The following is a 144,179-nucleotide window of genomic DNA, read 5'->3' on the forward strand; positions in this document are numbered from 1 at the left end:
ATGCGTTTGGGTGTATTGAAAAATATTCTGATGTCCGTCTTTTATTTTTCTGCCATTTTTCTACCTGGCTGGCTGGCTGGCTGGCTGGCTACACACACAGTGTGTAGGTTATTTACAGTAGGAGATGGGCTTCTATCATCTTCAATCATTCTATTTGGGCTTCGATCTAAAAGGTAGCTAGCAAATGTGAAATGGATTAAAATGACAAGAGTTGACAGCTGTATGAGTTCACCATTTACACAACATATGCTGCAACCTTTTGTAATTTTAATAGTTTGTTTCATATTGGCTGGCTTCCAACAATAGCTGAATTTGCAAAGCTAGCGAGCACCAATTCAGTTTCAGTGGTGTTTGCTATAATCTTTGCTACCCGGGTTAAATAAAGGTGAAATAAAATAAATTAATAAAAGTTCACTTGCGACAATTTAGCTTTTGCAACGAGACCATTAAATATATTTAAGACAATGGTAGGAGAGTGTAGTTCTGTTCAGTTTGGATTTCAGTTTATCGCTAACCTTATCACAGGGACTTTGAAGCACTAACTTACATCATCTGCATGCTGATTCCATCTTTGACGACGCCACATAAATGGAATAGGTACTAGCTAGCTTAATAGTTAATATTTGCGTGCTAGCTCTGCATATTCAGCTAGTGTGTGTGCGCGATTGACTGGATTAACCTCACGTCAGTTACGTGCATTGAGTGCCTTTCAGACAGTAGATACGACCTCTCTGTTACCTAGCAAGCTAAGGAACTGGCAGTGGATCAAACCATTGTGAGGCAAAGGGTGGGGGGGTTGCAATCTTTTGAAACTTAAAAACGCGCTATTAAGTGTCTATAATCAGCACAATTGCTTTCATTGCGTATTATTAATATTATTTAAATTACATAGTTATGTTTCAGTGATATATTGGGGGGGACAAATCATATTTTTCCCAGGATGGGGGGGGGTCGTGTCCCCCCCCGTCCCCCCCGGGATTTCCGCCCCTGCAAAGTACAGTTGCATTGCCAAATAAATGTTTTAAGTTGAGTTCACCTGAATTGACAGAGCAAGAGTATACACAGTAATGGATACAGTGAGAAAAACACGGTAGCCTAAAGTGAGATAGAGTACAGTACTCAACAAATCATCCTATAGCACTCATACAGCCCTCTCTCCTTGCTCAGGTATCCACCTACCATACATGTTTTATTGAAGACAGAGCGGAGCTCCTTTGTGTGGTCAGTCACAGGTGCAGGGGAAATGGCTGCCTCTCACTGGGCCGTAACGAGTGTCAGGAGAAATGAAGGGGCTGGCGGAGACCGGCAACCCGAGCTGTCGAGTCAGCCAGGAAAAGTAACTTTTCTCTCCTGCTTTCAGATGAAGGACGGACAGGAGAGAGAAAGAAAAAGAGAGAGAGGTGGCCGTGTCTCAAGCAGGTCACAGTTGGCAGGCCTTGCCTCTCTCACCCAATCCCTCACACTCCCAGAAGAGGAGGATGACAGGTCCCTTTGTGCACACAACTCTCTGTGTAAACATTTTTTTATGTCCCTCAGGAAACTTTGGTCAATGTTTTTTGTTTTTTTTTCTCTTTGGAAGAAGAGTGTTTGAAGCAACGTATTGTGGAATAGAGTGTTGTTGTGTTCAAAATTGTTGCGGATATTGGATATAACTACATGTACATTCCCCACAAAGCCGTGCCAGGATCCTTATGTTGCGTCGGAATCAATGAGATGTCAGACGATGACTCGATAGAAGTTGACACCGGATGTATGCGAGACAGTGAAATGCTTCATATAGAGTTTGACTGGTCTGTATACTTATGGGTCTTTATACAAAACACAATCGTTTTTGTGAACGTTTGATCTTCATAAAAATGTCAAATACATTTCATACGGAGAGAAAACAATGTAACACAGTATTTCCTGAACTCGAATCCATCCCTTCTTCACATTTATTTTATTTATTTTACTAGGCAAGTCAGTTAACCTCCCTGGGCAAGGTGGGACACGTCCCACCCTAGTCAACAGCCAGTGGAATCGCGTGGCGCGAAATACAAATACCTCATAAATGCTATAACTTCAATTTCTCAAACATATGACTATTTTACACCATTTTAAAGACAAGACTCTCGTTAATCTAACCACACTGTCCGATTTCAAAAAGTCTTTACAGCGAAAGCAAAACATTAGATTATGTCAGGAGAGTACCCTGCCAAAAATAATCACACAGCCATTTTCAAAGCAAGCATATATGTCACTAAAACCAAAACCACAGCTAAATGCAGCACTAACCTTTGATGATCTTCATCAGATGACACTCCTAGGACATTATGTTATACAATACATGCATGTTTTGTTCAATCAAGTTCATATTTATATCAAAAACCAGCTTTTTACATTAGCATGTGATGTTCAGAACTAGCATACCCACCGCAAACTTCCGGTGAATTTACTAAATTACTTACGATTAACGTTCACAAAATACATAACATTTATTTTAACCCCTGTGCGGCCTCCAGCGAAAAATCATATCGCCATTAGCATAACAAAATTTTAGAATTAAAAAAAATATATAATAATTTCAAATGATATCGTTTTATAGATACACCTCTCCTGAATCGAACCACGTTGTCCGAAAAAAAAAGGCTTTACAGCAAAGGAAAACATTAGATTATGTTAGAGGAGTATATCGTAAAAGTAGCCACATAGCCATTTTCCGACCAACCACATGCATCACAAATAACCAAAAAACAGCTAAATGTGGCACTAACCTTTGACAATCTTCATCAGATGACACTCCTAGGACATCATGTTACACATTACATGCATTCTTTTGTTCGATAAAGTTCATATTTATATATAAAAACAGCATTTTACATTGGTGCGTAACGTTGATTAACTATTTTCCCTCAAATGCATCCGATGAAACAGAGCTACAATTTACTAAATTACTATTCGAAAACATTTTTTAACCTGTTATGGCTAGGGGGCAGTATTTTCACGGCTGGATAAAAAACGTACCCGATTTAATCTGGTTACTACTCCTGCCCAGTAACTAGAATATGCATATAATTATTGGCTTTGGATAGAAAACACCCTAAAGTTTCTAAAACTGTTTGAATGGTGTCTGTGAGTATAACAGAACTCATATGGCAGGCAAAAACCTGAGAAGATTTCATGCAGGAAGTGGCCTGTCTGACAAAGTGTCGTTCTTCTTGTCTCTGTTTATTGAAGAGTGAGGATCTTAGCTGTCCCGTGACACTTCCTACGGCTGCCATAGGTTCTCAGAAGGCGGCAAAACGCTGAATCGTGGCTTTGCAGGCTCTGGCTGAAACAAAGTAGCGCGTTTGGGTAGTGGCTGGTTACAGTACTGTGAGACTCAGGCTCGTGCCCGCGTCGACCGAAAGCTTTGTTTTCTTTCCTCTGTTTAGCTAAATGGACATTCCCGGTCTGAATATTATCGCTTTTTTACGAGAAAAATGGCATAAAAATGGATTTTAAACAGCGGTTGACATGCTTCGAAGTACGGTAATGGAATATTTAGATTTTTTTCGTCACGAATTGCGCCATGCGCATGACCCTTCTTTACCATTCGGATAGTGTCTGGGACGCACGAACAAAACGCCGCTATTCGGATATAACGATGGATTATTTTGGACCAAACCAACATTTGTTATTGATGTAGCAGTCCTGGGAGTGCATTCAGACGAAGAACAGGAAAGGTAAGACCATTTTTGTTATAGTAAATGGGATTTTGGTGAAGGCTAAACTTGCCGGGTGTCTAAATAGCTAGCCCTGTGATGCCGGGCTATCTACTCAGAATATTGCAAAATGTGCTTCATCCGAAAAGCTATTTTAAAATCGGACATATCGAGTGCATAGAGGAGTAATGTATCTATAATTCTTAAAATAATTGTTATGCTTTTTGTGAACGTTTATCGTGAGTAATTTAGTAAATTGTTAGTAAATTCCCCGGAAGTTTGCGGGGGGTATGCTTTTTCTGAACGTCACATGCTAATGTAAAAAGCTGGTTTTTGATATAAATATGAACTTGATTGAACAAAAAATGCATGTTTTGTATAACATAATGTCCTAGGTGTGTCATCTGATGAAGATCATCAAAGGTTAGTGCTGCATTTAGCTGTCTTCTGGGTTTTTGTGACATTATATGCTAGCTTGAAAAATGGGTGTCTGATTATTTCTGGCTGTGTACTCTGCTGACATAATCTAATGTTTTGCTTTCGTTGTAAAGCCTTTTTGAAATCGGACAGTGTGGTTAGATTAACGAGAGTCTTGTATTTAAATAGCTGTAAAATAGTCATATGTTTGAGAAATTGAAGTAATAGCATTTCAAAGGTTTTGAAAATCGCGCCACAGGATTCAACTGGCTGTTACGTAGGTGGGACGAATTCGTCCCGCCGGTCCCATAGAGGTTAAATAATAACAAATAGCTAGAAGCATGACTGACTGAATGGAGATTATGATCTGGCAGAGTGGAAGTGGCAGGACTGAGTATTTGTAGAGGTCTTGATTATGGAACGGGTTGCAGCTGGTGGGAAACTGCTCTGACTCCAGCACACCTGTCTCCAACCACACAATCACACACAGAGAGAGAGGGAGAGGGAGAGGGAGAGAGAACTAGGGGAATGGCTGCAGGTCAAGAAGACACCGGATGTCCACTAGGGGGTGTGGCAGGAGCAGATGTGACACCTTCTGCCCCAATTGCTCAGTTTGGCAGAGCGGCCAGCTCTAGGAAGAGTCTTAGTGTTTCCAAACTTCTTCCACTTAAGAATGATGGAGGCCACTGTGTTCTTGGGGACCTTCAATGCTGAAGACATTTTTGGTACCCTTCCCCAGATCTGTGCCTCAACACAACCCTGTCTCAAAGCTCTAAGGACAATTCCTTCAACATCATTGCTTGGTTTTTGCTCTGACATGCACTGTCAACTGTGGGACCTTACATAGACAGGTGTGTGCCTTTCCAACTCATGTCCAATCAATAGAATTTACCACAGGTGGACTCCAGTCAAGTTGAAGAAACATCTCAAGGAGGATCAATGGAAACAGGATGTACCTGAGCTCAATTTCAAGGCTCATAGCAAAGGGTCTGAATACTAAGGTATTTCTGTTAAAATTAAATTATACATTTCCAAAAATTTCTAAAAACCTGTTTTTGCTTTGTCATTACGGGGTATTTTGTGTAGATTGATGTGGAAAATGTAGAATAAGGCTGAAACGTAACAAAATGTGGAAAAAGTCAACATGTCTAAATACTTTCCAAATGCACTGTAAACAAGTGTAAACTAACAGTGAAATGCTTACTTATGGGCCCATCCCAACAATGCAGAGAGATTTTTTTTAAATAATAGTAAAATAATAACACAAGGAATAATCACACAATGAGTAACAATAACGTCGCTATATAAACAGGGTACCAGTACCGAGTCGATGTGGAGGGGTACAAGGTAATTGAGGTAGATACAGTATGTACATGTACAGGTAGGAATAAAGTGATTGGGCAACAGGATAGATATTAAACAGTAGCAGCTGCATAAGGTATGTGATGAGTCAAAATAGTGAAAAAAGGGTCAATGCCAGATAGTTATGTAGTTATCAACCTAAAATCGATGTCTGCGCCCCCTAGTTAAATTAGCATTATAAAAACATCCCCATAAAAATCTGTCAGTTTAAGCTAGAGATATCATTTTTTTGCATTGGCTGTGTCTCAAATCCACCACATCCATTTATGTAACACTTCCGCATCTGTGGTGAAAGGTTACAGAGCGAGAGCAGCGTTTGTCAGACTGAGTCATCCCGAAAATCGGTCTTCTCACAAAACAGTCTAAAGCTTCAGAATGGTTTTGCTCGGCCTCCCGAGTGGCGCAGTGGTCTAAGGCACTACATCACAGTGCTAAGCTGTGGCGCTAGAGATCCTGGTTTGAGTCCAGACTTTGTCGCAGCCGGCCGAGACCGGTAGACCTGTGGGGCGGCGCACAATTGGCACAGTGTCGTCCATGTTGGGAAGGTTTTGGCCGGCAGGGATGTTCCTGTCCCATCGCGCACTAGCAACTCCTGAGGCGGGCCGGGCGCAATGCACGTTGACACGGTCGCCAAGGTGTACAGTGTTTCTCCCGACACATTGGTGCGGCTGGTTAAGCGGGTATTGTGTCAACAAGCAGTGCGGCTTGGCTGGGTTGTTTCGGAGGACGCACGGTTCTTGACTTTCGCCTCTCCCGAGTCCGTACGGGAGTTGCAACGATGGGAGAAGACTGTAACTACCAATTGGATACCACAAAATTGGGGAGAAAAAGGGGTAAAAAAAAGACTTGAAAAATAAATAAAGAACGGCTTTGCTCAACGTCCCCCACAAAGCATCTTAGGACTCGTATGAAGTCGGTACAGCCGATCTGCCAACTTCTTTCTGTAGCGTCTGAAAAGTTTGCGCTACACACCAATATGACCCCTCTGTGTAAAGGTGAGGCTCTCACAAATATTTGTTTGCTCTAGGATACCCACAGGCCTCACAAGACTACCCGGAGGTCCCCCGGCACCAGTTTAAAATATTTATGGAAGTATACAATATATGGCGACTCTTTAGTGACAAAAGTAAAAGGTAAAAAAATAACAAAAAATAACAAATGTTTCTCAACCTTTCTTATGCCTCTCAGATATAGGATAGACACCTCAGAACAAACTTCCTTTAGATTTTTTGGGGGGAACTATCTGTTGTTCCATGTAGTGAATCTGTTATTCAGTGCACCTGCATGGGCTAATAGCAGTAAGTCCAAATACATTTTTTCATCAAATAAGTGTTTAATATTTTTTTTATACTTCAAGGAGGTCTACCCCCCGGCTTAGACAGGGCTTAGACTCTTATGGGTTACCCAATAGCTACATGGACTAACTGTTTCGCAGTCTTATGGATTGGGGGTAGAAGCTGTTCAGGGTGGTTCCAGACTTGGTGCATTGGTACTGCTTGCTGTGCGGTAGCAGAGAGAACAGTCACTGACTTGGGTGGCTGGAGTCTTTGACAATTTGTAGGGCCTTCCTCTGACACCACCTGGTATAGAGTTCCTGGACAGCAGGGAGTTCGGCCGCTATGATGTGCTGGGCCATACGCAATACCCTTTGTAGCGCCTTGCAGTCGGATGCCAAGCAGTTGCCATACCAAGTGGTGATACAGCCAGTCAAGATGCTCTCAATGGTGCAGCTGTAAAACTGTTTGAGGATCTGAGGGCTCATGCGGAATCTTTTCAGCCTCCTGAGGAGCAAGAGGCGTTGTTGTCCCTTCTTCACGACTGTATTGATGTGTGTGGACCATGATAGTGATGTTGACACCGAGGAACTTGAAGCTCTCGAACCCAATTCACTACAGCCCCATCGATGTGGATGGGGGAATGCTTGGCCCTCCGTTTCTTGTAGTTCACAATCAGCTCTTTTGTCTTGCTGACGTTGAGGGAGAAGTTGTTGTCCTAACACCATACTGCCTTGGACACTGACCCCTTCCTATAGGCTGTCTCATCATCGTCTGTGATCAGGCCAACCACCGTTACGTCATCATTAAACTTAATGATGGTGTTGGAATTGTGCGCGGCCACCTAGTCATGGATGGACAGGGAGTACAGGAGGAGTCTGTGTGTGCACCCCTGAGGGAACCCCATGTTTAGGGTCAGTGTGGCAGATGTGATGTCCCTACACTCACCACCTGCGGGGCGGCCCGTCAGGAAGTCCAGGATCCAGTTGCAGAGGAAGGCGTTCAGTCCCAAGGTCTTGGGCTTAGTGATGAGCTTGTAGGGCACTATGGTGTTGAACGCTGAGCTACAGTCAATGGACAGCATTCTCACATATGTGTTCCTCTTGTCCAGGTGTGAAAGGGCAGTGTGTAGCGCATTAGACTTTGCATCTTCTGTGGATCTGTTGGGGCAGTATGCAAATTGGAGTGAGTCCAGGGTGTCTGGGAAGATGGTGTTGTGAGCCATGACCAGCGTTTCAAAGCATTTCATGGCTACAGCTGTGAGTGCTATGGGGCGATATTCATTTAGATAGGTTACCATGGCATTCTTTGGCACAGAGACCATGGTGGTCTGCTTGAAACATTTAGGTATTACAGACTGGGTCAGGGAGAGGTTGAAAATGTCAGTGAAGACACCTGCCAGCTGGTCAGCGCATGCTCTGAGTACGCGTCCTTGTAATCCATGTGGCCCCACGGACTTGTGAATATGAACATCTTTAAAGGTTTACTCACATCGGCTACGGAGAGCAAGATCACACAGTCGTCCGGAACAGCTGGTGCTCTCATGCGTGGTTCAGTGTTGCTTGCCTCGAAGCGAGCATAGAAGGAATTTAGCTCGTCTGGTAGGCTCGCGTCACTGGGTAACTTGCGGCTGGGTTTCCCTTTGTAATTCATGATTGTTTGCAAGCGCCGGCGTAGTAGGATTCGATCTTAGTCCTGTATTGACATTTAGACTTTTTGATGGCCAGTCAGAGATCGTAGCCGGATTTCTTATAAGCGTCCTGATTAGTGTCCTGCTCCTTGAATGCGGCAGCTCTAATGGCACAGATAAAAAGATGAGACTATATAGCTCTATGGTGTCAATTGTTTCAGTTGTGACCGTTTTGGTTTGGAAAATTTGATATTTTTTGGGGCTTTAAAGAATCCCCATAGCTAACTTTTGGCTGGCTATCTTTCATTTTGACAGATGTACATCCCAGCAAATATATATTTTAATCCCAAAACCGTACTTTACATATTTCTTGATATATTATTAGATGTTCGGTAGTGACACTTCTGAAAAATACCTGAAGATTTACCAACTTGCTCACTCATTTTCTCCAAAATGTTTGCAGTCAGACTATTCACCATGTGGCCATAATGGAAAGGGATGCAATCCCATCACCTGGTGATATTTGTAGGTTTGAAGCACATTAATTAAACAGTCTGTTAATGTGAATGTTTCAGTAGTGACATCAATAGACTAATTAGATCAGTAGCTTTCAATGGCATAATAGAACAACTCAAGATGTTCTATTGAAAAAAAAATCATTAATTGCTTTATTTTCCAACATGAAGTTCAGGAGTCGGGGTTTGGGACAGCCACCGCTCAATGGAAATAGGTGTATAAACGTAGGAAATCTGAGGCTGTAGTTTTTTCACGTGATTGCCTATCTAACACACAGTGACTTAGGGTTCATTTTGCACTTCCAAAGGCTTCCAAAGGCTTCCAATAGATGTCAACAGCCTTTAGAAAGTTGTTTGAGGCTTACATGGTGAACAGAGAGCGAACAAAGGAAGTTGGAAGTTGTTGACTCAGGAAAGGCGCGCGTTCATTGAGAGGTAGCTGTGTTCCATTACATTTTTCAAGACATTGGAATACTCCGGTTGGAATATTATTGAAGTTTTATGTTAAAAAGGCCCTAAAGATTGATGCTATACATCGTTTGACATGTTTCTACGAATGTAAATATAACTTTTTAGACTTTTCATCGTGAAATTTTCGGCGAGCGTCCAACATTTGGAGTAGCTTACTGAACGCGCAAACAACAAGGAGGTATTTGGACATAAATTATGGACTTTATCAAACAAAACAACATTTATTGTGGACCTAGGATTCCTGGGAGTGCATTCTGATGAAGATCATCAAAGGTAAGTGAATATTTATAATGCTATTTATGATTTTAGATGACTCCAAAATGGCAGGTATCTGTATTGCCTGCTGTTGTTTTCTGAGCACCGTACTCAGATTATTGCAAAGTGTGCTTTCCCCGTGAAGCTTTTTTAAAATCTGTCACAGCGGTTGCATTAAGGAGATGTTTATCTATAATTCTTTGAATAACAGTTGAATATTTTACCAACGTTTATGATGAGTATTTCTATAAATTGATGTGTTCATTCACCGGAAGTTTTTGAAGGAATAACATTTCTGAACATTACGGGCCAATGTAAAATGGGGTTTTTGGATATAAATATGAACTTTATCGAGCAAAACATACATGTATTGTGTAACATGAAGTCCTATGAGTGCCATCTGATGAAGATCATCAAAGGATAGTGCTTAATTTTAGCTGTATTTCTGTTTTTTGTGACGCCTCTTCTTGCTTGGAAAATGGCTGTGTGGCTTTTCTTGTTTAGTTGGTGTCTTAACATAATGTAATGTTTTGCTTTCGCCGTAAAGCCTTTTTGAAATCGGACAATGTGCTTGGATTAACGAAAGTCTTATCTATAAAATGGTTTATAATACTTTTATGTGTGAGAAATTTGAATCATGAGATTTTGGTTGTTTTGAATTTGCCGCTCTGCTATTTCACTGGCAGTTGAATTACGTGTCCCGAAGGTGGGACGGTCACGTCCCACATACCCAAGAGAGGTGAAAGACTGCTGTACACCAGCGGAACCCATCCGACTTGAAGGAGCTGGAACAGTTTGGCGTTGAAGAATGGGCAAAAATCTCTGGAAAACTGAAACAGGTTTCCCTCAAGAATTTCCCTGTATTCAGTGCCATCCATCATTCCTTCAATTTTGACCAGCTTCCCAGTCCCTGGGGATGGGGTTCTTGGTGTGATGAGAGGTGTTGGGTTTGCGCAAGACATAGCGTTTTCCTTGATGGCCAAAAAGCTACATTTTTGTTGCGTCTGACCAGAGTACCTTCTTCCACATGTTTGGGGAGTCTCCCACATGCCTTTTGGCGAACACCAAACGTGTTTGCTTATTTTTTCTATAACCTCTTACATCTAGACGTTCCGCTAGCGGAACACCTGCTCCAATATCCAATGATAGGCGTGGTGCGAATGACAAATTCCTCAAAAATACAAAAACTACAATTTTTCAAACATATGACTATTTTACACCATTTTAAAGACACAACTCTCCTTTATCTAACCACACTGTCCGATTTCAAAAAGGCTTTACAACGAAAGCAAAACATTAGATTATGTCAGCAGAGTACCCAGCCAGAAATAATCACACCCATTTTTCAAGCTAGCATATAATGTCACAAAAAACAAAACCACAGCTAAATGCAGCACTAACCTTTGTTGATCTTCATCAGATGACACGCCTAGGACATTATGTTATACAATACATGCATGTTTTGTTCAATCAAGTTCATATTTATAGCCTGCCAAATGAGTTCTATTATACTCACAGACACCATTCAAACAGTTTTAGAAACTTTGGAGTGTTTTCTATCCAAAGCTAATAATTATATGCATATTCTAGTTTCTGGGCAGGGGTAATAATCAGATTAAATCGGGTACGTTTTTTATCCGGCCGTGAAAATACTGCCCCCTATCCATAACAGGTTAAGCAATGTCTTTTTTCTGGCCACTTCCATAAAGCCCAGCTCTGTGGAGTGTACGGCTTAAAGTGGTCCTATGGACAGATACTCCAATCTCCGCTGTGGAGCTTTGCAGCTCCTTCAAGGCTATCTTTGGTCTCTTTGTTGCCTCTCTGATTAATGCCCTCCTTGCCTGGTCCGTGAGACTTGGTGGGCAGCCCTCACTTGGCAGGTTTGTTGTGTCCATATTCTTTCATTTTTTTTAGCTAAATGGACATTCCCGGTCTGAATATTATCGCTTTTTTACGAGAAAAATTGCATAAAAATGGATTTTAAACAGCGGTTGACATGCTTCGAAGTACGGTAATGGAATATTTAGATTTTTTTCGTCACGAATTGCGCCATGCGCATGACCCTTCTTTACCATTCGGATAGTGTCTGGGACGCATGAACAAAACGCCGCTATTCGGATATAACGATGGATTATTTTGGACCAAACCAACATTTGTTATTGATGTAGCAGTCCTGGGAGTGCATTCAGACGAAGAACAGGAAAGGTAAGACCATTTTTGTTATAGTAAATGGGATTTTGGTGAAGGCTAAACTTGCCGGGTGTCTAAATAGCTAGCCCTGTGATGCCGGGCTATCTACTCAGAATATTGCAAAATGTGCTTCATCCGAAAAGCTATTTTAAAATCGGACATATCGAGTGCATAGAGGAGTAATGTATCTATAATTCTTAAAATAATTGTTATGCTTTTTGTGAACGTTTATCGTGAGTAATTTAGTAAATTGTTAGTAAATTCCCCGGAAGTTTGCGGGGGGTATGCTTTTTCTGAACGTCACATGCTAATGTAAAAAGCTGGTTTTTGATATAAATATGAACTTGATTGAACAAAAAATGCATGTTTTGTATAACATAATGTCCTAGGTGTGTCATCTGATGAAGATCATCAAAGGTTAGTGCTGCATTTAGCTGTCTTCTGGGTTTTTGTGACATTATATGCTAGCTTGAAAAATGGGTGTCTGATTATTTCTGGCTGTGTACTCTGCTGACATAATCTAATGTTTTGCTTTCGTTGTAAAGCCTTTTTGAAATCGGACAGTGTGGTTAGATTAACGAGAGTCTTGTATTTAAATAGCTGTAAAATAGTCATATGTTTGAGAAATTGAAGTAATAGCATTTCAAAGGTTTTGAAAATCGCGCCACAGGATTCAACTGGCTGTTACGTAGGTGGGACGAATTCGTCCCGCCGGTCCCATAGAGGTTAAATAATAACAAATAGCTAGAAGCATGACTGACTGAATGGAGATTATGATCTGGCAGAGTGGAAGTGGCAGGACTGAGTATTTGTAGAGGTCTTGATTATGGAACGGGTTGCAGCTGGTGGGAAACTGCTCTGACTCCAGCACACCTGTCTCCAACCACACAATCACACACAGAGAGAGAGGGAGAGGGAGAGGGAGAGAGAACTAGGGGAATGGCTGCAGGTCAAGAAGACACCGGATGTCCACTAGGGGGTGTGGCAGGAGCAGATGTGACACCTTCTGCCCCAATTGCTCAGTTTGGCAGAGCGGCCAGCTCTAGGAAGAGTCTTAGTGTTTCCAAACTTCTTCCACTTAAGAATGATGGAGGCCACTGTGTTCTTGGGGACCTTCAATGCTGAAGACATTTTTGGTACCCTTCCCCAGATCTGTGCCTCAACACAACCCTGTCTCAAAGCTCTAAGGACAATTCCTTCAACATCATTGCTTGGTTTTTGCTCTGACATGCACTGTCAACTGTGGGACCTTACATAGACAGGTGTGTGCCTTTCCAACTCATGTCCAATCAATAGAATTTACCACAGGTGGACTCCAGTCAAGTTGAAGAAACATCTCAAGGAGGATCAATGGAAACAGGATGTACCTGAGCTCAATTTCAAGGCTCATAGCAAAGGGTCTGAATACTAAGGTATTTCTGTTAAAATTAAATTATACATTTCCAAAAATTTCTAAAAACCTGTTTTTGCTTTGTCATTACGGGGTATTTTGTGTAGATTGATGTGGAAAATGTAGAATAAGGCTGAAACGTAACAAAATGTGGAAAAAGTCAACATGTCTAAATACTTTCCAAATGCACTGTAAACAAGTGTAAACTAACAGTGAAATGCTTACTTATGGGCCCATCCCAACAATGCAGAGAGATTTTTTTTAAATAATAGTAAAATAATAACACAAGGAATAATCACACAATGAGTAACAATAACGTCGCTATATAAACAGGGTACCAGTACCGAGTCGATGTGGAGGGGTACAAGGTAATTGAGGTAGATACAGTATGTACATGTACAGGTAGGAATAAAGTGATTGGGCAACAGGATAGATATTAAACAGTAGCAGCTGCATAAGGTATGTGATGAGTCAAAATAGTGAAAAAAGGGTCAATGCCAGATAGTTATGTAGTTATCAACCTAAAATCGATGTCTGCGCCCCCTAGTTAAATTAGCATTATAAAAACATCCCCATAAAAATCTGTCAGTTTAAGCTAGAGATATCATTTTTTTGCATTGGCTGTGTCTCAAATCCACCACATCCATTTATGTAACACTTCCGCATCTGTGGTGAAAGGTTACAGAGCGAGAGCAGCGTTTGTCAGACTGAGTCATCCCGAAAATCGGTCTTCTCACAAAACAGTCTAAAGCTTCAGAATGGTTTTGCTCGGCCTCCCGAGTGGCGCAGTGGTCTAAGGCACTACATCACAGTGCTAAGCTGTGGCGCTAGAGATCCTGGTTTGAGTCCAGACTTTGTCGCAGCCGGCCGAGACCGGTAGACCTGTGGGGCGGCGCACAATTGGCACAGTGTCGTCCATGTTGGGAAGGTTTTGGCCGGCAGGGATGTTCCTGTCCCATCGCGCACTAGCAACTCCTGAGGCGGGCCGGGCGCAATGCACGTTGACACGGTCGCCAAGGTGTACAGTGTTTCTCCCGACACATTGGTGCGGCTGGTTAAGCGGGTATTGTGTCAACAAGCAGTGCGGCTTGGCTGGGTTGTTTCGGAGGACGCACGGTTCTTGACTTTCGCCTCTCCCGAGTCCGTACGGGAGTTGCAACGATGGGAGAAGACTGTAACTACCAATTGGATACCACAAAATTGGGGAGAAAAAGGGGTAAAAAAAAGACTTGAAAAATAAATAAAGAACGGCTTTGCTCAACGTCCCCCACAAAGCATCTTAGGACTCGTATGAAGTCGGTACAGCCGATCTGCCAACTTCTTTCTGTAGCGTCTGAAAAGTTTGCGCTACACACCAATATGACCCCTCTGTGTAAAGGTGAGGCTCTCACAAATATTTGTTTGCTCTAGGATACCCACAGGCCTCACAAGACTACCCGGAGGTCCCCCGGCACCAGTTTAAAATATTTATGGAAGTATACAATATATGGCGACTCTTTAGTGACAAAAGTAAAAGGTAAAAAAATAACAAAAAATAACAAATGTTTCTCAACCTTTCTTATGCCTCTCAGATATAGGATAGACACCTCAGAACAAACTTCCTTTAGATTTTTTGGGGGGAACTATCTGTTGTTCCATGTAGTGAATCTGTTATTCAGTGCACCTGCATGGGCTAATAGCAGTAAGTCCAAATACATTTTTTCATCAAATAAGTGTTTAATATTTTTTTTATACTTCAAGGAGGTCTACCCCCCGGCTTAGACAGGGCTTAGACTCTTATGGGTTACCCAATAGCTACATGGACTAACTGTTTCGCAGTCTTATGGATTGGGGGTAGAAGCTGTTCAGGGTGGTTCCAGACTTGGTGCATTGGTACTGCTTGCTGTGCGGTAGCAGAGAGAACAGTCACTGACTTGGGTGGCTGGAGTCTTTGACAATTTGTAGGGCCTTCCTCTGACACCACCTGGTATAGAGTTCCTGGACAGCAGGGAGTTCGGCCGCTATGATGTGCTGGGCCATACGCAATACCCTTTGTAGCGCCTTGCAGTCGGATGCCAAGCAGTTGCCATACCAAGTGGTGATACAGCCAGTCAAGATGCTCTCAATGGTGCAGCTGTAAAACTGTTTGAGGATCTGAGGGCTCATGCGGAATCTTTTCAGCCTCCTGAGGAGCAAGAGGCGTTGTTGTCCCTTCTTCACGACTGTATTGATGTGTGTGGACCATGATAGTGATGTTGACACCGAGGAACTTGAAGCTCTCGAACCCAATTCACTACAGCCCCATCGATGTGGATGGGGGAATGCTTGGCCCTCCGTTTCTTGTAGTTCACAATCAGCTCTTTTGTCTTGCTGACGTTGAGGGAGAAGTTGTTGTCCTAACACCATACTGCCTTGGACACTGACCCCTTCCTATAGGCTGTCTCATCATCGTCTGTGATCAGGCCAACCACCGTTACGTCATCATTAAACTTAATGATGGTGTTGGAATTGTGCGCGGCCACCTAGTCATGGATGGACAGGGAGTACAGGAGGAGTCTGTGTGTGCACCCCTGAGGGAACCCCATGTTTAGGGTCAGTGTGGCAGATGTGATGTCCCTACACTCACCACCTGCGGGGCGGCCCGTCAGGAAGTCCAGGATCCAGTTGCAGAGGAAGGCGTTCAGTCCCAAGGTCTTGGGCTTAGTGATGAGCTTGTAGGGCACTATGGTGTTGAACGCTGAGCTACAGTCAATGGACAGCATTCTCACATATGTGTTCCTCTTGTCCAGGTGTGAAAGGGCAGTGTGTAGCGCATTAGACTTTGCATCTTCTGTGGATCTGTTGGGGCAGTATGCAAATTGGAGTGAGTCCAGGGTGTCTGGGAAGATGGTGTTGTGAGCCATGACCAGCGTTTCAAAGCATTTCATGGCTACAGCTGTGAGTGCTATGGGGCGATATTCATTTAGATAGGTTACCATGGCATTCTTTGGCACAGAGACCATGGTGGTCTGCTTGAAACATTTAGGTATTACAGACTGGGTCAGGGAGAGGTTGAAAATGTCAGTGAAGACACCTGCCAGCTGGTCAGCGCATGCTCTGAGTACGCGTCCTTGTAATCCATGTGGCCCCACGGACTTGTGAATATGAACATCTTTAAAGGTTTACTCACATCGGCTACGGAGAGCAAGATCACACAGTCGTCCGGAACAGCTGGTGCTCTCATGCGTGGTTCAGTGTTGCTTGCCTCGAAGCGAGCATAGAAGGAATTTAGCTCGTCTGGTAGGCTCGCGTCACTGGGTAACTTGCGGCTGGGTTTCCCTTTGTAATTCATGATTGTTTGCAAGCGCCGGCGTAGTAGGATTCGATCTTAGTCCTGTATTGACATTTAGACTTTTTGATGGCCAGTCGGAGATCGTAGCCGGATTTCTTATAAGCGTCCTGATTAGTGTCCTGCTCCTTGAATGCGGCAGCTCTAATGGCACAGATAAAAAGATGAGACTATATAGCTCTATGGTGTCAATTGTTTCAGTTGTGACCATTTTGGTTTGGAAAATTTGATATTTTTTGGGGCTTTAAAGAATCCCCATAGCTAACTTTTGGCTGGCTATCTTTCATTTTGACAGATGTACATCCCAGCAAATATATATTTTAATCCCAAAACCGTACTTTACATATTTCTTGATATATTATTAGATGTTCGGTAGTGACACTTCTGAAAAATACCTGAAGATTTACCAACTTGCTCACTCATTTTCTCCAAAATGTTTGCAGTCAGACTATTCACCATGTGGCCATAATGGAAAGGGATGCAATCCCATCACCTGGTGATATTTGTAGGTTTGAAGCACATTAATTAAACAGTCTGTTAATGTGAATGTTTCAGTAGTGACATCAATAGACTAATTAGATCAGTAGCTTTCAATGGCATAATAGAACAACTCAAGATGTTCTATTGAAAAAAAAATCATTAATTGCTTTATTTTCCAACATGAAGTTCAGGAGTCGGGGTTTGGGACAGCCACCGCTCAATGGAAATAGGTGTATAAACGTAGGAAATCTGAGGCTGTAGTTTTTTCACGTGATTGCCTATCTAACACACAGTGACTTAGGGTTCATTTTGCACTTCCAAAGGCTTCCAAAGGCTTCCACTAGATGTCAACAGCCTTTAGAAAGTTGTTTGAGGCTTACATGGTGAACAGAGAGCGAACAAAGGAAGTTGGAAGTTGTTGACTCAGGAAAGGCGCGCGTTCATTGAGAGGTAGCTGTGTTCCATTACATTTTTCAAGACATTGGAATACTCCGGTTGGAATATTATTGAAGTTTTATGTTAAAAAGGCCCTAAAGATTGATGCTATACATCGTTTGACATGTTTCTACGAATGTAAATATAACTTTTTAGACTTTTCATCGTGAAATTTTCGGCGAGCGTCCAACATTTGGAGTAGCTTACTGAACGCGCAAACAACAAGGAGGTATTTGGACATAAATTATGGACTTTATCAAACAAAACAACATTTATTGTGGACCTAGGATTCCTGGGAGTGCATTCTGATGAAGATCATCAAAGGTAAGTGAATATTTATAATGCTATTTATGATTTTAGATGACTCCAAAATGGCAGGTATCTGTATTGCCTGCTGTTGTTTTCTGAGCACCGTACTCAGATTATTGCAAAGTGTGCTTTCCCCGTGAAGCTTTTTTAAAATCTGTCACAGCGGTTGCATTAAGGAGATGTTTATCTATAATTCTTTGAATAACAGTTGAATATTTTACCAACGTTTATGATGAGTATTTCTATAAATTGATGTGTTCATTCACCGGAAGTTTTTGAAGGAATAACATTTCTGAACATTACGGGCCAATGTAAAATGGGGTTTTTGGATATAAATATGAACTTTATCGAGCAAAACATACATGTATTGTGTAACATGAAGTCCTATGAGTGCCATCTGATGAAGATCATCAAAGGATAGTGCTTAATTTTAGCTGTATTTCTGTTTTTTGTGACGCCTCTTCTTGCTTGGAAAATGGCTGTGTGGCTTTTCTTGTTTAGTTGGTGTCTTAACATAATGTAATGTTTTGCTTTCGCCGTAAAGCCTTTTTGAAATCGGACAATGTGCTTGGATTAACGAAAGTCTTATCTATAAAATGGTTTATAATACTTTTATGTGTGAGAAATTTGAATCATGAGATTTTGGTTGTTTTGAATTTGCCGCTCTGCTATTTCACTGGCAGTTGAATTACGTGTCCCGAAGGTGGGACGGTCACGTCCCACATACCCAAGAGAGGTGAAAGACTGCTGTACACCAGCGGAACCCATCCGACTTGAAGGAGCTGGAACAGTTTGGCGTTGAAGAATGGGCAAAAATCTCTGGAAAACTGAAACAGGTTTCCCTCAAGAATTTCCCTGTATTCAGTGCCATCCATCATTCCTTCAATTTTGACCAGCTTCCCAGTCCCTGGGGATGGGGTTCTTGGTGTGATGAGAGGTGTTGGGTTTGCGCAAGACATAGCGTTTTCCTTGATGGCCAAAAAGCTACATTTTTGTTGCGTCTGACCAGAGTACCTTCTTCCACATGTTTGGGGAGTCTCCCACATGCCTTTTGGCGAACACCAAACGTGTTTGCTTATTTTTTCTATAACCTCTTACATCTAGACGTTCCGCTAGCGGAACACCTGCTCCAATATCCAATGATAGGCGTGGTGCGAATGACAAATTCCTCAAAAATACAAAAACTACAATTTTTCAAACATATGACTATTTTACACCATTTTAAAGACACAACTCTCCTTTATCTAACCACACTGTCCGATTTCAAAAAGGCTTTACAACGAAAGCAAAACATTAGATTATGTCAGCAGAGTACCCAGCCAGAAATAATCACACCCATTTTTCAAGCTAGCATATAATGTCACAAAAAACAAAACCACAGCTAAATGCAGCACTAACCTTTGTTGATCTTCATCAGATGACACGCCTAGGACATTATGTTATACAATACATGCATGTTTTGTTCAATCAAGTTCATATTTATAGCCTGCCAAATGAGTTCTATTATACTCACAGACACCATTCAAACAGTTTTAGAAACTTTGGAGTGTTTTCTATCCAAAGCTAATAATTATATGCATATTCTAGTTTCTGGGCAGGGGTAATAATCAGATTAAATCGGGTACGTTTTTTATCCGGCCGTGAAAATACTGCCCCCTATCCATAACAGGTTAAGCAATGTCTTTTTTCTGGCCACTTCCATAAAGCCCAGCTCTGTGGAGTGTACGGCTTAAAGTGGTCCTATGGACAGATACTCCAATCTCCGCTGTGGAGCTTTGCAGCTCCTTCAAGGCTATCTTTGGTCTCTTTGTTGCCTCTCTGATTAATGCCCTCCTTGCCTGGTCCGTGAGACTTGGTGGGCAGCCCTCACTTGGCAGGTTTGTTGTGTCCATATTCTTTCATTTTTTTAATAATACATTAAATAGTGCTCCGTGGGACGTTCAAAGTTTTGGATATTTTTTTATAACCCAACCCTGATCTGTACTTCTCCACAACTTTGTCCCTGACCTGTTTGAAGAGCTCCTTGGTCTTCATGGTGCCGCTTGCTTGGTGGTGCCCCTTGCTTAGTGGTGTTGCAGACTCTGGGGCCTTTCAGAACAGGTGTATCTTTACTGAGATCATGTGACAGTTCATGTGACACTTAAATTGCACACAGGTGGACTTTATTTAACCTCTTGCCTCGCCAAATATCCAATGGAAGAATGTGGCGCGAAAAACAAATACCTCAAAAATGCAATCATTTAAATTTTTCAACCAAACGACTATTTTACACCATTTGAAAGATAAGACTCTCGTTAACCTCTATGGGCTAGGCGGGACGTAATCGTCCCACCTACACAACAGCCAGTGTAATCCAGTGGCGCGATTTTCAAATACCTTAAAAATCCTATTACTTCAATTTCTCAAACATATGACTATTTTACAGCTATTTAAAGACAAGACTCTCGTTAATCTAACCACACTGTCCGATTTCAAAAAGGCTTTACAACGAAAGCAAAACATTTGATTATGTCAGCAGAGTACCCAGCCAGAAATAATCAGACACCCATTTTTCAAGCTAGCATATAATGTCACAAAAACCCAGAAGACAGCTAAATGCAGCACTAACCGTTGATGATCTTCATCAGATGACAACCCTAGGACATTATGTTATACAATACATGAATGTTTTGTTCAATCAAGTTCATATTTATATCAAAAAACAGCTTTTTACATTAGCATGTGACGTTCAGAACTAGCATACCCCCCGCAAACTTCCGGGGAATTTACTAACAATTTACTAAATTACTCACGATAAACGTTCACAAAAAGCATAACAATTATTTTAAGAATTATAGATACAGAACTCCTCTATGCACTCAATATGTCCGATTTTAAAATAGCTTTTTGGTGAAAGCACATTTTGCAATATTCTAAGTACATAGCCCAGCCATCACGGGCTAGCTATTTAGACACCCGGCAAGTTTAGCCTTCACCAAAATCAGATTTACTATAACAAAAATGTTATTAGCTTTGTTGTCTTCGTCAGAATGCACTCCCAGGACTTCTACTTCAATAACAAATGTTGGTTTGGTTCCAAATAATCCATCGTTATATCCGAATAGCGGCGTTTTGTTCGTGCGTTCCAGAAACTATCCGAAATGGTAAATGAGGGTCGTGCGCATGGCGCAATTCGTGACAAAAAAAATCTAAATATTCCATTACCGTACTTCGAAGCATGTCAACCGCTGTTTAAAATACATTTTTATACAATTTATCTCGTAAAAAAGCGATAAAATTCCGACCGGGAATCTCCTTTTCGGTAAACAGAGGAAAAATCACAAAGACGGGGGCGGCCAGTGCACGCGCCTAAGCCCACAGTCCCTTGATCGGCCACTTGAGAAAGGCGATAATGTGTTTCAGCCTGGGGCTGGAATGACGACATTTAGGTTTTCCCGGGCTCTGAGAGCCTATTGGAGCCGTGGGAAGTGTCACGTTACCGCAGAGATCCTTTGTAATGGAATGAGATGTCAAAGAAAGACAATAAATGGTCAGCTTTTGGCGAAAGCACATTTTGCAATATTCTGAGTACATAGCTCAGCCATCACAGGCTAGCTATTCAGACACCCACCAACTTCGGGGCTCACTAAACTCAGAATTACTATAAGAAAAATGGTATTACCTTTGCTGTTCTTCATCAGAATGCACTCCCAGGACTGCTACTTCCACAACAAATGTTGTTTTTGTTCCAAATAATCCATAGTTATGTCCAAATACCCCAGTTATGTTTGTGCGTTCAGGTCACTATCCAAAGGGTAACGCACGAGCACATTTCCAGACCAAAAATTTCTAAATGTTCCACTACCGTACTTAGAAGCATGTCAAACGCTGTTTAAAATCTATTTTTATGCTATTTTTCTCGTAAAATAGTGATAATATTCCAACCGGACAATGCTGTATTCATTCAAAAAGGAAGAGAGAAAATGGCGAGATCTGGTGAACGCGCATCTCCAGTCTCTCTGTCACCAGGCAGTCCACTGACAAACTGTGCTACTGTTATCTGCCCAGAGACAGGAGACGCGTCAATCCGCTTTCTGAACGCTTTAGAGAGCCAATGGAAGCCTTAGAAAGTGTCACGTAACAGCTCAGATACTGTAGTTTCGATAGACAAGCAACAGAAGGACTACAAATTCGCAGAAAGGCCACTTCCTGCTTCTTCCTGCTTGGAATCTTCTCAGGTTTTTGCCTGCCATATGAGTTCTGTTTTACTCACAGACACCATTCAAACAGTTTTAGAAACGTTAGAGTGTTTTCTATCGAAATCTACTAATAATATGCATATTCCCGTTTCTGGGCAAGAGTAGTAACCAGTTTAAATCGGGTACGTTTTTTATCCCGCCGTAAAAATACTGCCCCCTATCCCAGACAGGTTAACTAATTATGTGAGTCATGAAGGTAATTGGTTACACCAGATCTTATTTAGGGGCTTCATAGCAAAGGGGGTGAATACATACGCACTTTTCCATTTTTTTTTATTTATTGAAACAAGTAATTTTTTTCACTTCACCAATTTGGACTATTTTGTGTATGTCTGTTAAAATGAAATCCAAATAAAAATCCACTCACATTACTGGATGTAACACAACGAAATAGGAAAAACGCCAAGGGGGATGAATAATTTTGTCAGGCACTGTAGAGACATACCCCAAGAGACTTTCAGCTGTAATTGCTGCAAAAGGTGACACTACAAAGTATTGACTTTCGGGGGCTGAATAGTTATGCACGCTCAAGTTTTCAGTTTGTTTTATTATTTCTTGTTTGTTTCACAATAAAAAATATTTTGCATCTTCAAAGCGGTAGGCATGTTGTGTAAATCAAATGATACAAACCCCCCCAAAATCTATTTTAATTCCAGGTTGTAAGACAACAAAACAGTAAAAATGCCAAGGGGGGTGAATACTTTCGCAAGCCACTTTATGTGTAACTGAAAGATGCACACACAAACACATTTGAATGTTTTTAAATGTATGTAAATTGTAGTCTTTTGTCTGTAATGTCTTTTTTGTTATGTGTTGGACTCCATTAACCTGTTGGGGATAGGGGGCAGTATTTACACGGCCGGATAAAAAACGTACTCGATTTAATCTGGTTACTACTCCTGCCCAGTAACTAGAATATGCATATAATTATTGGCTTTGGATAGAAAACACCCTAAAGTTTCTAAAACTGTTTGAATGGTGTCTGTGAGTATAACAGAACTCATATGGCAGGCAAAAACCTTAGAAGATTCCATACAGGAAGTGGCCTGTCTGACAAGTTCTTGTTCATCTTGGCTCTTTTTATTGAAGACTGAGGATCTTTGCTGTAACGTGACACTTCCTACGGCTCCCATAGGCTCTCAGAACCCGGGAAAAAGCTGAATGATATCGAGGCAGCCCCAGGCTGAAACACATTATCGCCTTTGGTAAGTGGCCGATCAGAGGACAATGGGCTTAGGCGCGTGCACGAGTCGACCCCATGCTTTATTTTCTTTCGTCTTTTTACCTAAACGCAGATTCCCGGTCGGAATATTATCGCTTTTTTACGAGAAAAATGCCCTAAAAATTTATTTTAAACAGCGGTTGACATGCTTCGAAGTACGGTAATGGAATATTTAGATTTTTTTTGTCACGAAATGCGTCGTACTCGTCACCCTTCTTTACCATTCGGTGTCTTGAACGCACGAACAAAACAGAGGATATTTGGATATAACGATGGATTATTTGGGACCAAACCAACATTTGTTATTGAAGTAGAAGTCCAGGGAGTGCATTCTGACGAAGAACACCAAAGGTAATAACATTTCTCTTATAGTAAATCTGACTTTGGTGAGTGCTAAACTTGCTGGGTGTCTAAATAGCTAGCCCTGTGATGCCGGGCTATCTACTCAGAATATTGCAAAATGTGCTTTCACCGAAAAGCTATTTTAAAATCGGACATATCGAGTGCATAGAGGAGTTCTGTATCTATAATTCTTAAAATAATTGTTATGCTTTTTGTGAACGTTTATCGTGAGTAATTTAGTACATTTTTTGTAAATTCACCGGAAGTTTGCGGGGGGTATGCTAGTTCTGAACGTCACATGCTAATGTAAAAAGTTGGTTTTTGATATAAATATGAACTTGATTGAACAAAACATGCATGCATTGTATAACATAATGTCCTAGGTGTGTCATCTGATGAAGATCATCAAATGTTAGTGCTACATTTAGCTGTGGTTTGGGTTTATGTGACATTATATGCTAGCTTGAAAAATGGGTGTCTGATTATTTCTGGCTGGGTAGTCTGCTGACATAAACTAATGTTTTGCTTTCGTTGTAAAGCCTTTTTGAAATCAGACAGTGTGGTTAGATTAACGAGAGTCTTGTCTTTAACCTGTTAGGGCTAGGGGGCAGTATTGACACGGCTGGATAAAAAACATACCCGATTTAATCTGGTTACCACTCCTACCCAGTAAATAGAATATGCATATACTTATTACATATGGATAGAAAACACCCTAAAGTTTCTAAGACTGTTTGAATGGTGTCTGTGAGTATAACATGGCAGGTCAAAACCTGAGAGATTCCTTTACAGGAAGTGGCCTGTCTGACCATTTCTTGAACTTCTTTTCCATCTCTATCATTTACTAAGGATCTCTGCTCTAACGTGACACTTCCCACGTCGTCCATAGGCGCTCAGAGCCCGGGAAAAAACAGAATGTCATCATTCCAGCCCCAGGCTGAAACACATTATCGCCTTTCTCAAGTGGCCGATCAAGGGACTCTGGGCTTATGCGCGTGACCCGACCGCCCCCGCCTTTGGGATTTTTTCCTCTGTTTGCCGAAAAGGAGATTCCCTGTCGGAATATTATCGCTTTTCTACGAGAAAAATGGCGTAAAAATTGATTTTAAACAGCGGTTGACATGCTTCGAAGTACGGTTATGGAATATTTAGAATTTTATTGTCACGAATTGCGCCATGCGCGCGACACTTCTTTACTATTTCGGATAGTGTCTGGAACGCACAAACAAAACGCCGCTATTCGGATATAACGATGGATTATTTTGGACCAAACCAACATTTGTTATTGAAGTAGCAGTCCTGGGTGTGCATTCTGACGAAGACAACAAAATGTAATCAAACTTTTATAATAGTAAATATGATTATGGTGAGTGCTAAACTTGCCGGGTGTCTAAATAGCGAGCCCGTGATGCCTGGGCTATGTACTTAGAATATTGCAAAATGTGCTTTCACCAAAAAGCTATTTTAAAATCGGACATATCGAGTGCATAGAGGAGGTCTGTATCTATAATTCTTAAAATAATTGTTATGCTTTTTGTGAACGTTTATCGTGAGTAATTTAGTAAAATGTTAGCGAATTCCCCGGAAGTTTGCGGGGGGTATGCTAGTTCTGAACGTCACATGCTAATGTAAAAAGCTGGTTTTTGATATAAATATGAACTTGATTGAACAAAACATGCATGTATTGTATAACATAATGTCCTAGGGTTGTCATCTGATGAAGATCATCAAAGTTGAGTGCTGCATTTAGCTGTCTTCTGGGTTTTGGTGACATTATATGCTGGCTTGAAAAATGGGTGTCTGATTATTTCTGGCTTGGTACTCTGCTGACATAATCTAATGTTTTGCTTTCGTTGTAAAGCCTTTTTGAAATCGGACAGTGTGGTTAGATTAACGAGAGTCTTGTCTTTAAATAGCTGTAAAATAGTCATATGTTTGAGAAATTGAAGTAATAGGATTTTTAAGGTTTTGAAAATCGCGCCACAGGCTGCAAGTGGCTGTTACGTAGGTGGGACGAATTCGTCCCGCCTAGCCCAGAGAGGTTAAAATGGTGTAAAATAGTCATATGTTTGGGAAATTGAAGTAATAGCATTTCTAAGGTATTTGAATAACGCGCCACAGGATTCCACTGGCTGTTACGTAGGTGGGACGATTTCGTCCCGCCGACCCTAGAGAGGTTAAGACTGGCTGTCGTCATTGGCGTCGGCTAATGGGGATCCTAATAAATCAAATTAAAATCACAGAACCAATGAGACCTAGTACATTTCAAATGGATTTCTCATTGAGGACACAGGGAGTGCCTTGGAAATGTGCTCAATATTTTCCTCTGTTGGCACGTTTTGGACAAGGTTTTGTGTGTGTCTGCATGCATATATGCACATGTGTGTCCATGCTTGTGCCTGTGTGTGTGTGTGTGTATTTGTGTGAGAACGAGAGAGGAAGGAAAAGGGGTGGTTTTCTGGAAAAAGTTGCAGTGGTCAGAATCTGGAAAGCATCACTCTTCACCAACACCATTGACGAGGTGTCTGCAAACTTCCAGGTCTGACTTAATGAAATGAATGGGCACAGAAGAGTAGAACTCTAATGAGCTTAAAGGAAAGAAAAATAATATTATGACATACTGTGTGTGTCTTGTTTTTTTCCCCCACACCATTCTATAATATATATAGCTTTACATTACACTAAGACTACAGTAGTTAGAATGTTGTTTTTTCTAACCTGCAGTATAATGATGGAAAATGCTGTCAACTTCTTCATTTTTATGGCATACTTCCCATACCATTTCAAATTAACACATTTCAATATCCTCCAAACATGGGAAGGTGTGTGTGCATGTGAATGCTTGCATGCATGTATGCATGTGTATGTATATGCCTGTGTGTGAATGTGTATACGTTCATGTGAAATAAGAGAACATATCTTCCTTCCACTCCTACATTCATATGCACTTACGTGTGATTACATTAACATATTTTACACAGTGCAGTTGGCCAAGGACCAGAGGCCAGCTCCTAACTCCATGCTTTTTGAATGTGCAAATCAGACCGTGGAACATTATTACAGTTACGTGTTCAGATGACCATACAATGTGAAACCCACATATACATGCACCTATGACAGTGCACACATACATACTGTATTTACGCATGCCAACACACACATATATCCATTATACGGCCAAGGCTGTCACCAAAAGTCTACCAAAACTATTTCAGGCGTAATTAGTTCAGACATAAACATGCAGAAATCAAACTGATATGTGGTTTGGGGAGTTAAATTCTGCACACGTTTTACTTAAGCTGCAATTGAAAATGAGACGGGTGGTTTAGCAGGTGGAATGACAGAGGAAATAGCTTAAATGATTTTAAAATATGGTTTAAGATCACAGAGTACATTAGCAGACATCTGTTTAAGTCAAATTGTTATCCATAATTAATAAAAATGTGTTCAACGCAACATGATTACTTCAACATCAAATCTACCATGAAATGGTTTATCTTGATAAAGCAATCATTTCTAAGTGTTACGTGTAGGGAACATCTGTTATACACTGCTCAAAAAAATAAAGGGAACACTTAAACAACACATCCTAGATCTGAATGAAAGAAATAATCTTATTAAATACTTTTTTCTTTACATAGTTGAATGTGCTGACAACAAAATCACACAAAAATAATCAATGGAAATCCAATTTATCAACCCATGGATGTCTGGATTTGGAGTCACACTCAAAATTAAAGTGGAAAACCACACTACAGGCTGATCCAACTTTGATGTAATGTCCTTAAAACAAGTCAAAATGAGGCTCAGTAGTGTGTGTGGCCTCCACGTACCTGTATGACCTCCCTACAATGCCTGGGCATGCTCCTGATGAGGTGGCGGATGGTCTCCTGAGGGATCTCCTCCCAGACCTGGACTAAAGCATCCGCCAACTCCTGGACAGTCTGTGGTGCAACGTGGCGTTGGTGGATGGAGCGAGACATGATGTCCCAGATGTGCTCAATTGGATTCAGGTCTGGGGAACGGGCGGGCCAGTCCATAGCATCAATGCCTTCCTCTTGCAGGAACTGCTGACACACTCCAGCCACATGAGGTCTAGCATTGTCTTGCATTAGGAGGAACCCAGGGCCAACCGCACCAGCATATGGTCTCACAAGGGGTCTGAGGATCTCATCTCGGTACCTAATGGCAGTCAGGCTACCTCTGGCGAGCACATGGAGGGCTGTGCGGCCCCCCAAAGAAATGCCACCCCACCATGACTGACCCACCGCCAAACCGGTCATGCTGGAGGATGTTGCAGGCAGCAGAGCGTTCTCCACGGCGTCTCCAGACTCTGTCATGTCTGTCACGTGCTCAGTGTGAACCTGCTTTCATCTGTGAAGAGCACCGGGCGCCAGTGGCGAATTTGCCAATCTTGGTGTTCTCTGGCAAATGCCAAACGTCCTGCACGGTGTTGGGCTGTAAGCACAAACCCCACCTGTGGACGTCGGGCCCTCATACCACCCTCATGGAGTCTGTTTCTGACCGTTTTAGCAGACACATGCACATTTGTGGCCTGCTGGAGGTCATTTTGCATGTCTCTGGCAGTGCTCCTGCTGCTCCTCCTTGCACAAAGGTGGAGGTAGCGGTCCTGCTGCTGGGTTGTTGCCCTCCTACGGCCTCCTCCATGTCTCCTGATGTACAGGCCTGTCTCCTGGTAGCGCCTCCATGCTCTGGACACTACACTGACAGACACAGCAAACCTTCTTGCCACAGCTCGCATTGATGTGCCATCCTGGATGAGCTGCACTACCTGAGCCACTTGTGTGGGTTGTAGACTCCGTTTCATGCTACCACTAGAGTGAAAGCACCGCCAGCATTCAGAAGTGACCAAAACATCAGCCAGGAAGCATAGGAACTGAGAAGTGGTCTGTGGTCACCACCTGCTGAACCACTCCTTTATTGGGGGTGTCTTGCTTATTGCCTATAATTTCCACCTGTTGTCTATTCCATTTGCACAACAGCATGTGAAATTTATTGTCAATCAGTGTTGCTTCCTAAGTAGACAGTTTGATTTCACAGAAGTGTGATTGACTTGGAGTTACATTGTGTTGTTTAACCTCTATGGGCTACTCAACAGCCAGTGTAATCCCGTGGCGCATTATTCAAATTCCTCAAAAATGCAAAAACTTCAATTTTTCAAACATATGACTATTTTACACCATTTTAAAGACAAGACTCTCGTTAATCTAACCACACTGTCCGATTTCAAAAAGGATTTGCAACGAAAGCAAAACATTAGATTATGTCAGCAGAGTACCCAGCCAGAAATAATCAGACACCCATTTTTCAAGCTAGCATATAATGTCACATAAACCCAACCACAGCTAAATGTAGCACTAACCTTTGATGATCTTCATCAGATGACAACCCTAGGACATTATGTTATACAATACATGCATGTTTTGTTCAATCAAGTTCATATTTATATCAAAAACCAGCTTTTTACATCAGCATGTGACTAGCATGTGACTAGCATTCCCACCGAACACTGCCGGTGAATTTACTAAATTACTCACGATAAACGTTCACAAAAAGCATAATTATTTTAAGAATTATAGATACAGAACTCCTCTATGCACTCGATATGTCCGATTTTAAAATAGCTTTTCGGTGAAAGCACATTTTGCAATATTCTCAGTAGATAGCCCGGCATCACAGGGCTAGCTATTTAGACACCCAGCAAGTTTAGCACTCACCAAAGTCAGATTTACTATAAGAAAAATTGTATTACCTTTGCTGTCTTCGTCAGAATGCACTCCCAGGGCTTCTACTTCAATAACAAATGTTGGTTTGGTCCAAAATAATCCATCATTATATCCAAATAGCGGCGTTTTGTTCGTGCGTTCAAGACACTATCCGAAAGGGTAAATAAGCATGGCGAGCATGGCGCAATTCGTGACAAAAAAATGCTAAATATTCCATTACCGTACTTCGAAGCATGTCAACCGCTGTTTAAAATCAATTTTTATGCCATTTTTCTCATAAAAAAGCGATAATATTCCGACCGGGAATCTGCGTTTAGGTAAACAGACAAAAGAAAATAAATCATGGGGTCGACTCGGGCATGCGCCTAAGCCCATAGTACTCTGATCGGCCACTTGCCAAACGCGATAAAGTGTTTCAGCCTGGGGCTGCCTCGATATCGTTTAGCTTTTTCCCGGGCTCTGAGAGCCTATGGGAGCCGTAGGAAGTGTCACGTTACAGCAAAGATCCTCAGTCTTCAATAAAAAGAGCCAAGATGAAACACAATTTGTCAGACAGGCCACTTCCTGCATGGAATCTTCTCAGGTTTTGGCCTGCCATATGAGTTCTGTTATACTCACAGACACCATTCAAACAGTTTTAGAAACTTTAGGGTGTTTTCTATCGAAAGCCAATAATTATATGCATATTCTAGTTACTTGGCAGGAGTAGTAACCAGATTAAATCGGGTACCTTTTTTATCCGGCCGTGTCAATACTGCCCCCTAGCCCTTACAGGTTAAGTGTTCCCTTTATTTTTTTGAGCAGTATATATTGAAAATAAATTCTGACTATATATACAGTTGAAGTCAGAAGTTTACATACACCTTAGCCAAATACATTTAAACTCAGTTTTTCACAATTCCTGACATTTAATCCTAGTAAAAATTCCCTGTCTTAGGTCAGTTAGGATCACCACTTCATTTTAAGAATGTGAAATGTCAGAATAATGGCAGAGAGAATGATTTATTTCAGATTTTTTTTCTTTCATCACATTCCCAATGGGTCACAAATGTACATACACTCAAATAGTATTTGTTAGCATTGCCTTAAATTGTTTAACTTGAGTCAAACGTTTCAGGTAGCCTTCCACCAGCTTCCCACAATAAATTGTGTGAATTTTGGCCCATTCCTCCTGACAGAGCTGGTGTAATTGAGTCAGGTGTGTTGGCCCCCTTGCTCGCACATGCTTTTTAAGTTCTGCCCACAAATTGTTTATAGGATTTAGGTCAAGGCTTTGTGATACCTTGACTTTGTTAACCTTAAGCCATTTTGCCACAACTTTGGAAGTATGCTTGGTGTCATTGTCCATTTGCGACCAAGCTTTAACCTCTCTGGGGTATGTGGGATGCAAGCATCCCACCTGCTGGACACACTATTCAACAGCCAGTGAAATTGCAGGGCGGCAAATTCAAAACAACAAAAATCTCATAATTCAAATTTCTCAAACATACTATTATATCCCATTTTAAAGATACACTTCTCGTTAATCCAACCACATTGTCCGATTTCAAAAAGGCTTTACGGCGAAAGCATAACATTAGATTATGTTAGGACAGCGCCGAGACAAGAAAAACCACACAGCCATTTTCCAAGCAAGGAGAGGCGTCACAAAAAACAGAAATACAGCTAAAATTAACCTGTTAGGGCTAGGGGGCAGTATTGACACGGCTGGATAAAAAACATACCCGATTGAATCTGGTTACCACTCCTACCCAGTAACTAGAATATGCATATACTTATTACATATGGATAGAAAACACCCTAAAGTTTCTAAAACTGTTTGAATGGTGTCTGTGAGTATAACAGAACTCAAATGGCAGGTCAAAACCTGAGAGATTCCTTTACAGGAAGTGGCCTGTCTGACCATTTCTTGAACTTCTTTTCCATCTCTATCTTTTACTAAGGATCTCTGCTCTAACGTGACACTTCCTACGTCGTCCATAGGCGCTCAGAGCCCGGGAAAAACCTGAATGTCGTCATCCCAGCCCCAGGCTGAAACACATTATCGCATTTCTCAAGTGGCCGATCAAGGCACTGTGGGCTTAGGCGCATGACCTGACTGCCCCCGTCTTTGTGATTTTTTTCCTCTGTTTGCCGAAAAGGAGATTCCCGGTCGGAATATTATCGCTTTTCTACGAGAAAAATGGCATAAAAATGGATTTTAAACAGCGGTTGACATGCTTCGAAGTACGGTAATGGAATATTTAGAATTTTTTTGTCACGAATTGCGCCATGCGCGCGACCCTTCTTTACCATTTCGGATAGTGTCTGGAACGCACGAACAAAACGCCGCTATTCGGATATAACGATGGATTATTTTGGACCAAACCAACATTTGTTATTGAAGTAGCAGTCCTGGGAGTGCATTCTGACGAAGACAACAAAGGTAAGAACATTTTTCTTATAGTAAATCTGACTTTGATGAGTGCTAAACCTGCTGGGTGTCTAAATAGCTAGCCCTGTGATGCCGGGCTATCTATTGAGAATATTGCAAAATGTGCTTTCACCGAAAAGGTATTTTAAAATCGGACATATCGAGTGCATAGAGGAGTTCTGTATCTATAATTCTTAAAATAATTGTTATGCTTTTTGTGAACGTTTATCGTGAGTAATTTAGTAAATTCACCGGCAGTGTTCGGTGGGAATGCTAGTCACATGCTAGTCACATGCTAATGTAAAAAGCTGGTTTTTGATATAAATATGAACTTGATTGAACAAAACATGCATGTATTGTATAACATAATGTCCTAGGGTTGTCATCTGATGAAGATCATCAAAGGTTAGTGCTACATTTAGCTGTGGTTTGCGTTTTTTGTGACATTATATGCTAGCTTGAAAAATGGGTGTCTGATTATTTCTGGCTCGGTACTCTGCTGACATAATCTAATGTTTTGCTTTCGTTGTAAAGCCTTTTTGAAATCGGACAGTGTGGTTAGATTAACGAGAGTCTTATCTTTAAAATGGTGTAAAATATTCACATTTAAAAAAAATTGAAGTAATAGCATATCTAAGGATTTGAATAACACGCCACAGGATTCAACTGGCTGTTGAGTAGGTGGGACGCAAGCGTGACACTTCCTACGTCTTCCATAGGGTCTCAGAGCCTGCAAGCGTCCCACCTAGCCCATAGAGGTTAATTCAACATTGTCTGCATTTTACCTTCATGCCTGAAAACTCCAAATGGTTTAATAATCCAACAGGGGCAGGCAATAGACAGGTCAAGGCAGGCAGGGGTCAGTAAACCAGAGGTGGGGCAATGGTGTCGGACAGCAGGCAGACTCAGGGTAGGCAGAGGTCAACAATCAAGAGGTGGGGCCAATGTACAGGTTTGCATTCAGACTCAGGGTCAATCAAAGTGGTCAGGCAGGTGGGGGTCAAAACCAGGAGAGCAAGAAAGTGAGAGACTGGGACAAGCAGGAGCTGACACACAAAAATGCTGGTTGACTTGACAAACATGACGAATTGGCAACAGACAAACAAGAGAACACAGGTACAAATACACAGGGGATAATGGGGAAGATGGGCGACACCTAGAGACGGGTGGAGACAATCACAAAGACAGGTGAAACAGATCAGGGTGTGACAGGAGTGGAAAAGTAATATATTGTCTACCAAATGATCTCTGTGCCATCTCGAATGTTGAAACCTTGCTTGAAACACACAGAAGGTCAGGGAAGGGGGTCTATGGGGGACTTTGATGCTTCAGTGGCTCTTTCTAATGCATGTCCCCTCTTTCCTCGGCCATGAAATAATACTGTGCAGCGTTGTTGAAGCCTACAATTTAGCATTGCAAACTTTACATGTCACATCAGCAGTGCGATTATTTAAATATGCAAACAGTTTAGAGATATGGCCAGCATGTTACGATACGGACACAGTGTCTCCAAGATGTGCTGAAATATAATACCCCTTGTAATCCCATGGGAGGGGGGTAAAATCATTTATTTAAAAAAAATCATCACAGTTGAAGGATGTAAAAGTCACCATTTGTCTTTATTGAAGTGACATCAGATTGATGTCTGATCCTTTGTTCCTCAAAGTTTAACTTCTTGGGGCTATGTGGGACGCTAGCGTGCCACCCGTGGTGCACCCTATCAACAGCAGGTGCATTTCAAGAGCGGCAAATTTGAAACCAAATAAATGTCAAAATTCAAATGTTTCAAACATACAACTATCTTACACCCTTTGAAAGATAAACATCTCCTTAATCTAACCACGTTGTCCGATTTCAAAAAGGTTTTACGGCGAAAGCATAAAGTTAGATTATGTTAGGAGAGTACATTGACAATAGCTGTGTGTAATGTTTTGTCAATTCAAAGACAGGCGTCACCAAAACCATAAAACCAGCTAAAATGATGCACTAACCTTTTACAATCTCCATCAGATGACACTCCTAGGACATTATGTTAGACAATGCATGCATTTTTAGTTCTATCAAGTTCATATTTATATCCAAAAACAGCGTTTTACTATGGCATTGATGTTGAGGAAATCGTTTCCCTCCAATAACCGGCAGTCAAGTCAGCACCACAAATTAAATAATTAAAATTAGAAAACATTGGTAAAATATTATATTGTCATTTAAAGAATTATAGATTTACATCTCTTGAACGCAATCAACTTGCCAGATTTAAAAATAACCTTACTGGGAAATCACACTTTGCAATAATCTGAGCACTGCGCCCAGAAAAATATGCTTTGCTATACAGACAAACGGCCATGTTGGAGAGATCTAAAATCGAAAATACTATGTAAATAATCCATTACCTTTGATTCTCTTCATCAGATGTCACTTCCAGGAATCCCAGGTCCATAACGAATGTAGTTTTGTTCAAAAAAGCTCATCATTTATATCCAAAAAGCTCCGTGTTGTTAGCACATGATCTAAGCCCGCCGGACTTCTCGTCATGAACGAGGGGAAAAAATATATTTACGTTCGTTCAAACATGTCAAACGTTGTATAGCATAAATCATTAGTGCCTTTTTTAACCAGAACATGAATAATATTCAAGGTGGACGAATGCATTCTCTTTTATAACGTATTGGAACGAGGGTACCCAACATGAACTCGCGCGCCAGAGTCTAATCGGCCATCACCGTTCCATGGCTCTTGTTCGGTCAGATCTCACAGTAAAAGACTCAAAACACTTTGTAAAGGCTGGTGACATCTAGTGGAAGCAATAGGAAGTGCCAAAACATTAATCAACCCCTGTGTGTTTCAATGGCATAGGCTTAAAGGTAATTCAACACATCAGGTATCCACTTCCTGTCAGAAAATGTCTCAGGGTTTTGCCTGCCAAATGAGTTCTGTTATACTCACAGACACCATTCAAACAGTTTTAGAAACTTTAGGGTGTTTTCTATCCATATATAATAAGTATATGCATATTCTAGTTACTGGGTAGGATTAGTAACCAGATTAAATCGGGTACGTTTTTTTATCCAGCCGTGAAAATACTGCCCCCTAGCCCCAACAGGTTAACATGGAGTGGACAATAAGCAGCTATTGTAGGGAGAAAAGCGAAGAGAAAGGCGACATACACTATATATACAGACCAGTCAAAAGTTGGGACACACATACTCATTCAAGGGGTTTTCTTTATTTTGACCATTTTCTACATTGTAGAATAATAGTGAAGACATCAAAACTATGAAATAACACATATAGAATCATTTAGTAACCAAAATACTGTAAACAAATCAAAATATATTTTAATTTTGAGATGCTTAAAAGTAGCCACCCTTGATGATGGCTTTGCACACTTTGCATTCTCTCAACCAACTTCACCTGGAATGCTTTTCCAACAGTCTTGAATGAGTTCCCACATATGCTGAGCACTTGTTGGCTGCTTTTCCTTCACTCTGTGGTCAAACTCATCCCAAACCATCTCAATTGGGTTGAGGTCGGGCGATTGTGGAGACCAGGTCATCTGATGCAGCACTCCATCACTCTTCTTCTTGGTCAAATAGCCCTTACTTAGCCTGGAGGTGTGTTGGGTCATTGTCCTGTTGAAAAACAAATGATAGTCCCACTAAGCGCAAACCAGATGGTATGGCGAATTGCTGCAGAATGCTGTGGTTGCCATGCTGGTGTAGTGTGCCTTGAATTCTAAATAAATCACAGACAGTGTCACCAGCAAAGCACCATCACACCTCCTCCTCCATGCATCACAGTGGGATCCACACATGCGGAGATCATCTGTTCAACTACTCTGTCTCACAAAGACACAAATCTCAATTTTGGACTCATCAGATCAAGGGACAGATTTCGATTGCTCATGTTTCTTGGCCCAAGCAAGTCTCTTCTTATTATTGTTGTCCTTTAGTAGAGTTTTCTTTGCAGCAATTCGACCATGAAGGCCTGATTCATGGAGTCACTTCTGAACAGTTGATATTGAGATGTGTCTGTTACTTGAACTATGTGAGGAATTTATTTGGGCTGCAATTTCTGAGGCTAGTTACTCGAATGAACTTGTCCTCTGCAGAAGAGAACTCTGGGTCTTCCTGTCCTGTGGCGATCCTTAGGAGAGCCAGTTTAATCATAGCTCTTGATGGTTTTTGTGACTGCAGTTGAAGAAACTTTCACATTTCTTGAAATGTTCCGCAATGACTGACCTTAATGTCTTAAATTAATGATAGACTGTCATTTCTCTTTGCTTATTTGAGCTGTTCTTGCCAAAATATTTTTACCACATAGTGCTATCTTCTGTATATCACTCCTACCTTGTCACAACACAACTGATTGGCTCAAACACATTAAGAAGGAAAGGTACACCTATTAATTGAACTGAATTCCAGGTGACTACCTCAAGAAGCTGGTTGAGAGAATGCCAAGAGTGTGCAAAGCTGTCATCAAGACAAAGGGTGGCAACTTTGAAGAATCTCAAATATTAAATATTTTTGGATTTGTTTAAGACTTTTTTGTTTACTACTGCCTAGAAGCCAGCATCCCGGAGTCACCTCTTTACTGTTGACGTTGAGACTGGTGTTTTGCGGATACTATTTAACTATTTTCTGAATATATATTTTCTTTTATTGTTTGTTTGTGTCAAGAATGGTCCACCACCCAAAGGACTGGATGCAACTCAATATTAGGAAGGTGTTTCTAATGTTTGGTATACCACACCACAGCTCCCATGTCTCACACACACACACACACACACACACACACACACACACACACACACACACACACACACACACACACACACACACACACACACACACACACACACACACACACACACACACACACACACACACACACACACACACACACACACACACACACACACACAGGGCAGGGGAGATTCTTGAAGTGTTTGATTCTTTGACAAAGGGAGAGGAAAAAATCCCCAAACCCAATGTCATTAAATCTGTGATGGTTTATTTGTGTACGAGCCGGGGCTCTGAGAGAGAGCTGAGGAGTATAGGGGTGGTCCACCTCTCCCATTTGTTCCTGTTCACTATTGCCTGAGCGGTGGAATCCACTCTCAAACCAGAGTGATGGAATGGGGGGGGTAGAAGGGGTCAATGAAGAGAGTGGTTGTTTGGTTGTGTGTGTGTGTGTTTGTGTGTGTGTGTCAATGAAGAGAGAGGTTGTGTGTGTGTGTGTGTGTGTGTGTGTGTGTGTGTGTGTGTGTGTGTGTGTGGCGGTTGGGACTGGGATTACCAAAGTACAGGGCCAGTGAATAGGGTCCCTCCCTGGGGCTTACCCGAGTGAGGGAACATTTGTACGCAGCTGTTTTTCTGCAGGCCTAAATGGAGAGGTTGTCCTCCTGCTCCACTGTATGTCTCGGATTCTTTAGTCCACCGCTTTCCCAACAATTCCCCCCCACCACACCCCTCTGCTCTCTACCTCCCTGTCTACACAAGGGAAGCATATACCGCCCATCACACACCCCCTCACCCCTACCCAGTTCCCCCCTTTCCTGGCCACCCGGCACTAGACAGGATCTCATCTCGCGTTGAGGCTCAGGGTCGCTCCTTAAGTGTCAAAGAGGGTCTTCTAAAGCCCCTGGGACCCATCGCTAACGATTCAGCTATGATTACCACTCAATTATCTTCCTGTCTGGTTTTCCACCAGTAAAGCCACTCTGAAGAGATTTAGACAGGCCTCGCAGTGGGTTGCCCTGGTTTGATTTCCCAGTGCCCATCTCCCTGAAGGACCCAGCAACACAGATGACCACTTTATATCAAGAGCCATACTAGCCTTTTTGACATACTGGGTTGAGTGTTTTGGGGTGGGGAGATTATTTGACAGATTAACTAGCAAGCAACTTTCAGAGAGGGAGCTCCATTGATGTTCCTTGCAAAGTTCTCACGTCATTTGGAATTGGCAGTCTGGTAGCGATTAGTTGTACAGGGGCTAACCCTTTCTCTATTAGCAGTCAGCGGGAAACAAATAATGCACTGCCCTTTGGGCAGAGCTCAGGAACTGGGTTTGGGGAGGAACCCAGCCCAGAGAGACCTGAGGCTTGGACCGAGGGAAACATTATGGAGAAAGAGTTTCACCCCTCCTCTTCCCTCCCTTCCTCTATACCGACAAGGATGTGGGACAAGGGAGCTTGAGAGAGTACAAAGGTCATGGCAAGATAGGCACAGATGAACAGATGACTCTTAGATGGATTAGCATTAAGTAATCCAGACTCTCTGTACAATTACAACACCCCAAAGATTCCGTTCCTCGAGACTCTGCCGATCTTGCTGTTTTGGGAATTAAGCAGACCTTGGTTCAAATAGTACTTGTAGCGTTTGTTTGAGTCTGCCTGCAGTGCCAGGTGGATGAGGTTTGCACTTTTGAGGGTACTCTATTGGTTAATTTATGCCAGGCAAGCTCAATCAAAGCAGGTAATGTATTTGAAAGAAGCCACATACTCTTTGAACCCATCAGAAGGTTTAAAAGTATTCATTACCCCATGTAGAGTCAAGGTGCGCGGTACAGTACATGAACATTCACACGTTTCTTGAAGTTACAAGACCCTATTCAATAGCTTTCTGTCTATATATCGGGTCAATGGATAGCTATTTTCAACAAAAACAACCCAAAAATCTTGGAATACTTAAGATGAGTAGAAAATTACATAGGCACTCAAAATATGTTATATGCGGTCAGAAAATGAAACTGGACTGGATAACATTATCAGTGATATTTTAAATTAGGGGGGCATAAAACCGTTTGACTGACAAATTGTGAATCCATACTCAGACGTGGGGGAGTTTTCATTAATAATCTGTACATGTGTATTTGAAGTCGGAGGTCTTTATTATCTCCCTAAACCTAAATTAGCAGTGATTTGTCATGTAGTGTATACATGATCTAATATGCCTGGAAACAGCAAGGATAAGGGAGAACCATCTTATCGGAAAGCAAACACTTTCTTCATTTGTATGTTCAAGTCTTGAGATGTCTGAATGAGAGGAGTTGGACCATGATTATTTTTATTGTAGATAAAACTGCCACAATGTGTTCTAGGTTTAATGGATGACATTAATATCCTTATTCAAGTGAGACGTTATTATTGCAGATACTTTAAATATTAGCGTACTTTAATATTCCTAAATGGAACTGAACTCCCCAATTTAAAGGAAGAGAAGTTTTGTCAAAGAGGCCCAAGCTCTCCTAGCTCCCTATCAGGCTCCATGTTATAACACCCATTCAGCAAGCCATATCTCACAGACCTCCAGCTCCCCCTCTCTCCTGACTAGTACACCGCCCACCATCTCCCTCTCTCTCTCGCTCCTTCTCTCTCTCTCCACAAGACCCACAACATTTTTCACTCTCAGATTCTCCCTTCCCCAATGTTCTTAACTCTCAACCCATCTTTCTCGCTCAATATCGCTCTTGCTACCTCCTTATCCACTACTCTATCTCTCTCTCCATATCTTTTATCTATATTTCTTTCTCCGCCGCCCTCACATGTAGAGTTGATTAATGAAGTTAATACAGCATACACTTCTATGGGTAGGAGGTACCTGGTCATGTTAATTTTGGTGATATACACTGCTCAAAAAAATAAAGGGAACACTTAACCTGTTATGGCTAGGGGGCAGTATTTTCACGGCCGGATAAAAAACGTACCCGATTTAATCTGATTATTACTCCTGCCCAGAAACTAGAATATGCATATAATTATTAGCTTTGGATAGAAAACACTCCAACGTTTCTAAAACTGTTTGAATGGTGTCTGTGAGTATAACAGAACTCATTTGGCAGGCCAAAACCTGAGAAGATTCCATGCAGGAAGTGCCCTATCTGACAATTTCTTGCCCTTCTTGATTATCTCTATCCATTACAGGGGATCTCTGCTGTTACGTGACACTTCCTACGGCTCCCATGGACTCTCAGAAGGCGGCAAAAAGCTGAATCGTGGCTTTGCAAGCTCTGGCTGAAAAAAAGTAGCGCGTTTGGATAGTGGCTGGTCACAGTACTGTGAGACTCAGGCTCGTGCCCGAGTCGACCCCATGCTTTATTTTCTTTCGTCTGTTTACCTAAACGCAGATTCCCGGTCGGAATATTATCGCTTTTTTACGAGAAAAATTGCATAAAAATTGATTTTAAACAGCGATTGACATGCTTCGAAGTACGGTCATGGAATATTTAGAAATCTTTTGTCACGAAATGCGCCATGCTCGTGACCCTTATTTACACTTCGGATAGTGTCTTGAACGCACGAACAAAACGCCGCTATTTGGATATAACTATGGATTATTTTGAACCAAACCAACATTTGTTATTGAAGTAGCAGTCCTGGGAGTGCATTCTGACGAAGAACACCAAAGGTAATCAAACTTTTCTAATAGTAAATCGGAGTTTGGTCAGGGCTAAACTTGGTGGGTGTCTAAATAGCTAGCCGTGATGGCTGGGCTATCTACTCAGAATATTGCAAAATGTGCTTTCACCGAAAAGCTATTTTAAAATCGGACACCTCGATTGCACAAAGGAGTTCTGTATCTATAATTCTTAAAATAATTGTTATGTTTTTTGTGAACGTTTATCGTGAGTAATTTAGTAAATACACCGGAGGTTTGCGGGGGTATGCTAGTTCTGAACGTCACATGCTAATGTAAAAAGCTGGTTATTGATATAAATATGAACTTGATTGAACAAAACATGCATGTATTGTATAACATAATGTCCTAGGTGTGTCATCTGATGAAGATCATCAAAGGTTAGTGCTGCATTTAGCTGTGGTTTTGTTTTTTGTGACATTATATGCTAGCTTGAAAAATGGGTGTCTGATTATTTCTGGCTGGGTACTCTGCTGACATAATCTAGTGTCTTGCTTTCGCTGTAAAGCCTTTTTGAAATCGGACAGTGTGGTTAGATAAAGGAGAGTCTTGTCTTTAAAATGCTGTGAAATAGTCAAATGTTTGAAAATTTGAAGTTTTTGTAATTTTGAGGAATTTGTAATTCGCGCCACGCCTGTCATTGGATATTGGAGCAGGTGTTCCGCTAGCGGAACGTCTAGATGTAAGAGGTTTTAAACAACACAATGTAACTCAAAGTCAATCAAACTTCTGTGAAATCAAACTGTCCACTTAGGAAGCAACACTGACTGACAATAAATTTCACATGCTGTTGTGCAAATGGAATAGACAACAGGTGGAAATTATAGGCAATTAGCAAGACACCCCCAATAAAGGAGTGGTTCTGCAGGTGGGGACCCCAGAACACTTCTCAGTCCCTATGCTTCCTGGCTGATGTTTTGGTCACTTTTGAATGCTGCCGGTGCTTTCACTCTAGTGGTAGCATGAGACGGAGTCTACAACCCACACAAGTGGCTCAGGTAGTGCAGCTCATCCAGGATGGCACATCAATGCGAGCTGTGGCAAGAAGGTTTGCTGTGTCTGTCAGCGTAGAGTCCAGAGCATGCAGGCGCTACCAGGAGACAGGCCAGTACATCAGGAGACGTGGAGGAGGTCATAGGAGGGCAACAACCCAGCAGCAGGACCGCTACCTCCGCCTTTGTGCAAGGAGGAGCAGGAGGAGCACTGCCAGAGCCCTGCAAAATGACCTCCAGCAGGCCACAAATGTGCATGTGTCTGCTCAAACGGTCAGAAACAGACTCAACAGCCCAACACCGTGCAGGACGTTTGGCATTTGCCAGAGAACACCAAGATTGGCAAATTCGCCACTGGCGCCCTGTGCTCTTCACAGATGAAAGCAGGTTCACACTGAGCACATGTGACAGATGTGACAGAGTCTGGAGACGCCGTGGAGAACGTTCTGCTGCCTGCAACATCCTCCAGCATGACCGGTTTGGCGGTGGGTCAGTCATGGTGTGGGGTGGCATTTCTTTGGGGGGCCGCACAGCCCTCCGTGTGCTCGCCAGAGGTAGCCTGACTGCCATTAGGTACCGAGATGAGATCCTCAGACCCCTTTTGAGACCATATGCTGGTGCAGTTGGTCCTGGGTTCCTCCTAATGCAAGACAATGCTAGACCTCATGTGGCTGGAGTGTGTCAGCAGTTCCTGCAAGAGGAAGGCATTGATGCTATGGACTGGCCCGCCCGTTCCCCAGACCTGAATCCAATTGAGCACATCTGGGACATCATGTCTCGCTCCATCCACCAACGCCACGTTGCACCACAGACTGTCCAGGAGTTGGCGGATGCTTTAGTCCAGGTCTGGGAGGAGATCCCTCAGGAGACCATCTGCCACCTCATCAGGAGCATGCCCAGGCGTTGTAGGGAGGTCATACAGGCACGTGGAGGCCACACACACACTACTGAGCCTCATTTTGACTTGTTTTAAGGACATTACATCAAAGTTGGATCAGCCTGTAGTGTGGTTTTCCACTTTAATTTTGAGTGTGACTCCAAATCCAGACCTCCATGGGTTGATAAATTGGATTTCCATTGATTATTTTTGTGTGATTTTGTTGTCAGCACATTCAACTATGTAAAGAAAAAAGTATTTAATAAGATTATTTCATTAATTCAGATCTAGGATGTGTTGTTTAAGTGTTCCCTTTATTTTTTTGAGCAGTATATATTTTTTTTATCATCATGATTTATTCAACAAGTAAAATAAAGAAACTTTCTGAAGAGTCAACAACGGCACAGAAATGCCCCTGTCTGTATGTGTTATGGCTTGACATACAGGGGAGGTTATGGAAATCATCCCGTCAGTGGCCTGCTTGGGCCAGTGAAAATATTATTGTAATAATGATATATTTTTTATCTAGGCTACATCATTTATTTAAAAAAACGGATGGATTACCAAAGCTGTTCATTCATTATGTTGATTAATTATCACTCACAAGCTGTACACATAGCCTATAGATAATCTGTCAGGCAGAGAGAGCGTGCATCTCTCACACAGTTGTTTGTTGACTGTAGCATGCTGCAATATAATTATTATGTGATTTCATTTCAGTTTTTCTAAGAGATGTAGCCACTTTCATTTGCTTCCCACTATTTCAATTGAAGGGTGTTGTGCTAGTCTGTTGCGCTTGTTGCGGTCAACCATGTGTGGTTATTATGAGCAAGAAAACAATGAATGTTTCCATTAAATGGGTTTCCATACAAAGCGAAATTATTCACACATCATTCACTTTCATGGGCCAGTGTGCCACTGACAAATGTACCTGAATGTGGAGCCCTGCTGTGTGCGGTGCGTGTAGGGCTTATTGTTTCTACCACTTTGTGTAGCCATTAACGATGTTAATGATAGCCTAACCATCTTTGGGTAGATGAAAAGGCAATTAATAGATAACTACAAAGTAGCCTATGCCTACTTGGCAGAATCATGATTATTTGCATCAATCCATTTGGCCATTTGTTTTGAAAACTCCATCACAAGTAAGCTACAGAAACACCGCAAGCCAAACACAACTGTCTGGCTGGTGCGCAGCTGAAGGATAACTACAAAAAAATCGAAATTTCTTTGACTATTCCCAGACCTCAAAAATGGTCCCCTGTTGTGGTTTAAGCATCCAATTTAGTAGTTTTTCTATTAATAACGTGTTTTTGAGAGCAAATACCTGAAAACTGGGGGAAATCACAGTCCTACTTGCTGCTTTCCATATTTAGTTTGCTGTGGTAACATTTTGCTATCAAGTTTCTAGATGATTTCGCAGTAAATACATTTAGCAATTTATTTTAACCATCTCTTATTTTCTGTCACAGTAAGTCTATCGAAATGAGTTTAAAAACACAAGGGTATGCTAATTTAAAATATTTAATTTAACCACTCCTATAAAAATTGTAGCTTATCTAATACTGAATAAGAAAGTCTGATTTCATTATTACTAAAACGGTACCCAAGTGGTAAATATAAAGATCCAGTCCATAAAAAAATTGGAGGCCACTCACACTTCAGTGTTGTGGTGCAAAAATTGTAGCAAAATGCATAGCGCATAAAATGTTAACTTTTTTTTACAATGACAATAAATTGGAGACAATATTAGACAAGTAATGGAAACAATAGATCACTATGACAAATCTGGGAATCCAGGCCTGGTATTTATAGCCGACTTTGAAAAGGATTTTAATAAAGTACGACTGGAATTTATATATAAATGCCTGGAATATTTCAATTTTGGAGAATGTCTTATACAATGTGTTAAAGTTTTGTATTGTAACCCTAGGTGTAAATAATGGATGCTTTTCCAGAAAGTTTTACACTTTCAAGAGGTGTAAAGCAAGGTTGTCCACTATTGGCATATCTATTTATTATGGCCATTGAAATGTTAGCTATTAAAGTCAGATCCACCAATAATATCAAAGGGCTAGAAATCTAGGGCCTAAAAAAAAGTCGTTGTTCGCTAATGATTCATGTTTTATTTTAAATTCACAATTCAGATCCCTCCACAGCCTCATAGAGGATCTACAGTGGTTCTTCAATTAAAAGGTTTGAGCTTATACCCCGACCGTTTGTGGTAGATGGTGGCATATTGTGGAAATTTGCATCATTCGGTCATGGCACCACACTATCACAAGTGGGAGTTAGATTGCTGATCTATCGGTAGTATAAACTATGGCACAAATTGACTATATTTTCGTAAATTAATGGAGATGTTTCAGAATGAATGTTTCAGAGTGAATGTTTCAGTCTGAGAGTGTCACGCTCTGACCTAGGAGAATTGTGTTTTCTCTGTTTAGCTAGGCCAGGGTGTGATAGGTGGGTGGGCATTCTAGGTTTTTGTTTCTATGTTTTGGCTGGGTATGGTTCCAATCAGAGGCAGCTGTCTATCGTTGTCTCTGATTGGAAGCCATACTTAGGCAGCCTGTTTTTCCCCTGTGTTTTCGTGGGATCTTGTTTTTGTGCAGCTGTGTGTGAGCAGCCCCAGAACGTCACGTTTGTTTCAGTTTTCACCTGTTTTCTTGTTTTGTTCGAGTTCACAAATAAAAGATGTGGAATTACCGGCACGCTGCGCCTTGGCTAATTTATGACAGGGAATACGAAGATAGCACACGTGACAGAGAGTCTCTCTTCTCTGGCACTAGAGTCCTGCATCCGACAAAACATTATTTGCTGGCGGTCCCGGAGTTGAGAGAACTTGGGTAAATACAATGGCGCAATTACATTTGACATGTGGACGGGCAATTTAAAAAAAATAGGATGCTTGTGCCTACAGCCCATTACATAAATGAAGAGTAGGACAGTGCAGCTCAAAACTGCAGATAACATAAGGCCAGCTATGGTGAAAGAATACTTGTGGATCTATCGCTTCAAGAGGCCTACTGTCCACCTGGTACTTGTGTGGTTCCAAAGGATAAAACGTCACCTTCAGATGGATGTATGGTTTCAAAGAGAAGACAGCTGCGGGCCTGCGACCAGGCACGGCTGATGACATCCATTTCCTGCATGTCAATTTGAAGAAATACAATTATGAATGGACTGTTAATAAATGTACTGTTTTTGAAGTTGTTGTTTTTGTATATTTATTTGTTGTCTAATAACAGAAGGCTCTTTAAAGCGATTTGAGTGGTCAATGTGAGAGAGACTGACCGAAACATTCACACTCTCCATACTCTAATAGCTCGGCTAGGTGTGAAAAATCCCCCAATTTGTGCCACAGTTTAGACTACAGATAGATGCTGCGGTCAGTCAGAGTTGAGTCCTATTGTAAAGTGTAGCCTAATGACCAAAAATGGGCAATCTTGCAATGTATTTGATGCTTAAGTACTCTAAAGTTTTACATTCCAAACTAAATATTAAAGACCAGATTTTCCCTTCCTAAAAATGTTGTCGTGTCTTTGGCTATGCCGGATTAAGTGATATGACATGCTAACCTATAAAATTCTTTCTCTAATTAATATTACCTGATTAAGCTAATCATGTAAATGTAATTAACTAGAAAGTCGGGGCACCACGGAAGAACGTTTATAGAGCCGTTATCTTCCGAATAAACTCTTAAAATACTTAGTAATATTTTACATCGATAGCAGTCAATATTAACCCTTATCTTATTTTCAGTCTCATAATGAAAGTTGTAAATTCTTGGCTATCTTCACGAACCCTGGCTAACAAGTTGAATCAGCAATACAAAATTGGGTTTAATTATTTATTTACTAAATACCTAAACTAATCACACAGAATTACAAATACACAGAATACAAATGATGTCATACAGAATTCATCCCTGGTGAACGGAACCTGTATGAAAGCTGGTTACACAAAGGAAAGGGGGTTGGGCTTGAATGAAAGAGCGGGAAGATTTAGGAACAAACAAACAGCCGCTATGCTATCGTAAATACATTATCTTATGCATTCTAAATTACCGCCCATTTGGAAAAGGAAAATGCTATAAATATTTACTCTGAGCTGCGCTTCGGTAGATTGGTCGTAGATGCTGGCCGGGTTGGCCAACAGATCTTCCGGTCCTTGGAAGAATGTCTCTGGTGATAAATTGGATACGTGGTAGTATCTTCGTCCGTCTGTTAGACTGGATCCGTCGTCCGTCCTATCCTAGCCCACGTCTACAGCGGCCGCTGCTAACTCAACGGCTAGGAAGTATCACTTCTGTAGTGAATAAGCTCAAAGTTCATACCAGTTCATACATAGCTCACGCCGAGGTTGGCTTAGTTCTGTCCTTGACATGTGTGTCCTTCTAACGTAGAGGCTGCAGACCTCCCGTACTGGAACAACGTGGTTATCTTTTCGTCAAAGGCTTATATAGTGGAGAGGGGGGAAGGATGTGTTTCATCGTTTATAACCCCTCCTCTTCACAGGGGTGGGCCACTGATCAAGCAGGGCACTTTCCTTATGAAAACCCAAATCTCTCATTTGGAAGCTAAAATTACATTTAATCTCCTAACAAACAATTTCAATATCAAACATTTCAATTGCATAACAATTCCATGTGACTCTGATAACTAGAGGGTGTATACTTTCCCAGGTACAGTTTATGTCGTCCTGTCATCAGTCATAATGTCTCAGATGATAACCGAACCCATACTCCAAAAGCATATTTCCAACTGGTTTTATTACCAAAATATGGTTCCTTTCCCCATTTGTTTGATGTTCCCAGACTCTCTATATTTAACACAGGCTATTCAAGTCCTTCAGTAGGGTCAGAGAGGGGAAGGGAGAAAGGTATTTATGGGGGGGGGGTCATAAACCTTACCCACAGGTCAACGTCATGACAATGTCAACCCCTACATATACTCATTCAAAGGTTTATCTTTAATTGTATTATTTTCTTCTTTGTAGAATAATAGTGAAGATGTCAAAAATATGAAACAACACATATGGAATCATGTAGTAAGCAAAAAACGTGTTCAAGTGATCAAAATATATTTTAGATTTTAGATTCTTCAAAGTAGCCACCCTTTGCCTTGACAGCTTTGCACACTCTTGGCATTCTCTCAACAAGCTTCACCTGGAATGCTTTTCCAACAGTCTTGTTCCCACATATGCTGAGCACTTGTTGCCTGCTTTTCCTTCACTATGCGGTCCAACTCATCGCAAACCATCTCAATTGGGTTGAGGTCGGGGGATTGTGGAGGCCTGGTCATTTGATGCAGCACTCCATCCCTCTCTTTCTTGGTCAAATAGCCCTTACACAGCCTGGAGGTGTGTTTTGGGTCATTGTCCTGTTGAAAAAGAAATGATAGTCCCACTAAGCACAAACCAGATGGTATGGCGTATCGCTGCAGAATGCTGTGGTAGCCATGCTGGTAAAGTGTGCCTTGAATTCTAAAGAAATCACTGTGTCACCAGCAAAGCACCATCACACCTCCTCCTCCATGCTTCACGGTGAGAACCACACATGCAGAGATCATCCGTTCACCTACTCTGTGTGTCAGACATGGTGGTTGGAACCAAAAATCTCCAATTTGGACTCATCAAATCAAGGGACAGATTTCCACCTGTCTAATGTCCGCTGCTCGTGTTTCTTGCCCCAAGCAAGTCTCTTTTTCTTATTGGTGTCCTTTAGTAATGGTTTCTTTACAGCAATTCTACCATGAAGGCCTGATTCACACAGTCTCCTCTGAACAGTTGATGTTGAGATGTGTCATAATATGGACTTGGTCATTTACCAAATAGGGCTATCTTCTGTATACCCCCACCTTCCTTGTCACAAAACAACTGATTGGCTCAAACCCATTAAGAGGGAAAGAAATTCCTTCAGCAAGGCACACCTGTTAATTGAAATGCATTCCACCTTACCTGAAACTGGTTGAAAGAATGCCAAAAATGTGCAAAACTGTCATCAAGGCAACAGGTTGCTACTAGTCTCAAATATAACATATATTTTGATTTGTTTGACACTTTTATGCTTACTACATGATTCCATATGTGTTATTTCATAGTTTTAATGTTTTCACTATTATTCTACAATGTAGAAATGTCACGTCCTGGCCAGTATATAAGGTTAATTGTTTTGTAGTTTGGTCAGGGCGTGGCAGGGGGTATTTGTTTTATGTGGTTCGGGGTGGTGTGTTTGTGTAAAGGGTGTTTGATTTAGTATTTCCGGGTTTTGGTTTATGTTTAGTTAATTCTATGGTTAGTCTAGTGTGTGTGTTTCTATGTTTGGTTGATTGGGGTTGGGACTCTCAGTTGAAGGCAGGTGTTGTCTATCTGCCTTTGATTGAGAGTCCCATATATTAGGGTGTGTTTGTATGTGTTATTTGTGGGTGATTGTTCTGTGTGTAAGCCGTATGCTTTACCAGACTGTTTGTAGTTGTTCGTTTGTTTCGTTTTGTTATTTTGTATGTTCATTTTTGTAGTTAATAAAAATCAAGATGAGCATACACGTACCTGCTGCGTATTGGTCCTCCTTCACCGACAACAACCGTGACAGAATCACCCACCACCAAAGGACCAAGCAGCAGAGGAAGGAGCAGACGGAGTTCGAGTTGGACTGGCGGGAGAAGTGGACTTGGGAGGAAGTTCTGGACGGGGCCGGACCCTGGCATCAGGCTGGGGATTATCGCCGCCCGTAGTGGGAAATTGAGGCAGCCAAGGCAGAGAGGCGGTGGTACGAGGCCAGAGTGGACGTGCTGAAGGAGATGCACGAGAGGCACCCCCAAGAAATTTTTTTGGGGGGCACACGGGTAGTTTGGCTAGGCGTAAGAAGAGCCGGAAGCCAGCTACCCGTGGTTATATGGAGGAGTGTATGGGGTGGAGAGCGCTATGTTTCGCTGAGGAGCGCACTCTCACCCATACGCACGCACAGTCCGGTGCGCGTTATTCCAGCCCCTCGCAGGTGCCGTGCTAGAGCGGGCATCCAGCCTGGTAGGAGGATGCCTGCGCAGCGCATCTGGTCGCCGGTACGCCTCCGAGGACCAGGCTACCCAACTCCCGCTCTACGCACGGCTACCATCAGGCCCCTGCACAGCCCAGTCTGCCCTGTACGAGCACCCCGCTCGTACAGGGTTACTAGTTCCATCCAGCCAAGGCGGGTTGTGCAGGAGGTAAGATCTAGACCGACTGTGCGCCTCCATAGCCCTGGGTTTCCAGCTCCTGTCTCTCGTGCGGACCCGGAAGTGCGTCAACCCAGTCCGACTCGTCCTGTTCCCGCTCCCCGCACTAGCCTGGAGGTGCGTGTTCATAAGCTGGTATATCCGGTACCAGCACCACGCACCAGGATTATAGTGCGTCAGCCCGCCAGTCAACAGTCATCATCAGAGCTGCCCGCCAGTCAACAGTCATCATCAGAGCTGCCCGCCAGTCAACAGTCATCATCAGAGCTGCCCGCCAGTCAACAGTCATCATCAGAGCTGCCCGCCAGTCAACAGTCATCATCAGAGCTGCCCGCCAGTCAACAGTCATCATCAGAGCTGCCCGCCAGTCAACAGTCATCATCAGAGCTGCCCGCCAGTCAACAGTCGCCAGAGCTGCCCGCCAGTCAACAGTCGCCAGAGAGGTCAGACTGCGCTGAACTGCCGGAGTGGCCAGACTGCCCTGAACTGCCGGAGTGGCCAGACTGCCCTGAACTGCCGGAGTGGCCAGACTGCCCTGAACTGCCGGAGTGGCCAGACTGCCCTGAACTGCCGGAGTGGCCAGACTGCCCTGAACTGCCGGAGTGGCCAGACTGCCCTGAACTGCCGGAGTGGCCAGACTGCCCTGAACTGCCGGAGTGGCCAGACTGCCCTGAACTGCCGGAGTGGCCCGAGTGGCCAGACTGTCCCGAACTGTCAGACTGCCCAGACTGTCCTGAACTGCCAGACTGCCCAGACTGTCCCGAACTGCCAGACTGCCCAGACTGTCCCGAACTGCCAGACTGCCCAGACTGTCCCGAACTGCCAGACTGCCCAGACTGTCCCGAACTGCCAGACTGCCCAGACTGTCCCGAACTGCCAGACTGCCCAGACTGTCCCCCGGCGATGCCAGACTGGCCCGACTGCCCCTCGGCGATGCCAGAGTGGCCCGACAGCCTGGAACGGCCGGAACCAGAGCCACCTCCAGAAATAGGTGGGTTGGGGAGGGGGGGTGTCGCACAGTGCCGTCGTTGACGGCAGCCACCCTCCCTTCCCTCCCTTTAGAAAAGGGGACTTTTTGTTGGTGTTGCTTGGGGTTATTTTTTGTTAAGGTGCTTCTGGGGTAGCACCTTTAAGGGGGGGGGTACTGTCACGTCCTGGCCAGTATATAAGGTTAATTGTTTTGTAGTTTGGTCAGGGCGTGGCAGGGGGTATTTGTTTTATGTGGTTCGGGGTGGTGTGTTTGTGTAAAGGGTGTTTGATTTAGTATTTCCGGGTTTTGGTTTATGTTTAGTTAATTCTATGGTTAGTCTAGTGTGTGTGTTTCTATGTTTGGTTGATTGGGGTTGGGACTCTCAGTTGAAGGCAGGTGTTGTCTATCTGCCTTTGATTGAGAGTCCCATATATTAGGGTGTGTTTGTATGTGTTATTTGTGGGTGATTGTTCTGTGTGTAAGCCGTATGCTTTACCAGACTGTTTGTAGTTGTTCGTTCGTTTTGTTATTTTGTATGTTCATTTTTGTAGTTAATAAAAATCAAGATGAGCATACACGTACCTGCTGCGTATTGGTCCTCCTTCACCGACAACAACCGTGACAAGAAAATAGTAAAAATAAAGAAAAACCCTTGAATGAGTAGGTATATCCAAACTTTTGACTGGTACTGTATATTCACAAGGCTAATAAATAATCACATTTTTCCTTTTGATTATTTAATTACCTATATCATGTTATTTCAAGTTATCCCTTTGGAGCACATGCAAACGTGATTTGGAGTTGTTGAACAGAATTTACAAAATGTATTACAATTGAATTTGAATTAACTGAACGATGAGGATGAAGAAGAAGAGAGTGATTGAATTTAGAACAATAGTGTAAGAATTGCTCTTCCTCTGTCCCTTGCGCACACAAAAAAAAACATTTTTTGTCTACGTTGTCAGAAGAAACTGTAACTGGACCGTAGCTTATTACTTACTAAAACTGTTGTTAAACTATAAGGTTTTATTCTAAGATAAATTAAAATGGTCTGTTAAATTCCATTATATTATTAAAATATATGTTGATGTCTGCTAAATTAACAAGTTGATGGCAAAACCAAAAAGCCTTCACTACTAAGCACAGATAAAAAAATAAAAAAATAAATAACATCTTCAATGTAGGTGTTTTATTTATTACATTTTCTTGTGGAATGTTACCAAACAGACAACAACAATAGAATGATTAATCTGGTGGCATTGGTAGAGAGTCAGGTGGAGAATGGAGTGAAAGTGAACTGTACTGTAAGTACGCAACACTGCTGTGGGCCATGTGCCTTTCTAATAAATCGTAATACAAAGAAGCCAGGACAATAGACTTATGCCGAGTTAAGGGACTTTAAATGTGACTAGCTTCCGGAAACTAGGCATATATTGCGCGTCACTACTTCACAGGAGAACCATTTGAACATTATTTAAAAAAATGTATCAAAAGTATTTTTTTTCAGAAATGCCTTCTTGAACATGTGAACTTTCATTTGCCTTAATGACAAACTTGTATTCCATCTGTAAATGCAAATAAAATTGTTAAATTACGAGCCTAGTTGGGTTAGCAACAGAAAAAGTCAGCAACCTTACCGATGGCTATGATTGGCTGAGATAATGAGTGGGCTGGACATGCCGAGAGATTGAATTTTGAAATCAGTGGATTTAGAGTATGATAACTAAGGAGATGGAGAAAACACTAGTCTCCGGAAACTAAGGTCAACCATAGCATCCGTGACAGGGAGGGAGAAGCATCCATCCATGTATACAGGTAAGATAGTCTAGCTAGCTACATTTTCAGATATTACACTTTTCTAATTTAGTCAAAAACTATTTCATTTCAAGTTAAAGTGTACTGTTAGCTAGCAAGCTAACATTAGCTGGCTGGCTCGCTAGCTAACATTACTTGTATGATCTGTGTAGTAATATTATTCGTATCTCAGAGCCATTTGCTTTACTAGATATAGCCTAATGTTACAGTGCCATACCCTGAGGTCGACACAGGCTACTGTAAAATGCATTTTTGTTTTTCTTGGAATAGAAACACCATAATATGAATCAATTTAATTAAGCTACATTTCAGCTGCGACCGGGAGGCCCATGGGGTGGCGCACAATTGGCCCAGCATCGTCCGGGTTAGGGAGGGTTTGGCCGGCAGGGATATCCTTGTCTCATCGCGGGACGTTTTCTTTTTTTGCCAAGTTTACATTAAAGCTCTGAATAAATCAAAAGTGAAACATTTGAAGAAGATAAATGAGGAAGAGGAAATTGAGTGCACATCATCTGAGCATCAACCACTTTTTTGCCTTTGTTCTTCAGTTTAATCCTGTGGTATTTTCTGGAGGGAAGAAACTCACCATGCAGTTGGGTCACGGGCAGAATTGTTTGCAGTGAGTTTCCCATACCACAACATGCTGCAATATGTTTCAAATGTCATCACACTTTCGACTACGTTGCTCCCCATGTGGACTGCAACTCGTGCTATTTCTATTTCATTCTATTTTAATTCAAAGATGTTGCCCATTTAGATAGAATCCCATGTATTCATGCCGGGTAAAGCATGGTTCGCATGTACTGTTATGTGTTAGGCAGCATTTTATAGACTCTGAAGTATGTTTGTCTGACACTCCCCAGTGGAGAATATGCTTGTGAAAGAGATGCTTTTCCTTTTTCCCATTTCTGCAAACTCTGCCATGAAAGTGATTTTTAAAATGTAAACATTTTACTTTCAAACACTGTTTTTGCTGCTGAAAGGATCGTTTAGACACCAAGATAGACAGGGAGCCTTTTTGAGCGGCCTAGCAGGATGTGGTTAGATGGAGCTTAGGTAAGCCATTTATTCCCATTAGTGCTGAAGGAGGAATAACACTTTATCCTTCTTTACCTGTCATGGCTGACAGATGTAGGCTACACTAGCACTGCGCAGCAGGGGAGGAAAACTCACCTTGCGTGTCCGCAGCTGAACAGCTCTGCAGAGCCCAACATCTCCAGACTACCTGCTAATTGTCTGAGTAAGTTCACTAACCATTTTCTGAGGAAAGCTAAGCAAGTTCCTCTGCTTGCTTCATTGAAAGGGCAACTATGGCTTTCTTTATAAGAAATCCTTGACTTTTTCGTACTTTAAATAAATTAAATGGGAGGCATCTCATATATGTGGAGAATTGTAGGTCTAAGTGTCGTGTTTTGGCATGTAGAAACTGTCATTGGAGTCTACAGCCAAGCTTGGTCCACCACATTACTTCTTTGGACCACGAAGTGTATAAGTGGGCTTTCAGAGTTTGTACATTTAGATAATGGAAACACTAATTCTAATTATGATTGTGCATGTGTATTAATCATGTGAAATGGATACCCCAGCGAAATTAGAAAGTCTTGCTACGTTTATTGAGGAATCAGTAAAACTGTATAAGAGACCGTTTTTCAAAGGCAGTCGAGGATGTTGTCATTGTTTTTATCTTTGACGGATGTAAATAAAAAGTTTAAGGACCACATGGTTCTCTGTCCTCTGAGATTTTGATTCATTTTCTTTTTATCTGTATGTTTACTACAATGCACAGTTTTTTTGGTGAGACAGATCTCTCTCTTTATGGATATATTGACGTAGGTGGCTGGGTCTTTATCCCCTCGTCTGGCTCCAAATTCTCTCCACATGTGTCTCACACATTTGACCGCAGCCCCAAATTCTATTACATCCTGCACACCATAACTGTCCTGTTAACAATTAGCTAATCTCCAACAGGGAAATAACAGAGCTGGCAAGACTTGAGAGCTCTCTTCTGATATGCACACCCCCTCAAACATATCACGTCCCTGTGAAGAAACTAAACACAATAATCACCAAAAGATGTCCGATGATACTGCAATGAACCAACAGGCTGTGTTCCATTACCATGGAGAATTTACAACAGCATTGAGTGTAAGGAAGGAAGGACTGGAAGGATGGATAGATGGAGGGAAGGATGGATGATGTATAGTTGGAAGGAAAGAAGGAAGGAGGAAGGGAGCGAGTGAGGGAGGGAAGACTGAAAGAAAGATAACAAAAGAAAGAGAAAGATGGTTGAAATTAAGAAAGAAGGCAAGAAAACATTATTGTTGTTGTATGGCATCAAATCCTTCAGCTTAGGGTGTGTGTGTGTGTGTGTGTGTGTGTGTGTGTGTGTGTGTGTGTGTGTGTGTGTGTGTGTGTGTGTGTGTGTGTGCGTGCGTATCAGGTGGCTAGACATAGGGAGAGACAGCAGAGCAGGCAAAAAGAGGGACTAGGAGTGGGATTGATAACATCAGACATAGCAGACGGCTAATCTGATGGCCTATCTGCAGTCATACATCTTCATCTATCCCCCTCCTTCCCGTCCGTCAGCACGGGGCTTCGGGAGAGTCTCAGGAGCTCAGGGGTTAAAGCCTCCATGCACGTGTCTCGTGAGCTCTTTACTCAACACTTATGAATTCATCAATCTGTCTATCTCTGTCCACTGGCCTGCCAGACATGACTTTCTGTTGTCTGTGGAAAAGGTCTGCCAAAATCAGTGTGGATGAATCCCTTGGCCTTCCACAGAGAAATATCTCTTCCACAGAGATATATTCCACAGTATATATTTCACTTTTATTTATCCTCTTAATGGGAAAATGAGGTATAAGATAAGGGCCAAGCTCAGGATGATGTTTCTTGGCTTTATCCTATTTTACTGTTCTGGTAAACATGTGTTTCCTGCGAAGCCTTTTGTTCCAATGCTGGTGTTGTTCATTCTCTTTAGTACTCTGAGCACATTTGCTTTGTATCAGACAATATAGGATGTGTCTTATTTTTAGTCTGCATTGTCCATATTATCTGGACTACTAATCACCCTAATCTTCCCACTTAAATTCCATAATCAGGTATTGCTTTTTTTGAGCAAAGGAATTGCACTCTATGCAGAGGGTAGATGAACAAAGCCCTGTGAGTGGTCCCAGAACTTGGATGTAGGATCCACATTCTATAAGTGGAACAAATCAAAGAGTCCCAGGTGTTTTTGATCACAACACGTAGGACTGGAGCAGCAATTTTGACATCTGTATTAAGTAGAGAGATCAGCCTATAACTGTGCCATATAAGTATGCTTCATAAGTGCTGCTAAAAGGTGCATGATGGAAAGCATGAAGTTCAATCCACCAAGAAGAAATGCAAACCAGAGTTTCAGGGGGAGATTGCAACAGGCTTTATTTCCTTAGCAAATGGCGGCTTTGTTCACCACCAACATTTACTCATTATAGAGAACGAGGAGGTCGACAACGAGGAGACAGACTCATAGCTGCTATCACTGCATATGATGAGAGAGTCCTTCAAACTCTGAGGCAATTACGCAGAGAGCAGAGAGGTCAGTGAGTTAGGGATGCAAGAATGAGCCGCGTGGATCGGCTTATCGGATGGCCAGAAACCCAGAACAGCTGAGGAAACTACTGAGGCAGGAGAGTTCAGCGCAAAGAGGGAGGTCAAATGTCGCAGATTGGACTTTTATTTCACAGATCTCTTTATCAGAGATCTTTACAATTTTCATAGAAGCCATGGAGAGTGGGGGCTTAGAGTAATTCTAAGACACTCTGTGTACATTTGGTTTTTACCTGTTGGATTCATTTTAAATCATCACAGGCTCTGTCAAGGGCACCTATTGTATTGCAAGCATTCCTTTGTTCGGGAGAGGAGCTGGTTAGATGATGTGTCACTTTAAAAAAAAATGAATGACCACAAAACACATACACAGTGTAAAAAACATTAGGAACACCTGCTCTTTCCATGATATAGACTGACCAGGTGAAAGCGATGATCAATTATTGATGTCACCACTTCAATCAGTGTAGATGAAGGGGAGGAGACAGGTTAAAGAAGGATTTTTAAGCCTTGAGACCACTGAGACATCGATTGTGTGTGTGCCATTCAGAGGGAGAATGGACAAGACAAAATATTGAATTGCCTTTCAACGGGGTATGGTAGTACTGTAGGTGCCAGGAGCAACGGTTTATGTCAAGAACTGCAACGATGCTGAGTTTTTCACGCTCAGCAGTTTCCCGTGTGTATCAAGAATCATCACCCAAAGGACATGCAGCCAACTTGACACAACTTTGGGAAGCATTGAAGTGAACATGGGCCAGCATCCCTGTGGAACACTTTTGACAACTTGTAGAGTCCTTGCCCTGACAAATTGAGGCTGTTCTGAGGGCAAAAGGGGGTGCAACTCAATATTAGAAAGGTGTTCCTAATGGTTTGTCCACTCCGTCTTTCAGAGCATAGATTCAACAACAAATGGAGCAAAAACAAAATCAAGATGCAAGGTATCAGCTTTCCGACTGCTGGCATGTCTTCACTAAATTAAATAATACATGTGTAATGGCTTGTGTAATTGCCCGTGATGAGCAATACAATTACAATGAGTATTAATGTCAAAGCTCAACTCTGCTTTGCAGACCTCATAAGTTCAATTCCTCGCATTTAAAATTAGACAGAAGTCTGCATTGGGGAGCTGACTGAGGGCTTCTACTCCTGGCCACTGTTTGCTTTGATCGGACTCTCTCTGGCCTTGTCAAACAGCGGTCGCCACCTGTTCCATGATCCCCATATCAGGCTTCCCGTCCACCACATATTTGTCCTGTACCTCAGTCTGCCTCCCTAGCAGACATGTTCAGGACTTTAAGGAGGCCTGTTGACAGAGTGCCCTGGCTAATAAACCACCAGCTGGTCACCTTAAGACGGGCGATACAGTCAGGCTCCAAATGGCAAGGCCCCCAATCTGCTCCCGGTGTAATGGGAGCTGTATACGCCACAGTGGAGGTGCAACCAGTGAAACACTTGGGAACCCCTGAACCACAAGAGTAGTAAGGCAAGGACCACATGTAATCGTTTCTCTGTACATTATAGAAACTAAAGATCAGGGTTGGGTAGGTTACTTTTTAAATGTAATCCGTTAGTTACTATTCACCTGTCTAAAATTGTAATCAGTTACGTCATTTTTGGATTACCTAAACTCAGTAACGTGGTCTGATTACTTTCACCTGTAAAACACATAAGAAAAAAAATATGACCAATTTAACAACCTTTATTGCAGGGTGTTTGAGCCACTAAGCAGAGCCACATTAGAACACATCACAAAACATTGTGACAAAAATGTATTTAAGCCCTGTATACCTGCCTCTAACATGCGTCCTTCATCCTGATCTTGTCCATTTACACCTATAAGATTGGATCACAGTCAGACCACAATGCGTCTTTAAATCATGCACACCTATCTAAAAATGTGGGCACAAACACAACTTGCAGGTCAAATGTACATGTTAAAACAAGGTAGAAGTAAGGGTTTAAGTAACACAGCAACATGGATGGTGCTAAACACTTATCCAACGGGACACCAGTACAAAAAAAGTATGAAAATGTATGCACTCATTACTGTAAGTCGCTCTGGATAAAAATGTCTGCTAAATGACAAAAATGTGAATTGGAAATATGAAGAAAACGTTTTTGTTGTATAACATGCAGTGTGATCACACATTTAGTCCACCAAGTAGTTTTAAGTTTAAGTGAAAAAAGTGCAGCTAGGTGCAATAAACCCACACACTAGACATGGCATTGCAGTAGGCCTATTCTAAAACTAGCCTACTCAGATGATTGAAGGTAGAATCTTTATGATGAAGTCAAATACCAGGTGATTAACCCGGCTTTGTGAGGTGTGTGGTCCTCCTGGTTGTAGTTTTTTTTTTAATTTTTAAATTTTTAATTTATTGAATATTTTATCCTGGTTGTAGTTTTGCTTGTTTCGATGGTGTGCAAGATGTCCCTTTTTGGACATCTGTAGATGGCTGTGCATCTCTGCACTCCTCCATGTCATCTGGCTGCCATTTCCTGCTCAGGGTCTTCCATTGATTGTTATGCATCCTCTGAAAAAACAAAATGTAATTACTTAAGTATGACACTACAGTATAAGACAAATAACAGTGGAGTGTGCACCTTGTTATTGTTTCAATTAAGGATTATAGCTTTACTCATCTTTTGTCCACCATTCTGAAACAAACAATTGAAGTCGGAGGTTTACATACACCATAGCCAAATACATTTAAACTCAGTTTTTCACAATTGCTGACATTTAATCCTAGTAACAATTCCCTGTTTTAGATCAGTTAGGATCACCACTTTATTTTAAGAATGTGAAATGTCAGAATAATAGTAGAGAATTATTTATTTCAGCTTTTATTTCTTTCATCACATTCCCAGTGGGTCAGAAGTTTACATACACTCAATTAGTATTCGGTAGGATTGCCTTTAAATTTAGTGTCATTGTTTTATAGATACCATAGTGAGAAAGGATTCATTTCGCAACTCCTACGGCTTCCACTAGATGTCAACGATCTTTATAAAGTTGTTTGAAGCGTCTATGATGAACAGAGACCGGATGACAAGGAAGAGAAGTTGACCTCCCTGGGATGTCGTCACTTCATTATTGGCTGCACCTGCGCAATCATGTGATGCGATACATTTTTCAAAGACGTTTTTCAAGACACAGGAGAGGTCGGGTTGAAACATTACTGATGTTTCACGTTAAAAATGGCTCTAAAGATTGATGCTAAACAACGTTTGACATGTTTGAACAATGTAAATAGATTATTTTTTTTACTTTTCGCCGTGACTCCCCCCCCCCGCTACTTTTTAGTAGCCTACCGAAGCGCTAACAACATGGAACAACTTGGAGTTATTTGGACATCAATTATGAACTTTGTTGAAAGAAACCACATTTGCAGTGGACCTGGGATGTGTGGAATTGCCAATGGATGAAGAGAATCAAAGGTAAGGGAATATTGACAATAGTAATTTTGATATTACATGGTTACAAGATGGTGCTAACCTGTATAGCCTAGCCTATTGTTCTTAGCACAGCACCCGGTTTATTGCAAATTGTGATTTCCCAGTAAAGTTATTTTGAAATCTGGCATTGCAGTAGCATTTACGAAATGTTAAACTATGAATATTTGAATGACAATAATATAATTTACCAATGTTATCGAATAGTAATTTTGTGATTTGTAACGTTGTTCACCGGAAGCATTTGAGAGAAAAAAAAAATCTGATTTTCACCGCTTCGGTAAAATGCTGTTTTTGGATATAAATATGAACTTGATGGAACAAAAAATGCATGTATTGTGTAACATAATGTCTTAGGAGTGTCATCTGAGGAAGATTGTCAAAGGTTGGTGCATAATTCTAGCTGGTTATCCGCTTATGGTGACGCCTGTCTTTGAATTGACAAAACATTACACACAGCTATTTTCAATGTACTCTCCTAACATAACCTAACTTTATGCTTTCGCCGTAAAGCCTCTTTGAAATCGGACAATGTGGTTGGATTTAGGAGATGTTTATCTTTCAAATTGTGAGAAATAGTTGATTGTTTGAGAAATTGAAATTATTAGATTCTTGCAGTTTTTGAATTTCCCGCCCTGGTCTCTTGACAATGAATCCCGATATCGGGATAAGATCCCCAACAGGTGCCTTTAAAGAGCTTGGAAAATTCCAGAAACTTCTTTGGGCTAGGGGGATGAAAAACATGCCCAAAGTAAACTGCCTGCTACTCAGGTCCAAAAGCTAGCATATGCATATAATTCATAGATTTGGATAGAAAACACTCTAAAGTTTCTACAACTGTTACAATTATGTCTGTGAGTATAACATAACTTATTTGGCAGGCGAAACCCCAAGGACAAACCATACAGGATTTTTTGTTGTTGTTGAGGTGACAGTGTTTTCAATGTGATTTCTATGTGTATCTAGATTTTTATGGCACTTGCTTGCAGTTTCTATCGCTTCCACTGAATGTCAACAGTCTTTAGAAATTGGTTGATGTTTTTCTTTAGAGAAATGAAGAAGTACGGCAGTTCAGAACGAGGGTCCAGCCTAGTGCTCTATAATGTTTGATGTGCGCTCCAGGTCACACGCTTCACGTTGTTTTTATCCGCTATTGAACACCGTTTATCCCGTCTTAAATTTTATTGATTATTTACATTAAAAAATACCTAAAGTTGTATTAGGAAAGTTGTTTCAAATGTTTGGACAGCGTTTACAGGTAATTTATTAGATATTTTGTAGTCATGCTGGGCAAGTTGGAACCGGTGTTTTTCTGAATCAAACACGCCAAATAAATTGACATTTTGGAGATATAACGACAGAATTAATCGAACAAAAGGACATTTGTGATGTTTAAAGGACATATTGGAGTGCCAACAGAAGAAGTTCTTCAAAGGTAAGGCATGAATTAAATCGTTATTTCTGACTTTTGTGTTGTGCCTGGCGGATTGAAATCTGATTTTCATGTGTTGGTATGTTGGGCGCTGTCCTAAGATAATCGCATGGTTTGCTTTCGCCGTAAAGCCTTTTTGAAATATGACATGGTGGCTAGATTAATGAGAAGTCAAGCTTTAATTTGGTGTGTTGCACTTGTGAATGTATGAAAGGTAAATATTTGTATAATCTTTTGGGAATTTGGCGCTCTGCCATTTCACTGGATGTTGTCAAATTGATCCCGTTATTAACCTCTTACATCTAGACGTTCCGCTAGCGGAACACCTGCTCCAATATCCAATGATAGGCGTGGCGCGAATTACAAATTCCTCAAAAATATAAAAACTACAATTTTTCAAACATATGACTATTTCACAGCATTTTAAAGACAAGACTCTCCTTTATCTAACCACACTGTCCGATTTCAAAAAGGCTTTACAGCGAAAGCAAAACATTAGATTATGTCAGCAGAGTACCAAGCCAGAAATAATCAGACACCCATTTTTCAAGCTAGCATATAATGTCACAAAAAACAAAACCACAGCTAAATGCAGCACTAACCTTTGATGATCTTCATCAGATGACAACCCTAGGACATTATGTTATACAATGCATGCATGTTTTGTTCAATCAAGTTCATATTTATAAATAAAAACCGGCTGTCTAAATTAGTATGTGACGTTCAGAACTAGCATACCCCCCGCAAACATCCGGTGAATTTACTAAATTACTCACGATAAACGTTCACAAAAAACATAACAATTATTTTAAGAATTATAGATACAGAACTCCTCTATGCACTCGATATGTCCGATTTTAAAATAGCTTTTCGGTGAAAGCACATTTTGCAATATTCTCAGTAGATAGCCCAGCCATCACGGCTAGCCATTTAGACACCGACCAAGTTTAGCCCTGATCAAACTCCGATTTACTATTACAAAAGTTTCATTACCTTTGTTGTCTTCGTCAGAATGCACTCCCAGGACTGCTACTTCAATAACAAATGTTGGTTTGGTCCAAAATAATCCATCGTTATATCCGAATAGCGGCGTTTTGTTCGTGCGTTCCAGACACTATCCGAAATGGATAGTGGCGCAATTCGTGACAAAAAAATTCTAAATATTCCATTACCGTACTTCGAAGCATGTCAACCGCTGTTTAAAATCAATTTTTATGCCATTTTTCTCGTAGAAAAGCGATAATATTCCGACCGGGAATCTCCTTTTCGGCAAACAGAGGAAAAAATCACAAAGACGGGGGCGGCCAGGTCACGCGCCTAAGCCCACAGTCCCTTGATCGGCCACTTGAGAAAGGCGATAATGTGTTTCAGCCTGGGGCTGGGATGACGACATTCAGGTTTTTCCCGGGCTCTGAGCGCCTACGGACGACGTAGGAAGTGTCACGTTAGAGCAGAGATCCTTAGTAAAAGATAGAGATGGCAAAGAAGTTCCAGAAATGGTCAGACAGGCCACTTCCTGTAAAGGAATCTCTCAGGTTTTGACCTGCCATTTGAGTTCTGTTATACTCACAGACACCATTCAAACAGTTTTAGAAACTTTAGGGTGTTTTCTATCCATATATAATAAGTATATGCATATTCTAGTTACTGGGTAGGATTAGTAACCAGATTAAATCGGGTACGTTTTATCCAGCCGTGAAAATACTGCCCCCTAGCCATAAGAGGTTAACGTAGGTCCTTATGAACCATTTACTAATCATTAGTATTTTTACATGGCCTCATCTAAAGTGTGGGCTATTTATACTTTATAAATACTGTTTTGAATGACCCGTGTAATTCCTTACAAAATGATCGGACATGCCGTTGGTAGTCATTCCAGCAGTACCTGATGGTCTCAAAATAGCCTAGAACATATCAATGGTAAAATAATAAGCACACCACACAGGATGTGAAAGGAAATATATTGAACATTTTATTCACAAAAACTGTTGTGAAACAACTGTTGCAAGGGCTTGAGGAAAAGTTGTAATGTAAATGTTTTGCTAATACTGTCAACCTCACGCACGCAAACTAATCATAAAGCAGGGAGATGTAGTCTATACACAACAGCTGGCAGGACCAGTCAGTTTTTCTCTCGTGGATTTTTATTCCTTCATTTTCATTCCTGTCACAATCATAGACTGTTCTCTCTGCTACCGCACTGCAAGCGGTACCCACTTGCCTCGTTATTGTTATGTAATTTTGTTATATAACTTTTTGGGGGGTTTATTTAATAAATCTTTTTTAACTCTATTTCGTGAACTGCATTGTTAGCTAAGGGCTTGTAAGTAAGCATGTTGTTCACTGTTGTATTCGGCGCATGTGACAAATACAATTTCATTTTATGTGATTGAGGTAGAAATGTAACATATCATTTGCAGGAGAATTGTTACATGTACAACCTTTACATGCTTCCAGTGCTTCAGTCTTTTTACCGCAGACTATTTTTACACATGGCTTCGCAGCTACAATGAGGAATCGACCCAGAAGCAGCCCTCTTCCAGGGGGCCGGAACTGATTGAATCGGACCGGAATCGGGTGTTGGACTCGGCCTGGAATCCAAATGAATGACTGCCCAGAATCGGCCTGTCACGTCCTGACCAGTAAAGGGGTTATTTGTTCTTATTAGTTTGGTCAGGACGTGGCAGGGGGTATTTGTTTTATGTGGTTCAGGGTGTGTTTGAGTATGTGTTCATGTAGAGGGGTATTTGATTTATTAGTCCGGGGTTTTTTGGTTAGTTCTATGTTAGTTCTATGTCTGTGCTAGGGTATTGTATTTCTATGTTTAGGTATGGGGATTGGGGCCTTCAAATGGAGGCAGCTGTCTATCGTTGCCTCTGATTGAAGGTCCAATATTTAGGAGTGTGTTTGTTTTGGGAATTGTGGGAGATTGTTTCTTGTTTTGCTGTATGCCTGACGAGACTGTCTAGTTCGTTTGTTTTTTGTATACGTTGTTTGTGTTTTCCCTTCTTCACTAATAAAAAGAAGATGAGTATACATTTTCCCGCTGCGTTTTGGTCTACACCCTACGACACGTGTGACACGGCCCAAGTACATTGCGCCGTTTCCGTCTATCGTCTACTTCGCTGGCATCTTACCAGAATCCTCCCAGAAGCAGCCCGATGCAAATTTAAATACATTTATACAACATTTCCCGATTTAGTAATTTTAAATATTACTATTATACATTTTATACAAACAAATTATACCCATCCACCCCCAAAAATGATGTTGGAGGAAACACTGTACACCTGGTGACCGTGTCAGCGTGCATGTTCCTGGCCCGCCACAGGATTCGCTACAGCGTTATCGGAGAAGGACATCCCAGCCGGCCGAACCCTCCCTAACTCGGATGACGCTTAGCCAATTTTGCGTCGCCCCATTACTGTTTTATGAATATTTTTTAATTCTGCATTGTTGGGAAGGGGTCGTAATCAAGCATTTCACGGTATAGTCTTCACCAGTTGTATTCAGTGCATGTGACAAATAAAATTTGATTTGACATATTGCGAATGATCTTATGATTCATTAAAACTTCTTAAGGCTAGGGGGCACTATTTTCCCGTAAGGATAAAAAGTGTGCCCAAAGTAAACTGCCTGCTACTCAGGCCCAGAAGCTAGGATATGCATATAATTGGTAGATTTGGATGGAAAACACTCTAAAGATTCTAAAACTGTTAAAATGATGTCCGTGAGTGTGACAGAACTTATTTGGCAGGCAAAAACCCAAGGACAAATCATCCAGGATATTTTTTTTGAGGTCACTCTCTTTTCAATGGGCTTTCTATGTGTATCTAGATTTCTAAGGCACTTGCTTGCAGTTCCTATCGCTTACACTAGTTGTCAGCAGTCTTTAGAAATTGGTTGATGTTTTTCCTTTGAGAAATGAAGAAGTAGCCATTTCCTATCTGGGTGGATAGCCAAGTGTACTGTTGTGGTTGGGGCACGCGACCTGAAAGCTCCCTCCACTTTGTTTTCGTCCGGTATTGAACACAGTTTATTCCGGCTTAAATTTGATCGATTATTTACGTTTAAAAATAGCTAAAGTTGGATTAGGAAAGTTGTTTGAGATGTTTGGACAGCGTTTACAGGTAACTTATTAGATACTTTGTAGTCATGTTGCGCTAGTTGTAACTGGTATATTTTCTGAATCAAACGCGCCAAATAAATGGACATTTTGGGGATATAACGACAGAATTTATCGAACAAAAGGACTATTTGTGATGTTTAAAGGACATATTGGAGTGCCAACAGAAGAAGATCTTCAAAGGGAAGGCATGAATTATATCGTTATTTCTGAGTTTTGTGTCGCGCCTGGTGGGTTGAATTATGATTTTCATGTGTTTGTGTGCAGGGCGCTGTCCTCAGATAATAGCATGGTTTGCTTTTGCCGTAAAGTCTTTTTGAAATTGTACACTGTGGCTGGATTAACAAGAAGTTAATCTTTAAACCGATGTATAACACTTGTATGATTTATTAATTATATCATGAGTATTTCTGTTTTTGAACTTGGCGCGCTGTTATTTCACTGGGTGTTGTCAAATCAATCCCGTTAAAAAAATCAAACAAAAACCATGCGAAGACTTTTAAAATCAAAATCATAAACCAGTCTGGCACTGACTTAAAAAAAGGATTAAAAAAGTGATCAGCTGAGAACCTGCTAAGTTACCCACAAGACAACTGACTGATCACCATGTCGCGCAAAGGGATCACTGAGAAGTTAAAGACATGAGAAGTTGTTTATAAATGTGTGAAAAACTAGGTTACTAACATTTACAAATATGAGAGTAATGATTCATAAATTATCAAACTATTTACTAATCTGTTATACATGCGTTATTACATGGAGTTAATATAATGTGTCCATCACATTTTCTATTCCAAACCCCATTGTCCCTTTTAAATCCTGTCCTTTTTTGACCTCCCCTTGAATGATCTGAATGCTTATGTAGATATAAATTTGAAAAAATATCTAAAAACTTATTTTCACTTTGTCATTATGGGGTTTAGTGTGTTGATTGATGAGGATTTTTTAAAAATATTTTAGCAATTTTAGAATGAGGCTGTAACGTAACAAAATGTAGAAAAAGGGAAGGGGTCTGAATACTTTCCAATGCACTGTATCTACCTTAAGTACCTCTGCATATTGATCTGGTACTGGCACTCCCTGTATATAGCTCCATTTTTGTGTATTTTATTGTATTCATCGTGTTACTGTTTTATGAATATTTTTTAATTCTGCATTGTTGGGAAGGGGTCGTAATCAAGCATTTCACGGTATAGTCTTCACCAGTTGTATTCAGTGCATGTGACAAATAAAATTTGATTTGACATATTGCGAATGATCTTATGATTCATTAAAACTTCTTAAGGCTAGGGGGCACTATTTTCCCGTCCGGATAAAAAGTGTGCCCAAAGTAAACTGCCTGCTACTCAGGCCCAGAAGCTAGGATATGCATATAATTGGTAGATTTGGATGGAAAACACTCTAAAGTTTCTAAAACTGTTAAAATGATGTCTGTGAGTGTGACAGAACTTATTTGGCAGGCAAAAACCCGAGGACAAATCATCCAGGATATTTTTTTTGAGGTCACTCTCTTTTCAATGGGCTTTCTATGTGTATCTAGATTTCTAAGGCACTTGCTTGCAGTTCCTATCGCTTACACTAGTTATCAGCAGTCTTTAGAAATTGGTTGATGTTTTTCCTTAGGAAATGGCTACTTCTTCATTTCTCAATCTGGGTGGATAGCCAAGTGTACTGTTGTGGTTGGGGCACGCGACCTGAAAGCTCCCTCCACTTTGTTTTCGTCCGGTATTGAAAACAGTTTATTCCGGCTTAAATTTGATCGATTATTTACGTTTAAAAATAGCTAAAGTTGGATTAGGAAAGTTGTTTGAAATGTTTGGACAGCGTTTACAGGTAACTTATTAGATACTTTGTAGTCATGTTGCGCTAGTTGTAACTGGTATATTTTCTATTCCAAACCCCATTGTCCCTTTTAAATCCTGTCCTTTTTTGATCTCCCCTTGAATGATCTTAATTAGGTGTGCTTGCTGAAGGCAAAGCACAACTCAAGATTTCTTACATATTCTTATTAGGTTTCCTTGCTGAAGGCAAAGCACAACTCTAGATTTCTTACATAGTCTTATTAGGTGTCCTTGCTGAAGGCAAAGCACAACTCCAGATTTCTTACATAGTCTTAATAGTATTCAATATTTTCCGCCATCTCTAGAGCTTAAGAAGTTTCTGCTATTAAAACGGAACCAACTTCCAAATGTTCAGACTTCCGGAAGTTAGACAGGTTGAGAAAATATTTCTGATGGCATTGATACTTTTTTAACTATAACAATACTTAAATGAGCTCCCAATGCATTTCAAATGAGGCAAAAAGGAATATAGACTTTAAGGGTAAAAAGTTGAATATTCTACATCTATCTCCTCTTTCATCAGTATCAATACCGCTATCAACTCCAAATGAATGTTGAGATGTGCAGACTGGCCCTACTCAGCTTACATGATACAATGTATACTTTTTTTATTAGCATAAATTAACATGGATTTAAATGAGAACAATAGGAATACAGAAGTAACTTTTCAAAATGGTCTGGCTCCTAGGCCAATTAAGCTACAAGACCAACTTCCAGGCTATCCTAACTTCAAATTCGTTAAAATATTTCTCAATGATAACAATATCCAGTTCCAGTCAAACGTTTGGACACACCTACTCAGTCAATGGTTTTTCTTTCTTTTTACTATGTTCTATATTGTAGGATAATAGTGAAGACATCAAAACTATGAAATAACACATATGGAATCATGTAGTAACCAAAAAAGTGTTAAACAAATCAAAATATATTTTAGATTCTTCAAAGTAGCCACCCTTTGCCTTGATGACAGCTATGCACACTCTTGGCATTCTCTAAACCAGCTTCCTGAGGAATGCTTTTCAAAAGTCTTCAAGGAGTTCCCACATATGCTGAGCACTTGTTGGCTGCTTTTCCTTCACTCTGCGGTCCAACTCATCCCAAACCCTCTCAATTGGGTTGAGGTCTGGTGATTGTGGAGGCCATGTCATCTGATGCAGCACTCCATCACCCTCCTTGGTCAGATAGCCCTTACACAGCCTGGAGGTGTGTTTTGGGTCATTGTCCTGTTGAAAAACAAATGATATCCCATCTGGCTTGCGCTTAGTGGGACTGGCATATCGCTGCAGAATGCTGTGGTTGCCATGCTGGTTAAGTGTGCTTTGAATTCTAAATAAATCACAGACAGTGTCACCAGCAAAGCACCCCCACACCATCACACCTCCTCGTCCATGCTTCATGGTGGAAACCACACATGCGGAGATCATCCATTCACCTTCTCTGCGTCTCACAAAGACACGGTGGTTGGAACCAAAACTTATCAGACAAAAGAACAGATTTTCACCTGTCTAATATCAATTGTTCATGTTTCTTGGTCTAAGGAAATATCTTCTTCGTATTGATGTCCTTTAGTAGTGGTTTCTTTGTAGCAATTCGACCATGAAGGCCTGATTCACGTAGTCTCTGTTGAGATGTTAAGATGTGTCTGTTACTTGATATCTGTGAAGCATTTATTTGGGCTACAATTTCTGAGGTTGGTAACTGTAATGAACTTATCCTCTGCAGCAGAGGTAACTCTGGGTCTTCCTTTCCTGTGGTGGTCATCATGAGAGCCAGTTTCGTCATAGCGCTTGATGGTTTTTGCGACTGCACTTGTCATGGAAATATTCACTCAATAATATTTTTCAAATACCGGAGCTTGTGAGTTCAAATAGACTTTATTACAAGGTAATATAAGCCGAGCTGGTTCATGAAGAAACTCCCTCAAGCCTTGGCAAACACTTTCTATACAGTTTTCCTCCTTAAGTCAGACATATAGTAGCTCCTCTTTATTTTAATGATTCATCCCTCTGGCATTTAGCCAGCATTATCTTTTCACCTTGCACAAATTTTAGCTTGGTTTCACATAAGGGCATAGATTCTATTTGTGGTTTTGTGGTGTAAACATAGCAACAGGAAACATTAGGCCAAAGCAATGGTACAAAAATAAACAGACATGCCCTCTCCCAAGACAGGTGCATGTCTAATGGTGCCTAATGACCTAGATACACATATAGAGTGCACTTATTTTACTCTAAGATGTCACACATTTACTGGAAAATTCCCAATACACTTGAAAAAATGTTTCAAGTTCTTGAACTTTTCCGGATTGACTGACCCTCATGTTTTTTTTAAATTATTTTTTCTACCTTGATTTAACTCCGCAAGTCAGTTAAGAACATATTCTTATTTTCAATGACAGCCTAGGAACAGTGGGTTAACTGCCTTGTTCAGGGGCAGGATGACAGGTTTTTACCTTGCCAGCTCTTAACTTTTTAAGGTATAGGGGGCAGTATTTTCATTTTCGGATGAAAAGCATGCCCAGAGTAAACTGCCTAATACTCGGGCCCAGAGTCAAATATTTGCATATTATTAGTAGAGAAGAATCCAACCAGGAAGTGGGAAATCTGAGAATTGAAGTTCTTCTTTTGAATCTCTATCAAAACTACAATGTCTGTGGGGTCACGTTGCACTTCCTAAGATTCCATTGGCTGTCAACAGCCTTTAGAAATGTGTTTCATCCTTCTCCTGTTACTGGGCAGAAAATAGGAGCTCAGTCAATGAGTGGACAGCCTGGGACCAGTGAGTTGTTTACTGCGCAAGCAGGTTTGGCATGTCGCTCCTTCTTTTTCCTCTGTAATGAATACGCTATTGTCCGGTTGGAATATTATCAACGTTTTATATTAAAAAGACCCTAAGGATTGATTGTAAACAAAGTTTTAAATGTTTCTACGAATGGTAATGGAACTATTTGACTTTTCGTGTCTGGATTTACGCTCGCACATTATGCCTTTGGATAGTGATCTGAACGCACGAACAAAACAGAGGTATTTGGACATAAATATGGAGTATTTCGAACAAAAATAACATTTCTTGCGGAAGTAGGAGTCCTGGGAGTGCATTCTGACGAAGATCAGCAAAGGTAAGGGAATATTTATAATGCTAATTCTGAGTTTAGTTGACCTCAGATCTTGGCGGGTATCTGTATAGCTTGCTTTGATTGCTGAGCTATGTACTCAGAATATTGGAAAATGTGCTTTCTCCGTAAAGCTATTTTAACCTCCCTGGGCAAGGTGGGACGTTTGCGAATCGTATGGCGCGAAATAAAAATACCTCATGAATGCTATAACTTCAATTTCTCAAACATATCACTATTTTACACCATTTTAAAGATAAGACTCTCATTAACCTGTTATGGATAGGGGGCAGTATTTTCACAGCCGGATAAAAAACGTACCCGATTTAATCTGGTTACTACACCTTCCCAGTAACTAGAATATTCATATAATTATTGGCTTTGGATAGAAAACAGCCTAAAGTTTCTAAAACTGTTTGAATGGTGTCTGTGAGTATAACAGAACTCCTATGGCAGGCCAAAACCTGAGAAGATTTCAAGCAGGAAGTGGCCTGTCTGAGAAGTAGTGTTTCATCTTGGCTCTTTTTATTGAAGACTCAGGATCTGTGCAATAACGTGACACTTCCTACGTCTTCCATAGGGTCTCAGAGCCCGGGAAAATGTTGAACGATATCGAGGCAGGCTCTGGCTGAAACACTTTATCGCTTTTGGCAAGTGGCCACTCAGAGTACTATGGGCTTAGGCGCGTGCCCGCTTCGACTGAATGGTTTCTTTTCCTTTGTCTGTTTATCTAAACGCAGATTCCCGGTCGGAATATTATCGCTTTTTTATGAGAAAAATGGCATAAAAATAGATGTTAAACAGCGGTTGACATGCTTCGAAGTACGGTAATGGAATATTTAGAATTCTTTTGTCACGAATTGCGCCATGCTCGTCACCCTTATTTAGCCTTTAGGATAGTGTCTAGAACGCACGAACAAAACGCCGCTGTTTGGATATAACGATGGATTATTTTGGACCAAACCAACATTTGTTATTGAAGTAGAAGTCCTGGGAGTGCATTCTGACGAAGACAACAAAGGTAAGAACATTTTTCTTATAGTAAATCTGACTTTGATGAGTGCTAAACATGCTGGGTGTCTAAATAGCTAGCCCTGTGATGCCGGGCTATCGACTGAGAATATTGCAAAATGTGCTTTCACCGAAAAGCTATTTTAAAATAGGACATATCGAGTGCATAGAGGAGTTCTGTATCTATAATTCTTAAAATAATTGTTATGCTTTTTGTGAACGTTTATCGTGAGTAATTTAGTAAATTCACCGGCAGTGTTCGGTGGGAATGCTAGTCACATGCTAATGTAAAAAGCTGGTTTTTGATATAAATATGAACTTGATTGAACAAAACATGCATGTATTGTATAACATAATGTCCTAGGGTTGTCATCTGATGAAGATCATCAAAGGTTAGTGCTACATTTAGCTGTGGTTTGGGTTTATGTGACATTATATGCTAGCTTGAAAAATGGGTGTCTGATTATTTCTGGCTGGGTAGTCTGCTGACATAATCTAATGTTTTGCTTTCGTTGTAAAGCCTTTTTGAAATCGGACAGTGTGGTTAGATTAACGAGAGTCTTATCTTTAAAATGTTGTAAAATAGTCAAATTTTGGAAAAATTGAAGTAATAGCATATCTAAGGATTTGAATAACGTGCCACAGGATTCAACTGGCTGTTGAGTAGGTGGGACGCAAGCATAGAGGTTAACAATGTCTACACTGTATTTCTGTCACGTCCTGACCAGTATAGAGGATTATTTGTTATTGTAGTTTGGTCAGGACGTGGCAGAGGGCAGTTCGTTTATGTATTCCGGGGTTTTGGGTTTCTTTTCTATGTTTGTGTTTCTATGGGTTTTCTATCGGTTCTGTTTCTATGTTAGTTAATTGGGGTATGGACTCTCAATTGAAGGCAGGCGTTTTCTAGTTGCCTTTGATTGGGAGTCCTATATATTAGGGTGTGTTTGGTCTTGTTGTTTGTGGGTAGTTGTTTTAGCACTGCTATACATGTGTAGCCTGCTATACTGTTCCTGTAGGTCATTGTTTTCTTGTTTTTGTTCGTGGTGTTCACATTATAATAAATTATGATGAGGACGCAATCCGCTGCATATTGGTCCACTTTTTCCGACAGCGATTTCAACATATCTTCTGACGAAGAGGATCGTGACAATTTCTGATCAATTTGATGTTATTTTAATGGAAAAAAATGTGCTTTTCTTTCAAAAACAAGGACATTTCTAAGCTACTCCAAACTTTTGCACGGTAGTGTATGTCCAGTGCGAGTTGAGTAATCGCTGTCCTGATATCTATAAGAGACGGTGGCAGAAACAATATGTACAAAATAAGTTACAAATAACGCAAATAAAAAACACAACAGCACAATTGGTTAGGAGTCCGTAAAACGGTAGCCATCTCCTCCGGCGCCATTATGTACCTATATTTACATATCTACCTCAATTTCCTTGTACCCCTGCACATCAACTCGGTACTGGTACCCCATGTATATAGCCAAGCTGTCATTGGTCATTGTTTATTCCACGTGTTACAATTATTTTTTCTATTATTATTATTATTATTATTTTATTTGTTTGTATTATGCATTGTTGGGAAAGGCCCGTAAGTAGGTATTTCACTGTTAGTCTACACCTGTTGTTTCCGAAGCATGTGACACTTGGGTTGGGTTGGAGCTCACAAGACTGCAGCCATACAGTACGGCGCCATCGGTTTATTCATTTACCTAGGTGTTATAAATAGATCTATCAATAGATCAATAGATAAATAACAGTGCATGCAGCTTAGTGTTTTTTCTATGGGAAAAAGAAAATAAATGTTTTTCCACTTGGATCCTATAGGTTGCTTGAACCTTGTTCATGGATTCTTCACAAGTAAATGTGGTGGAATAATGAGGGGATTAAGTCAAGGTCAGAATACTGTGTATCTGTAGACACACCTCCATTTCCCTGATATACACCCAAACGAATAGCTGGCTGACACGTTTCTTCATGCTTCAATTCAAGGTCAGAATATGCGTAGAGAGAAAAGTAAATAAAAAGTGAATAAAGTTGAATTTACACACTCGTAACTCAGGTCTTAATTCCCCCATTGTTATGATCTCAACTCGCAGTATAACACGCTGCCAAGAAACAAATTTAAAGAAACATTGCCAGTGAATGGATTTGTGACACAGGAGATACCCTGCATCATAATCTAGGCAGAGGCAATGCACACAGTGGAAAACACTTGAAATCTGTGTATGCCAACTGTATGAGAAAGCATGAACATGGAAGAATGGAATCACTGTCCTGGATGGTCAGTACTGTATTGTTGTTTTAATATGAACATCAATTGACATGTTTATTTACAATTATGAAATTGCCAAATTTGGGAGACTCGGATTTGATGACCATTTTGTTACAACAATGGTCTCTAGATCTTATCGCCAGCTGAAATCACACATTGAAACGTTTTGAATCCCTCCCACGTATAAAATAGATCTACATGTGTCGTTATGTGTAATATCACCATGACCGCATTCTGCTTTAATGTTCAGGGGGATGTTTCCGAAAATAGAGCTTATTAGGTACTGCATTAGAATCGAATAGCCCCCACGACATGCAACTTTTCAGGGGAGTTAGGAACCAATATACACAGTCAGTTAGGAAAGCAAAGTCTAGCTTTTTCAAACAGAAATTTGCATCCTGCAGCACAAACTCCAAAAAGTTCTCAGACACTGTAAAGTCCATGGAGAATAAGAGCACCTCCTCCCAGCTGCCCACTGCACTGAGGCTAGGAAACACTGTCACCACCGATAAATCCACGATAATTGAGAATTTCAATAAGAATATTTCTACGGCTGGCCATGCTTTCCACCTGGCCACTCCTACCCCAGTCAACAGCCCTACACCCCCCACAGCAACTTGCCCAAGCCTCCCACATTTCTCCTTCACCCAAATCCAGATAGCTGATGTTCTGAAAGAGCTGCAAAATCTGGACCCCTACAAATCAGCAGGACTAGACAATCTGAACCCTCTCTTTCTAAAATTATCAGCCGAAATTGTTGCAACCCCTATTACTAGCCTGTTCAACCTGTCTTTGCGTATAGTCTGAGATCCCCAAAGATTGGAAAGCTTCCACGGTCATCCCCCTCTTCAAAGGGGGAGACACTCTAGACCCAAACTGCTACAGACCTATATCTATCCTACCCTGCATTTCTAAGGTCTTCGAAAGCCAAGTTAACAAACAGATGACCAACCATTTCGAATCCCACCGTACCTTCTCCACTATGCAATCTGGTTTCCGAGCTGGTCATGGGTGCACCGGCATGGAAGAGCACCAGTAAGCCAGTGACTCAGCCCCCGTAATAGGGTTAGAGGCAGAGAATCCCAGTGGAGAGAGGGGAACCGGCCAGGCAGAGACAGCATGGGCGGATCCACGCTCCAGTGCCTTTCCCTTCACCTTCACACCCCTAGGCCAGACTACACTCAATCATAGGACCCACTGAAGAGATGAGTCTTCAATAACAACTTAAAGGTCGAGAGCAAGTCCTTCGACCTCATGGCTTGGTTTTTGCTCTGACATGCACTGTCAACTGTGGGACCTTATATAGACAGGTGTGTGCCTTTCCAAATCATGTCCAATCAATGGAATCTACCACAGGTGGACTCCGATCAATTTGTAGTAGCATCTCAAGGAGGATCAATGGAAATATGATGCACCTGAGCTAAATGTTGAGTCTCATAGCAAAGGGTCTGAATGCTTATGTAAATAAGGTATTTCTTTTTTTTTTTACATTTGCAAAAAAATTTAAAACCTGTTTTCACTTTGTCATTATGGGGTATTGTGTGTAGATTGATGAGGATTTTTTGTATTTAATCCATTTTAGAATAAGGCTGTAACGTAACAAAATATGGAAAAAGTCAAGGTCTGAATACTATCTGAATGCACTGCAAATTCCCATGTTGTTTTAATAGCTGCGGGTCTGTAGCTGCGACAGAGAGGGTTATTCTCCTGGTTGCCTACAATAATATGTCAAACAGATTGAACAGCATCTATTTAGACTGTAATGGCAGCAAAACTATCTGCAAAAATAGAATCAAATAGATCTGGGCTGCTTCCTGTGGTTGATTTTTTTTAACTTAATCTCAACTTTTTCTTTGACAAATCACCTTTGCGGAGGAGCGCTCACCGAACATGCACCATGGCGTAGCTTCTCACATATCCCACGTGGGAGATGTGGTAAGGTTGGTCGTCCCGACTACAGCCTAAAGGCAGTTAATCACGACACGACACGATAGAGACAGATCTTGAGCATGTTCAGAGCTCACTTTGTGCCACTTTCAAGCTTATCCCACATTCATTCTCCTAAATGTTCAAGTTTTTTTATCTCTGATTTCCCTGCCTCTGGCTCGTCAGTTCAACATGGAGCACTGTTTTCTAGATCTTTTAACATGTCACCATCACCGACTTCCTTATTCTGTCTCTCGGTTAATGCAGGGAGGGAAAAAATGAATTGTGCTGAGGAGAATTTCCTATTAATTTCTCCCATATTTTCCTTTAGCTCAACTTTTCCTTTAAGTTTCCCCTTTGGCCATTTCTCATACATTATAGATTTAATTGACCTGTGAAAAGCGGCCTCATACTGTGTGGGCATTTAAAGTTCATTAAACTTGTTGTTTTCAAGATGGAATACTGTTCTCTCATTTTTATATGATACATCTTTGCTTAGCAGCACTTTCGTTATGTGGTATGCATAGTTCAGTGTTCCAATTACCCATCTGACAATTTATTACAAATAAATAACATAAGAACAGCATGCCCCATCTGGTATTTGTTGACCCCCAATCTTTTTCTTCGTCCATGTCCCTAATGTCTCATACCAGTGAGTAACAGCTAGGCCTACAGTGCCATGAAAAAGTATTTTCCTCCATTCTAATTTTTCCTGCTTTTACATATTTTTGATACTGAATGTTATCAGATCTTCAACCAAAACCTAATATTAGATAAAGAGAAACTGAGTGAACAAATAACACAACAGTAAGACACTTATTTCATGTTTTTATTTCATAAACAAAGTGTGCAACACCCAATTCCGTGTGAGAAAGTAATTGCCCGCTTACACTCAATAACTGGTTGTGCCACCTGTAGATGCAATGACTCCAACCAAAAGCTTCCTGTAGTTGTTGATCAGTCTCTCATGTCACTGTGGAGGAATTTTAGCCCACTCCTCAATGCAGAACTGGTTTTCAAGCACAACCTGCTCTGTCCAAAAAGTTGACTCAAGTTTGCCAAAAAGCACCTGGAAGCACCTGGACAACATGGGTCCCATTATGCACTGGCGAAAACCAAACATTGCATTCTACAGTAAGAATCTCATACCAACAGTCAAGCATGGTGGTTGTAGTGTGATGGTTTGGGGATACTTTGCTGATTCAGAACCTGGACGACTTACCTTAATAGAAGGAACCATGAATTCTGCTTTGTATCAGAAACATTCTACAGGAGAATGTCAGGCCATCTGTCTGTGAGCTAAAGCTGAAACACAGCTGGGTCATACAGCAAGACAATGATCCAAAACACATAATCAAGTCTACATGAAAATGGCTAAAAAGCAACAAATTATACATTTTGGAATGGTCTAGTCAAAGTCCAGACCTAATCCCAATGGAGATGTTCTGGCAGGACTTGAAATGAGCAGTTCATGCTTGAAAACCCACAAATGTCGCTGACTTAAAGCAGTTCTGCAGGAAGCATTTGGTTGCAGTCATTGCAGATAAAGGTGGCACAACCAGTTATTGAGTGTCAGGGGGCAATTATTGTTTCACACAGGGGAAAGGGTGTTGCATAACTTTGATAATTAAATAAATAAAATAATAAGTATATATTTTTTGTTATTTGTAAACTCAGTTTCCCTTTCTCTAATATTAGGTTATGTTTGAAGATGTGATAACATTCAGAGTCAAACATATGCAAAAACAGAGAAAATCAGAAAGGGGGAAAAATACTTTTTCACTGCACTATATATACAGTAACTTTGATTTTCGACATGTTTAGGCTAGTCATTGTCGTCTGAAATCAGGAAGGCATTCCAGGTGCATTCTAGTACCATACATTCTGGGCATGCCTAGTATCATGTTGATGTGCTCCTGAGATGTTTAACACATCCTACAGCATTGCAAAGCTGCGATGACCTGTGCAGACCTATGCAGCATTTAGCCTACCTGGAACATGCCCAATATGTTCCTGTCCAACTTTGACTACTCTCTTTCCAAGGAGGTGGACCTAAAACAGGTCTGCAGTCGCTAAGATACAGCAGAGCTAATGGATTTGTGCCAGGCATCCTATAAGAAGAACATCTCTCTGCAGCTGCAGACGGAGGGATAAAACAGAGGGGAGTGTTCAGAACTCTCTCCGTCATTCACATTTTGGAGATAATTGATTGGAATGGAGCCACTACGTCTTCATTTGGTTTAGACTTTTTCCTCATCGTCTTTTGAGATCAGAAGGACTTTGACACTTATTAATTATATCCCTGTCTTTCATGTGGTTATTTTCTGCTGTTTTGAACATATGAGTTCAGTTGGTGGGTCATGTGAAAACATGTGGCCTAAGCCAAAGGGCCTCAGTCCCAAACCGGGGACAAGAGTCAAGTTTAATGCCTAGGGTCAGTGTGAGAAATCTGGGGGAAAAGGTGAAGGGTACTGCGGGTTAGAACGAAAGGCCAAAAAAGAAGGGCTATCAGACTTCTTTAATTGGGTCTCTGAAGTTGTATCACAATCAACATGAAAAGTAAACAAGTGCGCAATTGGCGTAATAAAAAACTAGAACGAATCCAATGTAAAGTGTGCTCTGCATCAATTACACTAATGTTTTATGATACAAGACATGCGATCGCCAGATCAGCGGAGCAACCTAGTTGGAAACCAAATGCCCTGCTAAGGTTTTCAGCTCTCTTTTCACATTTTCAGCTCATAAAAAGAGAGGAAAATATATTTTCAGGGCTGAAAAAGACGTTGATAACGGCGCAGGACAAGAACTCCTCTTTGTTCTGACTCCATAAAGAACTTTACCTCTTTCCTCTATTCATTACTATTCTTTTATTTTTGCTCCAAATTAATAAAAGTGCAGTTGTGTGTTGTTTTTTGTGCCAAAACGACAACTAAGCCTACTAATAAATTGCACAAAGGCCAGGGCATGAACCTGCATCACTTTTAGGGCTCCAGCTTTTTACTGTTACACTTGTGCTTGACATTCTTTGTGCAATAAACAAATTATTCCACTAGAAATCATGAACAATGAACACTCCTTTTCAATCAAATAGGGTCAAGTTGACTAAATATGTTCCTACAAATAAATAAACAGGATTAAGACATGTTTATTTGTCAGCCACACGAGTACAATACAGTCCTGAATATATTGATTTACTGTAAGAGCATAAGTGATCCATAATTCATGTTAAAGGCCCAGTGTAGTAAAAAAAGTGATTTTCCAGTGTTTTATATATATATATATATATATATACACTGCTCAAAAAAATAAAGGGAACACTTAAACAACACAATGTAACTCCAAGTCAATCACACTTCAATCACACTTGGGCTTACAGCCCAACACCGTGCAGGACATTTGGCATTTGCCAGAGAACACCAAGATTGGCAAATTTGCCACTGGTGCCCTGTGCTCTTCACAGATGAAAGCAGGTTCACACTCAGCACATGACAGACGTGACAGAGTCTGGAGACGCTGTGGAGAACGTTCTGCTGCCTGCAACATCATCCAGCATTTAAAAAAAAAAATGTATTTCACCTTTATTTAACCAGGTAGGCAAGTTGAGAACAAGTTCTCATTTACAATTGCGACCTGGCCAAGATAAAGCAAAGCAGTTCGACAACATACAAAAACACAGAGTTACACATGGAGTAAAACAACATACAATCAATGATGCAGTAGAAAAAAAAAGACTATATACAATGTGAGCAAATGATGTGAGATAAGGGAGGTAAAGGCAAAAAAGGCCATGGTGGCAAAGTAAATAAAGTATAGCAAGTAAAACACTGGAATGGTAGATTTGTAGTTTGAAGAAAGTTCAAAGTTAAAATATAAATAATATGGTGCAAAGGAGCAAAATAAATAAAATAAATAAATACAGTAGGGGAAGAGGTAGTAGTTTGGGCTAAATTAGAGATGGGCTATGTACAGGTGCAGTGATCTGGGAGCTGCTCTGATAGCTGTTGCTTAAAGCTAGTGAGGGAGAGGGAGCATGACCAGCATGACCGGTTTGGCGGTGGGTCAGTCATGGTGTGGGGTGGCATTTCTTTGGGGGGGCGCACAGCCCTCCATGTGCTCGCCAGAGGTAGCCTGACTGCCATTAGGTAACGAGATGAGATCCTCAGACCCCTTGTGAGACCATATGCTGGTGCGGTTGGCCCTGGGTTCCTCCTAATGCAAGACAATGCTAGACCTCATGTGGCTGGAGTGTGTCAGCAGTTCCTGCAAGAGGAAGGCATTGATGCTATGGACTGGCCCGCCCGTTCCCCAGACCTGAATGCAATTGAGCACATCTGGGACATCATGTCTCGCTCCATCCACCAACGCCATGTGGCACCACAGACTGTCCAGGAGTTGGCGGATGCGTTAGTCCAGGTCTGGGAGGAGATCCCTCAGGAGACCATCCGCCACCTCATCAGGAGCATGCCCAGGCCTTGTAGGGAGGTCATACAGGCACGTGGAGGCCACACACACTACTGAGCCTCATTTTGACATGTTTTAAGGACATTACATCAAAGTTGGATCAGCCTGTAGTGTGGTTTTCCACTTTAATTTTGAGTGTGACTCCAAATCCAGACCTCCATGGGTTGATAAATTGGATTTCTATTGATTATTTTTGTGTGATTTTGTTGTCAGCACATTCAACTATGTAAAGAAAAAAGTATTTAATAAGATTATTTCTTTCGTTCAGATCTAGGATGTGTTGTTTAAGTGTTCCCTTTATTTTTTTGAGCAGTATATATATATATATATATATATATATATATAAATCAGGCCCATATCACCACACTATAACGTTGGAATAATTCTGTGATATTGTGAAAATTATGATAATGCCCAAGCAAATCCTTTTTAAACCCTGGCTGAGAGGCATGGCTGAGAGGCAGCAAGGGACACAGTACCTTGAGCAGCCTTGAAAAGTATAACAGGAAATGAAAGAGAAGTTCGGTAGCCAATAATGATCCTGCATTCCAAGCAGAAGGGGCACAGCAGGGTCAAGAGTGAAAGGTCAGGGCTGGGAGATGGCGAGGCACAGCTGTGTGCAATGATGAGTCCATCGGCCCGCCCCGGATGACCCCTCGAGTCACCACTTCCCCAAATGTCCTACCCATAACACATCTGGGCCTGATTCCCTCTAGGAGCATGTAGTCATTACAAACGTACACAGAGAGAAGGAGCCCCTCTGTTCTCCTGATACCTGGCTGCTAGAGCTCTCCTAGGGGGAATCAGGCCCAGATGTGTTATGGGTATGACGTTTGGGGAAGTGGTCGTCATCCGGGGGCGGCCCGATGGGCTCCTCATTGCATGAGCATAGCAGAATTGAGGGTGGGACTGGGACCCACCCTCAACCCTGCCTTACTCATTAGCCCTTTAATTGACAACTTAAACAGCCTTGTGATGCGTTGCTTTACAAAGCTTTGATAAACTCTGAGACAGCTTCTACCCCAAGCCATAAGACTGCTAAATAGCCATAAAACCGCTAAATAGTTAATGAATGGTTAGCCAGACTATCTGCACTGATCCTATCTTGCACGGACTCTATGCACTCAAAGACGATATATACACCCTGTATACACACTCACTCCCTCACACAAACACTACACTGACACTCTCACACAAAACCCGCACACATTCATTCACAAACAGTAGTGTCTTCAGAAAGTATTCATACCCCTTGACTTATTCCAGTTTTTGGGTGTTACAGCCTGAATTCAAAATGGATGAAAAAATATATATATATCTCACCTAAAATGGATTAAATAAAAAAAATCCTCATCAATCTACACACAATACCCAATAATGACAAAGTGAAAAGATGTTTTATAATTTTTTGCAAATTTATTGAGAATGGAATACAGAAATATATAAGTATTCATTTACATAAGTATTCACACCCCTGAGTCAATACTTTGAAAAAGCAATTTTGGCAGCGATTACAGCTGTGAGTCTCTCTGGGTAACAGCTTTCCACATTTGGATTGTGCAACATTTGCCCATTATTCTTTTCATAGATTTAAGTCAAAACTGCAACTCGTCCACTGAGGAACATTCACTGACTTCTTGGTAAGCAACTCCAATATAGATTTGTCCGTTTTAGGTTTTTGTCCTGCTGAAAGGTGAATTCATCTCTCAGTGTCTGGTAGAAAGCAGACTGGACCAGGTTTTCCTCTAGGATTTTGCCTGTGCTGAGCTCCAATTCCTTTCTTTTTTATCCTGAAAACTTCACACATCTTAACGATTACAAGTATACCCATAACAGAATGCAACCAACACCATGCTTGAATAAAGTAATGTGTTGTATTGGATTTTCCCCAAACATACAGGAACACTTTGTATTCAGGACAAAAAATGAATTGCTTTACCACATTTTTTGCAGTACCACTTTAGTGCCTTGTTGCAAACAGGTCGCATGTTTTATAATATTTTGTATTCTGTACAAGGTTCCTTCTTTTCACTCTTTCAATTAGGTTAGTAATGTGGAGTGTATACAATGTTGTTGATCCAACCACAGTTTACTTCTATCACAGTCATTAAACTCTGTAACTGTTTTAATGTCACCATTGGCCTCATGGTGAAATCCCTGAGCGGTTTCACCAAATTAGTAAGAAAGGACACCTTTATCTTTGTAGCGACTGGGTGTATTGATACACCAGCCAAAGTGTAATTAATAACCTCACCTTGTTCAAAGGGATATTCAATGGCTGTTTTTTTTTACCCAGCTACCATTAAGTGCCCTTCTTTGCAAGGCACTGGACAATCTCCCTGGTCTTTGTGGTTGAATCTGTATTTGAAATTCACTGCTCGACTGAGGTACCTTACAGATAATTGTATGTGTGGGGTACAGAGGGAGTCATTCAAAAATCATGTTAATCACTGTTATTGCACACAGAGTGAGTCCATGCAACTTGTTATGTGTCTTGTTAAGTACATTTTTACTCCTGAACTTATTTAAGCTTGCCATAACAAAGGGGTTGAATACTTCTTGACTCAAGACATTACAGCTTTTCATGTTTTATTCATTTGTAAACATTTCTAAAAACATAATTCCACTTTGACATTATGGGGTATTATGTGTAGGCCAGTGACAAAACATCTAAATGTTATACATATTAAATTCAGGATACAATGCAACAAAATGTGAAACAAGTCAAGGGGTTTGAATACTTTCTGAATTCACTACATACACACACACACACACACACACACCACACACACTTATACCAACAACACAAACACTCATACACACACACTTATACCGACACAACACACAAACACACAGCGCATGTGACAAATAACATTTTATTTTATACATGAATCTGTTGTCTTGGATGTGGAGAGTGAAAGGTGTCAGTTATGATATAGGGGCGACAAGGGGAATTGGGAGAAGAGGAGGGGGAGTGAGGGAGTCATGGGGTCCTGGTTTTGTGAAGTCAATCGATTTAAAAGTGTGTTCAGATTTCATGAATCAATCAATCAAACTGTAGTGTCCTGTGAGATACTCTTAATGGCTGGAGGGAGATCAAACGCATGATGAATCACCCTGAACTCATCAATCATACGGGTGCCCACCAGTCTCAGGACATTTGACCTCACCTCACCTCTACGTGTGTGTGTGTGTGTGTGTGTGTGTGTGTGTGTGTGTGTGTGTGTGTGTGTGTGTGTACAGATTTCACCACAGGAAGGGGTTATCTTGCCTCTCAAATTGGTATGTCAGTATGTTTGTATGGTGTGTGTGTCACTGTCTGTGTGTGCATCTGTGCTGTGTCTCTATGGATGGACATTCAAGTTTCCACCATGTCTAGAACGAGTGTTTGAGTGTATAGGCATGCGCCCGCGCTTGCGTGTATATATGTCTGTCTATCTGTCCTGATCTACTCTCCAGCTGCGAGCACACAGCCCACCAATTTCCCAGCAGTCAGATCTCCCTTCTCTTCTATTGCTGCATTACCATAATGTATTTTATTTATCAAACAGCCCGCCATGCATGTTCTCTCCCACCACCTGTTAGTGATACACTCTCCATGCCACCATATGCAAACGAGGCCTTGGCCCCGCTCGTAATTGAGCTGGTAGAGGCATCTTCAAAGTGCGTGGAGCAGATGTCTCCCATCTCCTGAGACCCTATCTGAATGGAATTGATAAATAAGGCATCTCTGTGGAAATTCAGATGGATGTGGTCAGGAGGAGAGGGGGGAAAGGAGGGGAAAGAGAGAGGGGAAGAGGATCAGTACCTGTCAGGTTGGGGTAAGGGGGGATTGAGGTAGGGGGAAGATAGGAGGAAGGCCTCTTCATTTCCCGGGAGGAAAGGAGGGAGACAGAGATAGAGAGAGAGAGGGTTTGTGTCATGCTATGTACTACCTCCCAGCCCCACTGATATCAAATCAAATCAAATGTTATTGGTCACATACACATGGTTAGCAGATGTTAATGCGAGTGTAGCGAAATGCTTGTGCTTCTAGTTCCGACCGTGCAGTAATATCTAACAAGTAATCTAACAATTTCACAACAACTTATACACACAAGTGTAAAGGAACTGAATAAGAATATGTACATATAAATATATGGATGAGCGATGGCCGAACGGCATAGGCAAGATGCAGTAGATGGTATAGAGTACAGTATATACATATGAGATGAATAATGTAGGGTATGTAAACATTATATAAAGTGGCATTGTTTAAAGTGGTTAGTGATACATTTACTACATCCAATTTTTAATTATTAAAGTGGCTAGAGATTTGAGTCAGTATGTTGGCAGAAGCCACTCAATGTTAGTGATGGCTGTTTAAGAGTCTGATGGCCTTGAGATAGAAGTTGTTTTTCAGTCTCTGAGTCCCAGCTTTGATGCACCTGTACTGACCTCGCCTTCTGGATGATAACGGGGTGAACAGGCAGTGGCTCGGGTGATTGTTGTCCTTGATGAACTTTTTGGCCTTCCTGTAACATCGGGTAGTGTAGGTGTCCTGGAGGGCAGGTAGTTTGCCCCCGGTGATGCATTGTGCAGCCCTCACTACCCTCTGGAAAGCCTTACGGTTTTGGGCAGAGCAGTTGCCGTACCAGGCGGTGATAAAGCCCGACAGGATGCTCTCGATTGTGCATCTGTAAAAGTTTGTGAGTGTTTTTGGTGCCAAACCAAATTTCTTCAGCCTCCTGAGGTTAAAGAGGCGCTGTTGCGCCTTCTTCGCCCCGCTGTCTGTGTGGGTGGACCATTTCAGTTTGTCCGTGATGTATACACCTTCTCCACTACTCTCCCGTTGATGTAGATAGGGGGATGCTCCCTCTGCTGTTTCCTGAAGTCCACGATTATCTCCTTTGTTTTGTTGATGTTGAGTGTGAGGTTATTTTCCTGACACCACACTCTGAGGGCCCTCACCTCCTCCCTGTAGGCCGTCTTGTCGTTGTTGGTAATCAAGCCTACCACTGTAGTGTCGTCTGCAAACTTGATGATTGAGTTGGAGGCGTGCATGGCCACGCAGTCATAGGTGAACAGGGAATACAGGAGAGGGCTGAGAACGCACCCTTGTGGGGCCCCAGTGTTGAGGATCAGCGGGGTGGAGATGTTGTTTCCTACCCTCACCACCTGGGGGTGGCCCGTCAGAAAGTCCAGGACCCAGTTGCACAGGGCGGGGTCGAGACCCAGGGTCTAGAGCTTAATGACGAGTTTGGAGGGCACTATGGTGTTAAATGCTGAGCTGTAATCAGCATTCTTACATAGGTGTTCCTCTTGTCCAGATGGGTTAGGGCAGTGTGCAGTGTGATTGTGATTGCGTTGTCTGTGGACCTATTGGGGTGGTAAGCAAATTGGAGTGGGTCTAGGGTGTCAGGTAGGGTGGAGGTGATATGATCCTTGACTAGTATCTCAAAGCACTTCATGATGATGGAAGTGAGTGCTACGGGGCGATAGTCGTTTAGCTCAGTTACCTTAGCTTTATTGGGAACAGGAACAATGGTGGACCTCTTGACGCATGTGGGAACAGCAGACTGGGATAGAGATTGATTGAATATGTCCGTTAACACACCAGCCAGCTGATCTGCACATGCTCTGAGGACGCGGCTAGGGATGCCGTGTGGGCCTGCACACTTGCGAGAGTTAACACGTTTAAATGTTTTACTCACATTGGCTGCGGTGAAGGAGAGCACGCAGGTTTTGGTAGCGGGCCGTGTCAGTGGCAGTGTATTATCTTCAAAGCGAGTAAAGAAGTTGTTTAGTTTGTCTGGCAGCAAGACATCGGTGTCCGTGATGGGGCTGGTTTTCTTTTTGTAATCCATGATTGACTGTAGACCCTGCTACATACGTCTCGTGTCTGAGCTGTTGAATTGCGACTCTACTTTGTCTCTATACTGATGCTTAGCTTGTTTGATTGCCTTGCGGAGGGAATAGCTACTCTGTTTGTATTCGGGCCTGTTTCCGGTCGCCTTGTCGTGATTAAAAGCAATGGTTCGCGCTTTCAGTTTTGCGCGAATGCTGCCATCAATCCACGGTTTCTGGTTGGGGAAGGTTTTAATGGTCACCGTGGGTACAACATCACCGATGCACTTGCTAATAAACTTGCTCACCGAATCAGCGTATACATCAATGTTGCTGTCCGATGCTATCCAGAACATATCCTAGTCCACGTGATCGAAGCAATCTTGAAGCATGGAATCAGATTGGTCAGACCAGCATTGAACAGACCTCAGCACAGTCGTTTCCTGTTTTAGTTTCTGTCTATAGGCTGGGAGCAACAAAATGGAGTCGTAGTCACATTTTCTGAAAGGAGGGTGAGGGAGGGCTTCGTATGTATTGTGGAAGTTAGAGTAGCAATGATCCAGAATTTTGCCAGCCCGGTTCACACATTCGATATGCTGATAAAATTTAGGGAACCTTGTTTTCAGAATAGCCTTGTTAAAATCCCCAGCTACAATAAATGCAGCCTCAGGATATGTCGTTTCCAGTTTACATAGAGTCCAATGAAGTTCTTTCAGGGCCGTCGAGGTGTCTGCTTGGGGGGGATATACACAGCTGTGATTATAATCAAAGAGAATTCTCTTGGTAGATAATGCGGTCGGCATTTGATTGTAAGGAATTCTAGGTCAGGTGAACAAAAGGACTTGAGTTCCTGTATATTTTTATGATCACACCATGACTCGTTAATCATAAGGCATACATCCCCGCCCGTCTTCTTACCAGAGAGATGTTTGTTGCTGTTGGTCGATGCGTGAAGAAACCGGGTGGCTGTACCGACTCTGATGACGTATCCCGAGTGAGCCATGTTTCCGTGAAACAGAGAATGTCTGATGTCTCTCTGGAAGGCAACCCTTGCTCGAATTTCATCTACCTTGTTGTCAAGAGACTGGACATTGGCGAGTAGTATACTCGGGAGCGGTGAGCGAAGTGCCCATATACGGAGCCTGACCAGAAGACCGCTCCGTCTGCTCCTCCTTTCACGCCGTTGTTTTGGGTTGCCTACTGGGATACAATCCATTGTCCTGGGTGGTGGTCCAAACAGAGGATCCGCATCGGGAAAGTCGTACTCCTGGTCGTAATATTGGTAAGTTGACGTTGCTCTTATATCCAATAGTTCCTCCTGGCTGTATGTAATAAGACTTAAGATTTCCTGGGGTAACAGTGTAAGAAATAATTCTTAAAAAACAAAATACTGCATAGTTTCCTAAGAACGCAAAGCGAGGCGGCAATCTCTGTCGGCGCCATCACAAGAATGCCGAGTTAATAAAAGTGGGCTGTGATTTTGCATGTGACGGTACAATACAGGTACAGCGTGTCCTTGAGTGAGTATGTGAGTGAAAGCTGCAATGCATGGGCCTCAGTATTTATTTTGCCTGTTAAGGGTTGTCCAAAAAAACTTTGGAGTTCACCTAAATTGAATATGTTCAACTTCATAAAAAACACAGTTTCCCATCTCAAGAAGTAAAATAAAAATAATTACTTCAGGGTTGGGTAGTTTACCTTATAAATGTATTCTGTTAGTTACTAGTCACCTGTGACAAATTTGTATTCAGTAACGTAACTTTTGGAATACCCAAACTCAGCAATGTAATCGGATGACTTTTAAATTACTTTCCCGAGCAGGTATTAGAAGACAACAAAAATAAATATTTTTTCCTTCATGGGTTATGTAGGTTTCTATCCCATTGCTTTGTACTCCAACACATTTAATAGGATAGGTAGCATAAGCCATGATTAATAGGCAATTTAGCCTACACTTCATCAATTCAACTTAAAATACACATATTCATTTTGTGAATAGACATCCACAACAACCACAATCCATAAAGCATGAATAATTGAGAGAGCAGCAGTGTCATTCACATAATTCCTATGTACAGTACCAGTCAAAAGTTTAGACACACCTACTCATTCAAGGGTTTTTCTTTATTTTCTACATTGTAGAGTAATAGTGAAGACATCAAAACTATGGAATCATGTAGTAAGCAAAAAGTGTTAACCTCTTACATCTAGACGTTCCGCTAGCGGAACACCTGCTCCAATATCCAATGATAGGCGTGGCGCGAATTACAAATTCCTCAAAAATGCAAAAACTTCAATTTTTCAAACATATGACTATTTCACAGCATTTTAAAGATAAGACTCTCCTTTATCTAACCACACTGTTCGATTTCAAAAAGGCTTTACAACGAAAGCAAAACATTAGATTATGTCAGCAGAGTACCAAGCCAGAAATAATCAGACACCCATTTTTCAAGCTAGCATATAATGTCACATAAACCCAAACCACAGCTAAATGCAGCACTAACTTTGATGATCTTCATCAGATGACACTCCTAGGACATTATGTTATACAATAAAGGCATGTTTTGTTCAATCAAGTTCATATTTATATCAAAAACCAGCTTTTTACATTAGCATGTGACGTTCAGAGCTAGCATACCCACCGCAAACTTCCGGTGAATTTACTAAATTACTCACGATAAACGTTCACAAAAAACATAACAATTATTTTAAGAATTATAGATACAGAACTCATTTATGCAAGCGCTATGTCCGATTTTAAAATAGCTTTTCGGCAAAAGCACATTTTGCAATATTCTGAGTAGATAGCTCGCCATCACGGGCTAGCTATTTTGACACCCACCAAGTTTGGCACTCACCAAACTCAGATTTACTATAAGAAAAATTGGATTACCTTTGCTGTTCTTCGTCAGAATGCACTCCCAGGACTTCTACTTCAATATCAAATGTTGGTTTGGTTCAAAATAATCCGTAGTTATGTTCAAATATCCTCTGTTTTGTTCGTGCGTCCCAGACACTATCTGAAATGGTAAATCAGGGTCACGAGCATGGCGCAATTCGTGACAAAAAAAATCTAAATATTCCATTACCGTACTTCGAAGCATGTCAACCGCTGTTTAAAATCCATTTTTATGCCATTTTTCTCGTAAAAAAACGATAATATTCCGACAGGGAATCTCCTTTTAGCTAAACAGAGGAAAGTAAACAAAGCTTTCGGTCGACGCGGGCACGAGCCTGAGTCTCACAGTACTGTAACCAGCCACTACCCAAACGCGCTACTTTTTTCCAGCCAGAGGCTGCAAAGCCACGATTCAGCTTTTTACCGCCTTCTGAGACCCTATGGCAGCCGTAGGAAGTGTCACGGGACAGCTAAGATCCTCACTCTTCAATAAACAGAGACAAGAAGAACGACACCTTGTCAGACAGGCCACTTCCTGCCTGAAACCTTGTCAGGTTTTTGCCTGCCAAATGAGTTCTGTTATACTCACAGACACCATTCAAACAGTTTTAGAAACTTTAGGGTGTTTTCTATCCATATGTAATAAGTATATGCATATTCTAGTTACTGGGTAGGAGTGGTAACCAGATTAAATCGGGTACGTTTTTTATCCAGCCGTGAAAATACTGCCCCCTAGCCATAACAGGTTAAACAAATCAAAATATGTTTTAGATTTTAGATTCTTCAAAGTAGCCAACCTTTGCCTTCATGGCAGCTTTGCACACGCTTGGCATTCTCTCAACCAGCTTCACCTGGAATGCTTTACAGTTTTGAAGGAGTTCCCACATATGCTGAGCACTTGTTGGCTGCTTTTCCTTTACTCTGCAGTCCAACTCATCGCAAACCATCTCAATTTGGTTGAGGTCGGGCGATTGTGGAGGCCAGGTCATCTGATACAGCACTCCATCACTCTCCTTCTTGTCAAAAAGCCCTTATGTAGCCTGGAGACGTTGTTGTAAAGCACACTGTATTACTTATACAACTGTTCACAAGAAGAACATTCCAAGCAAGGGGGGGGTTACAGGTGCCCTAAAGGGACAAAACTAGAATATCAATACACAACAGGCATGTTGGGTAATTGTCCTGTTGAAAAACAAATGATAGTCCCACTAAGCAAATATCAGATAGGATGGTGCATTGCTGCAGAATGTTTTGGTAGCAATGCTGTTTAAATTTACCTTGAATTTGTCACCAGTAAAGCACACCCACACCATCACAACACCATGTCCATGCTTCACGGTGGGAACCACATATGCAGAGATCATCTGTACACCTACTCAGCGTCTCACAAAGACATGGATGTTGGAAAAATCTCAAATTTGGAATCATCAGATTTCCACTGGTCTAACGTCCATTGCTAGTGTTTCTTGGCCCAAGCAAGTCTCTTCTTCTTATTGGTGTCCTTTAGTAGAGGTATCTTTTCACCAATTCAACCATAAAGGCCTGATTCACACAGTCTCCCCTGAACAGTTGATGTTGAGATGTGTCTGTTACTTGAACTCTGTGAAGCGTTTATTTGGGTTGCAATCTGAAGTGCATTTAACTCTAATTGACTTATCCTCTGCTGCAGAGGTAACTCCGGGTCTTCCTTTCCTGTGGCGGTCCTCATGAGAGCCAGTTTCATCATAGCGCTTGATGGTTTTTCAACTGCACTTGAAGAAACTTTCAAAGTTCTTGACATTTTCTGGATTGACTGACCTTGATGTCTTAAAGTAATGATGGACTTCGTATTTTGCCAAATAGGGCTTTCTTCTGTATATCAGACCTACCTTGTCACAACACAACTGATTGGCTCAAACACATTAATAACGAAAGAAATCCCACAAATTAACTTTTAAAAAGGCACACCTGTTAATTGAAATGCATTCCAGGTGACTACCTCATGAAGCTGGTTAATAGAATGCCAAGTGTGCAAAGCTGTCATCAAGGCAAAGGGTGGCGACTTTAAAGAATCTCAAAAATAAAATGTATTTGGATTTGTTTAACACTTTTTTCATTACTACATGATTCCATATGTTGTGTATCTGGAGCATCAGCATTTGTGGGTTCGATTACAGGCTCAAAATGGCTAGAAACAAAGCACTTTCTTCTCAAACTCGTCAGTCTATTCCTGTTCTGAGAAATTAAGGCTATTTCATGCAAAAAAAAGCACAAAAATGGAAGATATCGTACAATGCTGTGTACAACTCTTCACAGAAGAGCGCAAACTGGCTCTAATAGAATAGAAAGAGGAGTGGGAGGCCCCAGTGCACAACTGAGCAAGAGGACAAGTACAGTGTGTCTAGTTTGAGAAAAAAGGCCTCATACGTCCTCAACTGGCAGCTTGATTAAATATAACACACAAAACATCAGTCTCAACGTCAACAGTGAAGAGGTGACTAGCCACTCGGGAGGCACCTCATTTTTGCATATAAATAAAATTGATATTTCGATTTTCACATGTGGGTGGGGTTAAATGTGGAATGCCTGTCATTGATTAAGTGGACAGCCAACACTTCCTGTCCTTTTAAAGTGAGTTCACCCTTCTAACCCTTCTAAAGTCAGTCAATCAGTCTGGCACTGTCTAAATATGTGCATTTTTCACAGTGCAAAAAAAAGGTTTTTCCATATTTTTTTTATGATATTTCCACACACACTATGAGGTGGGGCCGGGGTGATATCACTATCTCAATATTTTGCGTCAACCAAAGATAAGAAGAGGAGACAAGATGAGTTTAGTCTGTTTGCAGTATGCATGTCATCTACCATCATTCACTTCCCTTCATTCACTTCCGGAAGTACAACCTTCAAAAAGGGTTTTACACACATCATACGTGTCCAGTCCATTACAATCTATGCAAGAATTTAAATGCATGATTTGTAACCAGACTTGAAAATACATGAATAAAACAGTAAATACATTATTCTCAATACATACTGTACATACATACATCAAATCAAATTTAATTTGGCACATGCAGCAAATACAACATGTGTAGACCTTACTGTGAAATGCTTACTTACAAGACCATAACAAAAAATGCAGTTTAAAGAAAAATAAGAGTTAAGAAAAATATTTACTAAATCAACTAAAGTAAAAAGAAAAGAGGATCAATAAATTAACAATAACGAGGTTATATACAGGGAGTACCGGTACCGAGTCAATGTATGGGGTACAGGTTAGTCAAGGTAATTGAGGTAATATGTACAGTACCAGTCAATTGGCGTTGTACAATGTGACGATCGGAAGAAGGCTACAGTGCTAAGATTATAACATTTCCACACCCTAAATGTAGTCTAACCAACCAACAGAGAATCAGTGAAAATACAAATCGCATTGATTTATCAAGACCGGGACTGGTGAAACGGTGCTGAAATAGTTGAAATAGTTGAACACAAATCCTATTGCTTCTAACTTCAAAATTATTTTAAAATGAATAAGACCTACACCACTTTTAATAGCACATAACTCAACACTAGTGAGACACATGACACCTACGGTAGGCCTACCGTATATCAAAAAAATATGTTTTCAATGACGTGACTCTCCGCCAATAATTCGATTTAGAGAATTGGAGGATTCTAAATTAATATCCAAGGGGCATTTTTTGTTAGTGCAAATCTGATCTGTGAGAAGCTTTTATATAATTCTAAATGAATTCAAAATAATAATAGCTTTGATTAAATAATAACAATATTTTCGAGATTATTTTATTTTCAACGAGAAAAAGGCCATTCTTGAACATGGGGTGAGACAATCTTACTAATTTGTAAATAAAGCCAGTTTGTTATTTTGAATTATTTATTTCTGTTTTTACAGGGAGAGAAATCAAAAGCCCACTGTCGCCTCATGGGTCCCTCGGTCGCGGCATGCACGGGTATTGAACTAGCATCTGTAGCAACGCAGTTTGCGCTGCGATGCAGTGTCTTAGACCACTGCGTCACTCGGGAGGCCCGATCCACAAAGTTTTTAATGCTGATCAATTGCCTTGCACAAAGTATCAAAATACAGAGAGGAGTTGGCAAGCGCCTATTGCCCTGCTAATAGCCCATAATGGTCTAATATATAATACATGGTGTCCAGGTCAGGATAACCAAAACATTTATTTATGACTATCAGAAAGAATGTTGGTACTTATTTTTTAATTATCCAAACCATGAATGAATGAGTCACTCAGCTTTATGTAGATTCCAAGGCTATATGACTGTGCCATCAACTTGATTATTTAGCAGACATCACTTGCTTATATTCAGCCAACACATAATGTATATTTTAAGAATATCATGGAATATCATTGAACATTTTCGTTTCTCTTAGAAATATAACCTTAGTGTGTTTTAGTAAGTAATACTGATGAGTAGAAACAAAAAAAGTTTATTTTTCAGAAAAGAAGAATAGTAATCAGGAAAGAAGAATAGCAATTCTTACACTATTGTTATAAATGCAATCACCTTCATCCTCATCAATCAGTTGATTGAAATTCAATTTTGAAGTCGTGCAAATAAACAGTTTCTATTTGGTTTATGTCGCCCATTCACTGTCAGTTAGAGACACATTAGCGCTGTCGTGTCTTTGGCATCATTAAACTGAAGACATGTTTATCAAATAACTCTCTGTAATTATTATTACGCGATTAAACTGATTAATCGTGTAACTGTAATTAACTAGGAGGTCGGGGCACCAAGGAAAATATTCAGATTACAAAGTTAGAATTTTCCTAATATAACTTTCAGATATTATAATATCTGATCTCTGAGTCCTCTGATGAATGATGTTGTCACGTCCTGACCAGCAGAGGGAGTAATTGTATTATATTTGGTCAGGACATGGCAGAGGGGTATTTGTTTCATATGGTTCGGGTTGTGTGTGTTATTTAAGGGGTGTTTGGTTTATGTAGTCTGGGGTTTGAGTAATTGTTCTAGTGTTGGTTTTCTATGGTTTTCTAGTCTGTCAATTTCTGTGTGGTTTGTGTGGCTCCCGATCAGGAACAGCTGTACATCGTTGTTCCTGATTGGGAGTCATATATTAGATGCATGTTTTCACCTGGGGATTTGTGGGTAGTTGTATTTCGCACTGCTGTTATTATTTAGCCTGTGAAACTGTCGGTCTGTCGTTCTCTGTTTTCTTGTTTTTCTCGTGTTCACAATAAATAATATGATGAACATGCAACCCGCTGCGCCTCGGTCCTCTCTCTCCTACGACAGCCATTACAGATGTGTTATTTACCTCATCAGTCTCGTTCCAAATGTAAATTGTTGGTTATCTGCACAAACCCAGTCTTCACTATGACATTTTACATTTTAGACGTTTAGCAGACGCTCTTATCCAAAGCGACTTACAGTAGTGAATGCATACATTTCATACATTTTTTTTCTGTACTGGCCCCCCGTGGGAATTGAACCCACAACCCTGGCGTTGCAAACACCATGCGTTGCAAACACCATGCTCTACCAACTGAGCTACAGGGAGTCATCCATACATCACTTGTCTTAAAACCTCTTGCATCTAGACGATCCGCTAGCGGAACGCCTCGCCAAATATCCGATGGAAGAACGTGGCGCGAAATACAAAAACCTCAAATGCAATCATTTCAATTTTTCAACCATACGACTATTTTACACCATTTGAAAGATAAGACTCTCGTTAATCCAACCACATTGTCCGATTTCAAAAAGGCTTTACAGCGAAAGCAAAACATTAGATTATGTTAGGAGAGTACACAGCCAAAAATAATCACACAGACATTTTCAAAGCAAGAATATATGTCACAAAAACCCAAAACACAGCTAAATGCAGCACTAACCTTTGATCTTCATCAGATGACACTCCTAGGACATTATGTTATAAAATACATGCATGTCTTGTTCAATCAAGTTCATATTTATATCAAAAAACAGCTTTTTACATTAGCATGTGATGTTCAGAACTAGCATTCCCACCCAAAACCTCCGGTGAATTTACTAAATTACTCATCATAAACGTTGACAAAATACATAACAATTAATTACTTTAAGAATTATAGATACAGAACTCCTTTACGCAATCGCTATGTCAGATTTTAAAACAGCTTTTCGGCGAAAGCACATTTTGCAATATTCTGAGTACATAGCTCAGCCATCACAGACTAGCTATTCAGACACCCGCCAACTTCGGGGCTCACTAAACTCAGAATTACTATTAGTAAAATTGTATTACCTTTGCTGTTCTTCGTCAGAATGCACTCCCAGGACTTCTACTTCCACAAATGTTGTTTTTGTTCCAAATAATCCGTAGTTATGTCCAAATTCCCCAGTTTTGTTTGTGCGTTCAGGTCACTATCCGAAGGGTAACGCGCGCGCGCATTTCCAGACAAAAAATTGAAATGTTCCATTACCGTACTTAGAAGCATGTCAAACGCTGTTTAAAATCAATTTATATGCTATTTTTCTCGTAAAATAGCGATAATATTCCAACCGGACAATGCTGTATTAATTCAAAACGGAAGAGAAAAAATGGCGAGGTCTTGTGAACGTGCATCTCCAATCTCTCTGTCACCAGGCAGTCCACTGACAAACTGTGCTCCTGTTATCTGCCCAGAGACAGGAGATGCCTCAATCTGGTTTCTGAAGGCTTTAGAGAGCCAATGGAAGCCTTAGAAAGTGTCACATAATAGCTCAGATACTGTAGTTTCGATAGAGTAGCAACAGAAGGACTACAAATTTGCAGACAGGCCACTTCCTGCTTGGAATCTTCTCAGGTTTTTGCCTGCCATATGAGTTCTGTTATACTCACAGACAACATTCAAACAGTTTTAGAAACATTAGTGTTTTCTATCCAAATCTACTAATAATATGCATATTCTTGTTTCTGGGCAAGAGTAGTAACCAGTTTAAATCGGGTACGTTTTTTTATCCGGCCGTGAAAATACTGCCCCCTATCCCAGACAGGTTAAAATCATTTATTTACTAATCTATGTAATTCACATAAATGCATAACAAACAGATGGTTACAAGGAAATGATAGGAGAATGTTCCCTAGTGGGCTAAACCGGCATGGCGGCTTGTTACACAAAGAAAAGGGGTTGGGCTTGAATGAAAGAGCAGGAAGACTGAGGAACCAAGAAAGCAGCTATGCCATTGTAAATACAGTATCGTATGCATTCTAAATTACCGCCCATTTGGAAAAGAAAAATGCAATAAATATTTACTCTGAGCTGCGCTTCGGTAGGTTGGTCGTAGATGCTGGCTGTGTTGGCCAACAGAGATCTTCCTGTCCTCAGAAGAATGTCACTGGTGGTAAAATGGATACGTTGTAGTATCTTTGTTGTGTGTTAGACTGGATACGTCGTCCGTCCTTTCCTAGCCCACGTCTACAGCGGCCGCTGCTAACTCAACGGCTAGGAAGTATCACTTCTGTAGTGAATAAGGGTTCAAAGTTCATACCATTCGCAACCAAAGCTCACGCTGAGGTTGGCTTAGTTGTGTATTTGACATGTGAGTCATTTTAACGCAGAGGCTGCAGACCTCACGTACCCGGAGCAGACTGGTTACAGTTTCATCATTTATAACCCCTGTCTCTTCACAGGGGCGGGCCACTGATTGGTCAGGGCTCTTTCCTTATGAAAACCCAATTCTCTCATTTGGAAGCTAAAATTACATGTAATCTCCTAACAAACAGTTTCAATATCAAACATTTAAATTGCACAACAATTCCATGTGAATCTGATAACTAGAATGTGTAGACTTTCCCAGGTACAGTTTATGTTGTCCTGTCATCAGTCATAATGTCTCAGATGACAACCGAGCTGACATCCATACTCATTAACCTCTTGGGGCTAGGTGGGACGCTAGCGTGCCACCCGTGGTGCACTCCATCAACAGCAGGTGCATTTCAAGAGCGGCAAATTTGAATCCAAATAAATGTCAAAATTCAAATTTTTCAAAAATACAACTATGTTACACCATTTGAAAGATAAACATCTCCTTAATCTAACCACGTTTTACGATTTCAAAAAGGTTTTACGGCGAAAGCATAAATTTAGAGTATGTTAGGACAGTACATTTACAAGAGTTGTGTGTAATGTTTTGTCAAGTCAAAGACAGGGTCACCAAAACCATAAAACCAGCTAAAATGATGCACTAACCTTTTACAATCTCCATCAGATGACACTCCTAGGACATTATGTTAGACAATGCATGCATTTTTAGTTCTATCAAGTTCATATTTATATCCAAAAACAGCGTTTTACTATGGCATTGATGTTGAGGAAATCGTTTCCCTCCAATAACCGGCAGTCAAGTCAGCGTCAGAAATTAAATAATTAAAATTAGAAAACATTGGTAAAATATTATATTGTCATTTAAAGAATTATAGATTTACATCTCTTGAACGCAATCAACTTGCCAGATTTAAAAATAACCTTACTGGGAAATCACACTTTGCAATAATCTGAGCACTGCGCCCAGAAAAATACGCGTTGCGATACAGACTAGACGTCATGTTGGGGAGATCTAAAATCGAAAATACTATGTAAATAATCCATTACCTTTGATTCTCTTCATCAGATGTCACTTCCAGGTATCACAGGTCCATAACGAATGTAGTTTTGTTCAAAAAAGCTCATCATTTATGTCCAAAAATCTCCGTCTCGTTAGCACATGATGTAAGCCAGCCGGACTTCTCGTCATGAACGAGGGGAAAAAATATATTTCCGTTCGTTCAAACATGTCAAACGTTGTATAGCATAAATCATTAGGGCCTTTTTTAACCAGAACATGAATAATATTCAAGGTGGACGAATGCATAGTCTTTTATAACGTATTGGAACGAGGGTACCCAACATGAAGTAGCGCGCCAGGTGTCTAATGGGACATCACCGTTCCATGGCTCTTGTTCGGTCAGATCTCCCTCCAGAAGACTCAAAACACTTTGTAAAGGCTGGTGACATCTAGTGGAAGCAATAGGAAGTGCCAAAATATTCCTAAACCCCTGTGTTTTTCAATGGGATAGGTTTAAAGTCAATACAACACATCTGGTATCCACTTCCTGTCAGAAAATGTCTCAGGGTTTTGCCTGCCAAATGAGTTCTGTTATACTCACAGACACCATTCAAACAGTTTTGGAAACTTTAGAGTGTTTTCTATCCATATATAATAAGTATATGCATATTCTAGTTACTGGGTAGGATTAGTAACCAGATTAAATCGGGTACATTTTTTTTATCCAGACGTGCAAATGCTGCCCCCTAGACCCAACAGGTTAAGTACCTGGTATATTTCCAACTGGTTCTATTACTGAAATATGGTTCCTTTCCCCCCACTTGTTTGATGTTCCCAGACTCTCTATATTTAACAAAGGCTATTCCTTCAGTAGGGTCAGAGAGAGAGGGGAAGGGAGAAAGGTATTTATGGGGGGTCATAAACCTTACCCACAGGCCAATGTCATGACAGCGCCTTGGGACCCAAAAGCATAATCAGTGCTCTACCTTCCCCTTGCGCTGGTCTGGAGCAATGAAGCAGTGACGCAGGGTATCGTACTAAATCACAAAGTCCCGCAGCATATTCTCAAAACTTTTAGTTGAGCAACCACTGTACAGTATGCTACAGTATAAATGACAACACAATATATATAAATTAAAGCACTTACTTTGATAGAAACGTACACATGTCCAAAGTTGTTATTTGTAAGGAAAACAACAATGAAGGCAATGACAGAAAAATGTGCCAGGGGGAAAGAGTTTGTGCAAGACTGTGCAAATGCCTGCATACTTGATCTGGGGAGACACTGGGGAAGTACTTGGGCTCTAATCGAAGAGAGAAGTTTGTCTGGCTCAGTAACGCCTCAAACATACATGTTCCGCTACAGTGAAATGGGCTACTTTTATGTGAATTAATGAGGAGGTGGAACTCACCTCAATTCAAAATGTGAAAATAACAATCACATTTTGAAACAGTGAGTGCCTTTTGACATCACACACATTTAAAAAAAATAATAATAATGCTGGGGCAACCATTAGAGATACTTGGAATTCAAGAATGAAAAGGTAAAAACAAAAATCTGAAATTGGGAAAATTATGATAATGCCATTTTTGTGATAGAGCTGTTGGGAAAAAAAATCCTGCAATTGAAGCCTGTTCAGGTGGAAGGAACTTTTGGCCCACATCATGACGTCACAATGTAATCTGATTATAATAGACCATTGACTGTTCATCTGGGTAAGGGTGTGATCTCTAGACCATCCTAACAGCTAATCAAGGCTGTGTATGCAAATATATTCAAATTTGTTTCCAAACACCCACATGATCAGATTGAGCATTTTAAGGGCCAAAAGAGGCTCAGGGAAATAAACTATAAAAACATATATTTTGGAGTTATTTTCACTAAATAAACACACACAGTGATCAAACATACAGTGATGATTTAAAAATAAAACTTACAAAGACTGAATGGGGCTTTAATGATAGCTGTCAAATAATTGCTTTCTCTGTCCTTGGGAGAATCTCATTTGCATTTCCTTGATTCGTCGCATCCTCTCTCCGCATCTCCTTCTTAAAACCCATTGGATGAGAAGGTCAGAGGTCCTTCCCCTCTCACCTTCTTATCCAACTGGTTTTGAGAAGGAGGCGAGGAGAGAGGTGGTGAGCAAGGAAATGCAATTGAGATTCTCCCCTTGTTTACCCTATTCCTCACCTCCCCCTCTTAGCACATTGGGGGAGAGGAGGTTCCTCCCCTCAGGCTACAATGCACTTTCAAGGAGAGGAGTGGAGGAAACAATGACAGAGGAAGCAAGCATTTAACAGCTAGTTTTTAGACACAGACTCACACACACGCACGCACACACGCACACACACACACAATGCTTGAAGAGTTTACTGATTATAATGATTTCTTTGTTATTTCATTGTTGGTTATTATTATTGTCAATGATTTTGTTGACAGAACCCATTGTATTACATTGTATTATTATATCAACTATTAAAACATATAGTAAGGCTGTTGTTCATCTTGTTCGTTCTTCAGGAATGTTTAGCATGGCTATAAATGATAGAGAAATTGAATAAAGCACAAAAAGACCTGGCAACTAGGCATGACAAAGAAACATGTGGTGTCCATGTTTCTTGTGATATTTTGAATGACTTGAAGATGTTTTGTTGTTGCTAGTTATGGTATCATTGTGCCTACCTAGACTTTTATTCCTGTAATTACACACAAGAAAATCATATTAAAATGTATACTGAACAGAAATGTAAACACAAAATGGAACAATTTCAAATATTTTACTGAGTTACAGTTCATATAAGGAAATCAGTCAATTGAAAAAAATGAATTAGGCCCTAATCTACGGATTTCACATGACTGGGAATACAGATCAGATATGCAATCTGTTGGTCACAGATACTGTAGATAATTCAAATGTTGTGCTGTTTGATATTTTATTGTCATTTGCTCTCGTCTATTGCTCGTCCATCAAACCTGGTCATTATTGAGGACCAGAATGTCTTCTCCAAGATTCACCTGGATAAATTAAAGTGAAACGAATACATAGTGTTCTGACTTCTATACATGACATAGGAGGAATATAAGTCACTGGAGTCCCAGCTGACTTATAGGACCAGCTGTTTGGCCTCCATCAATACGTTGGCATGCATTCCGGACTGGCTGTTAGCACCAGGAAATGTTAAGGTAGCCTGGCAGCGCTGTTCATTTTCCTGGTGAGTTAAGGCAAAAGGAGTACCCCCTTTCTTTGTAGAACTCTCTCAGGTATTTAATTAAATCTCTTCAGGGAGGGATACAGTATATAGAATACACACATTCATAGGATATGAAATTATATTTGTTATTTCCACAAAACATCCTTCTCATCACACAGCCTAGCTAAGATACCAAATCACAATCCTTGGTCTTAGTATAGACCCCACAATGTGACAAACATGCAGTTTTAGTTGGCTAATTGCTAAAATCGACAAACAATCTATTCTGACTGTGGTTCTCCTGTATAACACTATAGGCACCAGTAAGATTGCTGCTTCTCTCTTAGCTTAGCGAGTTTGTTTATTGCAGCAGAATATCTGATGACTCCAACATCTGGCTTTCACAGTTCCGTTTTTATTCCAGAGAGCCCATATAAAATATTAAAAGGTCCACACTGTCTACGTTCTCAACTAAAACAGAATATGCATGATATATGAGAACAAAATCTGTCTAACCGCACACTTCGATACTATACACTCCTGTGGGAGTTGTAGGTGTTTTTGTGTATTGTCTAGGTTCTGACTAATTGTATCTCATGCTGGCTCCAGCTCTATCTCAGATCTCCATAGTGCATTCTTGGATCTCCATAGCTCATTCTTGGATTTCTGCTTATTTGAAGCGTAAATCAGATTTCCCCTTTCCCTTCCATTGGTATTACATAATAACACAGCATTATCATTTTTTGTGATATCCTTCTAACTGGAATGTACTGTTATTTTCTTGCAAGGTTGTATTAAGTAGTCCCACTGACTGTGAATAGGCAAGCCTATCCTTTCTGCAGAATGCAAACCAGAAAATATACATTTGAATTTGAAAATGTGTAAATCCTTCTGAATTGAGCCAATTATGAGGACTCATGCTGGGGCTACAGGCTGAGCTAAATTCTTTTACTGTGTACTATTGCTCGTCCACTCCCCGTGTCAGCCAACGAACATACAGCACATATTGGCAAGGGTTGTGTTCATTAGGCACTAAACATAAGAAAATGGACTGAAACAGGGAGAGACTAACTGGATTTAAGACCACCTGGACTTAAGAGTCCAATAAGAAACACACATTTCATTTTCTGTTGCACAATGTTTTAAAGCATTGTCCATTGTTCTAATGACCACGATCACATACTTCAGTACAGATTGAATAAGCAGAAGGGTTCCCCGGTTTTCATCTTAAAGCTGAAATCCGATGGCTGTGGGCGACCCCAGGCCACCCCACTTCTTGTGTTGTGTTTTCACTTTGAATGAAAACAAGGGGGTTGGTCTTACACTGCTCTGGGCTGGCCTTCTGGGCAAGATGTGTCTTTGCGCTAACTCCTGCCCATTCAAATGGCAGTGCTAGAGAGAGAGAGAGAGAGGAAGTGGAAAGTTTCTTTCTACATCAGCCAAAGATAAACACAACAGACACAACCAGCAAGCTATTGCTTGTAACAGATAAACTGTTGTGGAAGCAGGGACCACATTTTCTGGAAATGTCTACAGAACAAGCATCATTATAAGTTATTGGCTCTAAATGAACTCCAAGCGAAAAGAGAAAACAAAGTGAGAAAAAGACTGCCCATAACTAATTCAGATACCCGATCAACATTGGAATTCATTTTGAAAGGTGGTAACCATTGAAAGATCTGAAAGGGTGGAAAAGTGACACCAAAATGGCCACCATTCTCATGGACAGGTAAGTGTTGGGTTGCCTTTTTATCCTGCTAGCTACTTAGCAAGCTACTTATCTAATGTTAACTGCTAACCCTAGTGTGTTTAATGTTCAAGCTAGCTACCACTGCTACTTAGCTAGCTAGCTAACATCTTCTATTTTTGTACTTACTACAGTAAATCTCTAGCTAGCTACATCATCTACACTGTATACACCTTACAATATGCCCTATGCTTTATTTCAACTAACGTTAGCTAGCTAATGCTAGATATGCAAATTGTTGCATGATAGTGTGTGTGATTTGTTGGTGATATGCTAGCTAGTTAGGTGGTCGGTAGCATTTTCACCCCAGAAAATGCATCTAGTTTTAAAATAACTAACATCACAAAAACATGAATTTCTTAGGGAGATACTGCTGGAGTCTGATTTCGAGGAACCTGGCTGAGGCTGTAAGTGGTGTGGAATTGCAAAACTTAATGCTAAGAGGTAAGAAATGCTATATTCATTTTTTTATTCTGCTTTGTGATTCAATAATTATATGGTTGGTAATCGACCAAAATATTTAGCTATATTTGCCTGTTCAGCACATTGCATATAATATACTGTATAGACCCTATATATAAAGGCTGTATATAGTACATCATTGATTCCTAGTGTGAACAACCCACCAGAATGATGTGGAAAGGCTATGGGCAATCAAGTAAACAATAGCTTCATCTGCATGAAATATTGGTAGACTATTGGCAATCAAAGTAATAGGATGGTAACATTAGCATGACAAACATGGTCTACTCGTTACTGCAGAACACCACATCCCATGTAAAGGACACTGTTGTGACACTGGCTTATTGGTAGTAATGGCATTTCCCCCCCATTTAGCTGTAGTCAACTGAGCATTGATGGTGACAACCATAGAGAGCATTGAAGATGATGAGGTGGATGAATTCATAAATTGTGCGTACGTTCTTACTATAATTTACTCATATTCCATCAATATTATGTATTCAAATCAAAATTCCCCGTTTTGGCAGCTTCCCAGAATCTCCAGACATTCTAGAATGTAGATCAAATCAAATCAAATTTATTTATATAGCCCTTCGTACATCAGCTGATATCTCAAAGTGCTGTACAGAAACCCAGCCTAAATCCCCAAACAGCAAGCAATGCATGTGAAAGAAACACGGTGGCTAGGAAAAACTCCCTAGGAAAAACTCCCTAGAAAGGCCAAAAACCTAGGAAGAAACCTAGAGAGGAACCAGGCTATGAGGGGTGGCCAGTCCTCTTCTGGCTGTGCCGGGTGGATATTATAACAGAACATGGTCAAGATGTTAAAATGTTCATAAATGACCAGCATGGTCAAATAATAATAATCATAGTAGTTGTCGAGGGTGCAACAAGCACGTCCGGTGAACAGGTCAGGGTTCCATAGCCGCAGGCAGAACAGCTGAAACTGGAGCAGCAGCACGGCCAGGTGGACTGGGGACAGCAAGGAGTCATCATGCCAGGTAGTCCTGAGGCATGGTCCTAGGGCTCAGGTCCTCCGAGAGAAAGAAAGAAAGAGAGAAAGAGAGAATTAGAGAGAGCATATTTAAATTCACACGGGACACCGGATAAGACAAGAGAAATACTCCAGATGTAACAGACTGACCCTAGCCCCCCGACACATAAACTACTGCAGCATAAATACTGGAGGCTGAGACAGGAGGGATCAGAAGACACTGTGGCCCCATCCGATGATACCCCCGGACAGGGCCAAACAGGCAGGATACAACCCCACCCACTTTGCCAAAGCACAGCCCCCACACCACTAGAGGGATGTCTCCAACCACCAACTTACCGTCCTAAGACAAGGCCGAGTATAGCCCACAAAAGACTATCTTCAACAAATTCTCTTCTGACAAGTGATGATAAAAAGATTCTCTGATTTCGTGTGGCCTTTGAATAGTGTTAGTTTAAATAGCGCATACAACCACAAACATTTGCCCCTTGTTCTATTGATTTGAACTTGCTATGGATAGGGGGCAGTATTTTCACGGCCGGATAAAAAACATACCCGATTTAATCTGATTATTACTCCTGCCCAGAAACTAGAATATGCATATAATTATTAGCTTTGGATAGAAAACACTCCAAAGTTTCTAAAACTGTTTGAATGGTGTCTGTGAGTATAACAGAACTCATTTGGCAGGCAAAAACCTGAGAAGATTCCAAACAGGAAGCGCCCTCTCTGACTATTTCTTGGCCTTCTTGATCATCTCTATCCAAAACAGGGGATCTCTGCTCTAACGTGACATTTTCTAACGCTCCCATAGGCTCTCAGAAGGTGCCAGAACGTTGAATGATGACTTTGCAGGCCATGGCTGAAAAACAGTAGCGCATTTGGATAGTGGTCGATCTGAGAACAATGAGACTGGGGGCACGTGCACGAGAAGACTCCATGTTTTTATTTTTTCGTCTTTGAACGAAAACAGGGTTTCCCGGTCGGAATATTACCGCTTTTTTTACGAGAAAAATTGCATAAAACTTGATTTTAAACAGCGTTTGACACATTTAGATATTTTTTGTCACGATACGCGCCGGCGCGTCACCCTTCGGATAGTGTCTTGAACGCACGAACAAAACAGAGGATATTTGAACATAACTACGGATTATTTTGAACCAAACCAACATTTGATATTGAAGTAGAAGTCCTGGGAGTGCATTCTGACGAAGAACAGCAAAGGTAATCAAATTTTTCTTATAGTAAATCTGAGTTTGGTGAGTGCCAAACTTGGTGGGTGTCAAAATAGCCAGCCCGTGATGGCGAGCTATCTACTCAGAATATAGCAAAATGTGCTTTTGCCGAAAAGTTATTTTAAAATCGGACATAGCGATTGCATAAATGAGTTCTGTATCTATAATTCTTAAAATAATTGTTATGTTTTTTGTGAACGTTTATCGTGAGTAATTTAGTAAATTCACCGGAAGTTTGCGGTGGGTATGCTAGTTCTGAACGTCACATGCTAATGTAAAAAGCTGTTTTTTGATATAAATATGAACTTGATTGAACAAAACATGCCTTTATTGTATAAAATAATATCCTAGGAGTGTCATCTGATGAAGATCATCAAAGTTAGTGCTGCATTTAGCTGTGGTTTGGGTTTATGTGACATTATATGCTAGCTTGAAAAATGGGTGTCTGATTATTTCTGGCTGGGTACTCTGCTGACATAATCTAATGTTTTGCTTTCGTTGTAAAGCCTTTTTGAAATCGGACAGTGTGGTTAGATTAACGTGAGTCTTGTCTTTAACCTGTTATGGCTAGGGGGCAGTATTTTCACAGCCGGATAAAAAACGTACCCGATTTAATCTGATTATTACTCCTGCCCAGAAACTAGAACATGCATATAATTATTAGCTTTGGATAGAAAACACTTCAAAGTTTCTAAAATTGTTTGAATGGTGTCTGTGAGTATAACAGAACTCATTTGGCAGGCCAAAACCTGAGAAGATTCCATGCAGGAAGTGGCCTGTCTGACAATTTCTTGCCCTTCTTGATTATCTCTATCCATTACAGAGGATCTCTGCTGTTACGTGACACTTCCTACGGCTCCCATGGGCTCTCAGAAGGCGGCAAAAAGCTGAATCGTGGCTTTGCAGGCTCTGGTTGAAAAAAAGTAGCGCGTTTGGGTAGTGGCTGGTTACAGTACTGTGAGACTCAGGCGCGTGCCCGCGTCGACCCCATGCTATGTTTTCTTTCGTCTGTTTACCTAAACGCAGATTCCCGGTCAGAATATTATCGCTTTTTTACGAGAAAAATGGCATAAAAATTGATTTTAAACAGCGGTTGACATGCTTCGAAGTACGGTAATAGAAAATTTAGAAATCTTTTGTCACGAATTGCGCCATGCTCGTGACCCTTATTTACACTTCGGATAGTGTCTTGAACGCACAAACAAAACGCCGCTATTTGGATATAACTATGGATTATTTTGGACCAAACCAACATTTGTTATTGAAGTAGCAGTCCTGGGAGTGCATTCTGACGAGGACAACAAAGGTAATCAAACGTTTGTAATAGTAAATCGGAGTTTGGTCAGGGCTAAACTTGGTCGGTGTCTAAATGGCTAGCCGTGATGGCTGGGCTATCTACTTAGAATATTGCAAAATGTGCTTTCACCGAAAAGCTATTTTAAAATCGGACATATCGAGTGCATAGAGGAGTTCTGTATCTATAATTCTTAACCTGTTATGGCTAGGGGGCAGTATTGACACGGCTGGATAAAAAACGTACCCGATTTAATCTGGTTACTACTCCTGCCTAGTAACGAGAATATGCATATAATTATTGGCTTTGGATAGAAAACACTCCGAAGTTTCTAAAACTGTTTGAATGGTGTCTGTGAGTATAACAGAACTCAAATGGCAGGTCAAAACCTGAGAGATTCCTTTACAGGAAGTGGCCTGTCTGACCATTTCTTGAACTTCTTTGCCATCTCTATCTTTTACAAAGGATCTCTGCTCTAACGTGACACTTCCTACGTCTTCCATGGGCGCTCAGAGCCCGGGAAAAACCTGAATGTCGTCATCCCAGCCCCAGGCTGAAACACATTATCGCCTTTCTCAAGTGGCCGATCAAGGGACTGTGGGCTTAGGCGCCGCCCTGGCCGCCCCCGTCTTTGTGATTTTTCCTCTGTTTGCCGAAAAGGAGATTCCAGGTCGGAATATTATCGCTTTTTTACGAGATAAATTGCATAAAAATTGATTTTAAACAGCGGTTGACATGCTTCGAAGTACTGTAATGGAATATTTAGAAATTTTTTGTCACGAATTGCGCCATGCGCACGACCCTGATTTACCATTTCGGATAGTGTCTGGGACGCACGAACAAAACGCCGCTATTCGGATATAACGATGGATTATTTTGGACCAAACCAACATTTGTTATTGAAGTAGCAGTCCTGGGAGTGCATTCTGACGAAGACAACAAAAGGTAATCAAACTTTTATAATAGTAAATCTGTTTTTGGTGAAGGCTAAACTTGCCGGGTGTCTAAATAGCTAGCCAGTGATGGCTGGGCTATGTACTTAGAATATTGCAAAATGTGCTTTCACCAAAAAGCTATTTTAAAATCGGACATATCGAGTGCATAGAGGAGTTCTGTATCTATAATTCTTAAAATAAATGTTATGCTTTTTGAGAACGTTTATCATGAGTAATTTAGTAAATTGTTAGCAATGGTATGCTAGTTCTGAACGTCACATGCTAATGTAAAAAGCTGTTTTTTGATATAAATATGAACTTGATTGAACAAAACATGCATGTATGGTATAACATAATGTCCTAGGGTGTGTCATCTGATGAAGATCATCAAAGGTTAGTGCTGCATTTAGCTGTCTTCTGGGTTTTTGTGACATTATATGCTAGCTTGAAAAATGGGTGTCTGATTATTTCTGGCTTGGTACTCTGCTGACATAATCTAATGTTTTGCTTTCGCTGTAAAGCCTTTTTGAAATCGGACAGTGTGGTTAGATAAAGGAGAGTCTTGTCTTTAAAATGCTGTGAAATAGTCATATGTTTAAAAAATTGAAGTTTTTGTATTTTTGAGGAATTTGTAATTCGCGCCACGCCTATCATTGGATATTGGAGCAGGTGTTCCGCTAGCGGAACGTCTAGATGTAAGAGGTTAATCAATTTTAGAATAATGCTGTAAGATAACAAAATGTGGAAAAATTCAATGGATGTAAATACTTTCCCGAATGCACTGTATATAAGTTGTTTGATATAAAATGTGTGTCTCTAGCTCTATCGATCTCTGAGTAATTAAAATTTAAAGTGTTACTTTCGTCCCGGTTCTCCTCTACATTTTTTTTTGCTGATGATGCATGCCTTTTATTAAAATTATAGTTCAATAAAATGCTTGTTTTAGTGCACAATCTGCTGCCATATGCTATAGTTGATCAATATGTTGAGATCAGCGCACTCTATTCCTCGAATAAAGTCGACTGACAGTCTGTTCATGAATAATTTATATTAAACTTTGTTTGGCACATGTGCTCTGGCATCAGGCCCATTGCAGGTTTCTCTCAGCGACAGGTGGTCTTTAATAACTGTGGACCTCCGGGGTAGTAAAGGAGCTATATAATCTTACAACTCTCTGACCACATCATCAAGGGATAACTTGTACCTGCCAAGCGATGGAGAAGTATTGGTTAACAAGGGTGTGTAATCTGAAACAACGCAGATACAGTATAATGCTGGAGTTGGAGCTATCAGCTCTCTCTCTCTGTTATAACACTCAGTCTGGTAATTATTCTTGGGCAGCCAAGACTGGCTGGGACTTTGCCTCTGGCACTTTCTGCGCTAGTCAAGGCTAACAATGGAGCACAGCATTGACTTGGGAGTACACACAAGGACACCAGCTAACCGCTTATTTTAGAGAGACATAAGATTAACCAGAGGATATACACGCACTCTATCATAACGGACTGAAATCGGTCGCACAGGAAATCCGATAATTAACCATTTAAAAGAACTGTGCGGTTTAGAAGTCTTTGCCGTACTCTTTGTCAAGGCTCAACCCCCCCAAAAATGCATTTTTTCATGAAGCCATCTGAAAATGGGCACAAGTGATGTCAGTGGCTGAAATAATCCCTATTCTATTACCTGTCAATCACAGAGATAGGATGCAATTACCCAAGGTACCTGTGATGTCCACCTCGCCACATGGCGTGGCGAGGTGTCAAAATATTGATTCAGTTAATGTCCCCACCCCAAAGAATGACACTCGCTGAAGAGTTATGGCCACCCAGATCCCAGATAAAGGCTGAACTAATCAAATGTGGCAAGGATGAACAGGGTGACATTTGGGACTCGTACCAAAGCCTTGGGGTGGATCTCTCAGAGCACTAAGCACGCACACAAAGGAGAACCTAAGATAGCCTAAGTGTCTGGGTCCGTGGTGTAATCCATCTCATCCTATTGATCTACTTCAATTTCAGCTGCCCTTTTTAACATGCAATCTCCTGGTTCTGAGATAATGAGCGCTGAACAATCCAGGGCATTCTAGGATATACTGATACAACATTTCTCAATTCAATTCAAACAACTTTATTTCAAGCAGTGCTTCAGAACCAAAACAAACAGGCAGAGAGACAATAAATATACCAAAAATACGAGTCAGTCTGAAATGCAGAATTTGTGAAGTGTGGATATAACCTCAGCAAAAAAAGAAATGTCCTCTCACTGTCAACTGCGTTTAATTTTAGCAAACATTTGCATGAAGATAACAAGATTCAACAACTGAGACATAAACTGAACAAGTTCCACAGACATGTGACTAACAGAAATGGAATAATGTGTCCATGAACAAAGGGGGGGTCAAAATCAAAAGTAACAGTCAGTATCTGGTGTGGCCACCAGCTGCATTAAGTACTGCAGTGCATCTCCTCCTCATGGACTGCACCAGATTAGCTAGTTCTTGCTGTGAGATGTTACCTCACTCTTCCTCGAAGGCACCTGCAATTTCCCGGACATTTCTGGGGGGAATGGCCCTAGCCCTCACCCTCCGATCCAACAGGTCCCAGACGTGCTCAATGGGATTGAGATCCAGGCTCTTCGCTGGCCATGGCAGAACACTGACATTCCTGTCTTGCAGGAAATCATGCACAGAACGAGCAGTATGGATGAGCCTGCAGGAAGGGTACCACATGAGGGAGGAGGATGTCTTCCCTGTAACACTCTGCGTTGAGATTGCCTGCAATGACAACAAGCTCAGTCTGATAATGCTGTGACACACCGCCCCAGACCATGACGGAACCTCCACCTCCAAATCGATCCCGCTTCAGAGCACTTTTTGCCAGTCCTGTCTGGTCCAGCGAGGGTAGGCGATGTTGTTGACAGTGATATCTGGTGAGGACCTGCCTTACAACAGGCCTACAAGCCCTCAATCCAGCTTCTCTCAGCCTATTGTGGACAGTCTGAGCACTGATGAAGGGATTGTGCATTCCTGGTGTAACTCGGCAGTTGTTGCCATCCTGTACCTGTCCCGCAGGTGTGATGTTCGGATGTACTGATCCTGTGCAGGTGTTGTTACACGTGGTCTGCCACTGCGAGGACGATCAGCTGTCTGTCCTGTCTCCCTGTAGCACTGTCTTAGGTGTCTCACAGTATGGACATTGCAATTTATTGCCCTGGCCACATCTGCAGTCCTCATGCCTCCTTGCAGCATGCCTAAGGCACGTTCACGCACATGAGCAGGAACCCTGGGGATCTTTCTTTTGGTGTTTTTCAGAGTCAGTAGAAGGGCCTCTTTAGTGTCCTACATTTTCATAACTGTGACCTTAATTGCCTACCGTCTGTAAGCTGTTAGTGTCTTAACGACCATTCCACAGGTGCATGTTCATTAATTGTTTATGGTTCATTGAACAAGCATGGGAAACAGTGTTTAACCTCTATGGGCTAGGTGGGACGCTTGCGTAACAGCCACTGCCAGCCTGTGGCGCGATTTTCAAAACCTTAAAAATCCTATTACTTCAATTTCTCAAACATATGACTATTTTACAGCCATTTAAAGACAAGACTCTCGTTAATCTAACCACACTGTCCGATTTCAAAAAGGCTTTACAACGAAAGCAAAACATTAGATTATGTCAGCAGAGTACCAAGCCAGAAATAATCAGACACCCATTTTTCAAGCCAGCATATAATGTCACCAAAACCCAGAAGACAGCTAAATGCAGCACTCACCTTTGATGATCTTCATCAGATGACAACCCTAGGACATTATGTTATACAATACATGCATGTTTTGTTCAATCAAGTTCATATTTATATCAAAAACCAGCTTTTTACATTAGCATGTGACGTTCAGAACTAGCATACCCCCCGCAAACTTCCGGGGAATTCGCTAACATTTTACTAAATTACTCACGATAAACGTTCACAAAAAGCATAACAATTATTTTAAGAATTATAGATACAGACCTCCTCTATGCACTCGATATGTCCGATTTTAAAATAGCTTTTTGGTGAAAGCACATTTTGCAATATTCTAAGTACATAGCCCAGGCATCACGGGCTCGCTATTTAGACACCCGGCAAGTTTAGCACTCACCATAATCATATTTACTATTATAAAAGTTTGATTACCTTTTGTTGTCTTCGTCAGAGTGCACACCCAGGACTGCTACTTCAATAACAAATGTTGGTTTGGTCCAAAATAATCCATCGTTATATCCGAATAGCGGCGTTTTGTTCGTGCGTTCCAGACACTATCCGAAATAGTAAAGAAGTGTCGCGCGCATGGCGCAATTCGTGACAATAAAATTCTAAATATTCCATTACCGTACTTCGAAGCATGTCAACCGCTGTTTAAAATCAATTTTTACGACATTTTTCTCGTAGAAAAGCGATAATATTCCGACCGGGAATGTCCATTTAGCTAAACTGAGGAAAGTAAACCAACGCTTTCGGTCGACGCGGGCACGCGCCTGAGTCTCACAGTACTGTAACCAGCCACTACCCAAACGCGCTACTTTGTTTCAGCCAGAGCCTGCAAAGCCACGATTCAGCTTTTTGCCGCCTTCTGAGACCCTATGGCAGCCGTAGGAAGTGTCACGGGACAGCTAAGATCCTCACTCTTCAATAAACAGAGACAAGAAGAACGACACCTTGTCAGACAGGCCACTTCCTGCCTGAAACCTTGTCAGGTTTTTGCCTGCCAAATGAGTTCTGTTATACTCACAGACACCATTCAAACAGTTTTAGAAACTTTAGGGTGTTTTCTATCCATGTGTAATAAGTATATGCATATTCTAGTTACTGGGTTGGAGTGGTAACCAGATTAAATCGGGTACGTTTTTTATCCAGCCGTGTCAATACTGCCCCCTATCCTAAACAGGTTAAACTCTTTACAATGAAGATCTGTGAAATTATTCGGATTTTTACGAATTATGTTTGAATGACAGTGTCCTGAAAAAGGGCCATTTTTTTTGCTGAGTTTATATAGCACACTAATGACAGTATATGTCGTCACATGGCGGTTTTGCATTGATTTATATCTTAGCCACTCGACCCTCATTATCACTGTCTTTGGGTGGCCACATCGAAGAAATATCACTGGCCTTTTTGGAGCAAAGATGGAGCAAAAAACTTGATCCTTGTAAAGAGGGTTTTAAAGTTAGTGTGGTCCAATTGTAATTGAGGACACTTTGAGAATAAATATTTGACTTGTGTGCGTGTTGCTTTGTATACTCAGCTACAGTGTCTCTCGAGTGATAGCGCTATTAGAGATAGGTCCAAGAACAGCTGAACAGACAAGGTCAACCAGGATTAAGCTCTTTACAACCGCTCTCAGAATAGCTCCAATAACATTAAATACTTGACTTTGTATAAAGTCACAGGAATGGCCACCTGTGTCTGAAATGGGCTTTCGGCTGCCATCTTCAATTCATGGCTTTTGTACCACATGGCTCTCTGAGAAACAAGAGAAAAATTCCTGAGTTAATAACAGCGAAACCGCAATGTTGGACACCTTGGCAAAGTGTTTAGAAGTTCTTCAGCGACTAGAACAGTGTTTTTGGGGAAAGAAAGTGTAAATAATAGGTCTGCTGCCCCTATCACTGAGTCATCTACTGGCTGGTCAAGCGCAGTGACATGGTTTAAGGAAACCTGCAACAAATTTAAACATTTACTGGTAGAGAGGGAAAAAACAAAAAAATCATCTAAAACGCTGCAATGGCTGTTTTATGCCAGAACTGTTTCGGGGCTCCAGGGGCAATATTGATTTACAAGTTGATGCATTAGAAAAAGACTGATGAAAACATTTAAAAACACAGGGCTAACCCAATGTGTCAGAAACGGGACAAATAATCAAGAGAACATAGATGGGAATGGGGGCCAGGGAGGGCAGGTCACAGACAAATAATCAGCACCTTTTCCATTGAAAAGAGACACTAATTCGAACCAGATGGCAAAATTAGGATAGCACTTGTCATGAAAGGGTGCAGGGTCTTATCTCACTCTGTTATCGCAGTTTGGGGACTGCTCCATTGTGCCTTTTAAAGTATACATGCTGCTGTGTTAGAGTGAGTAGGCCAAGAAGCATCTGGCTGACTCCATCCAGTCTTGATCTGTCCAAACCTCCTGGCAGGTTTGTTTGTGTGTGTGTGTGCATGTGCGTGCATGCTTGTATATGTGTGTGTGTGTGTGTGTCTGTTGACTATCTTGACTTTGTTGAAATCTTTACATGGTAAAGTTGGTTGGTTCAGGTATTCAGCATTTTGCCAAGAGTAAACAACAACAGACCAATACATTTACTCAGACCAATACATTCACTGCTGTATAATAGACATCTGACTAGAAAACATTTCAGACTTTCAGACAAGGAAAAGGACATTTTGAGTCAAGCCATTTGATAATACATTCCAGAGGATCTTCTCCTCTGGAAGGGTTGTTGTAAAGTCAGAGCCTGATTTCTGAATAGCCCCTCCCAGTCCCCTCCAACTCATGCCTGAAAATGGCAGTGTTCTTTCTCTGATCACTGTGACTGATTGGTTTGTCATGGAGGGGATTCATCATGAAATCTAAACACAGGGATGGCCAAGGATGTTGTTTCGTACTCCTTGGGTTTACAAAGGCCTTTGTCATTAACCTGTCATTAACCAGCTTTTGTGCATGACTTTATTTTTAATCCTGGAATTACAAAGTACATTACAAAGAACAAAAAAAGGTGCTAACTAGAACCTTAAGGGGTTATTTGGCTGTCCCCATAGAACCCTTTGAAGAACCCTTTTTTCACATGGAGGTTGTACATGGAACCAAAATGTGTTCTACCTGGAACCAAAAAGGCTTATCCTATGGTGACAGCCAAATAACCCTTTTTTTCTATGAGTGTAGTTGTTTCATTACTGGGCATGTATTCAGTTGGCTGACCTGAGCAGAAAATAACTGCTGAAGCCCAAAAATGATTTACTCATTTTAAACATAGCTAGAGACCTCAATTAAGTCTGCGTGCCACCTTTCTGTTGAGGCTAAATGGATTTACTTCTTCCAACAAATTGCTTCTTCTGTGGTGAGCTGGCAGGGAGATAGTATTATGAATACTTTAACCGTGTACACCTGTGTCTGGGAGAGGATTTGCTTGACTGGCTCACTGTTGGGTTGATGTTCTATTCTCGACTTTGTCTGATGCACAAAAACTGTAGTTTTTGTAACTCAAATTGGTACTCTATAGCAATGCAGTTAAACCCCCAATGCTGTTATCCCAAAACTATACAGAGTGGGTGGTGTATGACTGGAGGATTTATTAATTGGTCATTTTTTTACAATGGACAAATAATACACATTGTAGTATTGTTCATTTGATATAAAAAGATGATAATGTGTTATTTACAAGATCACTAACACCTCGAATTGGCCTCACATCTCAATACCTCAGTGACAAGCCAGAACAATATTTTACTCCAGGGGAAGGAAGTTGTTTTGTATGTACATTATCAGTGGTACAGAGAAATTACAAATCTGGCTCTTTGGAAGGGCATAAAATAAAATCTGTTGAATTACTATGACCACATCTACTAGAGCTTTATAGTTTGTAGCAGTTATTGAAAAAAAAACAGCCCACAACACAGGGGATGGGATTATTAAACCAAACCAAATTAAAATGGGATAGTTTAGTAGCTCACGGTCAAGTATCAAGGCCATAAACTATACATTCTTACCGAGACCTGAGATCAGATAAGAGGGAATGCATATTTTCTTTGTGGCTTTAACAATCGCTCATTGGCTCGAAATAATCTCACTGTCTATTTGTTTGAGCATTAATTGATCCTTACACCAAAGATCTGTTTTGGCTAAACTGCAGGTATAATAACAACTCTGAAACCATGGATGGTAGCAAGCCAGTATAATTTTTTCTCCCTTTATCCATCTGCAATTCTAATTTCTCCCTCCACCCAGCCAAGCATATCTATTCCAACACCTGACAAGCCCATCCGATGTGTGCAGGTATTTTTCCCGGAGAGTGACGGCCAACATTCCTGCCGTTCTGGGGGCCTCATGTTTAATTCCGTCTGAAACCTTTTAAAAACAGCTACAACCATCCAGTCAGGCAGGCAGTCATCCATCTAGGCAGCTCCCGGACCGATGGAGCCCAGAAGAGCTGAAGTGTGCTCTGGGTTGAGCAGGCCCCTCTGTCCTTCACCTTCAACATTTGCCTCGGTGGAGCATTCAATTTATTTTATAGGAGCACTCCACTCGATAGGGCTGACCGCTGGGATCCCTCGGGATTAATGAGATGGTTACAGTGAGGTCAGACCTCAAGGTTGACTGGAAGGACCAAGCGCCATGTGGGATCTTCTCCTCTGGAAGGGTTGTTGTAAAGTCAGAGCCTGATTTCTGAACAGCCCCTCCCAGTACCCCCCCCCAACTCATGCCTGAAAATGGCAGTGTCCTTTCTCTGATCACTGTGACTGATTGGTTTGTCATGGAGGGGATTCATCATGAAATCTAAACACAGGGATGGCCAAGGTTGTTGTTTCGTCCTCCTGGGGTTTAGAGAGGAGCGGTATAATCTGTCACAGCAAGGAAGGGAGTTGTCTGGGCATCTTAGGTTCAAGTGTCACTCAGAAGAGTGCCATGTTGTGGGCAAACTGAGGACTTACATCATAAAGATCACCCTTTTACACTGACTGCTTCGAGGGTACCATAAGAAGTCTAAAATAATGACCAAGCACTGGGTCATATTGATTAGCCACAAAATTGAAGAAAACAGACTAAAACAAGGAAGGACTACATGGACTTGTTTTCATTTTTCATTGCAAAGCTTTTAAAAAGGTTTTCCTTCGCATGCCTTTTAATGAACATGACCCAGGAGTACAATAACAGCACTGCCTTTCAATCCAAGCCATGCCAAAAAAAATGAAAACGCATAAAATCGTAATAATGTCTGGGGCTGGGAAACAGACCAGACTGAAATAGAGGCAGTGATATAGAAAGTAGCCATTCATCTGAGACATTTAGTCACACTTGCCAAAGGCCTAAGCATCATCTGGCAAATGTGTAGATCTGTCTGTACTTTAATGTGAGTTATGCTGATGTCATGGAGCCCCTCATCTGTGAGGATTCCCAAACAGTGGAGGATGGTACATGAGTAGAACAGAGACAGCAGGGCTACAGATAGCTATCATCAAACACAATCAGGGTGACACTAATCGGCTTCCTGTGTCACTGCACTGCGGTTTGGCCTGGAATGACGCCGGGCGTCCCGCAGGAAACACAGGTTAATAGGCTTTCTCCTTCACCAACTCAGGCCTTCCCAATCAAAACATTACCCCGTGTTTTAGACACACACACACACACACACCAACGTGCACAAACGCACACACATGCATACACACACAGAGACTTGTGTGCATGTTAGCATGCACACAAGCACACACACACATTCCTCCCTCTATGTATCTGATTAATCCTGTCATTAATCAGAGCGTTGGTGATTGCTATAAACAGTATTGATAGTTCATATGGCCATCTTGTCAACATGCTCCCCTGTGTTTACGTGAATGGATGCCCATGTGTGCTTCCCCGCACAGATGGGTAATTAACATGTTACCACCACGCCACCACTTCATTACAGAGGGAGGGAGGGAATGGGGGAGAGGTACTTAGTCAGGGAAAGTCAGAGCGATAAAGAGAAGAATAGAAAAGGTTGTAAGAAGAAAAGGGAGGCTGTTTCAGACAGAAGAGTTTGAGAGAGGAAGTCAGCACGAGTGAGAGCGTGGAAGAGAGAGTGAGAGGAGAGAGAGAGTTTGGCAGCGCTAGGAGTGAAGGATCCTTTGAAGATGAGAAAATTAGAGACTGAAGAAGGAGTGGGAAAGCTGTCACACTAGTGTCATGTCCAGACACTAAAAACAAAATGGTTCTATATAGTGCCAAATAAGGGTTATTTGGCTTTTAAACCTGTTATGGACAGGAGTTCCGCTAGCGGAACCCCTCGCCAACAGCCAATATAATAGCAGGGCGCGAAATACAAAACAGCAAAAATCTCATAATTCAGTTTTCTCAAACATACAACTATTATACACCATTTTAAAGATACGATTCTCCTTAAACCAACCACATTGTCCGATTTCAAAAGGGCTTTACGGCGAAAGCAAAACATTAGATTATGTTAGGACATCAACTTCACAAGAAAAACCACACAGCCATTTTCCAAGCAAGGAGAGGCATCACAAAAACCAGAAATACAGCTAAAATTAATCACTAACCTTTGACGATCTTCATCAGATGACACTCCCAGGACTCAATGTTATACAATACATGTATGTTTTGTTCGATAAAGTTCATATTTATATCCAAAAACCCCATTTTACATTGGCGTGTGATGTTCAGAAAATGTATTGCCACCCAAAACTTCTGGTGAATGAGCACATCAATTTACAAAAATACTCATCATAAACGTTGATAAACTTTAAAACAGTTATTGAAAGAATTATAGATACACCTCTCCTTAACCTGTTAGGGCTAGGGGGCAGTATTGACACGGCTGGATAAAAAACGTACCCGATTTAATCTGATTACTACTCCTGCCCAGTAACTAGAATATGCATATAATTATTGGCGTTGGATAGAAAACACTCCAAAGTTTCTAAAACTGTTTGAATGGTGTCTGTGAGTATAACAGAACTCAAATGGCAGGTCAAAACCTGAGAGATCCCTTTACAGGAAATGGCCTGTCTGACCATTTATTGGCTTTCTTTGACATCTCTTTCCAAAACTTAGGATCTCTGCGGTAACGTGACACTTCCCACGGCTCCAATAGGCTCTCAGAGCCCGGGAAAAACCTGAATGTCGTCATTCCAGCCCCAGGCTGAAACACATTATCGCCTTTCTCAAGTGGCCGATCAAGGGACAGTGGGCTTAGGCGCGTGCACTGGCCGCCCCCGTCTTTCTGTTTTTTCCTCTGTTTACCGAAAAGCAGATTCCCGGTCGGAATATTATCGCTTTTTTACGAGATAAATTGCATAAAAATTGATTTTAAACAGCGGTTGACATGCTTCGAAGTACAGTAATGGAATATTTAGACATTTTTTGTCACGAATTGCGCCATGCTCGTAACCCTGATTTCGGATAGTGTCTGGAACGCACAAACAAAACGCCGCTATTTGGATATAACGATGGATTATTTGGGACCAAACCAATATTTGTCATTGAAGTAGAAGTCCTGGGAGTGCATTCTGACGAAGACAACAAAGGTAATAACATTTTTGTTATAGTAAATCTGATTTTGGTGAAGGCTAAACTTGCCGGGTGGCTAAATAGCTAACCCGTGATGGCTGGGCTATGTACTTAGAATATAGCAAAATGTGCTTTCACCAAAAAGCTATTTTAAAATCGGACATACCGAGTGCATAGAGGAGTTCTGTATCTATAATTCTTAAAATAATTGTTATGCTTTTTGTGAACGTTTATCGTGAGTAATTTAGTAAATTGTTAGTAAATTCCCCGGAAGTTTGCGGGGGTATGCTAGTTCTGAACGTCACATGCTAATGTAAAAAGCTGTTTTTTGATATAAATATGAACTTGATTGAACAAAACATGCATGTATTGTATAACATAATGTCCTAGGGTTGTCATCTGATGAAGATCATCAAAGGTTAGTGCTGCATTTAGCTGTCTTCTGGGTTTTTGTGACATTATATGCTAGCTTGAAAAATGGGTGTCTGATTATTTCTGGCTTGGTACTCTAATAATCTAATGTTTTGCTTTCTTTGTAAAGCCTTTTTGAAATCGGACAGTGTGGTTAGATTAACGAGAGTCTTGTCTTTAAATAGCTGTAAAATAGTCATATGTTTGAGAAATTGAAGTAATAGGATTTTTAAGGTATTTGAAAATCGCGCCACTGGATTACACTGGCTGTTGCGTAGGTGGGACGAATTCGTCCCGCCTAGCCCAGAGAGGTTAATGCAACCGCTGTGTCAGATTTCAAAATAGCTTTACGGCGAAAGCACATTTTTATATATTCTGAGTACAGAGCTCAGCCATCAAAGCAAGCTACACAGTTACCCACCAAGTTCTGGAGTCAACTAAAATCAGAATTAGTATTATAAATCTTTACTTACCTTTGCTGATCTTCATCGGAACGCACTCCTAGGACTCCCACAACAAATGTTATTTTTATTATTAATACTCCATATTTATGTCCAAATACCTCCTTTTGTTCGCACGTTCAGATGACTATCCAAAGGCAAAATGCGCGAGCGTAAAACCAGAGACAAAAAGTCAAAATGTTGCATTACCGTTCGTAGAAACATGTCAAACGATGTTTACAATCAATTCTTAGGGTCTTTTTAACATAAATCTTCGATAATATTCCAACCTGACAATAGCGTATTCATTACAGAGGAAAAAGAAGGAGCGGGGTGCCAGCGTGCTTGCGCAGTAAACAACTCACTGGTCCCAGGCAGTTCACTGGTTGACTGAGCTCCTATTCTCTGCCCAGTAACAGCAGAAGCATGAAACAAGTCTCTAAAGGCTGTTGACAGCCAATGGAAGCCTTAGGAAGTGCAATATGACCCCACAGACACTGTAGTTTCGATAGGGATTAGAAAGAAAAACTACAAGCCTCAGATTTCCCACTTCCTGGTTGGATTTTTCTCAGGTTTTGCCTGCCATATGAGTTCTATTATACTCACAGACATCATTCAAACAGTTTTAGAAACTTCAGAATGGTTTCTATCCAAATCTACTAATAAAATGCAAATATTTGACTCTGGGCCTGAGTAGCAGGCAGTTTACTCTGGGCACGCTTTTCATCCGAACGTGAAAATACTGCCCCCTATCCCTAACAGGTTTTAATCATAAGAGATCTCTTTTTAATCCCTTATTTTGATGGTTCTATAAAGAACCATGCTCATAAATACAGGTTCTAAATGGAACCTGTATGGTGATTTAAATAACAACTTCCTAAGGTTCTATAAAGAATCATTGAAAAAAAGGTTGTAAATAGAACCAAATAAGGGTTCCGCTATGATTACAACCCTTTTTTGGCGGTATATAGAACACTTTTTTGTTGTTATTTTGTAGAACCATTCTTCAATCTCAAAGGTGCTTTGTAGATTATTTTGCAGAACCATGAAGGTTTTTTTAATTCTGGATAGCCATATCATATTGTTCAAATTCATAGGTGTTAGTAATGTGTTAACTGACAAGTAGAATTAAGCGTGCTAGCTCTGGGGTCCCTGAGGAGAGAATTGAGAACCACTGTTTTATCAAATGTTGTCCATTGACAAAAGGTCATACGTATCTTTTACAAGATACTGTAACTTACCATAGTTTTATTTAACATGTAATAGCATAACACAACACAATAGACAAACTGGAATGACACTCACGGTTGCACAAAAAGAGCTGCAAGCAAACCACGGCCAAACATATGCTAATGAGCCATCACCCCTACATTTTAATGATCACTAAAGAACCAAAGAACCCTTTTGTGAACTGTAAAGAACCATTGAAGGGCTCGATCCCTATTTTCTGAGTGTGCAGCTTCAAATAAATCCTTGGCGTTTTTCCCTCATCTTTTTGCATATCATGAAAAGAAATCTGATTCTTTTAGAAAACATTTTTTTCATTCCCTTGGGTTTGGCATGAGTTAGCGTCTGCTTGTGTTAAGAACAAATCAAAATATGCTTCTGGTTGAGCTGTTGAATCCCAATGATCGGAGCTGTGTATTCTCTCTCGCTCTCAATTTCAATTTAAGGGACTTTATTGGCATGGTAAACATATGTTTACATTGCCAAAGGAAGTGAAATGGATAATAAACAAAAGTGAAATAAACAATATATAATTAACAATAAACATTACACTCACAAAAGTTCCAAAAGAATAAAGACATTTCAAATGTCATACAGTGTTGTAACGATGTGCAAATAGTTCAAGTACAAAAATAAAATAAATTAACATAAATATGGGTTGTATTTACAATGGTGTTTGTTCTTCACTGGTTGCCCTTTTTTGTGGCAACAGGTCACAAATATTGCTGCTGTGATTGCACACTGTGGTATTTCATCCAATAGATCTCTCTCTCTCTCAATTGAGTTCAATTCATGGGGCTTTATTGGCATGGGAAACAAGTCTCTCTCTCACGTTCTCTCTGGCTCTCTCTCTCTCTCTCACACACACACACACACACACACACACACACACACACACACCGATGCCATTCCCAGGCAGTACCTCAGGATCACTACAAAGGTATGCACAGGGCAAAGGAATTGATGCAGGTTAAAAATAGCCTCTTTGTCTAGAGCCCTATGGTAAAATTAAATACCATTTAAAGTCTTCAAAGTCTAAACAGAGAGCCAGTGGAATGACCTTTTTTATCGATGTCATATTGTATTGGTTCAAAGCTTCGCTTGCAGACTCCAGTGCACACTCAGACACTGCCTTTATCCTGATTGTCTGTAACATGGACCCGAGCCAGAACGATAAAAACCACATTCACTAGGACAATTTAATGCTATTTCTTGGGAATTTTTCCTTGCAGATTGATCCCCTTTGAACCGGTTACATTATCATGGCAATACAATTTTCTGTCCGGTTCCATAAAATAAATGAGGAAATAAATTACAAAAAAATACTGTGAGATGAAAACATCACTATCTAAGAAGAGAAGAGAAATCTACAGTATGTCTTTTTTGAATGTGTATGTATTAAACAGAATGCATTCCATGTGTTATTTATTATGATCCCCGTTAGCTGTTGCAAAAGCAGCAGTTACTCTTCCTGGGGTCCACACAAAACACAACATATGACATAATACAGAACAGAATAGACATGAACAGCTCCAGGACAGAACTACATAAATGTAAAATTACAATAAAGAAATAAAAATGATCCTGTACTGACAAAATACTGAGAAAACAGAGAGACCAACAGTGCCTTCACATCCCTTGACTTTTTCCACATTTTGAGATTTAGATTTTGTGTGACTAGCCTACACACAATAACCCATGTCAAAGGGTAATTATGTTAAGATTTATTTTTAAATATAAAACAAAGTAGCCTTTCACCAGCCCAGATTTTGTTCAAGCCCTGGTCTAACTACATTGTAGACTAAACATCAGCTACTCAACAGGACCTTGATAAGTAGACGGGTGTTTCAGGGCTGGATCAAAAGCCAAGCCTACACACCCAGGAGCTCTCTAGATGGAGGGTTGTTGGCAACATGTGACTAACAGTGCAGTTCTATTTTGTCGGGGGTGAAGTCCCTTGATCAAGGGCACAACAGCAAGAGATGGTAGACCTACATGGGATCAGACACAGCTGTCTTCCAGTGTCAATGCTTACTTTTTCATGTAGGCAATAATAATAGTCATGAAAATGTGGTTAAAAGTCATAGAGAACTAATGGAAAATGTGTATGAACCCTAACAGTGAATAGTCAGAGGTCTCTAAGGCATAATGTAATTTGTGAATTTCGGTGAACAAAGTCTAATGGACGGACTTCGAAAAAGGCAGCTCCTGACTTCTTTCATCCCAAGTCAAGCACTGCAAGTCACATACTGTAATAAGTTACATGGGCTCACTTTGTGTGCAATAATAGTGTTTGAGCATTGAATTTAAAACACAGATTCAACCACAAATACCAGGGAGGTTTTCCAATGCCTCACAAAGAAGGGCACCTTTTGGTAGATGGGTAAAAATAAAAAAGCAGACATTGAATAACCCTTTGAGCATGGTGAAGTTATTAATTGCACTGGATGGTGTATCAATGCACCCAGTCACTACAAAGATACAGCTGTCCTTCCTAACTAAGTTTCCGGGAAGGAGGAAACCGCAAGGGATTTTTTTATTTTTTTATAAAAAAAATAATTTGTATTGAGCTAAGCACAGGGAAAACCCTAGAGGAAAACCTGTTTCAGTCTTTTTTCCAACAGACACTGGGTGTCACGTCTACACTCGTTCCCCAATCTCTGGTGCTTGACGTCGCCGGTTTACTAACCACCGGTCCTGGCAACCCATTATTATGCACACCTGGCAACCCTCATTATGCACACCTGCACCTCATCATGAGGCACACCTGGACTCCATCAATACCCAGAATACCCCCCCATTATCTAGCACTCCCGAGCTTCATTCTTCAGGTAGAATTGGTTGTTTTCCTTGTTAGACGCTTCTCTTGTTTTGTATTCGTTCCATGTTCATTTTCATTAAACTCATATTGCACTTGCTTCCAGACACCCTGTGTCTACGTTACAAAATACTACTTCGAAAATATGGAAGCAGCAGAAGATAGAGAAATAACAGACGGTCGGCGAACAGGGACACCTACTCCACCAACACCAACATCATCAGCTGGCGCAACTGCGTGCGACTATGGATGAGGTCCTCCATGTCCTCAACACCACCCGAGAGGAGTCACTTTCAAATAGCGGAAGGTCCTCTACCATGAGTCGTTCCAGCGAGCCAGTCCCCCAGCCTACTGTCATGACAATAACCAGTCCTTCTCTCACCCACAGAAAAGGGGAGGAGGGAACTGGGCCGGTTTGACAGTTCACACTCTGTTGTAAATTACAGGAGAAGGGGGGCTCTTTCTCCCCTTTAGTATCAACCAAAGGAATGTCTTTGTTTTACAGACAGTTTTCCCTCTTAAACTCAGTTTTTCACAATTCCTGACATGTAATCCTAGTAAGAATTCCCTGTCTCAGGTTAGTTAGGATCACTACTTTATTTTAAGAAAGTGAAATATCAGAATAATAGTAGAGAGGTTGATTTATTTCAGCATTTATTTCTTTCATCACATTCCCAGTGGGTCAGAAGTTTACATACACTCAAATAGCATTTGGTAGCATTGGCTTTATATTGTTTAACTTGGGTCAAATGTTTCGGGTAGCCTTCCACAAGCTTCCCACAATAAGTTGGGTGAATTTTGGACCGTTCCACCTGACAGAGTTGGTGTAACTGAGTCAGGTTTGTAGGCCTCTTTGCTCACACATGCTTTTTCAGTTCTGCCCACAAATTTTCCATAGGATTGAGGTTAAGGCTTTGCGATGGCCACTCCAATACCATGACTTTGTTGTCCTTAAGCCATTTTGCCACAACTTTGGAAGTATGCTTGGGTGTCATTGTCCATTTGGAAGACTATTTGGGACCAAGCTTTAACTTCCTGACTGATGTCTTGAGATGTTGCTTCAAAATTTCCCCATCATTTTCCTCCCTCATGTTGCCATCTATTCTGTGAAGTGCACCAGTCCCTCCTGCAGCAAAGCACCCCACAATATGATGCTGCCACCCCCGTGCTTCACGGTTGGGATGGTGTTCTTCTGCTTGCAAGCCTCCCCTTTTTTCCTCCACACACAATGATGGTCATTATGGCCAAACAGTTCTATTTTTATTTCATCAGACCAGAGGACATTTCTCCAAAAAGTACAATCTCTGTCCCCATGTTCAGTTGCAAACTGGTCTGGCTTTTTTATGGCGGTTTTGGAGCAGTGGCTTCTTCCTTGCTGAGCGGCCTTTCAGGTTATGTCGATATAGGACTCGTTTACCTGTGGATATAGATACTTTTGTACCTGTTTCCTCCAGCATCTTCATAAGGTCATTTGCTGTTGCTCTGGGATTGATTTGCACTTTTCGCACCAAAGTACGTTCATCTCTAGGAGACAGAACGCGTCTCCTTCCTGAGCGGTATGACAGCTGCGTGGTCCCATGGTGTTTATACTTGCATACTATTGTTTGTACAGATGAGCGTGGTACCTTCAGGCATTTGGAAATTGCTCCCAAGGATGAACCAGACTTGTGGAGGTCTACAATTTGTTTCTGAGGTCTTGGCTGATTTCTTTTGATTTTCCCATGATGTCAAGCAAAGAGGCACTGAGTTTGAAGCCAGGACTTGAAATACATCCACAGGTTCACCTCCAATTGACTCAAATGATGTCAATTAGCCTATCAGAAGCTTCTAAAGCCCTGACATCATTTTCTGGAATTTTCCGATCTGTTTAAAGACACAGTCAACTCAGTGTATGTACAATTCTGACCCACTGGAATTGTGATACAGTGAATTAAAATTGAAATAATCTGTCTGCAAACAATTGTTGGAAAAATTACTTGTGTCATGCACAAAGTAGATTTCGTAACCGGCTTGCCAAAACTATAGTTTGTTAACAAGAAATGTGTGGAGTGGTTGAAAAACAAGTTTTTTTGACGCCAACCTAAGTGTATGTCAATTTCTGCTAAATTATCATGTTGATGGCGCAGTCATATAGCCTCGGCACCTAAAGCTCAGTGACTCACTCATTCATGTCTTTGGTTCAAAATGAATAAGTACCAACATTCTTTCTGATAGTCTTTAATAAAGAAATGTTTTGGTTATCCTGCCCTGGACTCTATGTATTATAATTGCCGATTATGTTGTGCATGCATTTATGAACTTGCAATCTCACCTTTGCTAGAGTAGCTATCAGGAAGGTTAGCCGACACACATACACACACATACACACACACACACACACACACACACACACACACACACACACACACACACACACACACACACACACACACACACACACACACACACACACACACACACACACACACACACACAGAGTAGTCTAAGGGAGGGGTAAAGGTTTGGTGAGTTTAGCATATAAGGTGTGGGAGAAGTTGCGAATGGACATTTCCCCACTGAAAGTCTATGGCCATTGGAATAATATGATTTATGTATTTATTGCTATGGTTTAATAAACAATTGAAAAAGTAAAATATTTTGTCAGGTAATCTAGCCTAAAGCAGTCTGAAATGTTACTGTCACGCCCTGACCTTAGAGAGACGTTTATTTTCCTCTAGTTTGGTTAGGTCAGGCTGTGATGTGGGGTGGGCAATCTAGTTTGTATATTTCTTTGTGTTGAGCCGAGTATGGTTCCTAATCAGAGGCAGCTGTCTATCGTTGTCTCTGATTAGGAATCATACTTAGGCAGCCTTTTCCCACCTGTGTTTGTGGGTAGTTGTTTTCTGTTTTGTGTTTCTGTACCTGACAGAACTGTGCGCTTTCATTTTCCTTTGTTATTTTTGTTCGAGTGTTTGTTTGATTTAAATAAATAATCATGAAGACGTACCACGCTGCATCTTGGTCACCTCTCTACGATGATTGTTACAGTTACTTTGGTGTCTCTAGCCCAAAGGTTTTAGAGCAGGGGTGAGCAGAAGAAAAGTATTATGTCGAGTCTGTTACAAGCACACTAAAACCCTGTTTAGTTCAGTGCAGTGGCGGTCGATGTCGTTTTAAGATGAGAGAGGATAATTAAAAAAATGTTTTATGAACATGGCATTATTTCTAATACAGCATATTGGATGACTGTCATTCATATTCCATTCACCCAGCTCAATATAACATTGATAGGTTTAGGCTACTACATGATACTCAAATTTTCCCTGCACCCATCATGAGGTTGCTACAACCTAACCTTCATGTTTACAACATAGGTGCAGGTTGAGAGAATTTTGAGTAATCAAGGTGACAGACAGTAACACATTCAATACCACCTTGCACACTCTTGTGTACTTCTAGCTGAGCTAGGGTATAATCATTAGTCCAACAGTTTGAAACAAGAGTTTCTATTAGACAAATTCAAGTATGTTTATCCTCGTTTCCTTCCGTGTAACCCTCCTGCTGTTTTCCGGTTGAATTGGAAAGATTTACAAGTTCTCTCTCTGAAAAATGTAGTTCATTTAATCTGATTGTCATAAGGTTTCATGACTTTGTCCACACAAAATACATTTTGATGATTTTCATAACATTTTGGGTGTTTCATTTAACTTTTGTACACCTGTGGTGTTCCCTTTACCGGTCATTAGAAATGTATGTGTGAGACTACAATTACTGTATAAAATTGAAACCTTTCCCCAATAGAATCTTTCTCCCACAGGAACCACACCTGTTGGCATTCTCACAAACAATCGCTACATTGTTTCAATAAAATATAGAACTTTTCTCGCAGCTCTGGTATATAAAGCTTTTTTGAGGCCTTGCTCGCAATTCATTCTGTGGCAGCACAATGACCAAACGATATACTGTATGTGAGGCTCTTGATTATATCTTTGATCATGACACTGGTGAGGAGGAGAGAGTCCTTGTTAAACTTTGACACCATGTGGTCTGTGATAAATAGCATAATATATTTCATCTGAGAATTTGTTATAGTCAAAATAATCCATACATTATTATTTTTTTACTTAAAAACAAGTTGTATGAGCTCAGGTAAATAACAAATAGAAGTTCAAAACTTGTAACATTCACAAGAACTTAACCTGTTAGGGCTAGGGGGCAGTATTTGCACGGCTGGATAAAAAAATGTACCCGATTTAATCTGGTTACTAATCCTACCCAGTAACTAGAATATGCATATACTTATTATATATGGATAGAAAACACTCTAAAGTTTCTAAAACTGTTTGAATGGTGTCTGTGAGTATAACAGAACTCATTTGGCAGGCAAAACCCTGAGACATTTTCTGACAGGAAGTGGATACCTGATGTGTTGTATTACCTTTAAACCTATGCCATTGAAAAACACAGGGGCTGAGGAATATTTTGGCCTTCCGATTGCTTCCACTAGATGTCACCAGCCTTTACAAAGTGTTTTGAGTCTTCTGGAGGGAGATCTGACCGAACAAGAGCCATGGAACGATGATGGCCCATTAGACACCTGGCGCGCGAGTTCATGTTGGGTACCCTCGTTCCAATACGTTATAAAAGAGTATGCATTCGTCCACCTTGAATATTATTCATGTTCTGGTTAAAAAAGGCCCTAATGATTTATGCTATACAACGTTTGACATGTTTGAACGAACGTAAATATATTTTTTCCCCTCGTTCATGAAGTGAAGTCCGGCGGGCTTAGATCATGTGCTAACAAGATGGAGATTTTTGGACATAGATGATGAGCTTTTTTGAACAAAACTACATTCGTTATGGACCTGTGATACCTGGAAGTGACATCTGATGAAGAGAATCAAAGGTAATGGATTATTTACATAGTATTTTCGATTTTAGATCTCCCCAACATGACGACTAGTCTGTATCGCAACGCGTATTTTTCTGGGCGCAGTGCTCAGATTATTGCAAAGTGTGATTTCCCAGTAAGGTTATTTTTAAATCTGGCAAGTTGATTGCATTCAAGAGATGTAAATCTATAATTCTTTAAATGACAATATAATATTTTACCAATGTTTTCTAATTTTAATTATTTAATTTGTGATGCTGACTTGACTGCCGGTTATTGGAGGGAAACGATTTCCTCAACATCAATGCCATAGTAAAACGCTGTTTTTGGATATAAATATGAACTTGATAGAACTAAAAATGCATGCATTGTCTAACATAATGTCCTAGGAGTGTCATCTGATGGAGATTGTAAAAGGTTAGTGCATCATTTTAGCTGGTTTTATGGTTTTGGTGACCCTGTCTTTGAATTGACAAAACATTACACACAACTCTTGTAAATGTACTGTCCTAACATACTCTAAATTTATGCTTTCGCCGTAAAACCTTTTTGAAATCGTAAAACGTGGTTAGATTAAGGAGATGTTTATCCTGTTAGGGCTAGGGGGCAGTATTGACACGGCTGGATAAAAAAACATACCCGATTTAATCTGGTTACCACTCCTACCCAGTAACTAGAATATGGATATACTTATTACATATGGATAGAAAACACCCTACATTTTCTAAAACTGTTTGAATGGTGTCTGTGAGTATAACAGAACTCATTTGGCAGGCAAAACCCTGAGAAACTTTCTGACAGGAAGTGGATACCTGATGTGTTGTATTGACTTTAAACCTATCCCATTGAAAAACACAGGGGCTGAGGAATATTTTGGCACTTCCTATTGCTTCCACTAGATGTCACCAGCCTTTACAAAGTGTTTTGAGTCTTCTGGAGGGAGATCTGACCGAACAAGAGCCATGGAACGATGATGTCCCATTAGACACCTGGCGCGCGAGTTCATGTTGGGTACCCTCGTTCCAATACGTTATAAAAGAGTATGCATTCGTCCACCTTGAATATTATTCATGTTCTGGTTAAAAAAGGCCCTAATGATTTATGCTATACAACGTTTGACATGTTTGAACGAACGGAAATATATTTTTTCCCCTCGTTCATGACGAGAAGTCCGGCTGGCTTAGATCATGTGCTAACAAGACGGAGATTTTTGGACATAAATGATGAGCTTTTTTGAACAAAACTACATTCGTTATGGACCTGTGATACCTGGAAGTGACATCTGATGAAGAGAATCAAAGGTAATGGATTATTTACATAGTATTTTCGATTTTAGATCTCCCCAACATGACGTCTAGTCTGTATCGCAACGCGTATTTTTCTGGGCGCAGTGCTCAGATTATTGCAAAGTGTGATTTCCCAGTAAGGTTATTTTTAAATCTGGCAAGTTGATTGCGTTCAAGAGATGTAAATCTATAATTCTTTAAATGACAATATAATATTTTACCAATGTTTTCTAATTTTAATTATTTAATTTGTGACGCTGACTTGACTGCCGGTTATTGGAGGGAAACGATTTCCTCAACATCAATGCCATAGTAAAACGCTGTTTTTGGATATAAATATGAACTTGATAGAACTAAAAATGCATGCATTGTCTAACATAATGTCCTAGGAGTGTCATCTGATGGAGATTGTAAAAGGTTAGTGCATCATTTTAGCTGGTTTTATGGTTTTGGTGACCCTGTCTTTGACTTGACAAAACATTACACACAACTCTTGTAAATGTACTGTCCTAACATACTCTAAATTTATGCTTTCGCCGTAAAACCTTTTTGAAATCGTAAAACGTGGTTAGATTAAGGAGATGTTTATCTTTCAAAGGGTGTAAAATAGTTGTATGTTTGAAAAATTTGAATTTTGACATTTATTTGGATTCAAATTTGCCGCTCTTGAAATGCACCTGCTGTTGATGGAGTGCACCACGGGTGGCACGCTAGCGTCCCACCTAGCCCATAGAGGTTAACTTTCAAAGGGTGTAAAATAGTTGTATGTTTGAAAAATTTGAATTTGGACATTTATTTGGATTCAAATTTGCCGCTCTTGAAATGCACCTGCTGTTGATGGAGTCCACCACGGGGGGGACGCCTGCGTCCCACCTAGCCCATAGAGGTTAAGTTGATAAAAAGATCTAACACAACATTAGGTGATAATATATGGACTGTATTATTATGGATTTATAATCAGCTATAATGGGGCAGTCATTTTGGACTTGGAACACAGAATTAATTAACATGAAACAAACACAATAGGAGGGTCAAGAAATGTTTTTCAACAGAATCGGCACAATGAATACACCGCTGATCACACGCGAACACAGTTCACTTTTATACCAGACACATACAAACAGCTCGTTGTGTGTATATATAATTCCTTCTCGCATCTACCTATGTGCTCTCCTCCTCTCACCTTTACCCTTCATTTGTGGACTTCAGTGCAGAACACATCAGCTCCCTGTGACCAGGCGAAAAAAACTTTCCAAGCCAAACCTTCATCATGACTGCTAACTGCTACACACAGCCTACACCGTTGTCACGTCACAGTCAACATAGGCTTAGCTACTAGAACTAAGGCGTTAGTAATAAATAATACATTCATTTGTTCAAAATTATTCAACTATTGTCTTTCTCTCTCTTTGAGTCAATGACCACATTGTATGCACTACTGTGCTTGCTAGCTGTAGCTTGTGCTTTCAGTATTATATTCATTATTTGATCCTTTGATTGGGTGGACAACATGTCAGTTCATGCTGCTAGAGCTCTGATATGCTGGAGGACGTCCTCCGGAAGTTGACATAATTACTGTGTAAGTCTATGGAAGGGGATGAGAACCATGAGCCTCCTAGGTTTTGTATTGAAGTCAATATACGCAGAGGAGGACTGAAGCTAGCTGTCCTCAGGATACTGCAGACCTTCATTGAAAAACAGTGTGTTTTAATCAATTATTTGGTGACGTGAATATATTTAGTATAGTTTAATCTAAAAAGGTTAACTTTTTTTTATGTTTCACAATTTTATTTCTATGAAATTCACTGAGGAGGATGGTCTCCCCTACGGCTCCCATAGGCTCTCAGAGCCCGGGAAAAAGCTGAACGATATCGAGGCAGCCTCTGGCTGAAACACTTTATCGCGTTTGGCAAGTGGCCGATCAGAGTACTATGGGCTTAGGCGCGTGCCCGAGTCGACCCCATGCTTTATTTTCTTTCGTCTGTTTACCTAAACGCAGATTCCCGGTCGGAATATTATCGCTTTTTTATGAGAAAAATGGCATAAAAATGGATTTTAAACAGCGGTTGACATGCTTCGAAGTACGGTAATGGAATATTTAGACATTTTTTGTCACGAATTGCGCCATGCTCGTCACCCTTATTTACCCTTTTGGATAGTGTCTTGAACGCACGAACAAAACGCCGCTATTTGGATATAACAATGGATTATTTTGAACCAAACCAACATTTGTTATTGAAGTAGAAGTCCTGGGAGTGCATTCTGACGAAGACAGCAAAGGTAATAACATTTTTCTTATAGTAAATCTGACTTTGGTGTGTGCTAAACTTGCTGGGTGTCTAAATAGCTAGCCCTGTGATGCCGGGCTATCTACTGAGAATATTGCAAAATGTGCTTTCACCGAAAAGCTATTTTAAAATCGGACATATCGAGTGCATAGAGGAGTTCTGTATCTATAATTCTTAAAATAATTGTTATGCTTTTTGTGAACGTTTATCGTGAATAATTTAGTAAATTCACCGGCAGTGTTCGGTGGGAATGCTAGTCACATGCTAATGTAAAAAGCTGGTTTTTGATATAAATATGAACTTGATTGAACAAAACATGCATGTATTGTATAACATAATGTCCTAGGGTTGTCATCTGATGAAGATCATCAAAGGTTAGTGCTACATTTAGCTGTGGTTTGGGTTTATGTGACATTATACGCTAGCTTGATAAATGGGTGTCTGATTATTTCTGGCTGGGTACTCTGCTGACATAATCTAATGTTTTGCTTTCGTTGTAAAGCCTTTTTGAAATCGGACAGTGTGGTTAGATTAACGAGAGTCTTGTCTTTAAATAGCTGTAAAATAGTCATATGTTTGAGAAATTGAAGTAATAGCATTTCTAAGGTATTTGAAAATCGCGCCACTGCATTAGACTGGCTGTTGCGTAGGTGGGACGAATTCGTCCCGCCTAGCCCAGAGAGGTTAAAAAGATATCAACTTTGGCTGCAAATATTGAGGTGGCTTTTAATACTTACCCTAAAATAATGCACTAAATTAAGAATAGGCACATCATTGCGCATGTTACACATCATTAAATATATTGAGATAAAATTACAGACAGCCTGCAATTAGCAAAATAGAACTCAACTGAATGAACATGAAGTTGATTTCAATATTATTGAATTATAGAGGCCTATGTAGCCTTTACTTTGGGTTATTTATCTTTTAATGCAGTCATATCAGTTTTCATCTTCAGCATATTTTTTTCATTTCACTTGTTTTGTAACAATTGTAAAGACATTGGCAACTTTGAAGGCTTTTTGTAGTCAACTTCATTGTGAAGTTATCAGCGGTCACAGAGACAAATAAACATCATGATTCTATGTTTAGAAGATAACTTTGTAGTGGGCAGTTATATACAGTATTTGACATGCGTATATACAGCATATATGATATTATAAATACCTCACATGCAACTTGTGATAAAACTAAGAAAATCAGCCAATTCAAATGTTTATCTGTCTCCATAAAGACAATTAGCAAAATGTAAGAGACTATAGTTGAGTTACAGTAACAGGCAATGAAGAAATGTCTGAGAATAGAGTACTAAATACAAATGTATTTAATTACTTTGTAAAATGAACGGATTCACATACAAAGCATAAAGCTTAAGTTACAAAGCATTAACAAGCATTACAAAGCATTACTCAAAGCATGGTCAGAGAGAGAGAGAGAGAAAGCGTCCCACCTAGCCCATAGAGGTTAACAAACTATAGTTTTGGCAAGTCGGTTAGGACATCTACTTTGTGCATGACTGTAACGGCTGTCGTCAGAATTAGACCAAGGTGCAGCGGAGGATGTGTTCATCATTAGAATTTTAATAGACTGAACGAACACAATACAAAAACGAAACAAAAACGACCAGAAACAGTGCTGTCAGGAAAACACACTAACAGAATACAATCACCCAAAAACCCATATGAAAAACAGGCTACTTATGTGTGACTCCTGTGACGACCCTCCCACTCTGTCTGCCGTATTTTCTCTCTTTGCTCTTGTTCCTTATTAGGATGCCGGTGGGCGGAGTTGGGAGGGTCGTCAGCTACATGGGAAACACCTGGGCCCGGGTGTGTCCCAGGATAAAGGCGCCTCTTCCACATTCATTGGGGAGACTCTCTCCATGCAGACACCTTTTTGTTTTTGGTTGTGCTAGTTGTGGCTTTTTGGTTGTTTGCTTTGGCACTCTTCAACACCCTGCATTATTACATTTATGCATGCAAACACTCACTTACACTACTGATTACTGATTACACACACCATTGTTAATTACTTAGTTACTTTATTTAATAAATATATATTTTGATACTCCTTGTCTCCACGTGGTCTCCCTTTTGTTGCGAACTCAGAGCCGGTTCGTAACACTCCCAATCAGCAACAACGAACTACAGCTGTGCCTGATTGGGAGCCACACATGGCCAAACCAAAGAAACCAGCCAACATAAAAAAATAAACATAGAACGCCCACTTAGCTGGCGCCGCTGGCTGCGCCGGAGGACTGGTGGGCGACCCTTGCTGCGCCCGGCTGGCAGGCGATTCTGGCTGCGCCCGGCTGGCGGGCGACCCTGGCTGCGTCTGGCTGGCGGGCGTCCCTGGCTGCGCCCGGCTGGCGGGCGACCCTGGCGGCTCCGGGCTGGCGGGCGGCCCTAGAGGCTCCGGGCTGGCGGGCGGCCCTGGCGGCTCCGGGCTGGCGGGCGGCCCTGGCGGCTCCGGGCTGGTGGGCGACCCTGGCGGCTCCGGGCGGCTCTGGCGGCTCCGGGCTGGCGAGCAGCTCTGGCGGCTCTGGCGGCTCTGGCCCAGGATTCACCAGGCGGGGGAGACATGAAGGAGGCCTGGCCCTGGGTGCAGACACAGAACTCACCAGGCTGGGGAGACATGAAGGAGGCCTGGCCCTGGGCGCAGGCACAGGACTCACCAGGGTGGCGGGCGGCTCTGGCGGCTCCGGGCTGGCGGGCGGCTCTGGCGGCTCCGGACTGGCGGGTGGCTCTGGTGGCTCTGGCCCAGGATTCACCAGGCTGGGGAGACATGAAGGAGGCCTGGCTCTGGGCGCAGGCACTGGACTCACCAGGCTGGGGAGACCCACTGGAGGCCTGGTCCGTGGAGGAGGCACAGGACTGACCAGGATGGGGAGACCCACTGGAGGCCTGGTCCGTGGAGGAGGCACAGGACTGACCAGGATGGGGAGACCCACTGGAGGCCTGGTCCGTGGAGGAGGCACAGGACTGACCAGGATGGGGAGACCCACTGGAGGCCTGGTCGTGGGAGGAGGCACAGGATAGACCAGGCTGGAGAGACCCACTGGAGGCCTGGTCCGAGGAGGCGGCACAGGATAAACCGGGCTGTGGGGGAGCACTGGAGTTCTGGTCCTTAGCCTTGACACCCTTACTCCAGGCTGAATGCCCACCTTGGCCCGGCACGGGTGGAGAGCAGGCATTGGGCGAACTGAGCCCTCCCAGCGCCCTGGAGACACAGTGCGCAGAGCCGGCGCAGGATAGCCTGGACCGAAACGGCGCACCGGAGACCAGACACACTGAGCTGGCACAATCCGTCCTGGCTCGATGCCCACTCTCGCATGGCACTTGCAGGGGGCTGGCATGTAGCGTTCCGGGCTATCAACGCATACTGGGGACACCGTGCGCTTTACCGCATAACACGGTGCCTGACCAGTACTGCGCTGCCTCCTGTAAGCATGGGGAGTTGGCCCAGAATGACCTCCTGGCTCTGCCACACTCCCCATGTGCCCCCCCCAAAAAAATGTTTTGGGGCTGCCTCTCGTGTCCGTCGCGCTCCCTCGGCAGGTTGTTGCAGTGGTCAAATAATTGTTCCCATGTCCAGTCAATCCTTGACTCCAAAACCTCCAGAGGCCAGGATGCCATTACCTCCCGAGCACGCTGCTTCATCCCCTCCTGGTGCTGCTCCTTCCTCCGCTGCTTGGTCCGTTGTTGGTGATGATTTGCAATATTCTCAGTAGATAGCCCGGCATCACAGGGCTAGCTATTTAGACACCCAGCTAGTTTAGCACTCAGCAAAGTCACATTTACTATAAGAAAAATGTTATTACCTTTGCTGTCTTCGTCAGAATGCACTCCCAGGACTTCTACTTCAATAACAAATGTTGGTTTGGTTCAAAATAATCCATAGTTATATCCAAACAGTGGTGTTTTGTTCGTGCGTTCAAGACACTATCCGAAAGGGTAAATAAGGGTGCAATTCGTGACAAAGAAATTCTAAATATTCCATTACCGTGCTTCGAAGCATGTCAACCGCTGTTTAAAATCAATTTTTATGCCATTTTTCTCATAAAAAAGTGATAATATTCCGACCGGGAATCTGCTTTTAGGTAAACTTTTCAGACAGGCCACTTCCTGCATGGAATCTTCTCAGGTTTTGGCCTGCCATATGAGTTCTGTTATACTCACAGACACCATTCAAACAGTTTTAGAAACTTTAGGGTGTTTTCTATCCAAAGCCAATAATTATATGCATATTCTAGTTACTGGGCAGGAGTAGTAACCAGATTAAATCGGGTACGTTTTTTTATCCGGCCGTGTCAATACTGCCCCCTAGCCCTAACAGGTTAAAGCTTGGTCACAAATGGGTCTTCCAAATGAACAATGACCCCAAACATACTTCCAAAGTTGTAGCAAAATGGCTTAAGGACAACAAATTCAAGATATTGGAGTGGCCATCACAAAGCCTTGACCTCAATCCTATAGAAAATTTGTGGGCGGAACTGAAAAGCGTGTGCGAGCAAGGAGGCCTACAAACATGACTCTGTTACAAGAGTTCTGTAAGGAGGAATGGGCCAAAATTCACCCAACTTATTGTGGGAAGCTTGTGGAAGGCTACCTGAAACGTTTGACATCAGTTAAAAAAATTTAAAGGCAATGCTACCAAATACTATTTGAGTGTGTGTAAACTTCTAACCCACTGGGAATGTGGAAAAAGCCTGAAATAAATAATTCTCTCTACTATTATTGTGACATTTCACATTCTTAAAATAGTGGTGATCCTAACTGACATAAAACAGGGAATTTTTTGGGATTAAATGTCAGGAATTGTGAAAAACTGAGTTTAAATATATTTGGCTAAGGTGTATGTAAACTTCCGACTTCAACTGTAGGTCTGATATCTGATAGGAGGTTAACTTTACAGTAATACAATTGGTCAACAACTCAGATTTTGGATCCAAATAACTCAGATGCTTATAAAAGGGTCTTAGATTCATTGTTCTTTCTCTTATATTCCTGACTTGTTGTGGTGAGATACTTACTCTTTCTTTCTCTCTCCCTCTACCATGAGCTATGGGCCATGGCACAATTTTTTTAAATTTTATTTAACCTTTATTTAACTAGGCATGTCAGTTAAGAACAAATTCTTATTTACAATGACAGCCTACCCTGGCCAAACCCTCCCCTAACGACGCTGGGCCAATTGTGCGCCGCTCTATGGGACTCCCGATCAATGCAGGTCATGATACAAGCCATGGTTTCTTTGTCTTTCTCTCTCTCTCTCTCTCTGACCATGCTTTAAGTAATGCTTTGTAATGCTTGTTAATGCTTTGTAACTTAAGCTTTATGCTTTGTATGTGAATCCGTTCATTTTACAAAGTAATTAAATACATTTGTATTTAGTACTCTATTCTCAGACATTTCTTCATTGCCTGTTACTGTAACTCAACTATAGTCTCTTACATTTTGCTAATTGTCTTTATGGAGACAGATAAACATTTGAATAGGCTGATTTTCTTAGTTTTATCACAAGTTGCATGTGAGGTATTTATAATATCATATATGCTGTATATACGCATGTCAAATACTGTATATAACTGCCCACTACAAAGTTATCTTCTAAACATAGAATCATGATGTTTATTTGTCTCTGTGACCGCTGATAACTTCACAATGAAGTTGACTACAAAAAGCCTTCAAAGTTGCCAATGTCTTTACAATTGTTACAAAACAAGTGAAATGAAAAAAATATGCTGAAGATGAAAACTGATATGACTGCATTAAAAGATAAATAACCCAAAGTAAAGGCTACATAAGCCTCTATAATTCAATAATATTGAAATCAACTTCATGTTCATTCAGTTGAGTTCTATTTTGCTAATTGCAGGCTGTCTGTAATTTTATCTCAATATATTTAATGATGTGTAACATGCGCAATGATGTGCCAATTCTTAATTTAGTGCATTATTTTAGAGTAAGTATTAAAAGCCACCTCAATATTTGCAGCCAAAGTTGATATCTTTTTAAAAGCTAATCCATCGCCAGTATTCTGGAATAATTCTAATGTCAAGATTTGAATGGTGAAAGCTGAGTGTTTTAAAACCTCTTCAGGATCTAACCCTTTTTTTCAATTTTCGCCTAAAACGACATACCCAAATCTAACTGCCTGTAACTCAGGCCCTGATGCAAGGATATGCATATTCTTGGTACCATTTAAAAGGAAACACTTTGAAGTTTGTGGAAATGTGAAAGGAATGTAGGAGAATATAACACAATAGAGCTGGTAAAAGACAATACAAAGAAAAAAACAACCGTTCTTTTGTAAAAAAAAAATTTAATGCAAGAGAAACGCCATCATGTATTATTCCAGCCCAGCTGCATTTTAGATTTTGGCCAGTAGATGGCAGCAGTGCATGTGCAAAGTTTAAGATGGATTCAATGAACCATTGCATTTCTGTTCAAATTTTTGTATTAAGACTGCCCAAATGTGCCTAATTGGTTTATTAATAACTTTTCATGTTCAAAACTGTGCACTCTCCTCAAACAATAGCATGGTATTCTTTCACTGTAATAGCTACTGTAAATTGGAGTGCAGTTAGATTAACAAGAATTTAAGCTATCTGCCAATATCAGATATGTCTATGTCCTGGGAAATTTTCTTGTTACTTACAACATCATGCTATTCACATTAGCCTATGTTAGCTAAACGTCACGCAGGGGACCCACCGATCCTGAAGAAGTTTTAATTATGCATCTTTCTTACAACGGTCGAAGATGAGACATGCATTTCAGTGCTGTCTTTCTTTCGATCCTTTTATTATCGACACATGCCTCAACGACGCACTTAGCGAACATTCTCTCTGCGTGGTGTTTTGGGAAATGCATGTTTCATCTTCAGCCATTGTAAGAAAGATGCATCATTAAAACACTCTCATCACTATTGGAAAACCGGGCCCTGGTCAATAGAAAGCAATAGTAATGGGGCCTTTTTGTAGGCATTAATGGAAGCTAACTCCGCCATGGCTCGTTGGCCAAAGTCTTTGGGGAAATGGAAGGGGCTTTTGGATAAACACAGGCTTAGGAGCTCTTATATGTTTTGTTTAATGAGTCTTCATCAGCTAACGTTACTTTTTGTGAATTTTGAAGCATTTATGTAAAGCACATAATGCACAAAGGCTTCAATATTCATAACGGTCTTGTTAAATGACTGATATTACCTCATAGAGCAAAATGTATAAAATCTCCTTAACCTCTGACCTTATTTTCTGCATTCATCCCCAAACCCCATTCTTTCCTCCGTAGGAATGTCTGAACAAACCAGAAGTTTCATTTACGGTTTTTAGGACTACAAACTGGCAAGCTCTATGGCAAAGCATTTTCCAAAAATGGCACCAAAATGGTGGACTTAGATTAACAATCATAAACTCAAATATCTCAAGATAGGAATGTCTTATCAACATGACATTTTCAGGGGTTATATACAATCATTTCAGAATATTAAAATTAAATATAATTGTATTTACAGCATGCAAACTAGCAATTTGCGCATATTTTATGTTGTATGCAGTACTTTGTTGACAATTGTTGACATTTAATATTTTTCCACTTAAGTTATTTATTTTCACCTATTAATGAAATTAAGCGTACACATATGACTGACTCCGGGCCAGGGAGGGCGTCGCCGCAACCTATTTTTTCTTCTGACCACCCCTGCTCTAAAACCTTTAAGCTACAGACACCTAACTAACATTACAGACTGCTTTAGAGTAGATCACCTGAGAAAATCTTGTTGATACTATTTCTACTTTTTAAACCATAGCAGTACATACAAATCAATGCATTTCAATGGCCATAGATTTTCAATGGGAAATGTCCATTCACATTTCCTTCCACACCTTAGACCTTATATGCAAGCCTCACCAAACCTTTACCCCGTCCTTAGACTACTGTAACGGTTGTTGCAAGGAGAGGACCAAGGTGCAGCGTGGTACGTGTTCATGATGGTATTTATTAAAACTGAACACTGAATCAAAAACAAAGTGGAACAAAACGCAACAGCTCTGTCAGGCGAAAAACACAAGACAGAAAACAACTACCCACAAAAACCCTGTGGAAAAAGGCTACCTAAGTATGGCTCCCAATCAGAGACAACAATAGACAGCTGGCTGTCCCTGATTGAGAGCCATACCCGGCCAAAACAAAGAAATACACAAAACATAGAAAACGGAACATAGAATGCCCACCCTAGTCACACCCTGGCCTAACCAAAATAGAGAACAAAAACCTCTATATGGCCAGGGTGTGACAACTACACAGTGTGTGTGTGTGTGTGTGTGTGTGTGTGTGTGTGTGTGTGTGTGTGTGTGTGTGTGTCGGCTAACCTTCCTGATAGCTACTCTAGCATATGTGAGATTGCAAGGTCATAAATGCATGCACAACAAACTGCTTTCCAAACAGATTCTTGGTTTGGTCTTTTGCCCATTTATTAGCAGCAATGATACAACTGTCCATACAGGCAGATGTCATTACAGTAGGTACATATTGTATCTTAAGGTTCCATAGTTCATAGTGAACATGCAAATAATACATGCCTATTTATATCAAACAAAAAACAGATTGAGCATCTGTACCTTTCACACAACCAACAATCTGTGTGTACTTTATATACAGACTAATTGGTCAGAAGAGGGGTAGAACAGGCCATCCAGACAAGCAAGAATACAGGCCTAATAAGTACTATGTAGACCTGGTAAAGTGTCACACATTAAACAGAGGTTTTCATAGGTCCAAAAAGTAGTAATTTGTTATATGCAGTTTTCAGGACATGTAGGATCACTTGGCCAATATTGCTTGTTGATTGATGACGCTGGCTGCACCCAGTCTGTTTCTTTCTATCTCTCTTTCTACTCTTGGATCTGAACCGGTATGGGTCTGTTTTTCCACAGCCCTTTTATGAATGGTTCTGACTGTCCTTGGGTCCATTTCAGAAAGGTCCAACTTTTTGGACCTGTGAAGACCTCTAGTTCAAGGTGTGACACTTTACTGGGTCAACACAGTACTTAAGATTGTTCTTTAAAAAAGGCCTCCATCTTCGCAATCAACAATAGACTATTGCCTAGGCCAAGGCTCCTTTCACTCGCTCTCGCTCTCTCATGTGAGATGAGTGGCCAGAACCATTTTCAGCTGAACAAAAGCTATAAGTTTCATTGAGTTGGAATTGGCTGACCCAGATAAAAAGCTGACGGTCATCACCTCACACATTAAATTAACAGAGGACGGGTCAAATCGGGTCCAGTTGTTAAATATATTATAATTACACACCTGGCCGAGGCCCGTGGCAATTACATCAGACTCAACCCAGATTAGAGACAAAATTCTGAATTTAGGACCTGCTCAGGTCCCGGGTCAGATCTTGGATTTTCGGGTCTGTTGGAGCCTTGGAGAACTCAACCTTGAATCATGGAAGATGTTAGTGGGAAGAAACAAATTAGCACATATCAAGTCTTTAGGGAGTAAAGGACAAAACATAACATAACCTTTCACAGGTAAGTCCTTCATCTCTTCTCTCCACGCACAGTTTGCTCCCTGGCTATTTTTGCTCTGTAATAGACTGTTTAAATGACTAAAGGGGAAAAGAGCCGAGTTCAGCTGCAGCACGTCAAATTACTGAAACCTCTTGTTTTTCCTGTCAAAACCGACTGGATCAAAGATGTCTGACCAATGGTGCCAAAAAAGCACTTCTGGATTAGGCATAGTACACCAGATATATTCCAAATGCAACAACTGGCCCAGGAAGAATACAAATGGATTATGAAAATGTGCACTTCATTCTCTGACAGGTGAGACATGTTTTAAATTCCTTCTTGAGCTGGGAGTTTTGGAACTTTTCTGCACATTGAAATTGTCTTTAATCACTAGCTAGTCTCTACCGCCATGTCTAAGAGAGAAACCACTGACATCGCAGTCTACTGATATACAGTTAAGGCCCTGAATTGAACTGAAGTGTCTCCACCGGTATCAAGTTCATATCAGGGCCTGAAACATGTCTTTGAGATACCCCCCATGACTCACTGGCAGAGAGGAGTGTGGACCTGTTAGGGCTAGGGGGCAGTATTGACACGGCTGGATAAAAAACATACCCGATTTAATCTGGTTACCACTCCTACCCAGTAACTAGAATATGCATATACTTATTACATATGGATAGAAAACACCCTAAATTTTCTAAAACTGTTTGAATGGTGTCTGTGAGTATAACAGAACTCATTTGGCAGGCAAAACCCTGAGACATTTTCTGACAGGAAGTGGATACCTGATGTGTTGTATTACCTTTAAACCTATCCCATTGAAAAACACAGGGGCTGAGGAATATTTTGGCACTTCCTATTGCTTCCACTAGATGTCACCAGCCTTTACAAAGTGTTTTGAGTCTTCTGGAGGGAGATCTGACCGAACAAGAGCCATGGAACGATGATGGCCCATTAGACACCTGGCGCGCGAGTTCATGTTGGGTACCCTCGTTCCAATACGTTATAAAAGAGTATGCATTCGTCTACCTTGAATATTATTCATGTTCTGGTTAAAAAAAGGCCCTAATGATTTATGCTATACAACGTTTGACATGTTTGAACGAACGGAAATATATTTTTTCCCCTCGTTCATGACGAGAAGTCCGGCTGGCTTAGATCATGTGCTAACAAGACGGAGATTTTTGGACATAAATGATGAGCTTTTTCGAACAAAACTACATTCGTTATGGACCTGTGATACCTGGAAGTGACATCTGATGAAGAGAATCAAAGGTAATGGATTATTTACATAGTATTTTCGATTTTAGATCTCCCCAACATGACGTCTAGTCTGTATCGCAACGCGTATTTTTCTGGGCGCAGTGCTCAGATTATTGCAAAGTGTGATTTCCCAGTAAGGTTATTTTTAAATCTGGCAAGTTGATTGCGTTCAAGAGATGTAAATCTATAATTCTTTAAATGACAATATAATATTTTACCAATGTTTTCTAATTTTAATTATTTAATTTGTGACGCTGACTTGACTGCCGGTTATTGGAGGGAAACGATTTCCTCAACATCAATGCCATAGTAAAACGCTGTTTTTGGATATAAATATGAACTTGATAGAACTAAAAATGCATGCATTGTCTAACATAATGTCCTAGGAGTGTCATCTGATGGAGATTGTAAAAGGTTAGTGCATCATTTTAGCTGGTTTTATGGTTTTGGTGACCCTGTCTTTGAATTGACAAAACATTACACACAACTCTTGTAAATGTACTGTCCTAACATACTCTAAATTTATGCTTTCGCCGTAAAACCTTTTTGAAATCGTAAAACGTGGTTAGATTAAGGAGATGTTTATCTTTCAAAGGGTGTAAAATAGTTGTATGTTTGAAAAATTTGAATTTTGACATTTATTTGGATTCAAATTTGCCGCTCTTGAAATGCACCTGCTGTTGATGGAGTGCACCACGGGTGGCACGCTAGCGTCCCACCTAGCCCATAGAGGTTAAACCACTCGAGTGTTGCTTTAGCAGGATGCTTAGGGTTATTGTCCTGCTGGAAGGTGAACCTCTGTCCCAGTTTCAAATCACTGGAAGACTGAATGAAACAGGTTCCCCTCAAGAATTTCCCTCCGTCATTCCTTCAATTCTGACCAGTTTCCCAGTCCCTGCCGATGAAAACATCCCCACAGCATGATGCCGCCACCACCATACTTCACTGTAGGGATGGTTTTCTCGAGGTGATGAGAGGTGCGCCAGACAGCATTTTCCTTGATGGCCAAAAAGCTCAATTTTAGTCTCATCTGACCAGAGTACCTTTTGCCATATGTTTGGGGAGTCTCCCACATGCCTTTTGACAAACAGCAAACGTGTTTGCTTATTTTTTTCTTTAAGCAATGGCTTTTTTATTGCCATTTTTCCGTAAAGCCCAGCTCTGTGGAGTGTACGGCTAAAAGGACAGATACTCCAATCTCTGCTGTGGAGTTTTGCAGCTCCTTCAGGGTTATCTTTGGTCTCTTTGTTGCCTCTGATTAACCTGTTAGGGCTAGGGGGCAGTATTGACACGGCTGGATAAAAAACATACCCGATTTAATCTGGTTACCACTCCTACCCAGTAACTAGAATATGCATATACTTATTACATATGGATAGAAAACACCCTAAATTTTCTAAAACTGTTTGAATGGTGTCTGTGAGTATAACAGAACTCAAATGGCAGGTAAAAACCTGAGAGATTCCTTTACAGGAAGTGGCCTGTCTGACCATTTCTTGAACTTCTTTTCCATCTCTATCATTTACTAAGGATCTCTGCTCTAACGTGACACTTCCCACGTCGTCCATAGGCGCTCAGAGCCCGGGAAAAAACAGAATGTCGTCATTCCAGCCCCAGGCTGAAACACATTATCGCCTTTCTCAAGTGGCCGATCAAGGGACACTGGGCTTATGCGCGTGACCCCGACCGCCCCCGCCTTTGGGATTTTTTCCTCTGTTTGCCGAAAAGGAGATTCCCTGTCGGAATATTATCGCTTTTTTACGAGAAAAATGTCGTAAAAATTGATTTTAAACAGCGGTTGACATGCTTCGAAGTACGGTAATGGAATATTTAGAATTTTATTGTCACGAATTGCGCCATGCGCGCGACACTTCTTTACTATTTCGGATAGTGTCTGGAACGCACGAACAAAACGCCGCTATTCGGATATAACGATGGATTATTTTGGACCAAACCAACATTTGTTATTGAAGTAGCAGTCCTGGGTGTGCATTCTGACGAAGACAACAAAAGGTAATCAAACTTTTATAATAGTAAATATGATTATGGTGAGTGCTAAACTTGCCGGGTGTCTAAATAGCGAGCCCGTGATGCCTGGGCTATGTACTTAGAATATTGCAAAATGTGCTTTCACCAAAAAGCTATTTTAAAATCGGACATATCGAGTGCATAGAGGAGGTCTGTATCTATAATTCTTAAAATAATTGTTATGCTTTTTGTGAACGTTTATCGTGAGTAATTTAGTAAAATGTTAGCGAATTCCCCGGAAGTTCGTGGGGGGTATGCTAGTTCTGAACGTCACATGCTAATGTAAAAAGCTGTTTTTTGATATAAATATGAACTTGATTGAACAAAACATGTTGGGTTATAAACAAATATCAGAAACTTTGAACATCCCACAGAGCACCATTAAATCCGTTATTGAAAACACGGAAAGAATTTGGCACCACTAC

Source organism: Salmo salar, chromosome 10 (genome assembly GCF_965601325.2).
Source record: "Salmo salar chromosome 10, fSalSal1, whole genome shotgun sequence".
NCBI classification, from domain to species: domain Eukaryota; kingdom Metazoa; phylum Chordata; class Actinopteri; order Salmoniformes; family Salmonidae; genus Salmo; species Salmo salar.